The 129,502-nt window shown below is 40.8% G+C and overlaps 4 protein-coding genes across 4 annotated transcripts in view; all 4 read right to left on the bottom strand.

The window, feature by feature from the left end:
* Positions 1-8,288: 8,288 nt before the first annotated feature.
* On the bottom strand, positions 8,289-46,193 carry LOC309593801 (cytosolic phospholipase A2 epsilon-like; the record flags this gene model as incomplete). The annotated part of the gene is made up of 22 exons (XM_082318879.1): positions 8,289-8,497; positions 8,720-8,906; positions 10,092-10,258; positions 10,670-10,864; positions 11,898-12,005; positions 15,096-15,233; positions 15,769-15,883; positions 16,454-16,676; positions 17,157-17,293; positions 18,805-18,940; positions 19,606-19,643; positions 20,157-20,249; positions 20,520-20,683; positions 21,229-21,292; positions 22,037-22,079; positions 22,528-22,568; positions 23,679-23,810; positions 27,277-27,413; positions 41,961-42,033; positions 42,575-42,638; positions 44,276-44,313; positions 46,083-46,193. 22 exons carry the CDS (start codon positions 46,191-46,193, stop codon positions 8,289-8,291), a joined length of 2,613 nt encoding a protein of 870 aa, XP_082175005.1.
* Positions 46,194-51,561: 5,368 nt separating this feature from the next.
* Positions 51,562-77,685, bottom strand: LOC309593326 (cytosolic phospholipase A2 epsilon-like; the record flags this gene model as incomplete). Its single annotated transcript, XM_082317690.1, has 20 exons — positions 51,562-51,800; positions 52,713-52,896; positions 54,312-54,478; positions 54,955-55,146; positions 56,287-56,394; positions 57,110-57,247; positions 57,854-57,968; positions 59,171-59,393; positions 59,897-60,033; positions 60,515-60,671; positions 61,348-61,385; positions 62,045-62,137; positions 62,346-62,506; positions 63,879-63,942; positions 64,541-64,583; positions 65,538-65,578; positions 66,773-66,904; positions 67,240-67,376; positions 75,958-76,030; positions 77,659-77,685. 20 exons carry the CDS (start codon positions 77,683-77,685, stop codon positions 51,562-51,564), a joined length of 2,469 nt encoding a protein of 822 aa, XP_082173816.1.
* A 3,324-nt stretch (positions 77,686-81,009) lies between these two features.
* On the bottom strand, positions 81,010-114,155 carry LOC309593499 (cytosolic phospholipase A2 epsilon-like; the record flags this gene model as incomplete). The annotated part of the gene is made up of 21 exons (XM_082318168.1): positions 81,010-81,218; positions 82,091-82,277; positions 83,295-83,464; positions 83,960-84,151; positions 84,962-85,069; positions 85,349-85,486; positions 86,240-86,354; positions 87,280-87,502; positions 88,730-88,866; positions 90,819-90,954; positions 92,671-92,708; positions 93,435-93,524; positions 93,681-93,823; positions 94,871-94,934; positions 95,543-95,585; positions 102,217-102,257; positions 102,877-103,008; positions 103,712-103,848; positions 108,114-108,186; positions 113,639-113,674; positions 114,129-114,155. 21 exons carry the CDS (start codon positions 114,153-114,155, stop codon positions 81,010-81,012), a joined length of 2,439 nt encoding a protein of 812 aa, XP_082174294.1.
* Positions 114,156-121,864: 7,709 nt separating this feature from the next.
* LOC309593800 (cytosolic phospholipase A2 epsilon-like) overlaps positions 121,865-129,502 on the bottom strand; it is a gene marked incomplete at both ends in the record, with an annotated part of 22,363 nt that continues 14,725 nt past the window's right edge. The window contains 8 exons of the mRNA XM_082318878.1: positions 121,865-122,103; positions 123,258-123,438; positions 124,283-124,449; positions 124,983-125,174; positions 125,641-125,748; positions 126,245-126,382; positions 127,412-127,526; positions 128,198-128,420. Coding sequence (XP_082175004.1) covers positions 121,865-122,103; positions 123,258-123,438; positions 124,283-124,449; positions 124,983-125,174; positions 125,641-125,748; positions 126,245-126,382; positions 127,412-127,526; positions 128,198-128,420 — 1,363 coding nt within the window. The remainder of the gene's footprint in view (positions 122,104-123,257; positions 123,439-124,282; positions 124,450-124,982; positions 125,175-125,640; positions 125,749-126,244; positions 126,383-127,411; positions 127,527-128,197; positions 128,421-129,502) is intronic.

The following is a 129,502-nucleotide window of genomic DNA, read 5'->3' as shown; positions in this document are numbered from 1 at the left end:
TCAATCAAAGGGCATGAACAAAAGAGCACATGAACATCTCCAGGCATACCCAGCAGAAATTATCATCTTCAAACACAGAAAAACAAATGAATAACAAACTAGCAGCTCCAGTAACAGTACACTGTGTCATAGCATCTGCATTTCCAGCATGAAAAGTAGCTCTGCCCACACTGGAAGCACAAGAGCATTTTTGGTCTCAGTTCACAGCCTCTCTGAGCTACATCCTGGAGAACTCCTCTTGCAGCTTAATTCAGAGAACAATCATTCATCTTTTTTTTTAGCCTCACCAGAAAAAAAGACCTGCCTGACCTTGGAAGACCTGCCATGGGACACTAAAAATACCGGTATACTTGTTATTAGACCAGGCCAGTTTTCCCAAGGCTGATGAGTTCAGAGGACCATTAGCGTATATGGTGATATTCACCTAGAAACTCTTCTAAAGTTGACAAATCTTAAGAAAGTTGAGATTCCCTGTCCTCAAGGAAACCCGTGGAGAAGAACAGGCAGGTTCTGTATGCAGACTTCGATGTCTGTGGAGTTAATTCCCCATTATATGCATGCTTGGCCATCTGGAATGATCTGTATGGCCTTCAGCTCCCACCTGAGTGAGTCCACAGGGAACGCCATAAAGAAAGAAAACTCTGAGGCTCTCATTAACAACTGACCTAGTGTTACCTAATTTAAAATCTGAATGTACAAAGCTGGATAGTCCTAATTTATAGAATGAAAAGCAGAGGCTCCAAGTGGAATGATTATTTCTTTACATTTCATATTTCAGTAATTTAAGGATAGATGAAGCAAAATAACCTACCTGCTTCAAAGATCCAACTGTAGTTGCCCTGGCAGCAAACAGCACACTACTCTTGTCCTTTAGTGCTTGCTAGACCTCACACTCCCTCTAATACTTAGGTTTCTTATTCACACTACAACCCTGTTTGTAGAAGTATCAATCACTTGGGAAAGGTACCTGTATTACATCTGACTGCAGAGACAGGCTGTAGAGAAATGGAGCTCCATGACAAAGTTAACATTTTTCAACATGTTCAAATATAGCTTTGTGACTTGTTTTATCGTTGTCTTGGACTGGACCGAAACTGCTGATAGTCAGTGTCCCCCTAAATGCCTTGCAACAGTATATGCTTGCCTAGCCTTTGAACAGGCCAGGCAAAATTAGCCTGGGGTTATTCTGGCAAGCTAGAAACACAACCAGGACTGCCTGTGACTGCCTCACTGCTCTCAGACATATAGATACTTCTATACAAAAAACAGCATTGGAGAGCAGAGTCAGACAGGCATTCTGGCTCTGCTACGTCCTCTTCCTGCGGGAGCAGTGGTATCTTACACCATCACTGGTGCAGTTAGTGAAGGAAGGAGATGTGGAGCAGGAGAGGAAACTCACAGGAGGCAGGGGCACTACTGCTGTCTGTTGTCTTACCTTTGTCACAGGTAAGAAGGAATCTTCTGGAAAATTAATTTTAAAGCAAGTCTTTAACCAAAGAGTTTAAAAGTACTAGAACATATTCCTGTTAGGACATGGTGATGATACTGAGAAAAGTACAGCACTTTATATCCATTACATATATTGTATGCATCTAGCATGTAACTAGTACACAGCTCTGATTGATACAGAAAGTTATTACTTTACCAGTAGATAGACTGGCATCATTAATGACTTTTTACATCACTGCACTCACAGTTAAATGCTTGTCTATGTTTCTTTCATGTTACAGTTACTGATGCACTGGATAAAGACCAACACTTACCATACCAGTCTTAGAGCAGCCTAATTGAAGTGGAGATTTATGCTCCATTTTATGTCTCTCAGATTTTATGCATGTTGCAAATGTGCAGTCCTCAATGGTTACCTGTACAGTGAGAAAGTTTTCTGTGCCTGGAGTTGTCTCACTGTGGAATGTTTTCTGTACTTGGAGAAGCTTTCCCAGGAGTACAGTAAACTAGAAGAGCGGTTCTCAAAGTTTTCTGAATCACTGTTCACTCTACACATTTCTGCAGACTACATACAAGTTTGTCATGTCCTCATGAGCTGGAAACCAGCAGGAGGGCAGTATGACCAGTACGGTGCTTCCTCCCATGCCCCAAACCAGCTGTGGGTTACAGGCCATCAGCTCCTGTATGAGCAGCAATCATGGATCAGAGCTTGAGTGACTCGAAAGGGTATTTTTTTTTAAGGGTCTATGAAGGATTTTCTGAATACTGTTCTGTACACAGGACCAAAACATTTAATCTGTAACAAATTCTAGGATATAATATCATCTGTTAAATCTCAAGAATAAACTACATCATATGTTTACAAAGTAGATACCAAACCAAAACAACTGCAGCTCAAGGAGGAATTTGGAGCATGGTTTGCTTTCAAGACTGGTTGGAAAAATTTTGGATGCCAGCCAGAAGAGTAGCAGAAATTGCAAAATTAAAGAAATAACTGTCAATTACTCAAGATTTAAAAGTGCATATTAATATACGTAGAAACTTGCAGCCTCTTACCTGATAGTTATCAGCCTCTAAGGATGCTCCATTACCTCAGCAGGAGAAAGGAAATAGGAGGGAAGTAAACATTTCATGTATTTACAACTAATTTACAGGTTATTAGTTGAGAGAGAGAAGGGTGCAATAAGCAGCAGCTGGCAGGAAAAGTTGTACTGCTAGGGACTGAGGGACTGTCTTTTCCCAATGTTTAAGGGCAGAGAAAAGAAGAGAGAGCTGGGAGCTAGAAAGCACTCTGAGGTGAGTTGACCCTGGCTGGACTCCAGGTGCCCACCAAAGCCACTCTATCACTTCCCCTCCTCAACTGGACATAGGAGAGAAAATATAAGGGAAAGCTCATGGGTCGAGATAAGGACAGGGAGACATCATTCACCAATTACTGTCATGGGCAAAACAGACTCAACTTGGGGAAATTAGCTTAATTTATTACCAATCAAATCAGAGTAGGGTAATCCAAAATAAAACCAAATCTTAAAACACCTTCCCCCCACCCGTCCCTTCTTCTTGGGCTTAACTTTACTCCCAATTTCTCTACCTCCTCCACTGGAGTGGCACAGGGGGACAGGGAATGGGGGCTGCAATCAGTTCATCACATGTTGTCTCTGCCACTCCTTCCTCCTCACGGGAAGGACTCCTCACACTCTTCCCCAGCTCCAGTGTGGGGTCCCTCCCATGGGGGACAGTCCTCCACGAACTTCTCCAACATGGGTCATACCCATGGGCTACAGTTCTTCACAAACTGCTCCAGCGTGGGTCCCTTCCACGGGGTACAGTCCTTCAGGAACAGACTGCTCCAGTGTGGGTCCCCCGCGGGGTCACAAGTCCTGCCAGCAAACCTGCTCCAGAGTGGGCTCCTCTGTCTCCATGGGTCCACAGGTCCTGCCAGGAGCCTGCTTCAGCACGGGCTCTTCACAGGGTCACAGCCTCCTTCAGGCATCCACCTGCTGTAGTGTGGTGTCCTCCATGGGCTGCAGGTGGATATCTGCTCCACCATTAACCTCCATGAGCTGCAGGGGGACAGCGTGCCTTGCCATGGTCTTTACCACGGGCTGCAGGGGAATCTCTGCTCTGGCGCCTGGAGCACCTCCTCCCCCTCTTTCTTCACTGACCTTGGTGTCTGCAGAGTTGTTTCTCACACATATTCCCACTCCTCTCTCTGGCTGCAGTTGTGCAGTTTTCTCCCCCCCCCCCCAAACATGTTATCACAGAGGTGCTACCACAGTCGCTGATAGGCTCGGCCTTGGCCAGTGGCAGGTCTGTCTTGGAGCCGGCTGACATTGGCTTTATTGGACATAGGGGAAGCTTCTAGCAGCTTCTCACAGAAGCCACCCCTGTAGCCCCCCACTACCAAACCCTTGCCATGCAAATCCAATACACAATCATAGTATGCATATCAGGCATCTGCAAGCCCATAGCATTCAGAATCTCAGCAGTGGGATTTAATGCCATTACGTTTTCTGGATCACGGTTTTTCAGTTGTTCTTCTTTTTAATGGAACAGCCTATCAAGACTGCTTTGAAGAAACTAGAGGAGGGATATACCTTTATTTCCATTTTAAATGTTTGTCTCCACCACCTTTTTGTTCCTGATTTCCTCTTTCTTTTTTCCATTCCCTGCCATCTTCTCTTTCCCACTGACTTCTTGACTTTCCGAAATATCCGTTTCCTGCTTTGGTCCATCTCAATACCACATAACTATAATTCCCTTTTTTACTTTTATTTGGGTATTATACAAATTTTTTTTTCCTTCTCCCCTTCCTCCCTCCCTTGCTTTTCATACCATCTGTTTTCTTAATCTTTCCCCTTTGTCTCACGTCTCCGCCATACTGCAGTGGTAACTCCAGAAGCTTCAGTTCTAAATGATGGCGGTGTGGTCATATTTGGAACAAGCATGAATACTACAAGCATTAGGGCAGCTGGGATCAGGCCATGACAGCTGGGTGATACACCAAACTGCATGGAGAAAAGGGGATAAGCAATAGTGGGTTGAAGGGAGTGCAAAGGAGACCTCAGGACCCAAGGAGGAAGAAACTAGAGACATGACAAGACATCCCAGAGTTTTGATATGAAGAGCTGGCAGGGTGGGAGGAGTGCTGGGGAAGTGCTTTATGAATGCTGCAGGTGTGCTGGGCTACAGTGGGAACCTTGCAAGAGACAGACTTTCAGGAGGAGCTTAAAGGTATAAAAGTTCAGTGGCATGAAAGACACACAGCTCTCACGCATTGCTACCTGTTGACCAGCATACCATGATCAGGGCATGAGGAAACCAGCCCTGCTGGAAATGAGGCCCTGATGGCCTCCCCTGCAGCATTATCACTCTAGTAAGACAGTGGGATATTGCACATACCCAGCAGAGTTTTACATGTGAACAGGTTTTGGTACAGCGTTTCTCAGACGGAAGTCCTCCTCTACCACCCACATTCTCCTGTATCCGTTGTGGCAGACACATTTCCCGTCATTCACGTGGTGCAACCTGTAGTCTCACAAATGAATAGCTCGCTTCACTCAGACTGTTTGCAGTAATCTTTTGTTTGATCACTCTTTAGGCTACAGAACAGTGTAAAATGGTGCTGCCAACCATCCCATTAACTTCTGCTTCCTCAACGGCACTCACCCGACAGGACTGTCTGAGTACTCACATGCCTCGCAGGGGGTTCAAAAACCCCACTGCTGCTTTTCTTAGGTTCCTACAGGCTGACTCACCTCACCAAGCTGACCAGTTCTCGATGCACCTTTGTGATAATCAGAAGGGCTGGGGCAAAGGTGCAATTGCATGCTAATCCCTTCACTTACCTACAGATAATGAATAGGTAAGAAGGAAAAGCAAGATGCAGAAAAGATGCAGAACATATTCATTACAATTAAGGAGGTCACCATGTTAGTGTTTGTAGTTCCTATTACCACAGCTACCAAGAGTTCTGTCTTTTAAAACATTTAGGAAAAATTATGCTAACTCCTGTCAGTGCCAACACTGTGATACAGCGTGGGCCTGGATTTTTGCAGTGCTTCTCCCCCCCTAGTTTGTTTCCTCCCTTGAACAGATAATTCCATGAAATTACTCCTATTTCCTGTAAAAATGGACACTCCCAACCTGCAAAACCAAAAGGGCTTTTAAATGCCCACATCTGCAACTGTTACCTACATTCTTTCAATGCCTCAGCACAGCCCAGAGACTGAGCATATGCAACACACCCCATTAGCAGCTGAACCAGAACAAAAACTGCCAGAAGACAAAGCCACACAAAGCCTCCATGCTGGCCTGCAAGAACTGATGACCAGGATCTTCTGCAAGTGTTCTGTGCAACTAATTAATAAATTTAATGATAAAAAGCAAGCTGAGCCCAACAAATTAACCAACCCCCTAAGTCACAAAAAAAGCACTTCTACTAAACATGGACCAAGAGTGTTGACTAGATAGGATTCAGAACAGGCCATTGTTGAGGAGCAGTCACCTGGAGACACCTCTACAATATTTCAGAGAGGAAGAAACCAACTGCACATGGCATGATGTCCTTCCTTTCCTCAAGAACATTACCTGTGGGATTGCTACATTACTTATGAGTGAAGGCCCCCAGTGCCCCAGGAGAAGGATGGCTGGATGGAGGATTAAGCCAGACCTTTTCCAGGGTCTACAGTAACACAGGACATATAGGTATTTTCAGAGTCACAGCAAGGACCTTGCTGTGGGACTCAGGTGGCTGTGGGTGTATCTGAAAGAAGAAAGTCATGGATGTCTGAGGATCGCAAGGGGAGAATTGACAAGATCCAGTTCTTGTCCAAGAGCTTTACTCATGCTGAAAGCACCGCTAGGAGCTATCATGTGGTCCTGGCCAGACTGCCGGCAGGTGGGACGGGCTCAGCCCCTAGAGCGTACAGCAGAGCAAGGAATGCCTTAGTGGCACGCCTGGAATAAATGGGTCTTCCCACTGTTAAAAAGAAACTAACAAACAAAAAGACAGCAAGGGAAGCAAAGTGATACAGTTAAGGGCAGGGATGGGGAGAGAAAGGCAGGGTTCTTGAAACTTGGTGTCATTGACAGCCTTGGATGGCAGCTCTTGAAGATGCCCGAAACCCCAGCTGGAAGATGGTCGGGTGGGAGAAGTAGCCAATGTATGTGTCACCCCAAATGGGTTTGCCATAATGATAAACAGGGAAGGCTGAGAGAGAGTTACAGCTGGGGCAGAGGAGAGGCAATGCCAAAAGGCACTGCGTGACTCAGCAGCAGAGATCACAAAGAGGAGCCCTTGATGAGCACTGGCAAGTAAACAGCCATTGCAGCACACTGGAGATTTGAACCAGGGCTGCAAACTGGATGGAGGTGTGAGGGCCTGGAAAAGCAGCTAAGGCAAGGGCACACCATCCCTGAGGGGGCTGAGGTCATTGGAAGTCAGTGTGGGAGACTAAAGACGACAAAGGCTTAAAACCATCAAGGAACGCTTGAAGGAAGAGAGAGAGACAAATGATGATAGCAAGAGGGAAGAGAAATTTTCAGCCTTTTAGAGGTTCACATTTAATTTTGAATTAAGGATTTATTTTCTGTTTTGGCTATGACTGCATTATGCATAGCTCTGTGTGTGCCAATACATGTTACTTCAGCACAGACAAGTTACTGTGTTTCATTTAAATCTGAAGTAATTAAGGGCAGCTGATACTGACTGAAGCATTATATCTTTTTTTTAGATTAGCATCTCTGTTGTAATGAAACATGTTTACAGAATATTTGTATTATTAAAATCCTTCATAAAGCAAATAATTATTTTGGTCTTCATCTCAAAATTAAGCGGTTTCAACAAATTGCCTTGTGCTATTTATAGTAGTTGCATAGACTGTGTGTTGACTGTATACAGTCAGGGACTAAGTTATGCAATTACCCATGAACAAGCCATGGATATCAGTGGAAAGCACTTATAGCTTGCCTTCTTACCACAAAATCCGAATGTCTCTCAGTTTTTTATGTTTTTATTCTCACAGCATCCCATCCTATAATAACAAGAAATACTGTTAAACCTGTTGAAATTAATGGGATGCAGATGCTGAGCTGGATCCTCTAAATACCATGAGTGTTCAGTGAAAAGCACAACCCTGGGTTAACTACTTACACACGGACCAGAACAGCCAATCCTGACTCATAACAGGGTTTAGAACAGTCACTTCCAAAGGAGTTTCCAAACCTAAATATTGCTGGTGTAATAAAACTTGTAAATTCAGAAGTATAGAAAATTTATATTTTCCATGTGAAATATCAGATGTTCTATATCTTTTATGTTTAGTTTTGCATGTTATTTCCAACAAAATTTCTTGCTGACACTATAGGAAAATATAGTTTTCTCTTTTTCTTTGAAATGGTCCACATTTATTATGTATTTTTCTGTTGCACTAGTTTTGGTATAAATTAAATATCTGTAACTCATTTGTCTTCACTTCACATATAACTTCTACTAGTATAGTAAATTTTGAAAGAATTGGTATTGCTGTCCCACATTCATGCATTTAAATAACTCGTCAATAAGCCCCGTATTTACTAGGCTTTGATTTACTGCATATACATCTATGTATATGAAAAAGATGTTCACCACAGTGAAATCCAACATAAATAAAGCACGAGACTAATCATTACTTTGTTTGATCAGTTTATCTGGGATCACCACATGGAGGAGAGGAGCCACAGGCTGAGACAAGTCTTTGTACTTTCCCAAGTCTGTCATGTTCATTCACAAACTGGTCTTGATTCTTCTGCAGAAAAAAAATGTTATTTGGATATCTTTCTGAAACTCAGGACAGCATTTATGTTTTGTGCTGTCGTTTCTGCTCTATAGCTGAACTCAAAGCCTGAAGGATCAGATGTTTGTTGTTCTGAATGTTGTAGCTGGTCAGTTCTACCAGCTTGTCAAAATCCTCCTCTGTGTAGGTAAAGCTGTTTAAGCAGTACGGGGAAAAAACACTGGAAACGTCCACGTTGCCCTGTGCCATCTCAATGGGACTGCGCTCTACACCTGACAAAGAAAGAAAGGTCATTGATGGAGTATAGAAGTGGTCCCATGTCCCGCTTTCCAGATGGGGCACAATGTTACTCCTCACTACCCGGACACCTGCATTTCTCTCCCATGGGAGCCACAGCAGGGGAGGGAGGGAACCACGCTAGACCACGCCTCCAATCCCAACACAGCCAAAGGACGGCCAGGCAGTGGGAGGACTGTCTCTGTCCCATGGCTTACCAGGCTCTTTGTATTTTCTGAAGGTGTCATTCACCAGCGGGAAAAATACCACTGTCGGTGCCTCTGGGGTCTCTGCGTCTTTGAAGATGTAGCACTCCTTCAGATTTTTCTTTTCTTCTTCACTTAGGTGGATTTTGGGAAATGGGATTCCCTGCTTTAGGAAGTACTTGGAGGCTTCTTCCAAAGGCTGCATTCAGACAGAAAAAAAGAAAAGGTCAGAAATTCTGCCACCCCCCCAACTTTTCCTAATGCACAAAGGCCCTTCACAAAGATGAAGGAGCAGCATTTGCCATCAGTATTTCTTCTGGCCTTTGTCTCTTGTGCAAGATATTAAGTTCTAGCTAGTAACAGAACAACAGTTCAAGAACCCAGCCTCCAACTTGCACTCCTCATGGTTGTCCTGCCTGGTCCTCCTGATCTGCCTTTATCTGCAAGATAAATAAGATGTTCATGGCTGCAGATAAGGGTGGCCTAGCCGCTTAGGACACAGAAACATGCCCCTTACTGGAGAAAATCCTGAAATGAGCAGAACAGACAGGAATCAGAAATGGTATGGTTTTCAAATACAGATTCACAAAGGTACAAACATTTTGTTGACTTGGTGTAAAATATTTAAAATCTTCTGTCTTAGATGCCTCAAGATGGTTGTGAAAAGTGATGTAGGCATCTGGGAGCAAACATCATCTTGACTGAAATGTTAATTTAATCTTGTGGGTGTGTAACTCATTTTTGAAAACAGGATTTTTATTCCTGAATCTGGTGGTGCGTATGAAAATTTTAGTCTTCAAGTACTTCTGTCTTATCCATATTTAGTAACTGGAATTATGGACCAGGTTGTTAGATGGTATTTGAAACAGCAGATATGGCATCAAAGGACAATTCTTCTCCACAATTTAAAACAAAAAAACAAACAAATCCAGTTACAGTTCTAAAGACAACTGGAAAAATTACTTCTAATTCAACTGCATGTGAATATCTTTAAGATGGATATCACAAGACAAATGAAACAAGTTCATCAGTGGTGGTACTAGTTCCAGAGAAACACTCCGTATGGAGTGCAGCCTTGACTGATAGCCATATTGAGATCCCAGGAGCACACATGTCTAGGAGAGAGCATTTACCTATCAGAGGGTTGATTAAAATAAAAGATTTAGAAAACTGATACTACTTCTGTTATTAGTGGATTTGCCATGGTATACCAGGATCATGGAGAGACATAGGCATCTACTAAACGGGAGCTGTACACCAAGAATCCTTTTCTCCCACAATCAGTTTCTTCTACACAAGTTATTCTGACTCCTTAGGAGTTAAAGAGGGCTAAAAGGGCTAAAAGACAGCAGTCATTATGAAGAAAATGGAGTGGTTATCGCACCAATGTCTGTGATCCAGAAGAATAGTTTAAGTGTAGGACAACATCCACTTTCCTCTCCGGCCTCATGAGCGGTGGGTAGCTGATATCGATGTATCCTGCTGTGTCTGCCAGGCACATGAACTCTGCTGTTTCTGTCAGTTGGTTGGGGAAATTCTCTAGTACAGTATCTAAAAGGAAATATTTGTAATGATAAGTGATTCACTGATGAAGTAATATATCTGTGGTTTGCTAATAAAGGAGGAAAAAATGTCTCTTGTCTCCCCATCACTTTTGCTTTCCAAGACCCTGACACACTATGAAAGCTCAGCCTTAACACAGAAAAGACCTGTCCAAGATAAAAAGGCAGAGCTCCTTCACTTCTCGTGCTGCTCTTCTTCAGTCCCTGATGAGCAGTAGTTGCCCTTCCCTGGAACCAAGGAACTTCTTGGAGCTGATTTGACTGGATGAAATTTAACTAGTTATCTTGAAATTTTTGTTTCCAAAGTGAAGAATAAATCCTGTTCATCTGCTGCCTTCCCTTCACTGATGAAAACATCAGCCATCTAAGCAGATAAAAATTAATATTCAGGGATATTTACCTTTCCATATATAGAAGCTTTTGCTCTGAAGGTATTCATTGTGCACCTGGAATCCCTTCAGGAAGTTGTAGAACTTTGAAATCATCACCCGCTCGGACAGGACCTGCCGAATGAAGCCCATGATGCCACATTCAGGGGTGACTAAGTAAGTCTCCAACTCATGGCTCCTGCATGGTGGGGAAGACTCATCTCCTTCTGAAGGGTAGAGAAGATGAACAAGTTGTTGTTTTGATACAGTTCTTTGCAATACTTAAAATACCAAAAGGCATCTAATATCAGCTAGAGGAAAGAAGATCCTAATAAGACATGGCAACATACAATCAAATCAATGTCAACGTAGGAACAAGAAGAAAATCAATCATCTTCAGTAAAGCATATTCCATGAAAAACGAAGTGTCAACAATCTTCCTAAAGCTGGAAAAAGTGATCTAGTACTTGACAGAAGTCATAGGTGGATTCCCTGTGTGAAGGTCAGGGTAGGCTGAGAATCTGGACCAGTTTCTTTCAAAATTAGTCCAAACCAGCTTTGAAAAAAAAAATGCTGTCAGGAGACTTAGACACCCAGAAAAGAACAGAGAAAAATAGTTATGCTAAATAGCACCTCTTGAGACTGGAAAGAGGGCCAATGACTTTCTATCACAGGCATTTATTGAGCTCAGAGTTCTGCAACACTTCCATGGAGAAAGTGATGAAAAGCCCATAAACCAAACTCGCTAACCACATTTGGACACAGGAAGGACAGCCAACACCTCTAAGGAGAACACAGGTTTACAAGATCAAAGAAAAATGAAATGGAGTTCCACATAATTGATATATCCGAGTCTTCAACAACAACATACAAAAAGTACCATCTGCCAAGGCAGACAGAGAACACAGCACTGAGATGTTTGTTACAACATGTAGGTTCACTGAAAGGCCCCTGGCAAAGATGATCTGTTAAAAAGCTTCAGTAGTTTTATATTTGGTGGCAAATCATCACTTGTATAAATTCATTCCAAAGGAGACTAATGGAAATAATGTTGCTATGAATGAATTCAGAGAGGAAACCTAATTACATATCACTGGTAACATGACATGTTGGGGGAGAGGGGAAAGCAGTGCAGCATTGGCCTCAGTTTTAAGACTTAAAAAGCCTTAATAAAGATTTCACACTATATGCATCTGAATGTAACATTCATTTAAAGATTCATAAGACAACAAGTAAAGCAGAAACAGAAATGTAACCAACCAACATCAACAGTTCTGTGTTGAGTACACCTCAGTGAGCACCTTCCTGTAGGATCTGACGAATGCCAGGCATCCAAGAGGTTGTAGGAAAAGACATTGCTCCACAGGCCTGTGCAATAGTAGAGAACAGGGAAACTGCTTTGAAAATATTTTAATACAAAACATCCCTTTAAAAAAATAACCTTTCAATTTTGAAAGGGGTATCAGAAAGCCTCAAGGTTTCCAAACTCTCACCAAAGACTGTATGAAGCCCTTTTGCGGCAGCTCACATTCTGTCCTCAAAGATGAACCTAAATAGTTTTAAACATTGTGCCAGGCCTTTAGCCACTGTAATTTGTTGTCACATACAGCTATTGCTGATACACTGCAAACCAACATTTTCTGATCTATAAGAAACTGTCATCAGAGAATAAAACTACACCATTTCCCATAAAATAAGGGTTTGGTCTACAAAGTATGTCATATACAACCGTATACTCAGTTAAAGGTTTGGATGCTGATCCTGAACAGCCAATATTCAAGTGGTTAGAGCACAATTTGGGATAGTCTTCAGAGTAGTCCTCTAAAATAAGACATCTTCACTGTCTCTTGTAAGATTTCTCTTGCCACAAGTTCTTTTGAGTGAGACTCCTCTCCTTGTTATTCTCATCCCCATAGTCCTTCTTCCACTTTTGCCCTCCCACTTAAAAGAACACCTAAAAATGTCTCCCCAGTGCAGAAATCTCCAAAAGCTTCTTGGATCTTGAAAAGTATTTCTTCCTCCACAGCTCTGCTGCAGGCCCTGAGAGGAACTCTGCCAAAGAAGGCAGTGCTGAGCTTTGCCTTGAAAATCTCTACCAGTGAAAGCTTTGCAAAAGCAGTGCATCACAAAGGATGCAATAATCTGAATTGCACAATATAATAATTATGCATTCCATAAATTAGTAACAGAAATACAATTCCCTTTTAAACATGGCTTGTTTGTGAAGTGGGACAAGAAGCAAAGGGTCTTCTGCTTCATAGGAAGTCCACATAAGAATGGCACTCGCTTGAGAAACGCTAGAAATACATAATTAAGAAATCAGACAGGGGCTTTCTGGCTCTACACTTAGGTGGCAACCAGAGTTCATTTGCAGATAATTACTGGCCAGTTTCCATCAATACAACCTCATTTCCCTGCAGCTTGAGAAGCTTCTGTCCAGGCCTGCTGTGAGAAGGCAACTCCTCTCATTTCTCCGATCTTCACTTGGTGCCTTCTCACTCCATAACTCCGGCTCCCCAAGCCCCAGGATTTACGCTCTGCTCATGCATTTTAATATCTTCCAAACACTGTTGTCCCCCCAGAACTTGGTCATAATTACATAGCAATGTTTCCATAACCTCTTACACTGAATTTTCATGGTACCTATATTTGCTGAAGTAAGAACTATGAGGAGAGATGGTATCTTTTACTAGGCTGACAGAGTTGAAAATAGCAGACAAGCTTTCATGCACCCCAGCCTTTCTTCTGGAAGCCTGAGGGTCTTGTATCTCCATAAGCTCATCCAATCTTTCCAGCTCTAGGCATTGCTGTTATGAAAGGCCTTACCTCTCCCTGCAAATGGCACCTTGACTTTATCCTTAAACTATCACATTGTAACTAATAGTGCATTTTAATTGCAACCCAGGAGGGCATTACGTGTTGTATCACTAGATGGCAACACTGCTTTAACTCTCCACTCTATCCTTTCTAAAGATACACCTATGGTTCTGGGGTCACCAGCCTAATTCAGGTGCTGAGGGTGAGAACACAGAGCTCAACTCAGACTGGATGTGTTGGGTGTGCTTGCTACCTGGCCACCTCAGCTATGAACACACTGCACCACTGTCATTGCAAAACTGCAGCGGAGCTGCACATCGTTAGAAGAAGGCTCTGTAGTCTCATCCAGCTCTGTCATCTACCTCCTACATCTGGCGGTCAGCACAGAGTGCTTAGTGGAAGAACACAAGAAAATGGAAAGTATGACGGGATCTTTCTCTGGTGTACTCTCCAGCATGTCAAGGTTCTGGATTTGGTACCTCTAGTGCTGGTGGCTGAATCTGAACTACTGTGTTTCAGAGCCACCAGTGGGACTACCTTCCAGGAATTTGTCCTTCTCTTTTCAGACCTATTTATACTCTTGGATCCTGTGTTATCTTCTGAGTCTTTTCCTCTTTTTCCTCAGCCACCTCTTTTCTTAACTCATAACATCACTAAAAGTTCTAAGCATAGCCATTAAAGCTCTGAGATTTAGTGTCTGTGCAGCTAAGCACAATCTTTGGTCCTTATGCCCAGCTATTTTCTCATGATTGTACCAATATGACTCTGGACTCCTCCTGCATCATACATTGAGGTGCACAACTTGTTTGCACACCAAATAAGGAATACCACATGATGTTGCTGGTTGTATGGATTTTTCAGTTCATAAGTAAATCCTTTCTTACTGGTATCCTTGGTGTCCTGTTGTGTGTCGTGCTTATTTACATGTAACACATCTGTTGTTCAGAGTTTAAGAGCAGATGGACTCTTCTGCAGACAGCTTCACCCCAGAGAACCAGCATACAAAGGGGTCTGGTAGAAAGTTCTAGCATCACACAAAATTAAAACAAGAATTGCATAAAAACTGCAAAGCTGTCTTTCATGCATTACTGGGAGCTACCCACCTTACTGAAATAAGGATGACAAAACTCACTGATTTAATCATGCTAGCAAAATTACAAAGGATTTAGAATACTGTTAAACTTGCAAAAATATCAGTAACAGTTCAGAAAAACTACTCAAAATTGCCATATTTTATAACAAACTCAGTAACAACATTGCTCTCTGTCATAAAATCATGCCATTCATAGACAAACTTGGTTTTAAGATTCCAGTTTCAAAATACAAATGTTTTCCATGTGGAACTCTGCTGTTTGTTCAAAACAAACCTAACCTCTTTAAGCAGTCCTGAAACTTCAGGCATGAGAGTCACCATTCAAGACAAAAGCAATAGTGAATAGTGTTATTTGAAATTTCCTCTAGGTACTTTTTAGCCCATCTCCAGTGTCTAAGGAATTCAGCCAGAGGTGAGAACAACATGTTGTACACTTTGCTTCAGTCCTGCATGTTACAGGGCACTGGTTGCAATATGCAGGGTCTGTATTATATTAAAAATAAAGTACATATTTATGCAATTCAAATCTTTGCAATGGAGCACATCACCTTTCATGAAACAGATGCGGGATTCAGGGAGCTTCTTCATCAGACGGCCCATGAAGAACTTGCTGCCAAAATCCTCTGCACGAATGAAGGCACCGTATTTTAAGAATCCGACCTCATAAGGGGTGAACTCCACCCATTCTGCAGAGGCACAAAATGAACTTTTACATCTCAATCCTATCCCTACCTCCCTGCAGGAAGGGTTCTGAAATTACCAAGAAGTAGCTGCAGGACAAACCCTATCAGCAGGGTGATCACAGACTGGCCTTCTTCAGTGCAAGGAGTTATCATTCAGCTAGTTTCAGCTGCTCACTCAGTAACAGTTCCCGAATTTGTTAATTCAGAACTTTCCAACGAGCCTCTCCAGACAGGACATAAGTGAAGTTTATACCAAAGGCGTCAGCCTAAGTTACCCCACATGCGGAGCTAAGACTTTGACTTGGGAGTACCTTGTCTGTCCTTAAGCACCTCCCCCAGATTTCTCCTGTCCCATAGAAGACGGGTTCCTCCCAGAGCCTAGGCACAAAGTCTAGAAATGGAAGAGGAAGTTAAGGAGGAAAAGGAACTGGTTATGAATGCTATGGTTCAGCAGTGCAAGGGGTCGCAGGACATGCAGTAACTGATAATGCAGATCAGTTGAACTCCAAGTCCAGATAAAGCTCAGTTTTGCCATCACCTTTGAACTCTGAAAGGCTGTAGTCTTCTTTGATGTTGAGGATCATGTAGACAGGTAGGGGATTCTGACCCTGATTCAATGCCTGTCGCTCATCTGAGAGTTTGTGGTTGTTTTTCTGTGAATTGACCAGAAACAGAGAAAGATCAAAACCAAAGGACCTTCTTGGTATGGTGTATAGGCTTGCAAGATTACAGCAAAATAAATACCTGTTTCCATCTTCATTTTCTTATTCTCTCCACTCATTTTGTCTCCAGACATTTTCTTAACTAAGGAATGATCTAAACATTTACACATCCACTTAAGCTTATTTAATTACAGGTGAGTTGGAGGACACTTTGTGGTACAATGGTCTCTTGTTCTTCCCAGTAAATGCATCCACTTTATATGGATTATTTAAGTTCTCACAGGGAGGAACAGAGCAAAAGAAACCAAGAGCAGGACTCTGCTGTTAGGTGCTCAGATACCCATACTGCTAGGAGGAGACATAGGTTTTCTGCTCTACAGAATGCTCCTTGGGCTGCTAATTATGTGTTGAGAGATATGTGGGGACAAACCCGCTTTGTTAGTCAGCAGAAATCATCTGCTGGATAATGCTCGCGTGCTCTCAGGCTACCATCTGTCCCTGGACCTTCATTTTCCATACAACAGTATTCAGTAGTTGTTAGGGTAAACATAGACACGCTACCCCATCACTTAATGCTTTTTCCAGCAGAAGCCCCCAAAAATCAATGCTAGAGATCTGGTATCCCTCTTGCTTCCGCAGTTTTAGCTCCTTGTCATAGTACTTCAAGTTCTCCAGGGAAAAACAGCTTAGCTTGCACTTGGTCATATGTTTGCGGACTTCACCAATCTGCCTAGACAGATCCTTGCATGACCAGTCAGTGCTCTGATACAAATGTGACAAGGTCCTGGGGAAAAGAAAGAAAGTATGTTGTCATATGCTCAAGACACTTTCACTTTTTAGACTTGTATTTAAGGACCACATCAAATGAACTAGCTGAGATTCATTAAAAACATCTTTTGGGCTCAGTTTACTATTGAAGAGAGAAGATTTTTTAATTTAGAGGATCCCCCCAAATCCTAGTGAAACCTGAGGACTTGCAAAAAGCCCCTCTGTGCTATGTAGGTTTATGCACAAGGCTGTGATTTGCACCAGGGTCACTCACTAGGAAAGATCCTAGAGATGAAACAAAGGGTCAAGGAAAATGTTATTCCCCGTAAGCAGTGCCTAGGCCATACATTGGCTCAGGCAATGTGTTCCCAATGCAGTAATAAAAAAGCTCGAGACTGAAGTAGTACACCTTCCTTTACCAAAATGAAGAGAATAAATCTCTCACACAGCAGACTACAGAGATGACAAATTATGTCTTTGTTCAGGATCTCCTTACCATGTTGAACCAGATGACCCAGTGATGTATGAAATAGCATCTAAGAGACCCAGCTTCTGAAGACCCAACAGGTTTCCTAACAGAGATGTCAGTGCCCGGGTACCACCTCCTGTCGTCATAACTGCTACAACCGGTACCTGTTTAAATATCAACACAGCAGTGGTAAGCAACAACTTAGTCTACCAGTGCATGTGGTCAGAGCTGAGCAAATTACAGCATTTCTGTCCCACAAGAAATTCCAATATTTCCCCGTTTCCCAAAGCAGGGGAGAAAAAGATGAAAACTTGGTATTTTGCACAGAAAAATAATTAAAAAAAAAAAAAAAAAAAAAAGGTCTGGCAATTTGCTATTTTTTACTTTTTTGATCAAAATCAATCAATTTTAATTCTAAAATGTTACATGCTGGCTTACCTAAACAGCTCAAAACTTGTTGCAAGGCATTTCAATATTAAACTGCATTTTCCTTAGTGGAATATCATCTCATGAGAGTTCTATTCTGAGAAACAGCAAAGCTCATCCTCTATTGTAAGTGAAGTATAATGACTAGATTACTTTTCCTATAAAGTACCTAGAGTATATAATTGCAGTGATGAACCACAAAGCAAATTGCATGGAAATTTAAATTGTGCTACAGGAAGACAAATTCCTCCAAGAAACCCACTGAGAGGAGAGGAGGCAAATGACATTTCCCAAACACATTTCCAGGTAATTGCATCAAGGAAATACTGAACAGTGCTTCTTTGACCAGATTCAAATAATGCATTTCAGGTCAAAGCAAAGTATTCTGATTTGAGTTTACTTGACTACGAAGAAGAATTCACTTTTTGGAAAATTAGTAGTTAGAAGTACTTCCCCTAAAAAATTCTTATACTTAAGAAACTGCTTTTTTCCACTGAAACTAGTGTGCTAATGAGAAATAATATACTGATGTGATCAGTCTGTGAGCAGGGACATCATTTACAGCATCCAAAGCCATTCTGTCATATAATGTTTAATATGTCATTTGTCCAGCTGTCCTGGACAAAGGGAAAAGCACAGGTGAAGAAAAACCTCTCAAAATGAAAACTTCTTCATTTCTGAAGTGACTGATCACAGACCATGTTGCCTCCCTAAAGCACCAACCATCCCCATGCCTGCATGGACGTGAACAAATACAAACCCTAACTCAGACAGACAAGAGAAAAATGTTGAATGTCTTTGTGCTGTTACAGTGACAATACAGCTGAGATGATGAGCACCAGAGGAGAGAGTCTGTGATAAGAAACATCCTCATCACTCAGTGTTATGTATCACTTTAACTGCTAGGTTTTCCCCCTCCAAAATCTGATAATATAAAATACCTTACGGGGCCTTGGTGACTGAGTGCTCAGCTAAGAGAGTAGGACTATCCAAGTCTATAATTCACAGATGAAAAAGAAATAAGGCAGGGAAATAATGCTGATTTATGACATTCCATTACTGAGCAAACATGTAGCAAGTGGGTTTGATACTACACATGCTCTTACATTGTTTCATCTAAACATTTCTTGATGTATTCAATGCCCCATGTAAAGCATCAGGGCTGGTTAAGGAACAATATTAGAACAGCTACAAGCATAACACATTCCTGTTACACAGCACAGTCCAGTCCCTATGATGCTTCCCATACCTCATGGTCTTGTAGGTCTTGCTCTAAATGAAGTGTTTTTTTCAGAGCAGAAGCCACGAACTTCCTCCGTTTCTGTAGGAAATTTTTCTCCTCCATACACAGATCAAACTCCAAGCGAACATCTAAGTTTCTTGACCTCAAACAAAATCCAGGGTTAAATAGGATGTGCACGATCACTTACAATTAATGCCTGGATCCATGCTTACAAGTCATAAACTCTACTATTAGACTTAGAAAAGCTGCTATTGCAGCCCCACAAAAGCACATCACAGATGGTATAGACAAGGTAAAGAAAAGGCTGAGGAAATTAAAAAGTAGTAAAATTTTACAGAAAAAAAGCCCAGACGTATTGTTTATTGCTACACTGATTTCTGAGAAGAGTCTTATATAAATACTGCAATCCATATACAGATACTATAAACAGTGGAATATATAGGATTTGTTGCCTGAATACCTCTGGGTTTTAGAAATACAAATACTCTCGATTCTTTACAAGTAAGGAAAGTGAGGTATAAACACATATTTTTTCTAAACTCGTAGCTCCATGGATTTTGCAGCCAGAAAAGATTATTCTCCTCATCCAAATGGAACTCCTGCATAGCAGTGTAACAGGAAATTTCACCCAGCACAGTTAACAACATTCACCTTCTGGACATGGGTAACTAACACGGGGTGAATAGGGGTAAATATAATCACTGACTAAATACTTTCTCCCTTAGTTACAGGAAAAGATAAGAAGGCAAAAAAGCTGGGCAGCACCTTTTTTCCACAGTCACAAAACCCAAAGACAGAATTTCTTACCAGTCATTTGACTTCACATGTAAATCGATTGTTTCATCCTAGAAAAAGAACACAATATAAGCATTGGAGATGATTTTATGTCCTTTCCTTTCCTTTCAGTCAGCTTCAAAGCCCTTCAATTTTTCTAAGAGCCATGTTGGAGCCACAAAGACATAACAATCTGAAAATCCATCCAATTATTAAAACTTCTCCAAGTCCACTTTATTTTCTTCAAATTATTTTATACTGAAGATACGCCAAGCAGTTATACAGTAAAAACCAGCACCAGCCCTGCCAGTGTGGCCCGTCTTGCCTCATTGTTTACATTTGCTCTGACCTGCATTAGTCCTCCAGGTGGTCACAGAAAGCCCTCTCTCAAATGCTTGGCTGTGGTTTTTGTTTCTACTCAGTTCATATGAAAATGTACAGGTCCATAACCCTCTCTGTTAGGAATGTAAGGGCACTAGCAGTTGTATATCTAACCCCTTACTTCACACCGATCTAATTAACTCATGCCCACTGATCTTTGGTCCACAGCTTCATGTTTATTCTAAAAAATTTATATTGATCACCTTTGCTACTGCAACTTTCTCCTTGAAGGGAAGTGAATCCAGAGGAATAGTGAGGGATGCATGGCAGTCTTTTTTCTCTTCACCTGAGGTACACTGAAAAATAAATGATAATGTAGAAAAATATTTAATGTATACACCACAAAAAAGCATTGTCACCAACTTAGTTTTTCAAATGGGGTCACTGTCCAGCAGTTTCCAAGTTGGCATCTAATATTCAGGCGTCTTAGGGGGTACAGTGCTCTTCCAGAGCAGAAGATCATGAAAAATGGCTTTTAATTAAAAATATAAATTCTTTCCATTTGCCTCAGTCAAGTATGGAAAACCATGAGTTTACTGTTCTTACTCAAGCTAACGATCACATACCAAGCAGAAATGAGGCTTCTTCTCTGCTAGAGCCATGTGCAGCTCTGACAGGTTGTACTTGATGTAATGGAAGTTCAAGGGCTCTGCAAGTCGCCGGGGAGAGCCCAGTGACAGGGTCTGGCTCTCTTCGTAGGATCCCTTCATTGTAAATAAAAAGTCTTTTTCTAAAAAAAAAAAGATGAAAAGCATACAGAGAAGTTAATGATTGTGATGCCAGAAATAGAACATTAAATGGGCATTCAGAAGTTGTCATTTTAATATACAAAACATTCAACAATGCTTAAAAGCTCTCAGACTCTATTTATACAAACGGAACATTACAGGAAGAAAAAAAAAGAAAAAGAAAAAGAAAACGAAGAGTTTATAAAGCAGCAGTAGCTGTTTTAAGAACTCAGACATACAGGCAAATTGTGAAAAATGTAAATTATTGAGGCAGAAATATGTATTTACTTCTATTTTACAGCACTAATAAGATTCGTTATCACTCTAATCATTCACTCTAATTTCAAAGTTCATTTTTTATAGTTCATTAGCATAGACACTGTAATTGTTGGATCTATGATCCTGTATATACTCCTAATCATCCAGTTCCTGTGCTCTAATTGTAATAACAAAGTAGGGAAATTACCAGATAAGAAAATGACAAAAAAAGGAGAAATTTTCAGTTTACTGTAAAATAAGAATTTTTGGTTCTAGTTTAAAGTCTAACCTGAAGGTTCTTTCTTTGTCTGTCTATTGTCCACCAGGACTTCCAAGCAGGAAATTTCACGAGACTGTAGCAGGGATGAATGATGAGAGAATTAAGTATACAAAACATGCCATATCTGAGTCACTTCACTGCTACCTATCTCTGGTCACCTGGGTCCCTGGGGTCTGGAAAACTGTCCACCCTGTGTTTGTTAGGCTGATAAGAGAAAGACCTTGGCACTCTGAAGACGTGCCAGGTTTCAGCTGAAAGGAAAATGGCTGTGGTGCTGTGGTCCATCCACGGGGACTGGGCTGGGAAGGGAGGGGAAATAACAGGGAAGGGAATGGGTGGTAGACTGATGGGTCAGACAAATCACAGGGCTGTCCTCGCAGCCCTGCTTTGGTGAAGTTGGACAGCCAAGTGCTACCTCCTCTAAATAGTGAGTTAGGGGCAGTCAAGAAAGCAACTTCCATATCATGCTATGGAGGTGGGAAAAACAAGATGGCTGTGGGGAATCCCAAGAGAAGTGCCCAGAGGGAATGACACAGAGGCAGTAAGTCAAGGAAGCAGCACTTCAGGCTTTGTCAAGGGGCTTGCTATCAGCGGGTGGTGGTGGACAGGTCCCTGGGTATCCTCAATGACTGTGTTCGGTGTTTCCTAGTACATCCTCCCACAGGGAGCAGCACAACAGGATGGCTGCCAGCGTCCAACACACCATCTCCCTCCCCTTCAGCTCTGCCTGCAGTGAGGTGTTGGGGCACCTGCCAGATTCACCACTCCCATCACCTAGCGTGAAAATGAACATAGAAGAGAAATAGTTTAAAATTACCACTAGTACACCATTAGTGACGAGCTTTTCAGAAGGGACTGGACTGAAAGAGAGGAAAAAAAATGCAACCAGAACTAATATGACCTAATACATCCTTAAATGAACACCAAGGAATAACACTTTCCTTAAAGGTTGCCTTGTCCAACATGGTCTCAAATACGTCACTGACTTTTAATTTTGGGAGACATCTGAAATATGGCTTCCTTATTTTTTTTATGATAACGGTAAACAATAGTAGTTATAAGCACAGTGGCTGCAGTTCTTATTATCCTTCTCCCTCTTCCAGCAAATAATGGAATAAATTAGTAGCCAGGATGATTCTTGGTAGATGAGGAACACGGTGTTTTAGCCGATATGCAACTAACTTGATAAACACCAGCTATTTCTGTGATGCTGAGCATTTTAAACTATATTAAGTAAATGCTAGCATGCATTTGACTGCTTGCTTTTGCAAAGTACAGTTCTTCAGTCCCCATATGGGTTTTACTCACATACTCTCCGATGCAAACTCAACCTCCAACATCTCTTGTGTCTGTAAAAGATTAATTCATTATAAGCATTTGAATTCATTTTCTTTCTCTCTAGCTATGGTTGTCAATGATTATTCTGACTCCTGAAACAGCTCCTAAAACCATATTTCCCTCCTGCTCTAGGGTATGCTTAGATGAGTGAAAGCAATCGTGTTAGAGTGATTTTGGAAAGTATTCTTCCTCCTTCGTTAACCATCAGTTCTCAGGTGGACTGCACTTGTCCATTCAGTGGTGAGGCAGAGTAAAATGGTCACACAGGCAATGCCCAGTCCTAAGCATGCAATACCTGTTGGCTTAAAACTGTCTAAAGCCTTGGTTTTGTTGTGTAACATTATGAGAAGACTGATACTTTTGGACAGCAGAGGGCATTCTCAATTCTTCTGATCAAAAGGACTCCTATAACACGGACAATACATTGGCAAGGCACCAGACAAGTTAATACAGACTGCCTGCCAATATTACTGTAGAGCTAAATACCAATACATACCCTATAAGAAAAGTCAGTGAAAGAGCATATGTATAAAAGTATCTAAATCAGACATCCAGATCCCATGTTGAACTCATCATGTATGCATTCAGGCACACTGAAGTAATGAGATAGGTACAGTAATTGGCCATCATGGGTTTTAGCACCTCAGCACAGATTTTTGTTATATTCAAGTATACATAAAAGAAATACAGGGCAAGATATCAGTTTTTTAGTGAATACTCCAAAATTTGTACCAGAATATGCCCAAACTCACAAGTGCTGGTCCCAGGAAAAGAAATTCTAACAGAGAAACTTTGTGCAACAGGGATTAAGTCTTTTGTCTCCAACAAAACCTATTTGAGCAGCAGAGTCAAAAAAGAGGAAAAAAGGGAACTCTGGTGTCAGAAAAACCCTGCTAAGAGGTTTGAGGAGCTAGCAAAAAGTTCAGAATTATGTCCAAGGTAGGGAGGTAAACCTTGTCCACTTTGCTGAACAAGGTTTGTGAGGTATTTTATAGGATACATGAAGTGCAAACCAATAGGAAATAAACCCTCCCACCTACAATTGCGTTACAAGAAGCTATTTAGGAGGTAATACCAAAAATGTATTACCTTCCTGTGGCCAAGGCAGTTTTATTCCTCACCTTTGGATTTAACTGAAAAGTCAAGCGAACAGTTTCTCCAAGCTGGATTTTAGCAACATCAAAGAGGACAGTGAAGAGGAGGTCATCTTTAGTGATTGCATTTTCATCATAGACTTTCAGCTCAAGAATATTCTGTGAATAGAGGTATAGGATTAGGAACATCTCTATTTTGAGACCTTTTGGAGGCACAAGATGACGTGCTCAGCATGTTAAGGAAGACAGAGAAAGGATGGGGAGAAGTGAGAGAGCATGCACATCCTTTTTACCCACATAGAGCTGAAGAAATGTATTCTGAACCTAAAGTAGTTGGCTTTGTTGCTGATTTTCCCCTGCAGAGTAATTTAAATGACAAAGGCTAATAGAATCATTGAATATATAGCTCCCATATTGAAAAACATGTTTGACCTCTAATTTGGTTTGAGGTCACCACTTTTCCTTGAATTGTAGGAAACCATCTAGTGGTCAGGACTTTATTGCTATTGGTGAAAAAAAAATAAATCCTTGGATATAAGCAGTGACTAAAATATGTTAAGGAAGCGGCATATAACTACTACATGATTGCATAATTATATCCTGTAAAATTATTAAACAGATCACATGGAGATCATTACCATGGAATCTACAGAAACTGATGTGGTTTTGTTAAATTGGTGACAAAATGCACAGAAAGCAGCAGAACAGAGGCCTATTTCCGTTGGATTATATCCTACACCTCTCAGTCTCCTCTTCCTTCCTCCCACCGCACAAATCTCCTCTTCTGCCTTCTCTGTCACCTGCCTATTTGGATGGACAGGCCCTGCTGTGCCTGGTTGGTAGCTGCACATGGACTGGCTCAGAGGTGCCTCCCACAGTGCTGAGCAAATTAACATTAATGGCTGTTTTCTCAGTGGGGAAATAATTCAGGCTTCTCTCCATATATTCAGCAGCTCATTTTCACATAAATTACAGGGACCTCTTAGCTCAGAGATTCTTACTTATCCATCAGGTTTAACTGAAACTTGCAAAGAGGTTCGATGCTTATTAAAGACACACGGATAGGCACATGGTCTCACACAGAAACACATGCACAAAAAAGAGTGAGCATGTGAGCTTTGTTGCCTTAAAAGTTCATAATGAATCACAGGAAGGTCCATAACTAAATCTGATAAGTGATTGAATATACAAATATACTGAAAGGAAGACGATCCACAATCCAAGTATTCAATTTTGACATCCATCATTTCTGTAAGAAACCAGCAAGTGAGATACGGCAAGCTGTAGTGAACTTGAGTTTGCAGTTTGCTGTCAGAAGACAGAAAGGCTGCTGCCCTTTAAGGACATATACATAAATGCATCACGTTGTGCTTCAGACAGAAAAACAGTTCTGTTTGGGGCTGACAAGGTCAGCAGTGGGTTCCAGCCCACCACGCTTGCTAAGAGAAGCATATCGACAAGAGGCAGAGAGAAGCAGTCACAACAACTTGATTTACAGGCCAGCCGTAAATAGCCTGTAAAGGATTATGGAAGGTGATAGAGGGGATATGCTTAAAAGCAATAGTTTGCAGTTCGTAGAAGGCAGGCTTACACTGAAGAGCAGATCAGTTTTCCTAGCCATGATACTGCAACAGATTGTCCTTATTTGGCTAAAATGGCTGGCTTATTTTCTTAGTGACCAATTGATTTGAAGTCCCTCAGTTACTCCTAGCTAGCCAGGAGGGGCATGCACAGAGTGCTGGCTGGCTAAGAGAGACGACTGCCTGTACCACTGGGATGCTATGTGGGAAGCAGCTGGGGCTCTTTGGGCAGTTCACCGTTTCTATCCTCTCCTGACAGAGGATATGAGGGCAGCATCGCTGGGAGCCAGGTGCCAAGCAGAGCTAGCCCTTGGCAGAGCTGCATGTCGCCAGCTCTAGGCAGGGTGGCTCTCCTGCAGCTGGGGGAGCACTGCCCACAGCACCAACCTGGGAAGCCCTTCCTCACTGACTGTGCTTTGTCAGATGTTCATTAAAACAGATGCCTTTCAGTAAACACTCCCGTTCCTAATGGGAACCAGCCCGACATACCCAAACAAGATTTTCTCTTCCATAGAGACAGTGTATTATACGGTTTTACTGAGCTCTGTCTCCCATTATTTAGCAAGATGAATACCTCAGTGATACACAAGACAGGGGAGGAGAAAATAACCAGACCAGCAGACTCCGGCTCTGCTCAGAGAGTGAGCAGAGCAATTGCAGTGTATGCAGAGAAACCTGTGAAAGTCTTAACTTAGTCTGTTGAGCCCAGATAGCAGCAAGGCAGCAGTGACAGACACGCCTGAGTGCTTTGGTTGTCCCAGATCCCCAGGACACGTTTTGTGCAGCCCACACTGAAGCCACAGCAACCACTGCTGCTGTTGCCACACACTGAAAATTATTTGGGCTAATGCCACATGTCTTGTCTCCTGCTGTAAATGTACTGCAAAGTAAACACAAGGTCTTCCCAAATACTACTCCGTGAAGGACTAGTTCAAACAGCTTCCTGTGGCCAAGATGCTTTTTTCAGCTGTTATGTGTGGTATTGCAGTTTTGAAAGGCCTGTCAGCCACGAACCATTGCAAGGAGCAGGTATTCTGGTGCAAGAGTTGCAGATCAGTGGGTGTTTGTTTCCATGCTGCAATGTTTGTCCCTTGTCTTTTGGCTCCCTGATAAACCTGCAGGGCTCAGTGAAATTGTGTCTCACTGGTATTTTGAAAGAGGTTGGAATTTTTTTAGATCTGCAGGGAAAGCACTGGATGTAGGCCACAGATGGGCAGATGTGTTAAAGCCGAAAGCCATACCAAACAGAACCAGTACCACCTAACTCTGTGGAAGGAAGTCTGAGAACCTGTATCATGGACAACTTCTGCAGACAAAGGCAAGAGGGATTGTTCACTGGAGACCCTGCAGTGTAGCCACACTTTGAGCTATTCTGAATGCTCTTTTGGAGGAGTTTATCGATGCTCAGGAGAGCCAGGGGACTGGCCTGCTGATCTGGCACCTGGCAGAAGTGCTTTTGTCCTGCTCTGCCACAAGCACTAGGAAATGAAGGGTGCAAGTTGTAAAGCAGAGTTTGATTGCCCCAGGTGTGACATAAGCTTGGCTTACTTGGCCTATCACTGATCTTTGTGGATTTCTGGACTCTGATGTTGATGCTGTCTTTTGGAGGGAGTGGATAGGGGGACTTGCAAATCTTCTTAAGCTCTAACATTTATCATCATGGTAAAAGCCCAGCTGGTCTTCTTTTGCAAACTTTAACATGTTATTTTGTGATTTTTTTCTTTTTTATTGCAGGTTGTACCAAAGGAATAACAAAAAAGTACAGCACTCTGATACTTCCACTACTTAGCTAACACGTCTTCTATGCTGTTCAGTTTACTCTGGAATTCTCACCTTTACTCTTGAAATGCAGTGATTTAAAAAAAAAAAAAAAAAAAAAGTGAGAAGTCACAGAACATTATATGAACAGTTGTGAAATGTCTTGGTTATCTTTTATGCTACTCCACATCCCCTTACCCACATATTTATTTTTATGGTACCCTACATACCAATCACACAATGAGATCTCCACCCCAAAAGAAAAACAAATGCACTATGCATCTTACTTTTACTTGACTCTGGATCCTGAAGCAAAATGTTTCATTCCACACTGGATCTTTGCAGTTCTTGACGGTTTTGGTCCGGACAGTCTCAGGGGAAGCAGTGGGCAAGGACAGGCTTACATAGCAATCAGTTTGACTAACTGTATTTGAAAAGACATATTGTAACTAACAAATTACTGTAAATATCTTAGAGCATAGCCTTATAGCACTGTATAGACAGCAAGCTGCAAAAAGGAGATGTTGTTTCTATTACTTTTCTTACAGGTCCTTATTCGATAGCACTCACTACTATTTGTTCCCTCTTGCAGGTGGGAGCTCTGGTCATTAATGGAGATTCAAAGAAGCTACTGCAATAAAGACAACTGGTAAGAAAAAAAAATGTGCAGAGCCAGTTTTACCTAACAAAACCCATTATTGGTATGTCCCCTGTTTGCAGTCAGCAAATCGGCAGATTTCTGTAATGGAGAAGAAAAAGGTTTACATTTTAAGAGAACCTTTTTAAAGGGTAAAATACTTATTTAACTCTTTGAGCATTTAGATAAGGGGCTAACTCTGTCCTTTGCTCTTGAGAAGAGAATAGAAGGGCTAAAGAGGATCTGGGTATGAAGGATCTTCCCCCTCTGGTCTGCTGCCTCCACACAGCTGTAGCCCAGTCCATGTAATGAGCTGACTGTCTCACCCAACATGCAGTCACATCCCTTCACCATCAACAAATATGCAAAAATAATAATGCACTTTTATCTTACTAATTTAAACTCCGAGCCTTGATAGTGAAGAAACGTCTGATTTCTAAGAAAGGTGTTAATGTAACACAAGGTTGCACAGTTAACTATAAGTATGGCATTAAATCTTCATAATACATGGGGGCTACTTTGGGGTGGGCTCCCAGGAACTGCCTCCAGCTGCAAGCTGAGGCAAACAGCCTCCTGGCCAGGTGAGAACAGCTATGCCAGGCACCGTCACAGGGTGTTGATGAGTTGTCTCTCAAGGCTTGCCAGAGTTTTTGTGTGAGACAGCATTGCCTTTTCCCATGCTTACAGTCTCCCACGTCTTCTTAAAAGTTATTGTACCTTGGCGTTTTTTATCATCCTGATAGGGACCATATTTTACTCTATATCCTGCTTACCTTTGCACAATGATGTATTGAGTTTAAGACCAAAGTATGCTTTGCTTGACACTGAACAGTAACCACAAATTTAATATCAGCTAGACCTGTGTTTACAGGACTATTAGTGGTTCTGTGGTACATTCAAAGAAGTTCATAAAGAATATGAAAATTGATACAGACATTTACTTACTGCAGGACTTGCTTCAGGATTTTTGAGGTAATCCTTTGATGAGAAGAAGGCGGCACAACTTCTCATCTTTGGTATTTTATCATGAAAAATACATTTAAATGCATTTTTGTTCATTGATTCCCAATAGATTTTCTTATACACTGTTAAACACCCTGCAGAATCTGTTCTAGTTCTGTCCTGGTTGTTCCGGTTTCATCAAGACAGCAATATCTGCAGTTCATCCGGTTATGCATTAAGCAGTGTGACTGATATATATGTAATCAGTGATTCATTCTTTCCCGTACGCTCTGAGCAGAGACCTGTTTTGTTTTATGCATCTGTGCTCTTAGCGCTCTTTCACACGCATCTAGATGAATGCTGCTGAGGTGAGCTGTGCACTAAAAGCACAATGTGATAAGGCCTGTGGTATGTCTTAGTCCCCATGGAAGTTTATTCTGAAGACTCAGAGCAGTGCCAGGGAAAGCCTTGCCCACAGGTGAGATTCACAGAGCTTGAGGACATTTATCAGCAATGGTCTCCAGAGAGAAGCTTCAGGCAACCTTTTTGCTGAACTAAGGACATTGATTACTTTGTAGATAGGGACAAAGAACCCAGATGTGATTTGTTATTATGTGGGAGGACAATGTAAAGTAGAGAGGCTAGATTTAACATGGCTGTGATGATAGTCCACATTGCTGAAAAGACACATGAGAGTGTCCACATGAGACTATGGCTTCTCTCTCATGTATTCTGCTATTAAATTGGCAATCTTTTTGAATGTCTGCATGGCAAAGGTATTCATCTTTTCCTGTTTGTTCAGGACCAGTCTTGACTACCCTTTTTTAAAGAGTTCCTTTTCAGTTCAAGAATGAAAACTAGACAAAAGGGGTCTTGGGTATAAGTGCTCCTTGTGAGTCGGATACATCTATCCTTAATGCTTTCATTCATTCTTACTCACAGGAAAGTTGCTGTAGACTGCTAGATCAGTTGGGAGTCCTGGAGGACTCCAGCTGGAACATGAGCTCATTTAATTTCACTGTGAAAATAGGATTAGTTGTAGTCTTGTGATAAAAGACAGTCTGGAGGCTGTGTGTTTATCTGTGGCTTACTCTGATGTGAAAGAAACTGATGGTGATATCTTTGTAGAAAAGACTTACAAAATAGGAAGGCTTGGCTGCCAAAAGCAAAGCGCATATTAGCAACACATCCAAGTCATAGTATTTATGTCAGGATGAACGATTGCTGCAATGTAAGCTTTTAATCCAAGCTGAATGAACTCTTAACAAATAAACCAAAACAATCCAACTCTAATCTTCACCTATGCGTTATGCCCTGTAGGTCCAAAATTTAGTTCACAAAATGGTGACTGACATTTACAGACTTTGAGCTGAATTCTCAGGCACACAAAGACCCATTTACATTGTGGGGTGAACACGCTTGCTTTCAGTGAGTTGTTCCAGTATGTTATGGAATTTTTCTTACCAAATTAACTCATCAACATTGACGTCTATACCTTCATATTGTCTGCTGCAAACCATCATGTGAGGGAATGAGGTGGCTTATTGCACCCTATTTTAGTTACTTAGTTATGACAATATGCCTTACTATTTCCAAGCTGTTTCCTTAGCATAACTCTTCCATCCCCACCATAAAAAAACCAAAGAATGTCTACAGGTATCTATTCTTATTTTTGTGTAGAGAATCTACAATAAACTCCTATGGATTATCAGAGCTAGCTGCTTCCTGTAAGTGAGACTTTGGGATATTTTTAACTTCATTCATCATATTTGCAAATACTTTCTGGTTTTCAGAAGCTCCAAACCCAGCAAAAGCGGAACACCTCATGCCAGTCAGCTGACCTTGTCCTCACTATCATACTGAGCTACAGCTTTTTGGTAGCTTTCCATTCAGTACCAAATTTTACTTGAAAGAAAAGATATCTAGAAGTGTCCCTGCCACAAACTTTGTTTATTGAGTAGCAAAGTTTTGATTTCAAAACTCTGAATCTCAATCAAAAAATGCAAATTGGAATTACTGCTGCAGTGCACTGTTGGTATTGCAGCTTAGCCTCAGTTCCTGCAGAAGATTACATTTCCCATGATATATTGCACCTGCTTTTTCAGAAAAATCCCCCTGGACAAGAATGTGAGAAAAAGTACCATAACTACATGTTTTTATAAAGCATGTCAGAGGCATTTCTGAGTCAAAATAATGATGTTTAAGGCAAAAAATATATTAATTTTAGCTACACGTTAAAAACATTTTTGTTTCTATTCCCTTACTGGGTGAATAACATTCTTGGGAATATTTTCTGAAGAAAGAAAATTTGTGAGTGTTAATCTGTTGGTTCAGCTGCTTCTGGTATTGATTTTGTTCCCACTCCCATTTTCTTTGAAATCCAAGGCACTTCTGTGTACTGCTTGCAGCTTGTTTCCAAGTCTATTTCCACGGTGTTTCCCTTTGATAATGGTTTCTTCAGATGCCCAGCAGTTCTAACTGCCCACAGTGTCTGCATCAACAGTGTTGATATCTGGCCAAGAAGTAATTTTCAGCTAGTTTATCTTTAAATGTAAATGAATAACTTTCTAAAAAATATTTTCCAGTAATAGATGTGAGATTGCACCACATATGACTGCAAGAGGGTCTGAGGTGAACAAAGGAAGTCTGACCTCTTAATAATACCTCTTGGCCAAAATATGTTGCTTTTTAGTTCCTACTGGCTGACACTCTGAGAGTGGGAACAGTGAAATAGCAGCAATGCTTATGAAAAGCTGAAAAACAGGTGTACCTATGGAAACGCATGATTTCTCGTTCCACTTTACCAAAAGAGAGCATATATAAGGGTGATCTAATGACATCTGTGCCTCTGTTAGCATGTACAAATCTTCCAAGAACAGCTACACATACCCAAAGTGCCACTTAGGTAATATAATTTATCCCCTGTTGCTTCATGGAGGAGTTGGGGTGGATGGGAAAAGTTGTAGCACAGCTGTCTGTGGTCATCTCTGCATTATATTGTGTTGCTTTTTGTATTGTTTCCTTTTGATGATTATATTGGGACGGTACACAGAGGCTCTAGGTATGGATTTAGGCCTTGTTATTTGGATGCTGTATGCATTTGGAAAGGGAAGGTGACAACTTTTCCAATGAACTTACAGTCTTACTTTATACAAGTCAAAGAAGGAGGTTTGCAATTGTTTTGGAGACAGCACCCAGATATCTGGGAATTGATCTCTTGGGCTGGTGTACAGTATAAGGATGTCCTATCACTTCCTTCCCTGACAGTCAAAGCTGTCAGGGAGACTGGTTAGTTGGTTTCCATGCAATGTAATTGATGTGACATGATTATCCTGTTTATTGCCTTCCAGCATAAACATGGACGTCACATGGCAGCAACTCCATATGACACCTTGTAGGTTCATCTGGGCTGGTCCTCTTCTCCTAAAACAAGATCAAGTTTACTGTGTCTGTCACTCTTTGATATATATCTGGGTACCAGTACCCTCTGAAATGAGTTACCTAGAAAATTTATAAATCTCTCTCACTAGAACTAACTCTCTTAGAGCTGGAGCAGTTTTTATTTATTTATTTCCCTCTGACCACACAGAGCCACTGATCATTGTCCTCTTTGTATCAATAATTTGGACATTACAGAACTGACTATGACCCTGTTATTTGACAGTCTTTGTTGTTGCTGTCGTTGAATTAGCAAACTCAACTCTTTCAGCTCTTCCTCATATGCCAGGCTGTCTAAGCAATCCTCTTCAACCTGGCCATGTTTAATTTTAATAGCTGATAATAGTTAAAGCCTTTTATGGTGGAGGGAGGAATAGAGTGGAAGAGAACTGGAACATGGGAGACACTGAGCATCCACTTGTTCCTGTCCAGGGCTGGGAGTGTATGCAAAGAGATATCAGTGATAAATCTCACCACCTGCACTTAGGTTTAACATCGTGTATTTGGGATCTGGTCCAAAATTTATCTAAATCTATGTTGTATGTATAAGTTACCAGGTAAGTCCTGAAACGTTATAGTTCTGGGCCATAAATTGTTATTCTTCATGCAGTCGCCTGGCTGTAATTGCTTGTTTTCAGATTCAGATAACTTTGTCCCTATCTGCATCTATTGGCCTCAAGTTGCACCAGGGGAGGCTTAGACTGAATATTAGGAAAAATTTCTTCACCAAAAGGGTTGTCAAGCACTGGAACAGGCTGCCCAGGGAACTGGTGGAGTCCCCATCCCTGGAGGTATTTAAAAGACATGCAGATGTGGCACTTTGGGACATGGTTTAGTGGTGGACTTGGCAGTGTTAGGTTTATGGTTGGACTCGATGATCTTAAAGGTCCTCTCCAACCTAAATGATTCTATTCTATTCTGTTCTATTTGCATTCTTGCTTTGGGCTATGTTGAGACTGAGGCCTCGCTGGTTGCTGACTGTGCTGGTGTTGCATGTGGCTCATCACGTTGAGGGACTTTTTGGTTTTGGCCTTATTAAGGGTGAACAGCCTTGGTAAAGAATGGACTGACTTCTCAACTTGTCTATAGGTCTATTGTGTTCAGAGAGGGTGAAGGACTGAACAGATATCCCACCACAGCTCTATCTAGATACAAGACTATAAGTCACAAGTTTAGAGCTTCTTTGATACTCTGAATATATCGAATGCCTGTCTTCTAAATCATGATTCATAGCTAGTACATACAACAAAGAGATATCCCAGACCATAAATTAATGAATTCTCTAAAACACATGTATATCAGTAGTCCATAACTGACAGATACAGTTGCTGAAGAAACAGATATTCTCTCTCTTACCTGCTTCTCTGGCAGCATCTGAGGAAATAACTATGCAAAGTTAATATTATCTTTTTCAAATGTTAAAAAACAATGGAAGAATTGTAGAAAATATTGGGGGGGAGAGAACTAAAGAAATTATTTTATAACCACCTTTACCAATAAATTGTTATCTACAGGTATATCTACATATTCTGCATTTTAAAATTGCGGTAGTAAGTCTAAAAATATCCTAATATTACTTACAAGAATTATAGACATCTGCATTTGTGATGTTAAAGTCATTTCTTCCCTGCTGTGGACAGTAAGGGGGAAACTATCAAATGCATGCTGAAAAACTGGAAGATGTTTCATGTTCACACAGTATCAGAAGACTTGAAAGATAAATCATACAAAACTTGATTGCACAAATTGCTTTAAGCAACACCTATTCATTGCCACATGGGTTACACCACAAGTTTAAAGAAAGTGTGGAATGAGAACCAAGAGACTGCTAGAGAAAGAATGACATAATTACTGATAAGGCACTCTTCTTGTGGGTCATGTGGAAATATTAATAACAGTAGTTATTTTTTGTATAATGCTTTTAATCATGGGATGTCAAAGCAGATTATAAAAGAGGAAAGGATTGTTATCGCTCTTTTATTGATGGGGAAATGCAGATAGAGAAGCAAGATAAATTTAAATGGAAGCACTTGCCCAGAGTGACTTAGCAGCCTGGAGCAGAGCTAGGACTGGAGCTAACATGTCATGAGACCTTTTCCAGCACGTTACCCACTTGGTCACACTGCCTCTCAGCATGTATCCCACAGTACCAAACTGCCTGTTATTACACTCAAATCTGACCTGTTACTGTGATTACAAAACAAGTTCTTAGAGCTGGAGATATTAGAGACAGCTGTAGTTGCCCAGCAGACAAAGAAATGTCTGTTGTCTAAAAATAAGTGCAAACAGTGTGTAGGACTGAAGGACAGCAGATTTGCTCCAAATGGGAGGGCTGGAAAGGGTGAACAGTGTAGAGAGAGCGAGTCTCACCACTCTTCATTGTATTTTCAGGGTCTCAGTTTATCACCACAGGTTCATGAGACATCAACTCTCTTATGCACTTAGGAGCAGATGCCCAGCACTGCTCCCTGCTAGAAAAACCATCATCTTCTTAGCAGTATCAGAGAGAATCCTAACCACCAAATACTCTACATACATCAGGTTATCACACAATAAGAAAGTTAGTTGCACAAATATACAAGTAGTCAGCCTAGTTTCATAAGTGGTGAGGTGTTACACAGCTCAGCCCAAAGAAATTTGTAAGTATAGAAAGCCTATTCAGAAGTCAAAGCACATACTTCATCATCATTATCTGTTGACAACTGCTGAAGTTGCTTACATCAGTTTGAAAGAAACTGCATACTAGTCTTGTGCTATCTATGTTATTTATTAGCACAGCACTTCATGAAATGTGTCTCAGCTCTTGCAGAAACATCCATCCACCTTTGCTGGAACTTTCCAAATGCAAACTAGAAAGTCATGTCATGAGCAGAGTCTGCCACTGCCTTTTAACTCTGCAAGCCAAGTGGCAGGAGTGAAGGGTCATGAATCGCTGCATGGACCTGTGTCCTCTCAAAGCACTGTGTGGTTCTACATAGCTGCCATCATCACCTACTGATTTCAGCCTCTCTTCTCCACCCACACTTCTCCCTTATTCATTTCCATTGCCTCCACCCTTTTCAAACCTGTTTTAAAACAGGTTTTGACATTTTAAAAAATTATAAAACATTTTAAAACCTGTTTCAACCACTTGTTAACTAGAAGTCTCCTCTAAACAAGAGGATAATGAAGTCTACTAGGAACATGTAGTACCATCACAAAAGGCTTTAAAGATCATTCCTGTTCAATGAAGGACAACAGCTGCAATACCACCTGTGCTGGTATGGTATTAGAGCACGGTAGCTGCTCTCACCTTTGCCGTCGAGCCAGAGATGAGCCTAACATTTATCTAAGGTTGTTTACTCCTTTTACCAGTCCTTCAGCCAGCAAACAGTTCATCCTCCTAACGCCCCTGTGGGGCTTCTAATGCCCTTCCTGCATTCCTTGCTTTAGAGATGAGGAACTAACATATTGAGGAAACTCATCTTCTCTAAGGTTACACCAAGAGTCTGGAGGAAATCATCGGGGAACATCACACATAATACCTTTAACCACCAGAACAGCTTTCTGTTCTTGCACACAGAAGTACACAGAAGCCAGCATGGCTGCAAGAAGATGCATGTGTACCTACACACAAACCGTTGACACCTAGCAGTAGAGACGCAATTACTTCCGGAGCTGTAAGGAGGTGCCCTGACCAAGATCCCTAAACAAATAACATATTAATGAGCTCCTTGATTATAAATAGCATTGTCTTTTTTAGTGGCAGCTTATGATACTATGAAAGCAGAGCACAGGCTTTTCATCTTCACACTTCTTACCACATATACAATGCAATACAATTACATACAGTACAATATACACTACACTCTATACAGCACACTCTATCATGGCATTTCTGTCAACAATACATTAAAGACTTGGGAAAGAGAAAAACGTCAAAATAACCTCTTAGACTAGAAAACACAAAATGGGTGATCTGAGGGAAACTAGGTTTTTGCATGTCTTTAGATGCTAGCAATGAACTGAGGAAGAGTGCGAGCAGAGTTGGGTAATATGAGTGGATAAAACCAAACAGAAGATTGAATAGAAAGGAGCAGAGGTTGTTAACAACAGCAACTGTGAAGTTGATTCCTATCATATTCATTGAGATTATCCATTAATTTGTTACTCATATTATTAACTGTGGTTATGACTTTGTTGTTATAAACATCAGGACCGGGGCTCCATTTGGACAGGTACCTTAGTAGCTGTGCAATTAGCTCTTGATCTTGATCTAACCAGCTTACAATTACAGTAAGAAAAGCCCTGCTTCAGGATATGACATCACAGGGAGGAGCTTCTGGTGATTAACAATTGCTTTTATACCTGTTTGTTTCAGTTTCTTAACCAGTGAGGAAATCCTTGTTTACAGGCCTTGTTGCAACTTGGCAGATATCCACATTACTTCTCTGTCCTTGTGCAGATTCCTATTGCCAAGTGTTTGTCCTGGGCTGCTTTTAGGATTTCTCTCTGTTAATGCAAACACAGACTGTCTGAGCAGCCAGTGGCATCAGGAACTTAGAGGAGATGCCTTGCAAAGACACCAGTGCTCTTTTTCAAAAGACCATGTCCCAGTATTTCTCTCAACCATGGCAAAAGCCAGTGACCACATCCATTTTCACAGGGAAGTGCTATCACCCTAAAAGAAAAGATGCCATTACTGCTGGCCAGCCCAGGCAGCTGCCTGCTGGTACTGCCCATGCTACCTGCCTACCCTCTTTGCTGCTGCCCCCTCACATCGATGTTACAGTCAGTGAAAAAGGTAAGAAGAAGTATAAGCAGCTTGTTGCGTGCATGTCTTGAATCAGTCCTTTCTGCACACAATAGTTTCCTTTGGAGAACATGGCAATGAAAGGGAATTTGTTATTATGATGGTGTTACACAGGATTTAGGTGATATAAGGAAAAACATTAGTAATACCGCCTTCCAGCTTTTAAAATCAATGGGCAGTGTAGTATTGGGAGTTTGCTTTGAAATTACATAGCAACAAGGCCCAGATTTAACAAGAACCAGATTTGATACTATAGTTAAAGACAAGCCTAAGGTTTTATCTAATGAGAATGCTGATTGAGATTAGCTTGTCATATTAAAGGAAAAAAAAAGTAGCTGTAGGCCATTCCAGGAAAAGTTTTCTGGAGCCTTGGACTTTGCTAAATACAAAGTAGAGCAAGCCAGTATTTTCAAAGGCATTTTTTTGTCTCCTGAAGAGACTATTTCTGTGAAATACATGTACCTAGAAAATGTTACTTTGTATTTCACTTGTAGCCCATGAAACAAACAGTTTTCTCTTCCATAGGCCTCAATTTGCAGTGTAGAAGATACTTATTTTCCCTCCTGGAAGACCAGTGAACTCTGCCACCAAGAAAAGGGCCACGCTAAACCAGATTTGCCAGCTTCACGAGGCAGCCCGTGCCCTGCTGTGGCTGCTGTGGCAGCCTCTGGGAACAGCGAATGCCAGGTGTGCTCCGACAGGACCGTGCACAGCGAGGCAGGTCTGGGCAGCCATGCTGAAAACAAGATCTACTCTGCGCAATTTACACAGCGTGGGTCTAATTCTTGTTATAATCGGCACGCAGCGGGTGAAAGGCAGTGGTACTTGGCCATCAGAGCAGTGTCTTCAGGAAGAAAGTCTCCCATGGTTAATGGTGGAAATGCAGAGCCCTGCATAAAGGCGGCTTTAAGGGGATCTGTGAAGAAATGGGTGGGGGACTTGGAGATGAAAGCTACGCCCTCTTCCAGTCAACTTCGCTGGTGGACTAGCGCTTAGCAAACAAGAGTTTTGCAACAACCAATCCTTTCCCACGTGTGTGAAGCATTCTGAAAGTCATTCTCCACTATGTCAACTGACAAGGAAAGTAAGGGAAGCTCATGGGAAGTCACTGGATGGCAGAACAAATTCAGAGCCTTTCAGCAGTGGAGGCAAAAACTAATTTTTGCCATTACAAGGATGAGGCATTGAGATTGTAGGAAAGGTTTTTTGTGATGTGGAAACCAGAGGCTGGACAAAGACTGTTGCTGACGCATAGAGTTTATCTAGGTTTGAGAGGAGACGGGAGGTATCTCTGCATTCATAGAAAAACTGTATTTGGCCTGGGAAGTTACCAGCTCTGACGTGATCAAATGCTGGGAGAACACATCGTGCAGAGTGCATTATATACTTTTGCCCTACTCTTATGCTCTTCCCCAAGCACCTGTCTCTGGCCACTCTCAAACACAGGGCAGGAGAGACCTTTGGTCTGATCCAGCGCAGCCGTTCTTGTGTCCCTGTGCACTGCAATGGGGATACAGGAACGTGGAGAGCCCAGTCACCTCAGCTTGCGACTCTTGTTCCTGATGCTGCCAATGGCTCCCTGTTTTGCCTCTGCCTCAAGCCAGCCTGCTTGGATGACCAATGTTCAGACTGTGGGCAATTAAACACTTCTCTCCAAAATCTCCTCATACCATCCTGTACAGTTGCAGAGAAACAGCACCATCCAGGCAGTGAATCCAGATTTTGCAGGAATGGTGGATGCGTTTATGAAGGTTTGTGAGAGCCACAAAGCTTCTGCAGTTTTAATGCAAGAGACAGCTGCAGTCATGCAGCTGTTAATGATAAGTTTTCTGTCGTTTTTGGAATAAATACAAAGGGGTAGTTGTCTTTGTGTAAGAGCTAACCCTAACTAATGTGCAGAAAAGGCCTTCTCGTGCCAGCCTTAAAAGGGCCAGCTTTTCTCAAGTAGGCATTTCTGCTGCCCATGCAAGGCAAAGAAGAGAAAAAAGAAATATCTGTAACTATTTAATTAGCAATATAAATATGAAGATCTCCCCAAAGAATAACACCTTGAAACTGGGCTTGGTGTTTTCCTATGACACTGAGAAAGAGCATCTGGGTTCCTGTCCAGTGCAAAGTGAGCTGAAAGATATCAAAGTAAAATCCCTTAGTGGCTTCCAAGTGCCAAGCATTTTGGGTACAGCAATAAAATGCAAGCATCACTTTTGACTCAGGAGCCAGATCTCTGAGCCACAGACTTCCTGAATCACAGATCTCTTGGGAGAGTGGGGTAGGGAAAAGCATGCCTTGGTGTTTGCCCTGCCCAAAAGCATTTATTGTAGGTCAGTTCTGGGGATGTACTGTCGATCCAGATGAACATTTGGACCGGTCTGGTATCACTATTCTTATGACTTTTGATAGGGAAAATTCAGCCAAACTCAAACTTGCCCAGAAATTGCAACAGCAGTGTCTTGGGAATGGTATGTACTACTCAGATCGTAGTTGCCTGATAACCTACATAATGTAGAAGCAAAACCTTTTGATTTGTGAGGTAGCCTTGTTTGTATCAGATTTCAACACACACTAGTAGCCTAATTCTTGTTATTATGCTCACACCATGTACAAATACAATCTTTTGTCTGACACAAAGGGAAAAGGTCAGGAGATCATGATTATAGATGATTGCCACAGCTATCCTATAATAAAAACCCAAGTCCTGTATGATATGACATGTGCAAGACCTAAGGAGGAATGGATGCTACGGGTTGTGGGTAGCAGTCCCTCTGCACAAGGAGGACATTTTAGCTGCACAGTGCCGCAGCTGAAGAAGAGCAAAGCGTACTCATCTTTGACAGGCTGTCTTCCATAAACCATAGCTTGGTCTAATCAGACTCTTGACTCCAGCAAAGCACTGATGGCTCTGCAGTTTGAATTATTTCTGTGCCATTTTCCAGCTCTCTGTCCTCATCTCTGTCTCTCTTAAAAAATTTAAGTTATACATAAATAGTAGCTAAAACAAATAACTGCGAGTGGGAAGTACAACAGATTCTGCTTTTCCTAAAATATATTTTGAGCTAAATATCTTTCAATTATTTACAAATACTTGAATAAGTGCATGAATTACATGGCAAATACATTCCCACAAAGATATTTTTAAAAAATTCATTTTTGAGCAAAGACTAGTTTTAGCAAAGTAAATAGGTACAGAAATACAGATATGTAGGCCTAACTAGTTATCTTAACTTTCTTCTTAAATCATTGTTGCTACATTCAAGTGTCTCTATTCATATGCAATGAAATGCATTGAATAGGATTCCCCAATTTGCTTTCAAAGTCTCCACTTGTCTCACTGCCCATAAATGAACTTCAGCCTAAGCCACTCTGAACTTGGTATAGACTACAAAGTGAACTTTGCTGTTCATGCCGATACCTCTCTCTTCCATGGCAGAGGTTTTTAACGGGTGCCTTTGGATCTTTTCCTCTAAGGACTTTTCTCATTGTTTAGATATTAAAACCTCCCTGCACAACATTTTTGTCAAGAATGGAAGGGCCGCCAAGTAAACGTTCCTGCTACAGTCTCACACTGTTTTTCGAATTCAATTTAATGCTTTTTAACAGTCTCCTTTCTTGTGATGTGTATCACACTACCTGGCATGGATCCACTAACAAAATTAAGTGCTCTGAGACAGCATACAGGTACGGTGCAGATAAAATCTCACTGGCTCTCTGCTGTGCCACAGGTAACTTGCTCTTGATTCTCAGAGGGAAAATAAAATGCGGTGCTCTTGTTGCATGATAAAGAAAGGCAACTGGGATGCATAATGGATGAAGCTGCTTCTCTCAGACCCTGACACCTGCTTCTTTTGGCTCTTGCCAGCAAAGACCTTCGTCCACATCTGGCTTTGGAAGCAAATCTCCAGTGATATAGCTTCACACCTGCAATGAGGCAGTCAAACCTCTGCTCAAAATAAAGATACAGGATAAAGACTAATAAAAGATAAAGAGTTAAGATAAATAGCTATGGATTTCTGGAAGTGCTTTGGTCCTTAAGAATGTAAAGGCTGTCATTTCCAGTCATTATAAAATGATGAGAAAGAAATAAACACCCCTGATTTTAAGACCAAAGGCAAATTATCAGGTTATCAACTCTGTAGGTGGTTATCTTGATGCTATTGGCTGTCAGGGCAATTTAGGCGTTTCCTTGTGCTGGTATCATTTATGCCAGAAAACAGCTCAGCTGAGATTAAAAACACAGAGAAGGAGCTGACCCATCCTTTTGTTCTTCTCTGAAGAAATGCTGTTTTCAAGAAAAGGCAATATTCCTGTGCTAGGCTCAACAGTAGAAAAGCAAGAGTTGAATAGTAATCTCTATGGAGGCAAATGCTCTTGCTGACTTCACTTGGTCTTAGTAAATATGAGGTATGTATTCACTTCCTTTCCATTGTGTTCCTGTCTTGTTCTTTCTCTCTGAGGCAGGTATTTGAGTTGACCTAGCCCACTTTCTCCTACCTAAGTAACCACTGAGATTCCCTCTTTTCACTTAAACTTCCACCCATTCCACCAAGTCCCCAGAAACATTTCAATAGTACTGTTTTTTTCAAATACATTTCAGTAAACAACTGACAGAAAAAAAGTTGTTTAACAATAAGGTATATAATGCTCCTCTTTTTTTTTTTTTTTTTCATTAAGCAAATAGAAATTCAGAGGTACCTGTATGTATTTCTACTGTCTGCAAAAAAATAGACAGGTACAGAAGATGATACCAAAGCTCCCATGTTACTCCACAGGCTCTTGCAGCCACTTAACTTCAGTGCCGGCATTTTTGTCGAGAAGCAGAGATGCAGCCTGCGTTGCAGCACATCGAAAACTGCAACTGAGAATTAACAGCTGAAATTGTTCAGCAAAACTGGCTCTGAAGCTTGTTAGCAGTTAAGATACTTTACAGTATACCACAGTAGACATTTATATTTCCACTAATAGTAACATTCTGTAAACTGGAATATATTGTTCATACAAAAGTGTATTCTAAGAATAGTCTGAATTCAAATATGCATCAATATTTGAAACCACGGTTGGTTTCATGGTGACACTTCATGTACAGATACAAGTTATAGTGCTTGCTTATACTCTCTACTTTCACAACCGAACTACTGGGAACTGCAAGGAAAGACTGTGATACTCACACATATCTGCCTTTCTCAGATTTCTCATTCTCATGATTTTTACGGAGAGTGAGCTGCATGGGCATTCTTCACTCTGCAGGAAAATGACAAAGTTATTACCTGCATGAATTTTAAATTGTTTATGCTTCATAAAACATGCCCTCTCATAAGTGCGTGATGCAATTTTCAAAGCCATGCAGCAAAGTTGAAAGATGAACTACTTGCACTGCTTTGGAAATTAAAACCATGTCTACGTAGAGTTAAAAAAAAGAGGCAGAAAAAGAGGAAATACTCCTCCCTCTGTGCAGGCTATTGATGGGAGAAATAACAGCAGAGTGGATAGCACGGTAAAACGGTTTTAAATACAATTAATGCTTGCATTACATGACAGGATATTTTAATTTAAAAGAAATCTTTATCAATAATTAAGCTGGAAAAATAAGCTAGCAAAGAATGAGTCTGCATAAGAAACCCCTCCATTAAACATCTGTAGACAAAACCAAAATAAATTTTCAATTCTCTTGAACAGTTGAAATTTCACATGGAAAGCAGATAATTTTATTTAGTAAAAATTCCAACTTTCCATTTAAAATCTTTATCAGGAACTGCTCTCAGAAATGGTGGAGAGCAAATACACGAAAGGTTGTGAGGTGTTCAGCTATTGTGGTCAGGAAGAGGAGAATGAGGGGATACAAAGAACTGTTAGGAAACAGAAACAATCTGTGGTAAAACATATAATCACAATGCTGCAGATTTCAATGTCTTAGTTATGTTCAAAAGAGTCATGACCCCAGAGGAGAATGAAACTGTTTGGTGAGGCACCACCAGCACAAATGCAGCAGAATCTGCACCAAAGAAAACAACTTAGGAAGAGATGTTAACAAAACTTCCCCACCCAAACCAGATGTTGGATATTTGCAAAAAGATCATTAGCTGAAATGCCAAGCACAGAAGGAAAGACAAATAACTAGACATAACCCAAACAAATTATTTATACTTGCAGATACCTGAAACTTTAGCTATTGCTTCACTGAAGGTCATTACCTAATCCCTCTCCCACTCTCTGCTAGCAAAAAGGCTGCATTAAATCCATTAGGGGAATCATGTCACTCCTCTTCATTTTCCAGTTAGGAACTGACCCAGCTGAGAAGTTGGATGCAAACTCCCCTATCACTCTTGAATTACAATAAGCCGACCTTGGTCCGTATTTTATGTCTCACTCCAAAACAGGAGGGCATGTTTTAATGTCTTTTGTCTGGATTCAGGTTCCGGCTGAAACAATTATCCTGCCCCTTGTCACCAAGAAGCTTCTACTTTTACTCTTTCTCATGAGGTTGCTTCAGTGGTTAAGGGCAGAGGGATGAGTAGAGAGGACAGTCCCATTCCTTGCTTTGTACACGCAGTTTCCACACAAAGACCATTGCCAGACTCTGTTCATTACTCCCCTCTCCTTTCAAAAGAATGAACCTGGAGATCCTTAGTGTTTCTTTAACCAATTTTGTTAGACATACATGTCATATTTGTTAAGCCATGGGGATCCCACATTTGAAGTCTCCAAGCATCAATGCACGCTTATGCTAACACACATCCGTGTTATGGAGAGAAGCTCTATAATCTCCATTTTACAGCAGGGGAAGCAGGGCACAGAATGATTTAATAACTTGCTTGTAGTCAAAGAGCAGGTTAACTTCAGAGCTGAGGAGAGGACAGAATATGTGACTCCCTGGAGCCCAACAAGCAATTTTAGGGCTTTTCCAACCTGGTTATGTTCCACAGAAAAAGTAAATAATAAAAAAAGTAGTCTCAGAAATTATGAACAAAGGCAGATCAAGATTTTCTTGGGTGTCAGCCATGCACAAATGTCAAACTAGGACCATCTTTGTGTCCATGATTAATCACTGTTTTTAGTCAGTGACTTTCCTGTGTACACCACTACCAGGCGGCTGGTAGCATAGCTATGTGGGCACAGCATGTGACAATAGTCATAGCTGGCAGATACTGTGCTATGGAAGAGCCCAACTTACATAATGCTTGCATCAAACCACAGATTCAGCCCAAATCACAGCAAGCTCTTGTGAGGCACCTCAGACTGCTTCCCAGCCTCCACATCGATCACTCACTGCAGCTGAACTTCCCTCCAGCACCAAAAGTGCCTCCACAGGGCAGCCAATATCAGCAAAGCTATCAGTCAGCCTGACATAAATAAGTAAATACATATATGAATTTGGATTAACAGTTCCCAAGTCCTCTTCTAGGCACCAGAATCCCAGTCACAAACCCACCTCAGGTCATCTTCATCTTCTAATGGATTATGGTCTGAATTTCCTCACTCTTACCTCACGAGCACTCCAGTATGATCCCATCGTGCTCCCAGCTGCGTACAAGTCAGATGCGGATGTCACTTCAGCATTAGAGGCAACAGCTGGCAGTGACTCACGAAGTACCTCTGCAAGCTTTAAGGAGGCACCTGCTGAGGAGCAAGTGGCTTATCCATGCCCCACCTTCCTCATTGCCTGAAAGGGAAAGTATGAAGAGAGAAGGGGAGGGATATTTGATAGTTAAACACCAGAGGTGTGTGTTAGGGGAAGGCTGTACACACCAAGGTGCCAAGAGTTATTAGCTATTTAAGATAAGAGAGTGATAGCACACAGCACTTATGCATGGATACCTATGACTTGGCAGCCTAAGCAGTGCACAAATGAGAGAAGATCATAGCAACTACTTGTAGGCTGGAAGAAAACAGAGCTCTACAGCACCCCAATCAACAACCAAAAGTATCGGAATCATAGGTTCATAGAACTATAGAATTGTTTAGGTTGGAAAAGATCTTTAAGATCATGAAGTCCAACTGTTAACCTAGCACTGCCAAGTCCACCACTAAACCATGTCCCTAAGCCCCGCATCTACACATCTTTTAAATACCTCCAGGGATGGAGACTCCACCACTTCCCTGGGCAGCCTGTTCCAATGCCTGACTACCCTTTCAGTGAAGAAATTTTTCCTAATATCCAACCTAAACCTCCCCTGGCGCAGCTTGAGGCCGTTTCCTCTTGTCCTATCGCTTGTTACTAGGGAGAAGAGACCGACCCCCACCTCGCTACAGCCTCCTTTCAGGTAGCTGTAGAGAGCAATAACGTCTCCCCTCAGCCTTCTTTTCTCCGGGCTTAACAACCCCAGTTCCCTCAGCCACTCCTCATAAGACTTGTACTCTAGACCCTTCACCAGCTTCATTGGCCTTCTTTGGACACGCTCCAGCACCTCAATGCCCTTCCTGTAGTGAGGGGCCCAAAACTGAACACACTATTCGAGGTGCAGCCTCACCAGGCCCAAGTATGTGGGGACAATCACTTCCCTAGTTCTGCTGGCCACACTGTTTCTGATAAAAGCCAGGATGCTATGGGCCTTCTTGGCCACCTGGGCACACTGCTGGCTCATGTTCAGCCAGCTGCCAACCAATACCGTCAAGTCCTTTTCTGCCAGGCAGCTTTCCAGCCACTCTTCCCTAAGCCTGTAGCGTTGCATGGGGTTGTTGTGACCCAAGTGCAGGACCCAGCACTGAGCCTTGTTGAACCTCATACAGTTGGCCTCGGCCCATCAATCCAGCCTGTCCAGATCCCTCTGTAGAGCCTTCCTACCCTCAAGCAGATCTACACTCCCACCCAACTTGATGTCGTCTACAAACTTTCTGAGGGTGCACTCAATTCCCTTGTCCAGACCATTGATGAAGATATTAAACAGAGCTGGCCCCAATACTGAGCCCTGGGGAACACCACTTGTGACCGGCTGCCAACTGGATTTAACTCCATTCACCACATCTCTTTGGGCCCAGCCATCCAGCCAGTTATTTACCCAGCGAAGAGTACACCCATCCAAGCCATGAGCAGCTGGTTTCTCTAGGAGAATGCTGTGGGAAACAGTGTCAAAGGCTTTACTAAAGTTCAGGTAGACAACATCCACAGCCTTTCCCTCATCCACTAAGCGAGTCACCTTATCATAGAAGGAGATCAGGTTACTCAAGCAGGACCTGCCTTTCATAAACCCATGCTGACTGAGCCTGACCACCTGGTTATCCTGTACGTGCCGCATGATGGCACTCAGGATGATCTGCTCCATAACCTTCCCTGGCACCAAGGTCAGACTGACAGGCCCGTAGTTCCCTGGATCCTTCATCCAGACCTTCCTGTGGATGGGCATCACATTTGCTAACGTCCAGTCAATTGGGACCTCCCCAGTAAGCCAGGACTGCTGAGACATGATGGAAAGTGGCTTGGTGAACATTTCCACCAGCTCCCTCAGTACCCTCACGTGGACCCCATCCAGTCTCATAGACTTGTGCGTGTCTAAGTTGTGTAGCAGGTCGCTAACCATTTCCCCTTGGATTATGGGAGCTTCATTCTGCTCCCTGTCCCTGTCTTCCAGCTCAGGGGGCTTGGTACCCAGAGAACAACTGTTCTGACTGTTAAAGACTGAGGCAAACAAGACATTAAGTACCTCAGCCTGTTCCTTGTCCTCTGTCACTATGTTTCCCCCCGCATCCAATAAAGGATGGAGATTCTCCTTAGCTCTCCTTTTGTTGCTAATGGATTTGGAGAAACATTTTTTGTTGTCTTTTACAGCAGTAGCCAGATTAAGTTCCAGCTGGGCTTTGGCCCTTCTGATTTTCTCCCTGCATAACCTCACAACCTCCTTGTAGTCCTCCTGCCCCTTCTTCCAAAGGTCATAAACGCTCCTTTTTTGCCCAGAGTTCCAGCCTAACCTCTCTGTTCAGCCAGGCCGGTCTTCTCCCCCGCCGGCTCATCTTTTGGCACATGGGGACAGCCTGCTTCCTGCACCTTTAAGACTTCCTTCTTGAAGAATGCCCAGCCTTTCTGGACTCCTTTGTCCCTCAGGACTGCTTCCCAAGGGCCTCTGTCAACCAGGCTCCTGAACAGGCCAAAGTTTGCCCTCCGGAAGCCCAAGGTAGCAGTTCTACTGAGCCCTCTCCTTACTTCTCCAAGAATCAAAAACTCTGTCATTTCATGATTGCTATGCCCAAGACGGCCTCCAACCGTCACATCACCCACAAGTCCTTCTCTGTTCGCAAACAAGAGGTCCAGTGGGACACCTTCCCTAGTTGGCTCCCTCACCAGCTGTGCCAGGAAGTTATCTTCCACACACTCCATAAAATCATAGAATCATAGAATCGTCAATGTTGGAAAAGACCCTTGAGATCATCGAGTCCAACTGTTAACCTATCACTGCCAAGTCTATCTATACCATGTCTTCGAGCACCACATCTATCCGTTCTTTAAATACCTCCAGGGATGGAGACTCAACCACTTCCCTGGGCAGCCTATTCCAATGCTTGACCACCCTTTCAGTGAAGAAATTTTTCCTAATATCTAACCTAAACCTCCCCTGGTGCAGCTTGAGGCCGTTTCCTCTCGTCCTATCACTCGTTACTAGGGAGAAGAGACCGACCCCTACCTCACTACAACCTCCTTTCAGGTAGCTGTAGAGAGCAATAAGGTCACCCCTCAGCCTCCTCTTCTCCAGACTAAACAATCCCAGCTCCCTCAGCCGCTCCTCATAAGACATGTGCTCTAGACCCTTCACCAACTTCGTTGCCCTCCTCTGAACATGCTCCAGAAACCTCCTAGACTGTTTCCTCTCCACTGTGTTGTATTTCCAGCAGACATCTAGTAAGTTGAAGTCCCCCACAAGAACAAGGGCTAGCAATCGTGAGACTTCTCCCAGCAGCTTACAGAATACTTTGTCTGCCTCTTCATTCTGGTTGGGCAGTCTATAACAGACTCCCACCATGATATTTGCCTTGTTGGCCTTCCCCCTGATTCTTACCCATAAACACTCAACCCTACTGTTACCATCGTTAAGCTCTAGACAATCAAAATATTCCCTAACGTACAGGGCTACCCCACCGTCTCTCCTTCCTTGCCTGTCCCTTCTGAAGAGTTTATAGCCATCCGTTGCAGCACTCCAGTTGTGGACAAACTAACTTTAAAAAACCTTCTATTTAAACAAAATTTTATTTATTTTCCTCTTCTTGAAGGTAGGGGCGGTTGAGTTGCTTGCTGGTAGATGTTTCCCCACTTTCATTCATATACTTGTCAGGTGGATATACATTTTCCTGCTTTCAGAACCCTTCCACAAACACAAAACTTCTGAGTAAACCAAGACAAAAAGAACAAATTCTCCTCCAAATTAGGACATACATTGATTCATCTTAAATGCTAACATCTAGATGTTTTAAACACAATGCAGTGTCATCAAATTATGATATAAAAATGACACACAACTTTTCCATTTTCTGCAGTAACCTGTGCAGCAGCAGATATGCAGGCAAATAGCTCTCACACAGGTCCAGCTGCTAATAAGCCCAGATATCTGATACTAAATGACCACTTGAGAACTGCAGGAGGTGACACTACACACTCACAGTACCCATGACCTGTCTTCCCCTTCTACACACACATATCAGGAAAATGCACAATAGTCAGTTCTAGCCTTACAACTTCTCACTGAATGAAAATTACTTTGGTTATCAATGATTTTAGGATTAGGAATCTACCCTCGATACTCTTCTGAGTGAAAATGTGAAGAGACACAAGATAGCATTCACATTAACATTGTGTCTGGCAAAAAAAGACCCTGAATCAGACAAACAACCTTGGCTGTTTGTCCCAAAACTGAGAAAACAGGTCTGAAAGTGGCTAAACCTGGACTGTTTTGTTAGCTTCTGCAGAGGCTGAACTGATGTTTCCTGAGCAGTTCCCCTGGGAAAGTCTGACCTGGGGATGAAGGGCTATGGTAGCACCAAGGCTATGGAAGGTGATGTCTGCCCACAAGGAAAAAAAACCACCAAACTCAACAAAGCACAAGTCTAACTAAACAACACTGAGGAGTGTCTAATTGAGGTAGAGAAAGAGGTAGGTAATGGCTGGCTCTCCTGAAAACAGCTGCTAAACAACTACTTCCTAACTAACTCTAGCAAAGAAAAAGGGAGGACCGATCTCCAGGCCTCTATCACCTCGCCTGCCCAAGGGGAACGCTTACTGGAGTTTCCCCCCCAGTAAGTGCTGCAGAGCATGGTGCTGCAGGGAGCCTGTGCCAGACACTGGCTGTCAAGTGCTTCTGCTAGAACAGGACCTAGTAGTAGTCCCACCACAGGCACCTGGGACAAGACGTCTAGTGTGAATGTACAACAATGTACAGAACGTACAGAATGTACAGAATCCAGGAACCCAAAACATTGTGCCAGTGTCTGAGAAACTTCTATTTCTAGTTTGGTTCAGATGTTCTGAGATTCTAGGGTGCATCAGAAATTCTGACAAGGGACATGCAGAAGGTGGAGCAGGCTGTAGGAGGGATCCTCAGAGAACTGTTTCACTTGTCTCAAGTAATACGTGTTTTCTGACCAGTCTGAGGCTGGTAAAACCAGAAAGGAACAGGTGCTCACTATTTACTATTGAAAAGTCCACAGGCAAAGTCAAGCAGAGTATCTAACCCTGACAAAAAAAATCCCCAAAGAGGGCAAACAGCTGAAAAGTGAAACTGAACCAGAGTGCCTCAGGGAGCCCACAGACTTTGCAAAGCTGATGCAATACCAAGATCTTTGCAATAACAGGAGGACTCCGACAAACATGACCACACCATCCCTGGCAGACATTAAAGATTCATTCATGATGCCCATTTTGACAGTTTGAGTACCTTATTTTAAGCTTATCAATCAGTGGCTTCTCAGATAAAAGAGCGGACAAAATTTTAGAAGACAAGGTTGAAATTGTCTATGATGTACCTTGTTGGGAAATTTTGGAGAGAAAAGACTCTTCTATAGCTCTTGCCTACTTCTTTTAGGCCAGGCTACACAAGGAGGTGAGGGACTCCTGTGAGTCTCATCCTGGCTAGCCTTTGACAAACTCCCAGCTACCAGCATCAGCCTTTCTTTCACAATGCTTATGTGGGACTGTGACCAAAAAGACAGCAAAAACCAACTTCTTAACCAGATCCGGTTCTAGAAAAGGCTATCTGTCTTTCTCCAGTAGCTCGCCTCTGAGGAAGAATTCACACTAGAAACAAAAGCTACATGTCTCTCTCTGCTGGACCTTTCCGGGCCTTTAGTGCTTTTAAGTAGATTCCCTTCTCCTCAAAACTCCAGGGCTTTTGGTTTGGGGTTCTTTCTTAAATCCAAACAGTTAATATTTTTTCATAACATCTGAAAAACTGTCCAAAGGGGCAAAGGATTTACTTATGAAATGTCTCATTAGCTGAAGAGGAAGAAATGTAAGGTATTTATTCTGCTATATATCCACGTTCAGGTATGCAATGATGGTCGATCAACATCCATGCTTTGGTGGACAAGACTCTTGCTTCTTGGGAATGACACGATTGTTTCCTGCATTACAAACTGGTCTCCTGTCCAGCTTGAAGAGGAGTGCTGCTTTTTGTTAAGGGGTTGCTCATCATTCCTTATCAGATGAGTGCACGCATCATTTAGTGCATGCCCAGGATGGGCATTTCTTCTTCTGTTCTTTGGCAACCACACTGATGTTTGAGAGCTGTTATGCTTTTGTGCTATGTGTGTATAAATCAGCTTTTTCCCCTCAGCCACTGCACTTCAATGTACTTGTCAAACAACTAGACTGTGGCAATCATATAATCTTAATTTGTACTGGCATACCTAGCAGCTGTATTTCACATTTTATGGTTGTTTAATAACTGTAATGCAGCGAACAGAATATTGGTATCTTACTCCATTTCTCCAGTGTGATTCTCTGTGTGCACTTACCACACATCCTGCAATCCCCCTCACATGCTGTTTCAGTAATATTTCAATTCACTACATTGAATAAGCTACAGATGATGCTGAAGCAAAATTGCATTTCAGGGAGGCAACTGAAGCACACACACGTGATCAGAGACAGAACACAGTTGATTGTGAGAGGAAATGGCAATGGTCCTTCAAAACAAATTCATAAGTTTGATTCAATTTATAAGAATAGATGGCATCAAAGACCTAAAAGATCATCATCCATGCATCCGTCATCCAACACAAGTATAAAAAATTAAATAAATCCTTCATAAGATACATATATTTCATGACAGTTCATGACAAAAAAGCACCTGGGAAACAAAACTCTTAAAAGGTAGAACACCATTTAATTTAAGTTATTAAAACCAAGTAAAATGATACTGCATGGTTACCACCTTCTGTGTCTGAAGAAGGCTTTATGGATTTGCTACCAATGGTCCCAACGAAATGCCAGAATATTTTGTAGATGAAAATATACTAGCAACTAGCCACCAAGACAATAAGAGATTGCAGAGAGAGAGCTAAAACTATTTCTCTATCATCACACACAGCTTTGCCTCTTGAGCATCACTGTGAGATGGTGTTAACAACATAGACTGCTATGTCTGATATCACTCCTGATCAAAAAGCAGCTACTGCTTGGTAAACCAAACCATGTGGCTTTGAAAAAAATACTTCAAGTTTTCTTTTTTAAGAAGGCTACTTAGTTAGAAGGAGATGGCACCTGCCAAGAACAGTGAAGTAGCTATTGCATTTGATATATAATTCTGTGCTGTCATGATAAATACTTAGTAAGAGAGAGGAAAAAACTGTTCAAGCAGAGGCCTGTGCTTGTGGTACTGGCTGGCTCGGAGCTTGTTTCTTCCGTGCCACAGCCATGCGCAAGGCCTGAAGAATCATGTTTTCATTGTTCATGATGTTGTAATTAGTCAGCTTTAGGAGCTTGTTGAAATCTTCTGCTTTCAGCGAGACCTCCCTCGTTGAGTATGGAGAGCAGAAACTGGAGATATCAACCTTGCCCTGTTCCATTTCGGCAGCACTACGTGACATGCCTGTCAAGGGAAAAGAGAAGGTGTTTGTATAGTCCCAGGGAATTACAGTACTCTGATAGACTATGTCACGAATAATTTGGAGAGGTCGCAGATGTGATTGCTATGAAGACAAATGTAGTGTTATGATCTCTGAAAAATCTACTTCTGAACAAAGCCTACTGGAATTAAAAAAAAGTGTCACTAAACATCATTCCATTGCAACCAGAACCTTCTACTGGCCAGCTCATGGCACATCTTTTTATGTGGTCACATGTGCTCGTCTTACCCTGCAGGTTCTTGAGTAGAATGCATACTAATGGTAAAAGGAATAAAGAGATGTATTGGACAGGAGGAAACAGAATATTAATAGCCTTGGAAATCATCATAAAAACAAAGCCTGCATCTCAAATACTGATCCAAAAGGACACTGTGACTCTATTAGTTTATGTACTATTGCTTTTATTTTCCAGCATATACAACCAACACATTAAACAGCCCAAACAGAAAGCACAGTGGCCCTCCACAGAACCATTCTATACTGGTAATACAGGTAATTCTCCCCTAGATCTGACTAGATCATAAAAATCATAAAAATCATAAAAATCTGACTAGATCATAAAAATACATAATCTGAAAAATATGCTTTGTTCTACACCCTAAAGTGAGCTTTTGGAGATCACAAGAAGAAATTAGTTCCCATTCCTCTACTTCAGAAACATGTTTCCTCTTTCACTGAATTGCACCAAGACTCGAAATAAAATTATGCACAAGATTTCACCTGTCTTTGCAAATAGTTTGCATCATACCATTTTGAAATGTATTTGCTAGTAGAAACAAGAAGACAAAGGATTTTTGTTCTGGGATGAGCAAAAAACACCTAGGGAATAAGAAAGTTCATTGGCCAATAAAATTAACTGGGTACTGTTAACTTACCAGGTGCTACGTATCTTTGGAAGGTGTCATTCACTAGAGGAAAATAAAGCAGCAGAGGAGCTCCCGGGGTGTCTGCACCATCAAACATGTAGCACTCTTTCAGGTTCTTCTCGTCATCCTTCAGCCCGATGCTGGGAAATGGAATTCCCTGCTCTGAGAAGTATCTGCAAGCCTGCTCCAGGGGCTGGTCATGGCCCAACAGCAGCAGCATAAGAAATGGAAAAGATACCCAAGATCAGGCTGCTGCCGAAGCCCAGGAATTCACGCCAAGTTGCACAAAATAGACTGATAGCACTGGATGTCTGTCAATAATGTGAGCACCTGCAGCCCCAGGGACTGTTCTGCTGCCTGAGGAGCTATTTGAAAATAGTCTTACAGCTATTATTATTTGAAAATAGTCTTACAGCACCTAATATCAAGATGGTAAAGAGAGTTTAAATATGTACCAAGGCACATCTCTAAAATGGGAATATGATTTAGGAACAGAACAGATTAATTCAAAGAGTGTTATAAAGCATCATTAATTAAAGGAGAAATAAATCAGAAAAATTTAGATCTAAACAAAACTAAATTTGCAGCCCCAGATAGTAAGATGCACAATCAAATTATAGCAGTTTATATAGCAGTGTAACTGTACCAAGGTTATATAGCAGATTTTAGGTCTCAAAATATAGCACAAAAGTATTCATCAGAAAGCTCATATGTGATGACCAACTTTTTGTTAAATTATCTAACATTGAAGTACCACCTCAGTTTGTTTGAATTAAATATTTCTAAAAGACTTCAGATTACAAGAAAGAAATGTAGTGCAAGTCATTACAGATGCTCTTTTTCAGCTACAGTACAGAAACAATTTTTTTTTCACATGGCATCACAGTGTAAGAACAGCATTAAAGTATCTTCCACTTGAGAAAATGACAGAGCCTTAACCAGTGAACTTTGTGTCTTCTGTGGTGCCCTTCAGGGGCAGATTTACAATTACATGTATATATTCGGAAGTCTAAATCTGTCTTTTTACATGGTGAAAACCACTTTCAAAATCTATATAACCATTTTAACCAAATGAGATTTCTGCAAACATAGTAAATGTATCTGATATCTTGCTTCAAGCCCACTATATAAGGAGAAAAATTGTATTTATTAAAAGAGATAAAAATAAAGATGAAGAAATTCTTCACTTGCTAGGTTGTTCTTGGACAGTTAGAAAATCACATATTAAAATAAAAAAAAAAAATTATATGTTTAAGGAAAATGCAGATGAAATCCAGCATCTGAGTGACAGACAAAGTTTTTTCCAGCTATATTTGTGCTATAAAATCTCACATATAATTGTAATGGAAATTTCAACTCAACCACCATAACTTCACTGTGCTGCTCTGTATTTCATTGTTTTAGTCACTTAGGACTATTTCAAAAATGGTTTGAGAAAAATAGAGATATTTTCCCCTCTGGGAATTTCCGTTCTCCTTCTAAGGTTTGGAAACTCCATGTTACTAAATTTCACTAAGTTTCACATTTTACAGATGCCTGTCTGAAAGTTATGGAAAGCAAAGGAAAAGCCATTACTAAACAAACAAAGACAGTTTTGAGACTTCTCACCAAGGTCTGTGATCCACCGGTGTAATTTAAGTGTATAATAACGTCCACTTTCCTCTCTGGTCTCATAAGTGGTGGGCAGCTGGTTTCAAAGAAGAAAGCTGCATCCACCAACTCCAGGTGCTCCGAGTTGCCTCTCAGGTCATTAGGAGAGGTGTCTAGCAAAGTATCTAAAGAGAAGAAGATTCAGAGCAAACTGTAGATTAGCAAACTGCAGAAAGACATCTGTCAGGTTAGAAGGCAAAAGGAAGGCAAGCTTTCCTCCCATCCGGGATTTTCCCTTTGCTTTGGGATAGCATGCAGCAATCCTAAAACTCCTTTCAGCCTCTCCACTCAGGTTTTGTTGGTCTTTCCAAACCCATGAACGGTACCAAACCCGTGGCAGGTTTTCCGTATGTGCAGAGTCCCACCCCAGTGATTTTCATCCCAGTGAGGACTTCCAGTACCAAATGACCCAAAAATTGAACAGTTGTGTTACTGGAAGTGAAAGATTCATTCTCCCTCCTCTCCTCTCAGCAAGCACTAACAACTAACCACAAAACCCACTCAGTTCTCTTCAGGATGTACAAATGCCCCTTGTTATATCCCAGCCCCCGTGCCTGCCCCAATGACCGCTGAGGCACATAGGCAGAAGTGCTGTCCACACCTTTCCATTTTGCAAAATGCTCCTGCTGGATGTACTCGTTGTGCATCTGGAAGCCCCTCAGGAAGTTGTGGTACTTGGAGACCGCAGGGCGGTCCGTCAGGATATCCCGGAGAGCCGTGGAGAGGCCACTCGTAGGAGTGAACATACATGTAGCAAACTCATATGGCTTCTCAGGCAAGTCCGGTTGTTCCTCTAGAGATATGGCATAAATGACATGCAATTGAATTATAACCACAATTGAGAGGAGTCTGGGCACAAAGTGGAGAAAGGGTCAGCAACTCTTCTGTACCAACAGTAATCATGTGTTCACAGCTCTCAGTATTGCATTCTTTTTCCCTCTGGTCTGCAGTGAGTTCTGGTCAATCTCTTGACGAAATATAAAATTACTTTTGTTTTCTAAATTCTGCTTGGTCATGTCTGACTAAAGGAGCATTTTTCTCATAAAACAACATGATCTTGGTACACGTTAAATTCACTTTTCTAAGCAAACAAAAACAGGGAAAATAATTTTATTTATATATTTGAGGGGATTACTGCTTTTAGATTCCATGTAGGTTAAATCCAAAATACAAAGCTTATTTATAAAATGAAAAGAAAAAATTGTATGTATTCTTTTTAAATTAAATATTTTTACTTTTAAAAAACAATTTGTTCAACTTGGTTTGGGTTTGGCCAGCTGAATTCAACACAAACTTGCAAATTATTTATATAAACCCAAACATAAGGGTTGGAGTTTTTTTTCCAAAAACATAGTCTACAGAATCCTAACCCAAGTCTGTTCACTATGAAATCACTGGCTTTGCTTGAATTTTAACATGAAGATGCTCATGAGTATTTTCAAGGAATGGTCTTTCAGTACAGAGCTGCCTCTCAGCTGGTGTAATAGAGCTCCACTCCATTGCCTTCCTTCGACCTCCACTAAATCTTTCAGTTCAGTCGGATTTTGAGGGAAGGATGCGTTATGCGGGACAAACAGATGCTGGAAAAAGAAGTGCTCAAGTTTCTCTCTGGCTAACAAATAGTTGACGTGACGCTTTGACAGAAGTTCTTCTTTCCAAGTGTTTTAACACAACACTTTAGGGACCATCTTATGTATTCATCCCTATCTCCTTTCCATCAAGATCTGTCTGATAGTGTCTTTCCTTCTAGTAACAATCTCACTATTTTACTGAACAGCCAGTGCTTTGCTTATATCAAATCATTTCATTTTCCCAGTGCCTGACAACACCAGGCTGACAGAAAAACTCAAAACACGAGAAATGTGAGCATACCTACTGTATTAGAGGGACCTGGAGGAAGGAGGCCATAAGTCAAAGGGTACTTGAGATTTACCTATTTCAGTCACTTTGTCTTGGGTCCACCTGTGCCAGAAGTCCTCTGAATTGTCAGCCGCATGCCAGGCATCCAAGAGGTTTTTGGAGAAGATACTACTCCACATTCCTAGGAAGTGGGAAAGGTATAATAAGTAGTACTGAGGTAAACACAAGGAAGTTCTTTTAAAAACTGCCTTCTCTTCCTTCCACAGCTCTTCTCTAACTTTTCCACATTTCTGTCCAATTTTTGCATAAGCCCAGACACCTATTTCAGTGGTAGAGTTTAGTTAGAAGGCAAACTTATTTCAGAAGAAATTTCAAATTATTTTTCCTTCCACTGTGTTTTACCTGGAACAACTTCCCCCCCCCCCCCCCCCCGAAATTGTACATTGTCATTTTCCTATTTTCATTTCCTTTTTCCTTTGATAGGGAAATATTTTGAGCCACCTCCTTCCCTGATTCCCCTCTTTCTTGCCCTGTTTAGTTCTTCTCAACATTTCCTTCAGCTTCCACAAAGTCTCATAGATTTCCAACTTTCAAAATGTTTTGCAAGCTACGGGAAATGGTGATGCTTCAAAAGCACTCGCAAAGATATGTAACTTGTTTGTCACTTTAGTTTCATTTTGTCTTAGTCCAAATAGTAAAACCACCTCTGCTAGCTAGGCAGTTGAGTTAATCTCAGGAGACATGCTGAATTTCAGCTGGCTGAGATACTGAACCACTTCTGACACGACCCACTACCTCTGCTGCCACATGCAGAACAACAGGTTGCTGGGGACTAATTTCCAGACTCATTAGTGTTTGTATTAAATTCTTGTCACTCCCCCAGGCAGGTGAGTCACCTTGCATGAAGCAGATCCGGGACTCGGGGAGCTTCTTCATCAGGCGACCCATGAAAAACTCACTGCCAAAATCCTCAGCGCGAATGAAGGCACCATACTTCAGGAAGCCCACCTCGTACGGCGTGAACTCCACCCACTCTGCCAAAACACACACCAACAACATTAGCTCTGCTGCTAAAAACGGTCAAGTCGCCAGGCATGGAATAAACCTCTCAGGTGTTAGCCCTCATAGGTGAGCTGGCTTAGCGTGTGTGCTGAGCAAACCCTGCTGACAGCTGCCTCTGAATCAGCTATCACAATGGCAGGGCAAGGGAAAATTTAAATTCCTCTTTCTTTTTATCTAGCAAGTGGGAAGTTTTCTCATGGGAGGTGGACTAGAACACATATTGACTTCTATCGCTTTTATTGCCTTTAGCCAACCATGAAAAACATATATTAAGCAAATTTAAGGCTCCTATGAATCACTTCCTTTAAGAATTCATAGCGTTTCTGAGACATTGTCAGAGATCTATGTTGTGTTATTAGTCTGAAGTTAATGTCTGAATACGCACACTTACATGCCAGGAGATCTTACAAAATACTAAACGGTTGCTGTCTATCCTGTGGCTGCCCAGTTACTCTTTCTAACAGGAGTTCTCCTGGCTTGGAGTGAGAATTTAAAACAATTCATCATTATTTACAGTATTCCCATGGTGAATCTCCCAAGACAAAAACATAGCTCTTTTTCCAGAACTGAAACATTACCTCTAAAATCTTTGGTGGCAACTTTGTCCTTGACACTGAGGGCAAGGTAGATGGGCAGCGGGTTCTGACCCTGATTCACTGCTCGACGTTGATCAGAAAGTCTGTGGTGGCATTTCTGGATTTGGAAAAAAAAAATGGTTAACTGATAATCAGTTCCTTCAAGACATCGGCTTATAAAGTCTGAACATAGGTTATCATTTTCCTGAATTTCCTCCTAAATTTACTCGCACGTGCTTGAATAACAGAGGGCAAGAAAATTATGGGAACAGGAATAATTGTTGTTAAGATAACCAGCCATGTTCTGCATTCAGTATACAACGACAGTAATGAGTTGCTTCACATGCTATTCTAACCTTGCATTGGTAAATGTAAGTGAAAAAATAGGGCAGATCTGGGTAATTCAGCTGTTAGCACATACTTCATCTGTTAAGCATATGAGTTCTTCAAGGCAGCATGACCCTTCTAGTCAAGATTTTTTTTTAAAATCATATTGAAAGATAACATCCACAGAGGAAAAATCCCTGAGCTGTCCAATACTAACAACTTATCTTATACGTGAAATGGAGATTTTGAGTGTACTTCAGCCAAATTAAATTCTAGCAAATTTTGCTATGTAGCACTGAGGCCAGAAATACAATGTGAAATATGATATGAAATGAGAGTATTTCATTTTAGCTGTTTCACCTAGACAAAATATAAACCATGTTTACAGGATTTTAAAATAATATAGCTTTTTCTCCAGCTATCATCAGTCTGCTAGTTTACATGGAAAGTTTTGCTTGTGTCATTACAACAAAATTAGGAACATGAGGTCCTGAGGGATCATATCCAAAGTAGCTGAAAGGCACTTGCAAAATCACAGTTTCTATAGCTAAGATGTCTCAGGAGCTCTGGATCTGCATACTTTCTTATCCCTAAATCACAAAGCGCAGTAACTACATATGGGGTACATCTGCAGTACATTCAAGGTATGACTGCAGCTTCTGTAAATATTGCAGCAGGGGAGACATAAAAGCATGGGGCCATAAAAAAATACCTAAGAATCTCAAAAATGTCTTGGACAGCTACAGTGTTAATTAGCATGCTGGTTACTTTAGAGCTAGTCTGAGCATTTCTATGTTACATTCAATCATACTCTAGGCTCCAGTGTAGACATAAGCTACGTTTCCAAGTTATTAATGTATGTAAGTGGTGTTCTGCCTACGTACCAAGTACGTTGTTATTGGCCAGGTGTCTCTTCCTAGGGTCTTAATTTCTTGTAATGGTCATAAAGATCAAGTCACCAACTTTATGAGAAGAAAGATGTATAGACATTACCCCATCATTTAACATGGATTCAATCATGAGCCCCCACAGATCAATAAAAGATGTCTTATGTCCTGCTTGGGTCCTTTGGCTCAGCTCTCTGTAATAATTCCTCAGACTTCTCAAGCAAAAAGCCCCCATCTTGCACTTGGCTGCTTGCTTCCGAGCTTCGATAATTATTTCTCCAAGATCCTTACGTGACCAATCAGCATCTTCATACAGTTTTGTCATGGTCCTGTAGGCAGGAAACATAGTGGAAAGTGAAAAGAAAAGAAGAAGATGCTTTTGAAACTCAGAGGGTATACTTTGCAGAACTTTGGGCACTTACTGTTGTATCTTTAGGTTACTCTCCTCTTTGAGCTTACTTTGAGCAGAAATGCAAGCCTAAAGGCAATCAATCAAAGATCACTTGATCTGGATCAAACACAAGCAACTACACCAGCTGCCTATGCTGTTTCTGTCCAACAGTAAATAACCATAAAGGAGCATTTTGCATAGGATTAAGGATGTTTGCGCTTCCAATAAAGTCTCCTCTTTTGGTTAGAGATAAATTACTTCCGTGATACCAAATGTGTGACGCACAATAGGCCTTTTGTGGGTGACCCTGGCATTCATAGACCAAAGATGGAAGCAGTAACTCAGTAGACCCCTTTCACCCTCGCTGAGATCTAAAACCCTAGACAAAGAATGGGTTTTGCGTAACAAGATCCAAATAACAGTATCAAAACGACTCCTCACCATGTTGTGCCAGACGAGCCACTGATGTATGAAACACAATCCAGGACACGCAACTTTTGAAGACCCAGAATGCTGCCGTACATGGCAGTAAGTGCTCTTATCCCACATCCTGCTGTGGTCACAGCCACTATAGGCACCTGTTCAACACAAAAAAGGGCAGCAAGCATAGGTGGAAAAGTGGCATTAAGGCACATCATGTCAAAAGAAGACAGCCATGCAAAAGCAACATCCAGACAATGGTGAAATAAACATGTAGATTAAAGATAAAGCAACATTGCTCTATGAGTTATAAATAATACAAGTTACTGGACATCCCTGTGGGATATACTAAAAGATTTTGGCGCTTCAGGAAGGATTTAAGAAACACAGAACTCCTTGGTTTGAAGTGTCTCCACATTATTCATTTGAAAGCCAAGTGGAAACTGAGACTTTGCTCATCCAGACAGACTGTTGAGCTCTCCAACTGAGATCACCCTGGCTGCAAACCACGCCCTGGAGCAGGAGCTGCTGACAGACATTCTCGCTCCTCATCTGTATGGAGGCAAGAAATCACTCCTCATCTCCAGGCTTGAGGGAAAAGAGAGAGAAAAATTCCCCAGCAGTGCCTTTCCTGGTTACCTCATGCTCTTGCAGATCTTCCTCCAGATGAAGAACATCCTTCAGTGCAGCAGCAACCACCTTCCTCCGGTTTTGTAGGAAATCCTGTTCCTCAGTGCACAGGTCGAACCCCAGGCGGGCATCTAGGTTTCTTGGCCTGAAACACAGACCCTGAGTCCTGAGACCAGGGCACAAATATTATTGTATTATTATTCTCCATGGTCAACTCCAGCTATGCTTGTGCATGTTTACAGACCAGTTTGTGGGCAGTATAATGTAACAAATGAGAAAGAGCAACATCACAGACAGGCCTCGGCTAATTGCTATAGCTGCTAACAAGAATGCAAAAGGGAAGGCAGAGCAGATCATGATATACTGTCCTGGTATGGTAACCAGGTTCCTACAACAGACTTCTGCTTTTATTTGCTCATATAATTCATTTTTCAAGTTTCAGTAGTGTCTGCCATATGTGCCTGTAACTAGATAACCTCTGTGAACAGGCACTGCAGTTGATTAGGGAAACGGCTACCATGCCTTTATTTGTTTGTATATCACAGAAATTTTTTAATTTGTGGAGCTTCTCTCTCCATCTGTGGGCATAATAGTACACACAAATTGAGATCTACTTAGTGAGCTGCACTAACAGCTTGGAAACTTGAAGGACAGGGGACCCATGATTTAATTCTCCATCACTGAAAAAGGAGAACCTAGGAAACAAAAGCCTGCAACCCAAAGATGAACTCATCTCCGCTTACAACTGAGCCTGTGTGGACCCCTGCTGATTTCAAATGAGCTTTGCGTAGGTACAAATGTCTCCCAGTTACAGGATCAGGTCTTGCTGGAGGCTCACTTACCATTCATTTGCCTTTGTGTACAAGTCAATTGTCCTGTCCTGAAAATCACAATACAAACAGTGTAAGCATGCTCAGGTCATTAATCCTGCACCTTCCTCCCCCACTCCATCTACGGGCTGAGTTTCACTGTCTTTGCAGTCAGCAACGCAGCTGCAGAATCTGTCCAGCAATGGTCTGCGTTCTGAGAGATATAACGAGCTCCAGTACAGTCTGGGTTGAATAGAAGTGGGCCATTCACCCAAGCCAGGTGGGCTTAAGGCCCCTCAGTTTTTCATAGCTGAACACCTAGTTTAACCTTCGTTTTCTGGGAAGGTCATTGAAAGCTGAGCATCTGAACCACAGGCATACGGATGTTCTGTTTCATCTTCTGCTTCAGGCTTTCCCTTTGCAAATATAAATCTTAATTGTCTTATCCATTACTATTGGCTTGCATACTATGTGGATGAACATAATAGATATGTCCTGAGGAGATTAGTTTAAACTCAGAACAGGGTTGAACGGCATGCCTGGAACCACATGCAGAACAAATGAAAAAAAAATAAGTATTGCATAGTTGCAGAGTGACTGTAATTCACACCTTATACTGTAGCATACATCACATCTGACAGGAACCGAAGCACTGAACTGTAAGTCTCCCATCACCCACCAAACTAAATGTACATTGGGCTGGTTTTTATTAAAAAAGACTTGTTCTCACCTCTGCTATTGTTATTTTCTCTTGTATAGGAAGCGAGTTCAGAGCTAGAGTCACAGACTCATTCATATCCCTTTCATTTTGACTTGATATAGACTGGAAAAAGGGTAAAAAAATAATGACAGTTAACTATTATACAGAAAAGGGAAAACAAGAGGTAAAAGCAGTCTCCCCCCTGCCTGACTCCCATACATGCACTTATAAATTCCCTGCATACACAGACCTGCACACACACTCAGGTCTTAGAGGTCACCAAAGAAATATGCAGCAAAGAGCCAGCTATGCATTAGCAGCAGTCACATACCCTGCTGAGCCGCCTCCGCCGCGGTAGAGCCACGGTGAGCGCCGACTGATTATACTTGATGTAGTGGAACCTGGCCGGGGAGGTCGGGCAGATGCAGGAGCTCAGTGTGTGAGTCTGGGTTCCTTCGTATGACCCATCCACAGTTAATGCAAACTTTCTCTCTGAAGCAAAGGAGTTTCAAACTGAAGTTCTTCAGAAAATGTAGTTTGTTTCTTTGCGCAGTAATGTAATATATGTTTTTCTTAAGTAATAACTTCATTTTTATACCCAAATTATAGGATAAATAAATAGACTCACTTATCTGAGCCTTTGGATTTCAGCTTTAGAGCTCTTGTATGGAACATGCCATATAGTAACTGTTGCTATAGTACCACTGCCCTTCCACATATACTGTGATTAATGAGACTACTGCTCTATTCATTAGATAATGATTCACAGCTGATAACAGGTTTGGGGAAAAAAAGTGCTCTCTCCTCAAAGTTTGAAAGTTTCAAAGTACCTCAGCAATAAGACAGTATGTGGTACTAAAATATTATTCTGGTATAATAATAAGGTATTTTGAAAATTTCAGACTTTTGGGAGAAAGACTTTTTTTGGTAGCAGAGCACAGTTCTCTTTGGAACCGGCAAAATCTCAGTCCCTCTGTCATGTTTCCCTTTACTTCAACCTGTAATATTTCTTTTGAAATAATTTCTAACACAAAAATAATGTCTGTTGATTTTTGGCCTTCATGTAATAAGCCCCAGATATGTCTCTTTGAGTAATTTGAAAAATGGTCTTTATATAGAATAGTATCAACCTGGGTTCAAGGTGAAATACACTCTGTAAATCCAAACTCAAAGGTATATAGTCAGCCTTCAAAAGAATTATCCCACTCAAGCATTTTCAGTTCCATCTAGCAAACTTCTTCATTGTGACAATTGAGTTCAACTGGATCATCCATGTGCTAAAGCAGTTTGCTGGACTGGGGCCATCAGAGATGTCAGAGTGTGATGTTTTAAAAATTGCATAGGAGATACACAGGTCCGCAAGCATGGACTCAACACGGTAGCGAGGCACTGCTTAAAACGTGCAACAAATGTCTTTGGTAATATACTGTGTCTTGTGTTTCACCTAGTGGTTTTCTACTGTTACTCCTAAAAAAAATTTTAAGAAGTTAAATTGATAAAAGAGGCCCAGTCCCCATCCTGCCCGTTTTCTTTATCTCTGAATCCGGAAACAACAGGAATTTGCTTTAGTTTAAGACTCAAAAAATTTCAATTCCATGGACAAATATTTTCAAAAGTTATAAGCATCTGACAAGTTGTTATTAGAAAGGAAAGTATTTTGTGGGGACAGCAGACCACATGCTCATCACGTCACATTCTGTAATAATTTGTATTTTTTTTGACCAACTACAGCCCCCTCTAGAGGCCACTGACATCCGTGGGATTTTGTCTTGCATCTTAAATAGGGCATTCAAGCGTAAAACACTGAGTGCTTTTGCCATAAAGCGGCATCGAGATTTGCTCCATAAGTCAGTGAAAGGCTCACCTGTACTGTCCTTCCTCAGCCTCCCGCCATTCACCTGCACCTCCAAACACGAAACCTCGCGGGACTGTAAAAGACAACCGGGGAAGGAGAAAAAGGTGTTCTCTGTCAGCAGAGCTCTTCCTCAGCCAGTCCCTCGGGCACATGTGGGGTGCAGGGACTCGGGGTGTGCACCTTCACGGAGAGATGGTGCCAGCCTATAAAACCCCTACCAGGTCTAGGGAGGTAGCATTGGGTTTTGACATGGGAAATAACAGATCAGGCAGAGACGAGGAAAGAGAAGGGATCTGCTCCCTCCTCCCTGGAGAAGCAGTCCCGCAAGGGCATGGGGGAGGACCGGCTGCAGGGGAAGGGGTGCAGGGCAGGATGCTCAGCCCTGCTCTCCCCGGGCAGAAAGAAGGATGTCATCCGCCTGAGCCCAGCTCAGTTTGGGCAAAGGCCGAGCGCTGGAGACAGCTCACAGCTTTCACAGCTGCAGCCTCTACCAGCGTGAGTCACTACTGGGGACCGCCTGGGAAAGCCAATGCTGACACCAGCTTTAGCCTGCCTTTAGTCACAGCTGATGCCTTCATGCCACCATATAGAGCAATTGCCCGGTACCTTTAATACTAGCTTTGCTATAAGCATACTATATGGCAGGGAAAGAATTATGAAATAAAAATTACCACTAAAACTCCATTAGTAACAATGTTTTCAGGAGGATCCGGACTAAAAGACAAAATGGGAAACAATCAGTTCAAAACCAGCACTCTCCTTTTTCTCTTTGTTTTTTTTTTGTTTGGTTGGTTGGTTCGTTGGTTGGTTTTTTAATTCTTCACTAATAATTATTTCATTATCTTTAAAAGTCCATCTTTGGACAGGCAGCTTGGGCAAACAGCATCAGAATTCTAACTGGACATTCAATCCAATTTGCCTCTCACAGGCTTGAATCTGAACTTTAAACTATTTATGGGGATCGGCTGAACAGAGGAGCACCTCACTGTATCAGACAGGATTGTTTTCTGACACACTGAAGCAAATTTACACAGGGATGGCGTAATTACACTATTGTCCTATATTGCTCAGTTCAAACCTGGGGGATCAGAGCTGAAAAGCTGGTGAATTCATCCAGCATGCCATAACAAAAAAGGAAAAAATATTATCATTTACCTTAAAAATCAACTAGCAGCACTAGCACTGATTTACATGCCCATTCTCTCCATTAACGGTGCAGTCAGCATAGAAACACAGTAAAAATAATTTTTTTTAACCTATTCCCACAACTCAAACAAAGTATCATTTTCCCACATTCTTATGACAAAGCAGATATCTGGGACCCCACAGTAAGGAGCAAGAGGGGTTTGAAACTTAAAACTTCCTCCTGTGCAGAATGCCTCTTGCAGCCTGGTGAGCAGCAGCCATCAGGGACATCTCTGTGCTCCCATCAGCATCTGTGCTAGCTTCTCCGTGTGTCTGGATGCCCGGTGTAGATGGCATGCACATCATGCACCCCTTCTCTGTTAAATGCCCTACACAAGCATTTCCTGAACACTCAAAGTTCCCCTCTGCTTTATTCCAATGGTGACAGTGTTAGGGGGATGCAAGTGTAAACTGATATTTTGTGTCAGTAACATTTTTTCTCTGGCTTACATTTCTATTGATCATCTGTTTGACCTTACACACCTGCTCTCCATTGTGAATTCAACCTCCAGCTCCTCTTTTCCCTGTGAAAGAAAATGAAGGCAGTCACTGCACATTGATTCTCCTGTGAAGAGAGATACCCTACAGGAATCTGTGCTCTTCAGGGGACTCTATAAGCCAGTGTCCACCTTTTATTCCTGCACATGCAACAGATTTGATTTTCTTCATGTCCTCTCCGCTATACTTCTAGTGCCACGTACTTCTAGCATCGTATCCATTCTTTTAGCAGACTGCTACTTTAGACCTAGCAGGCCAAATGGAATACATACTGCAGGGGCCCTTGGTGGTTTCTCCCCCTTTTTGCAGTCATAGGTTCACCCCTCACTGTTTCACAGGCCACCTGCAATTCCCCTTTCCCTTCCTCTCCTGCAAGCTCTCAGCACTCCCCCCTGAGCCTCAGCATGAGTGAGGCTGGATTTCTCTGGTGCATCCAAATCATCCTGCCCCTCTCCCAGCCCTCACCCACAGCCTGTGCAGATGGGCCTGGTGGCACATTAATATGGTGGCACACTTGGGCATATGAAGCCCAGGGTGTTTTGGAGGGTGTACTTTGGTTTGGTGGAGTCTGTACGCGTAGACTCATTGCATGCTCAGTCTTCATCTTTGTCTTTTGTAATTCCCTTCCCCTGAGATTTCTTTCCTCCTTCGCAAGTTTTGGTGCAGCTCCCATTATCTTGTTGGCTCATACCGTGAGCACTAAGGAAAACATAGCACAGACAGCCAGCCTCTGAAACAGGTATCAAATAAAATCAGCACTCACTGAAGTATTTCTAGGCCTAAACACTGTCCTTAAAACTTCAGTATAAAGTTGTCTCAACTTTATGAAATCAAGACCTGCTGAAAAACTCACTTAGGAAAACTGAGTTTGCAGCTTATGATTGCAGACCACTACTTTTATATTAACAGAACATAATGCACAGCTCAGAACCACCAGCTCTAACTGCAAAGGGACACCCAAAACTGTTGGAGTAAGCTCTCAATATTTTGACATCAAGGACAGCAACCAGACAAGTTGGCCAACTCTGTCTGTAGAAGCAGCACACAAAATTTGCAGTAATTACAGAAGCAACATTGGATATCAACCCCTGAAACAGAGGAACATACTCAGGTGGCTAAATGGGCAGTAAGAAAGGCATGTATATGCCACACATGAGAGGAAAGATGAGATAACCACTTGACCACATCCCCTTAGCTTTGTCCTTGATTTTTATCCATACCTGTGGATTCAGCTGGAAACACAACTGAATATTTTCTCCAAGCTGGATTTTGGAGACATCAAAGAATACAGTGAGGAGATGGTCATCTTGAGTTACGTTGTCCTCATCACAAACTTTCAGCTCCAGAATGTTCTGGAATCAAAAAAAAAAAAAAAAAAAAAAGATTGTATAAGGTTTAACAAACATAAGATGCCATGGATATTTTGTTTTAGCTAAAGGAATTTGGGAAAGAAGTTGGAGAATGAAAGCAAAGACAACAGTAAAATAGAAATTTTGCAGTTGGACTCTACAGACAATTGACTATTCAGGAAGATACAGTCTTATCCAACCATTGAAAGCTAAATAACTACAGTAAGAGAGTGTGAATACTTCGTAAGGGAACTCAAAGAGACCCGCAATGTAAAAGGGCTATATGGTAGGTTTGATATCTGGTAAGAATACCTGTTGGGGATAGCTGCCATTCCTACCTTAACCTGGCTCTGAATTGTGAAGTGGAAGGTTTCATTCCACGTCGGGTTCTTGCTGTTCTGTACCGTTTTGGTGCGGAAGTGCTGCACTGAAGCCGTTGGCAGGCTTAGGCTCACGTAGCAGTCCGACTGGGTTACTGTTGAAGGCAGTGAAAGCATGAAAGCAACAGACCAATGAAACACATCTAGTACCCCATAAGGTGTTGCACTGTATGAATTTTTAAGCTCTGTACACAGGGCAATATACAGAACGCAGGCCAGGATGCTGGCTAAGATGCCATCAAGCCAGTGCTAGACAACCAGTTTGCTTTACTCTTTGTGAAAGCCTGGTGGTTTGCTCTTCTTGAGAACTACTTTTAATTGCTGGAAAACCAATAAACATTCAAAATATGCAGTTACATTGCATTTCTTTTCAAAGAGATACATAGCCAGACTATCTATATCAGACTTCAAAAGTTTTCACACTGATGAGCCATCCATACACACAGGGGCACAGACACACACGAGAGACTCGCGGGGCTGGGCACCATTCAGCTGCCTGTCAGGAACAAGGAGCAGATAACATTTACACCTGTGATGGGGGCTGCTGGACAGACAGAGCCCAGCTCATACATAGTGGGCTTCCACAGGTAGGCATGGACATGCCTTAATGGTTCTGAGATAGCTCTGGCTGTAAGTTCAGTCTTGTCTACTTTTTGGAGCATTCTTTCTTTTCTCTAACACATCTGGCTGCCAATGCAGTGGCAACAGGAGCTCATTTCACAGAAGGTTCCCATGAAGCCCCATTGCTGTCATAGAAGGCAGGTCTTCCACCAAGGTGTTTGATCTCAGTATATCTTCTTCCCTTTTGGAAAGTTAAAGAAGGGAACACACACATACACCATAAAGCCCCAAAACAGAGCTTTTCAAGCAAAAAAAAAAAAAAAAAAAAAAAAAAAAAATTCAATAAAAATAACTTATTCATCTGTGGAGAAGATTAATTGCATTTAATCCTCTGTGAAGTGGATTAAAATGAGCATATATAAGAAAAGTGTTGAAATGTTGAACAGTCTGATGGTGTAACATTTGGTTTGAGAAGCAGCTGTCCTGAGGGAGAGTTTTCACCAGTAAAGCTGTATAAAAAATATTGCTTAATGCCACTATTTTCACCTGCATCTCTGTGCCTCAGCCAGAGAGGCATAAGGGTATTTGCAACACTTCATGGGCAGGTGAAAGCTTGTCTGTGCTTCCCAGCACATAGCAAGGTGGTATTACTTCTTTGCACAAGATTGCATTGCATTGGCTTTGCCATTTCAATTAGAGGTGTGTTCAGGTCATAGAGTTCACCTATGAATTTTAATGTTTCCAGCTGTAGCAAGGGCAGCTTTAGTATTTTCATTTTCCTTTCCCAGATGAAGAGGCCAGTTGTAAAGTTTGGCTTCCCACCTGAGCTCCATCATAGGTGAGGGATGTTCAGGACCAAAACTTCAGTATGAAACAGTGGTTAGCAGCAGTCTGCAGTGCTTACATCATCCACAAGCACTTGCATTCTAAGGTCAGAATAATCTGCCTGCAAATACATTTTGTCATAGTTATTAAGAAATAAAAGGCAAACATGAATCATGAGATTAACAGTCCTGTGGACTCACACTCAAAAGTCAGGAATGATACCCTACAGAATACAATCTGTTAGTTAGGGACAACAACCCACACAAGTGCCAAAGATAGCATGGGGGAGTATTGCCCATAAATGCTGATCCCATCATTAGCATTATATTTCCTCTATTTGTAACACCACCTACTCGAGCATTCCTGCCATTGCATAGCAGACACACCTTCATCTGACTAGACTTTGTCTTTTCCCACTTAGTGGGACTTTGGGAAACAGAATAATTGACTCGGCTCTTTATCACACTCTGTGTTACTGAAGAATGAACAAAGCCAGCCTTTTTCTTTTTTTCTGACTCCCCTGTGACTTAAGTCATCTTTGCTTGAGTAACTCTGAACAAAAAAAAAGAGTGACTTTGACTGATGAAGGTAGTTGTAGTATATACAAAGGTATATAAATTCTAAAAAAAACCAAAATCAAAACACATAGAAATCACCTGAGTTTCTAACAGTCCTCATCACTCCCAAATATTTGTGTCTATACAGGAAATGTCCATATGAAAATACTTCTTGGCTCTTGGGAAGTCCAGATTGATATTAGCACAGACTGCTGTCAGCTCTTGTCCCCACTAGGAGGATGACCAGAAGGACCTGAGTCCATAAATTTTTGAGCAATCCAAAGTTTATTTCATTGGCATTTACCAAATAACAATACATGCTCTGGCTAGGTATGTTGCAAAGAACAAAGTATTACTTCGAAAGTCCACCAATTTTTTTCTTTTCTGCAAGTGATCACTGTTTGCTACTGCACTATATTGTACGCCTTTAAGAAATAACTACTTGTCAGACAGCAGAGCTATGACTTCTCATTGCAGATCCCTGACTTTCTCTAGGGGACTTCTGACACAGCCACTAAACAAGCATGCTTCCCTCTTCCCATCTGCAAAACGTGTTTGGTGATGCCTTTTGTACTTCAGAGGTGTCCTCTGAAGTCTAATGGCCTCTTGTTCATGAAGTATTTTCCAGGTGTTATAAGAGAGGCACTTGCAACATCCTTTCTTACACATCCCGGATATCTCAGGCCCATATTCTGCCCGACCAGCTCCAGGCACAAGCAGATGTGAGAACTGGAACTCCACAGCATGTCTTGTGCCCAGGCTGGTTGGTCACACTGCAATATCCCATTGCCTTGTATCAGGTGCCTCTTCACATATATGTACAAGGCTCCTATTGCCAGCCATGTACAAGCAAATCATCATTACCCTGGTATGTAAGCCTAATCACAACCTAACTGCGGCGATTACACTCACACATGGTATACACAGCAGAACTTCACAGCAGCGACCTGTTGTGTCCCTCCCCGGACCACAGCATGTGAGCAGCCATCAAATGTGCTTGGGGTGGCAGCTGTGGTATCCCTATGGGGCAATATCCTGCCAAAAGCAGGTATGGCAGCAGGTGTTTATGACAGCATGGTCTCTTCGTCCAGTTATTACACTAAGTTTCTAATTATCTTCGAGGATAGCAGCAGGACTGGATCTTAATTGTGCTTTACCATTAGAAGGCATCACAGCAACATGACCCATGCTCAGAAACACCATAGCCCCAGCACCACACTGCATCCCAGACAAGAGCAGGGCACCAGCTGTTCTGGCTCAAGCTAAAAATATCACTTGTCTCATAGACAGCTCAAATTCAAACAGGGCTAAAACAAAATATTTTAATTTTAATTCTATCTCCTTTTTTGATGCTAACAGATGCAATCTCCAGCCCGCATGTAACCTGGGCAGAAACCTGGACATCCTCCTCCTCTTGGACTGCCTTTAAGTGCTCACATTGAGGCTGTTTCTAGGGGGTAGATTTTTTCATTACTATTAGGGTATAGTTTTTCTTATTGTGCTGAAGGATCCGAACCAAGAATATAGTCTCAAACACTGTTTGCCCAATCAGAGAATCACAGAATGTCCTTAGTTGGAAGGGACCCACAAGGATCATTGAGTCCAACTCCTGTCCCTGCATAGGACAACCCCAAAATTCACACCATATGTCTGAGGGTGTTGTCCAAACGCTTCTTGAATATTGTCAGGCTTGGCGCCATGACTATCTCCCGGGGGATCCTGTTCCACTGCTCCACCACGCTCTGAATGAAGAACCTTTTCCTAATGTGCAACCTAAACCTCCCCTGGCATAGCTTCCTGCCGTTGCCTCAGGTTCTATCATTGGTCGCCAGGGAAAAGAGAATCTCAGATCTCCCAGATCATATCCTTGATCATGTCTCCCCTCACTTGGACCCATCCATGTCATGAAATATGAACTATCACCACCAGCTCAGAAAAGCATTTTTCTTCTTCCTCCCACACTGTGGAGCTGAGCAGAGATCTGGCTGAGGGTGGGTGGACAGGCAAGCATTGCTGTTTTCTGGAGTGTAGAATATTAGGTAATTTAGATCATTGGAACTTCTTATATTCTTCTTTAAACAAGAATCTGGGTTACTTCTGTGAAAGTAAGCATCTTCCTTCTCAAGGCCCTTCACAGTCAGACTACCAGAATTCATTCAGTCCTGGGAGATCAGTTCCTGTCTCCAGGGAGCATTCAATGTTAATCCCCTAATAGCTAATCTTCAATAAAAAGCTTTCACACTTTCTCCCACCCTGCCCTTCACATTAGGTGGAGCACCCTACAAGTATCCTTAAAAGAGTACCGCTAGTTTCATTTACGTCCCTCCTTAAAACATCCCTTTGCTGAGATGTTGCTATATAACCTTACTTTTTTTCCCCCTGTTTTCTCCCTTGTTGGGCTTTATCAGTCCACATCCTCTTATTTTATAATGAGATTTCAAGCAGCACCTAGAACAATAGGCTGTTGGTACGTGATTGCAACTGCTTAAACGGTGAAGTAAGTAATAAATAACAATGAAACAATAACAACAGTGCAAGAACAAAACACTAAAGGAAGTCTGCGGGTTCCTGCAATAAGTATCACATTAGACCGTAGTTCCTCAAGCAATAATATATTTCACTGGCTATATTTCTTTTCAGGGCTTCAATGGCCTTTCCATGAATTGATCTCATATATGGCAGAACTGCTACTGCAATGCTGTAAAATATGTTTTTTTAGATAAAAATGTAAAACATACTTAGTAATTTTATAAAAAATTGTAACCAAAATAATATAGGCCTTTATATAAATAAAAGTCCAAAACTTGTAAGTTTCCAAAATTAACAAGTCTAATTTAAAAAAAAAAAGTCCATAAAAGCCTCAAAAAATATCATTTTCTTACTAAGAAAATGCTGAAGAATATTTTTAACTCTACATGAGTCAAGGTCCATTTAGCCCAGGGCCCACAGGCAGTGTCTGCTGAGGGCTCTTGGATGTTTTCAGGAAGCAGGGAATGATGGCTCAAAATTGCTCAGCTCAGTGTCCCCATCCAGTTGTCTATTTATACCTTTTTGTTTAACCCTTAACACTCTGTTTTGTTTTCTTTTTCATTTGTTAATTCCACTTAATGATTTTGTTTCTCTCCAGTATCTTTTTCTTTAGCCCTTTTGTCTTTTTTTGGGAAGGATCTTTCATCTTGTTAGGGATGGACATCAGTGCCAGAGGAGAATATGCCCCACATTTAGTGGTGGGTGTCTAAGGACAGATGAGGGCAAGCATCATATAATGCTCTCTCAGCCCTCACAATTTAAGATTCAGAGTCTTCCTAAGACAACCTTCACTGGATGTCTCCAGCCTATAACTGAACTTCAAATCTCCTTTCTGTACTTTAAAAGTAGTCCAGTGGGAAGGTTCCTACAGACTCTTCCCCATATATTCAGCAACAACAAAGCATCTTACTTCTCTTCAATAAAAGTCGGAGTGAGAAACTCTTCTTCATATACCTTCACTGGATTTTTCTTCTATGAATTTGTCCAGTCTCTGCCAGGAGCCCACATAAACTTTTGGCATCCATGATGTCCTGCCATGGGGAGTTCCCAACCTAAACCACATGCTGCGAAAAGACATGTCCTTCTGTTTGTTCTGGAGCTACGGCTGTTGCCCAAAGGCTGTGAAAGGCTGAGCTTAAAATCTGAAATTCTCTGCAGAGAAAGTGCTGTTTTTAAGGGTAGGTTTGATTTGTGCACATCCAAGTATCACCCCATTAGGGAGTCAGGATGCAGATTCGACACACACCCAAATCTGGGAACTGGCAAGTGTTCACAGGTCCAGGAACATCAAGAGCCCCAATGAGCCTGATAGGGATGTGGGTGTGCTCAGTGGGAAGGGATAATGTGGAGAACACAAACAAGGCACTAAAATCACAGGTGGTATCAATGATATGAGCTATGCATCAATAAACAAGTGGAAATTAGTGTTATAATTTACACACTGATGGATCAGTGGGAAGAAGAGATAGAATAGCACAAGGGTGCATTAAAAAGATTCAGGGTTTAAAAAGCGGAATGAAACAATTTAAATTGTCTTAGATAAAAATACTCTCTTCTGCACTGAACTTCCATTAAAGGTCTTATATTATCTATTCCATGGGAGATGTTAGTGAGGTTTTGAGAGTCTATTGTTATGGATTAATTTTCCCATCTCCATTACCTGGAAAATGGACCAGATAGATAGATAGATTAGTAATGAAGTTAACCTGTGGCACCAGGTTCAGAAATCTAAACACTAGATGAGCATTAAACAAAGTGATCCAAAAACTCCACAGGAATCTAGTGCAAGAAGGGATATTGAGAGGAGAAAAATAACACAATGGAATTAACTTTGGAAACAAAAGAATGGGCACAATTGGCAAGAGATAGAAGGAGCTGATTTAAAATGTTAAAAATCTATAAGATGACTGAGAAATAGGTGACACTTGCCAACTTGTTCTATCTAGAAAAGTTTGCAGGAAAAGGAAAGTGATAAAAACAGAGTTGGGAAAAGGTAGAATGAGGGAAAAAAAAATCAGTATTAAGAAAATGGTACTGTAAAGAAGTCTACATTGCTGGTGATGGAGGTCCACATGCTTCTGGGTTTCCTAAGGCTGTGTCAAGCTAGTCTCTAGGGAATTGTAAGGATGACTGAAACAACTCGGCAATATTCCCCCAGTTGTATACACAAAGCAGCAAAATTTTGTACAAGTGGTACACTTTTTTATTTTAAGCCTCCCATTTTGCTGCTTCTCAGTGAAAGTCACAGACAGTTACCAACATGCAATTTGCATTAGCTTTTACATTGCCAGTGAGTTTAACCAGAGGTTAAATTAGTTTATTAAAACATTTGAAATGTAGGTTTATTTTATATGATAAAGATTGTGTCAGTGTCATTGAAATATGTGACTTCTACAAGTCTGGCTGCATAGAAAACTATGTGCTGAAATGGTTTAGAAGCAGATTTTTCTGATAAATGCAACTGACAAATTTTACGCTCAGCAAACTTAAATATTACTGGAATTAAGCAGCTGTCAATCAAAACAACATTCAACAATTAAGCATAAGCAAGGCAGGGCCATGACTGGTATGATTTTCTTTTCCTGCATGATGGAAGTACCCAACAAGCAAAGCATTCACCTTTTGCAAGTACTGGTTTTGTTTTGTTTGTGCAATTTTTTTTCCCTCTGTATTCTGACTGATATTACCATTTTAAACAGATGATAGCTTGGCAACATTGGTGCTGAAAGTCTGTTGTTCTGTTTTGCAGGCAACATCCTGTATATGCTTCACAGTGTAAGGCAGAACAGCCTCAGCCTGGAAAGCCCATGCTGTGGCTTTACTGCTGCTCCAGGCCCTGTGCTGCGCTCCAAAAGCACTGCTGTCATTCAAACTGCTCCTTTAAGCAGCTTTACAGGCTGGTGGGATGTGTCTTGGACTGGGAAGCAGAAATGCCTGAGCATTTCAGTACCTATCCCTTGCCCTAGAAACTTTCTACTATTGGGAAGGACGTCATCAAAATATAGGAAACTCCCTTCAGAATAAAAATAGTTTCAAGACAAAAATAAAGAGCATTGATCTAGATGAGAAAAAGATGGATAGGAAGTTTGGTAAGCTCATTATCATGCAGGTGGTTTAATAGAACATGATTATGTGGGAAGATATCTAAGGGCTGTAGTTTTCCACACCTCTTTCTTTCAGTTCAGAGTGCAGGTTTGTACCTCCAAATAGGTTTTAGCTGTAGCAAGGGATTTCTCTCCAGCCTATAACTGAGCTTCAAATCTCCTTTCTGTATTTTAGAAGTAGTCCAGTGGGAAGGTTCCTACAGACTCTTCCCCATATATTCAGCAACAACAAAGCATCTTACTTCTCTTCAATAAAAGTCGGAGTGAGAAACTCTTCTTCATATACCTTTGGTCTCTAGAGAAGCTATAGCAGAACTCAAAGCAAACAACTTTGGAAAGGCCCAAACAAGTGTTTTGTCTTGTATCATTTTAACTAAACAAATGTAGCTTGGTCTGGTTCCTATAGAAACTTTCTGGATTCAGACCTTCTTATTTGTATAAATGAATAAATGCGAGACAATCAGCCACCTCCTCAGATTGGAGGTGGTTGTCATTCATACCTTTTTTCCTAGTGCTTTGCAGTTCAGATATTTATGGAGCATTAATAAACTTTTACGTAAATATCGTTCCTGGGGATTTTGTAAAAATAATTTAGAAAAAACTAACAGTGTGAGCCCTCAACTAAGTTTTGAAACATGGCTGTTCCTATGGTTGAATCAAATATGACAGTCCATGAGAGATGTCAAGTATGCAGTCCTGAGCTCACATAAAATATTCTGTGATAGTCCCACGGATGCACAGGGTGGACATTACTATAAGAAGGAACCATAGAAAGAAGGGCCCCATTTAAACTGCTTATTGCAGCCTTCCCTGTGAATAAAAAAACCTTTCTTTGCAGATTCAGATGTGAAACATTTTATGCATTCTGTGCAAACATCTTCTGAACTACAACTGATGGCTAGACTTCAGCATTACACTGGCAAAGATATAAGAATAAATAATATCTTCTAACTATGCTACCTCATCTTCAGCATACCACAGTCACACATCTTTTCTCTCTCTCCTTTTGTAAATACTCTGTAGTGTTTGTGACACTTGGTTATATTCCGAGTAGTTTTACAGTTATGTGGATTCTCCAGGGCTATAGCAAAGATACTCACACAAGTCTGATTTCCTGGCATTTTTCATCCGTATGATTTTTACGGTGAGCAAGTTGCATGGAGAGGGTTCTGTCTGTTGAACAGCATACAAAATGCGTGGGATGAGTATGCAGAGAGAAAGAACAGAAGCACAGTCAGAGATAGCATTGAATTAAGTTTTTCAATTCCAACCATCCAAAACATTTCTGAACTGAGGTTCTTCCTTGTGCATTGTCTTCTCCTGCTTCCCAGAAAGTTTGCAGCCAGGTGTGGCCAGAGACCCAAAATGTACACTCAATCATAGACCAAAACTCTGATGTCCTCCATTTTCCATTCTGAGGAAACATGTGGTAACCCTCAACTTGAGGTGTCTGACTCTTACAACCCAGTCACAGAGAAATGTATGATAGCGAGCCTTGCTGTGTTATTAATACAGCTGACACATCTTGGTCTGCGCAAATTCAAACGATGTCACATATATCCACTATATTTCACAACAAACAGCAGACAATCTAGCAGGGCAGGAATTAGTAACAATATCATTGTGTTACGATGCTGCTCGTCAGCTTGTTTATAGCCATATAACTCCATTGTTATGTTTGACGTAGAGCAGTACTGGCTCTCAGACAATGAGGACCTGAAAAGTGTCTTCCAGAGACCTATTCCAAACTTCTCAGAAGGGGGGAATGAAAGCAACAACGCTGTAATTATTTCTCTCTGAATAATTCAGCTCATCCAATCTTCCTTTAAGCAAAGTCACAGGAAAGTACCAATAGAAATCTTAGGAAACCACCTGAATCTAAGTGGTTATCAAAAGACATTTAACAAACCTGCCAGGAAACTGGTTTGATTTTGTCATCCTCTCTCATCCTAAGCAAGGATCAGACAAACATGGTACTTAATGAAAAGTATGGGGGCTGAAGGTGAGGTACTTCATTCCCTAGATAATTTTCTTTTTTAAAGGGATGAAAGGAGGAAGAACTGAACTGAGGTTCAGTTTTTTTGTCATTTACTGCTCTAAATGACAAAAAAAAAAACCCACCACACAAAAAACAACCAAAAAAACTCTCAAAAAACCTGAAAATCACAAACAAACAAACAAAAAAACCCAACAGCCAAGAGGAGCAAAAAAGAAAGAGCAAAACTATGTAGTGATGCAACAAACACATGCAAGAGACAGTTCCTGCACACTACCTACAGAGCAGGGAATATCACTGCAACAAATACATAGACCAATATATAACAATGTGTCACCATTCATTCCCTTATGCGCAAAAACTCCCACAATTTTTAAGAGAGCTATATTTAACACCTCACATAATATTAGCTTCCTCGTTTTCCCCATGCACTCATTGACATTAGTGATACCTCCTTATTTTTCCTCAGTGGGTTGTTTTGCCTAGCCCAATTGGATGGAAGCGAAGCAAAGTACAACAGCAATATACAAAAAGATCTCTTTTTTTTTTTTTTTTTTTAATTGAAGATTTTCAAAATAATTACATTACTGCAGCATTAAAGTCCTTGCATTCCGGAAGGCCAAAACACAAAGCAGGCACAAAACCCAGGCAGAAGCCTCGCTTTGCTCTCATCCTTGGTGCTGAAGAAGAAATCCCAGAGCTGAAGATACGGGAGGTGGAACACCACCTCCCACAGCAGGTCCCCTCTGCTGCCACAGGGCTGCCTGCACAGCTCATCACAGAGCCTCTTCTTTCCTTTTCTTACCTGGCTCTTACTGTAGAACAGCCCCATCGTGGTCTTTTCTGCGTCCGAGCCAGGTGCGAAACGTGACAGCGGATGGGTACAGAGGAGTCTCGGCCAGGCAGCTTCTCGTGCTTTAAGCTGCCGGGAGCAGGCAGGCAGGTGTGTTAGTGCCTGACTCAGTGCCGCCTCACCCCATCACCACCACTTGAGCAATCCCCAACTCCTCCTCCTCACTGCCCTGGAGGTGAGCATGTGCTGCACACCCGTGCCAAGGAGCAGACACCCAGGCATTGGCAGCACAGAACAGTGGTCTTTGCAGCTGTACTTAGAGGGACATAGGGACCCAAAAAGGATCATCCCTTCACAGTTATAGGCACTGAGCAAATGTTTTATACTTTTAAGCATGCCCATCCATTCTTGAGGATGCCACAGTGCTTTTGCACACTGGAGGGCTGTCAGACTGCAGCCCCTTGTGTGGAGGTGACTGGCACCAGCCAGGATCCATTTGGCTGCCCAGGAGTGGGCAACAAGGACTTCTTTGGCCAAGGACATCCAAACAAACCATTGCGCATAGAAAAAAAAACTTTTTGTAGCTTTTTATTTCCTATAGGGAGAAGGTGGGTCTTTGCTTAAAGACACATTGGCAAGAACTTTTTATCCCCATCTCACCTTCCATTTTGCTCAACTCAGGCAGTAAGCTGTCTTTCAGTCAAGCAGTTATTGCAGGACAATTACTGCATGAAACAATTCCCCAATCACCTGTTGAAACTGTAAGAGAGTTTCCCCTGTAAAGGCAAAGCTCACTGACTTTTTCAAAAAATTTTTTTTTTGCTTCGTGCATCTGAATTAAGGTGCTTAAGTGAATAATCTCAAAAAGGATATATTTGGGAGGGTGAAATTAAGGTTGAAATTAATGTTAATTATTCTTTATGTCCTCACCTATTCTTTATGTCCTCACATTTATAAGGCTTCATTGTGCAGGGCACTGCTAGCATCATGTGAGGTGGTCCTGGTCTCAATGAGGGAGTACACAAAGTGAGTACACAAGAGGTAATAAAATGGAAGATTTTTTTAAAAAACATCATCCTTGATATTATGAAATCTAACAGAAAAGTAAAACTCAAAATAATCTCATTTCACTTCGCAATGAGTCGAGAACTGATTGATAAAGATAATTGCACAGACATGATATAATTTGAATTTCATAAAATATCTGGCACTTTAACTTACGAACTAGATGCAACAAATGTCATCCAGACATTAAACAGATTAAGGATGGATAACAAATAGATCACAAAAAGCTGTAGTCAAAGGAAGGTACTCTCAGAGTGAAATATTCCTAAAGAGATTGCAAACAGCTCAGTTTTAAGCCTACTGCATATTTTTACCAATGATCTGGAAATTTAAAAAAAAAAAAAAAATCACTATTGGCATCCTGTTTCAAACAGAGGATATTGAAATCGTGGGGAAGCTGAACGAAAGAGCCACAGAGTGATCTGGGAGTAGGAGGAACTCCCTTGGAGAGGGAAAAGCAGGTTTCACATCAACCAGCAGGACACAACGCAGAGATACCCTGATACTGACTTGGGATGCAGCAAAGCTATGTCAGTACAGTAATTAGTCATGGTTAGAAGATGGGCTAATTAGCCCTGATGAAAAGCAGGGTTAATCAGGCTCAGGCTGTGTCATGCACCTATCTGGCTTTTTTCCATCCTGTTGTTGAGTGAGTTTCCCCTGTAAAACAGACTGAAACAGCTTCCATACTGCTCTGTTTCATTTCCAGCAAAAAGGTCTAGAAACCACGGGAGTAAACGCAAAGGTATCTCCAGAAAAGACCCAGAGGGATCCCATGAGCTGATATTCTGCTGTTCCAGAGCTGAACCACAATGACAGCTGCCTCACACTTGGAGGGCTAATAATCTAGATGTAAACATGCAATACTACCTGGAAACGTGGTTATACTGTGCCCTTTCAAGTGTTTCAGGTGCATGAACACAATGAATAGGCTCATAGGTGAAAAATATGGCCCCCTCCACCTCTTCCACTGCCCGAATTGCTCTAAGATGCACGACCAGCTGTTTTTTCCATAGGAGAGAAATCTTTTTCTCCCATCCATTTCCTAGAACTTTGTTCCATACAAACAAATTTGTCACTTCTGTGCATAATCAAGACTCTGATCTCAACACCAATTCTTTTCTGGTGATTCAGTCTGAAATTCATTGCAACAGTGGGAGCCTTTTATTATCAAAAGGAAGATAATCCCAAGCATCACCTGAGCTGCTGGGACCAGCCTCTTCATGTATCACAGCTCCACAGTGCAGGGCTGTTATTGGGAAAGACTGAGCTTGTGATCTGCCTGTTGCAGAGCTGCAAGAAGAGAGGAGTCTTTGGCAGATACATTCTCCCAGAAGACCTCTAGGATTTTTTGATGAGGAGAAACCACTGTCTCAGGACAATGCCTGCAAAAGGCCATTTGCAGGAAAGCGTTGAACAGTTGCAAAATATATGTCTGTAAAGGATCTCAAAAGGCCCTCTTGCATTGCCCTATTCTATGCAAACAGCTAGCAGCCACCTCCCATCTTATGAAACACTGGGAGAAACTACAAGGCTGTCTTTCAGGAATAGTCAAGGCAAGTGAAGAAGAGTGAGACAGGACAGTGAGCAGCAACTCCAAGAGAAAATGAAAGGAAAGCTGGGCAACATGACTACTACTGAGGCTGAATATAGATGATTCTGTGAACAGCAGCTCAGACCACCTGAAACAAAGATGACCTAATTCAGGGGTATTTTTTATTGATGGTTAAAACTGTATGGATTTTTCCAACACTGATAGCAACTTAAGAAACTTATTTTCAAAGATCAGTGAAGAAAGCCAGTTAAATAAAAACCTCATAGTGGATCAAATCAAACCAGAGCTGACAACCTTCAATAGTTAAGATAAACAAGACCAACAAAATGGATTAACTATTCATCAGACGAATTCCAGTTTAAGGGACTGCTGTTCTGCCAGACAGAAAAAAAACATATAAATACTGTTTTGATTCACATTTTAATGTGCTACATATTTCATTATTATCTTACACAACATTGCATTAATCTATATGGAATATACGTATCAACTGGTAAAGTAACAAGGTAACAAAACTAAACAAATCTGCTGTTTTGAAGTGTGTTTTGAATTAAACCACTGGTAAATTCCAATCTGTTCCTTTGAACAACTGCGTAAATAGGATGAATTGGAGTCCAGCACGTCCTCAGGATGATGCGATTTCTACTGCAAGTATCACTGGCAAGCATCAAACATCTTGATCTCACCAGATAATAGACAACCCAAGAAACAGTATGTGGAAGGTTGAAGCTAGTGGGTGGTGGCTAATAATTCCGCTGCTTCCTCCGTGCTACTGCCAAGCGCAAGGCCCGAATAATCAACTTCTCGTTATTCAGGATATTGTAATCAGTCAGTTTCACCAGTTTGTCAAAATTCTCTTCACTGAAACACACCTCCCTTGTTGTAAATGGGGAGAGGATGCTGGAGACATCAACTTTGCCTTCAGCCATCTCTTCAGGACTCCTTTCCACACCTGAGGGACAAACCACAGGAGATGCACCAATAAGGTTTTATTGCAGTATGTGGTTCATATCAGCCATTTAAGTAATTATAGGTAGAAAAGGGAGATTTGGAGGGAAAGATGTGATTTGCCAGAGGGACATAAAAGTAGTCTGGTAGCACCGCATTCTTCATCCTCTGGATCAAGCCTCTGTCCCAAAATTATGTAAACCCAAACAGCTGGGAATGAGAACAACATTGATTATCAGCAGCAGTGCTTGTAGAACACTCCTTGGACAATATAAAGTCTTTGTTACCCAAACTAGAAAAGTGCGAGCAAAAGGAAAACAAGATACTTGTACTGGATGAAATAACAACCCTCTCACTGAAAGTTCGGGAGAAATGATGGCATTCAGACAGAGGACATAGTTTATATTGAAAACGAAGATCTCTGTCCACTCAGTCCTCAATCTGGGAGATTACTTTTAAATATGTGAACAAACCCGAGATGAATGGGCTACCACCAAAACCTCCAGAGGGCTTTGCCTCCATCTTTGTTTGCAAGCAGCGGTGCAAAACAAGTCCATGTCTGTAGAGCAAAACGGCTTGTGTTGAGGACATACCACCCATGCTGTATGTGTTTTGGGAGTTTTACCTTCATACTATCTCTAGTAAGTCCTGTGGAGTAAATGCCTATTTTCATCTCAAATGTATTAGGAAAGCTTCTGGAGTTCTCACACTTCAGATGTACTGACACAGACCAGTTTTTTTGTCTGTGACAAGACTGATAATGCCGGCATTGGAAAGAAGGTCAGAGATGATAGTGAGAGGCTAGATATGAAATGGAGAGGACACACTAGGCAAGTGATTTTCTATTAAAATTGCTAGCCACAGATGATGACTCACCAGGAGCTTTATATTTCTTGAAGGTGTCATTTACTAGGGGAAAAAAAAGCACTGTTGGAGCTTGTGGACTGTCAGCATCTTCAAACACATAGCATTCCTTCAAGTTTTCCCTGTCTTCCTCACTTATCTCAATTTTGGGAAATGGAATTCCTTGCCCCGAGAAGTACTTCGCAATCTGATCTAGAGGCTGGATGAATGAATAAAATAAATAAAATTAATACAAAAAATCAAAACTCAGAAAAGATCCAGAGACACGAATTTTTTAAACTCCAGCAGCTAACATGAATATTCTAAGGCTTGAGTCTTCCTCTGGGAAGATGTTAAGTTTCAGACAGAAACAGCCATAACCACACCAGACATTGCAGCTTATCTTATTTTCTGTATTGCTTTAGGAAAAACAAGAAAACAGTCACTTTCTTTGAGCTTGCAAATGGAGCGAAAAGCCACAGGACTGATTTCATAATTCCAATGAAACAGGTTCAGAAGGGGAAGGCAAGGAAAGTGCAAGAATGGAGAAGGAACACATCAGTCCAAATTATTCTGCATCATTGTCTTGGCTTCTTCATTATTTACCACTTTTCCAATCTTTCTGTCCTCTGGACAGTTTGTGATTGTTTGATAACGACTCCCTATTAACAAATACATTTATCAACATACCTTATGACATCATAAAAAAAACCATTTAACAGCTATATTTACTATAAGCCTATGTTTATTTTTATATTATTCTCATTATATATGCAACACTAATTATATTATTTTTCATTATTAATCAAATCCAGCATCAGCCAGTACATTTCCCTAAAACTGATATGAGATAAACAGGCTCAGAGACACATAGGTTTTCCAATTTAATCTGTTAAAATATTGTCAGGACTTTCCACTGCCTCTGTAATTTGCTCAGTTCAAGGATAACCAAAATCAGTATCAGAGCTCCAGAATGCTCCTCAGTCAGCTCTTCAAAAACTCTTGGATCCACTTCACTGAAGACCTTGATGATTTTAAGATGCCTATATCCATCACTGTCTTCTAATATCCTTCTTAGTTACTGAGAAATAAATCACCTAATAATCTAAATAATAAATCAGATAATAATAATCTAATTCCCATTCCAGTACTGGAAAGTTAGTTGGTTTAACTGATGAGTGCTAGAGACCAAAAGACCATGAAGAAAACAGATCTCAGATACCATGGCTTTTCTTACCAGTGTCTGAGACCCTCCACTGTAATTTAAATGCAGGATGACATCCACCTCCCTCTTCGATCTCAAAAGTGGTGGGTAGCTGGTATTGATGAAAAAACCAGTATCAACCAGGGAGAGCTCATCATCTGCTGTTTCCATCAGTTTATTTGGGAAGGAGTCTATCACTGTGTCTGAAATACAAACATTTGTCATTACAACAAATAAAAAACAAGATTGACTGCTCCTCTGCAGAGAGTTAAAGAGGGAAGAATGGGGAATTTTGCCCCCCATTTTCCCTGCCTTCCTTTGACTCACTAGCAGCACTGATTTACAGGAGTAAGTGACACCCTACAGCTTTTTCCTTCCTTCCTTCCTGGACACCTCAAGCAGCTTTGGCCCTAAAGGGGAGATCCCTCCTCCCTCCTCAAGCTGAGCTCCCCTTGTCCACTGGAACACAATCCCCAGACAACCAAATTCAATTTCACTCTCCAACCCCGCCCCCCCACACACACACACAAAAAATGAAATGCTATTCAAATCTGGCTTCCATGTCCTCCATTTGTGGAAGGGAGAAGTAGAATTTCAGAAGTCAGCCTTGTCTCTTCCTCCTCATTGGAAATCCTAAATGAATTCCCAAACCTAAACCTCCTCAAAATGTTACTGAAAAACATGCTGTGTTACTGTGCCTTTCCAGGTAGAAAATCCTTCACTCTCCAGGTACTTGCTATGCATCTGGAAGCCTCTGATAAAATTGGGATACTGTGCAATGGTTGGGCGTCCTGTTAAAACATCTCGCAGAGCAGAGGAGAGGGCGCTTGAGGGAGTGAATAGACATGTGTCTACCTCATAGGGATTCATGGACAGAAAGGGTTCTTCCTCTGCAAGAAGGAAAGAAGAAGTTCTGAGTTTTGGACAGTTTTCTGAAATGATCACTGTTTTAAAAAATGAAGTAATAAACACAGTTGTCACCATCCCCCACCCCAAAGGTATATCGAACATAGTTATAAGCCTTTAAGGTCTATGCTACTGAATAAAACTCAGCATTAGACAGTGAATTAAATGACAGCTACCTGCAGGTAGTAAGCACCACCTCCCACTCCAGGCTTCCTCGAATGATGCCCACCTCTATTGCAGCATGTGGTGCGGGGAGAGCCAAGTCCCAAAACATAGAGGAACACAGCATTGGCCTTTGAACAGGACACCTTCAGAAAGCATGTGAATATCACCCAGCTACAAACATTAGCTAACTTAGGAGGCCAGTCACTCCAGGCTCCCTGTGCAATTAACAGCAAGAGTGAGCTTTCTCCATGGGCAGTTTAGTGGTGAAAACAGCCCTCTGCAAGAGGTGTTTTCTCTACTGACAGTATTAGTAGCCAAGGAGGACCATATCCTAACTTAACAATCTTAAGATGTGTTCTTAATACAACATTCTTTGTACATGTCTGCTGGAGACTGTTTTTGTGTCTGTATGACCTTTAGAAAAAGGCACATCTTTGCCAAAGCTTTGCCAAAGAAGAACAGTTTAGTTCTTCTGAATCAGGCAGAAAAAATTCTTAGCTGACACCTCTGCTTTGCTTTCCTCATGTCTCTCTCCCTGTCTTCAACAGCATCTCTTTAGGCATTAGACCTCTGCAGAGAATATAACCAATATATACTGGTGGTAAAATAAAACCACAAAAACATCTCACCAATATCTTTTACTCTGTCTCTGGTCCATCTACACCAGAAGTCCTCTGAATCAGTAGCCAAATTCCAGACATACATCACATCTATGGAAAATATACTACTCCACATGCCTGTAATGTGAAAGAGAGAATGGAAATTGATTGATGGAGTAGTCATGGAAGAATTTTAATTGATACATACCTTCAGTCCTTCCCCTTGGATACTTCCTTTCTGTCTGGATGGATAACTTTGTGGGCATACTTCCTAAGTATGTCCTTGCTAATGCAAACTCACACCTGCTCAGCCTGTTTGCTGGTGTCTTCCCAGGGCTGTCCGCCACAGACGACCATGTGCTCACTTGTGCTAGCTGTCTCTCGAGTAGGCTACCTTTCCCTCTAGGCAATAGTCACCTTGCATGTAGCAGATCCGAGTCTCTGAGAGCCTCTTCACCAGCCTTCCCATAAAGAATTCACTTCCAAAATGTTCTGCACGAATGGATGCTCCGTATTTCAGGAGACCGACTTCATAAGGAGTGAACTCCAGCCACTCTATGGCGAGAGCAGCCAGATCATGAAAAGGCAATAATGTGTTAACTGTTGCTAAACAGAAGAGTACTAGAAAGCAGGAACAAATCATGAGAAAGACACTGGCTGGTTCATAATATACTGTTCACCAGCTATAGCAGTACTATTGCCCTGAAAGAATATACATCTTTTGACACAGCAATCTCCAGCAGAAGAGCCCTGGTCTGAATGAAAGCATAAGCATTCTGTACAGATAATCTTACCCAAAAGCATGAATTACTCAGTTATAACTTGTTCTTTTAAGGGCACCAGTGACAGAGAGCTTAGTATTCACCTGGTGTCATGTACAGAGCTGCTCATATTAAACAAACACTATGAAAATTAATACTAGAGAAAATAGTGATTTTGCTGCCACTGGACCCAAAAATTCAAAGTTTTCCCTTTAATTGTTCAAAATGAGACCACGTGGAACCATCATAAGAATAATTTCGTTACAAGTTTTTTTGTGACCAGGATAAATTGTGAGTTTGGCATCTTCTGTGGTACAAATATATTTTTGCTTCTGGCAACATAGAGAACCCAAATTCTAAAGACTAAAAATGTTTGGTTATTTTTTATTTTTAAGTGTTAGTCACTATTATGTGAAAATTTTAAAAGTTTGTTTTGCTATTAGAATGAAAGGATTGTTGTATTATTAAAGCTGATTACATGCATTTAGTCTTAGCTCAGACTACTTAAATTATAAAGTTGTTAAGAAATCTGGATCATAGCCATTACCTCTGAATGCCTGAGCACTATAGCTGGACTTGAGGTTGATGGCCACATAAATGGGCAGTGGGTTCTGACCATTATCCACGGCCTGCCGTTGGTCCGAGAGTCTATGTTCATCTTTCTGGTTTTGATTTAAAAAGGTTAATGGAATGAAGTGAAAAACAACTTGCACTTGAAATAATATAGCGTGAATTACAAGCTTTATCCAGTTTCTCCTTCCCATTCTCAGCTCACTGGATTGTACAGAAATATCTGTCATGGGATATTCCAAACTCGGCAAGTATCCCATAAGCAGCAGCTACACCCTATATGGGTTCTCGGATTTTGAGATATGCAGAGAAGTTGACTGTAGATTCAGCAAGGAAAAAAAAAAAAACATTCCCAGGAAGAAATATGTGGCTAAGTGAAAGGTAAGGTACTTTCCTTGGCTGGATCTCAAGGAACAGAGTTTATTGTATTTTAATGTATTTTGCAAGTATATTCATATGCAAGAATATATTCTATTGCACATGACAATTTAAAACTTCCTTGTATAAACATAAACCAGAAGGAAACGACTTGTTATACTATTTTTGAAGTACCAAAATTTCTATCACACTTTCTTAAAACTTGATAACATATTTACAGAATGGTCTTTCCTGCTATTTGAATCATCTCCATATGCAGTCTATAACTAAGTCACTTTATAAATGCGTATATTCATTTATGCTAGTGAAGTAAATGATTTCAAATTTTTAAGTGCCTCTTCTAGCCAGAATATTTCATGCCCAAAGTGATTAGTTTACATTTCAAAATAATTTTTTCTCAGGATCTATCTTTCTTTAAGAAGAACACCTTTGACTGCAATTCCATGGCTCCTTCAGTTCAAGATCAACCTCACTTTAAAGCAAGAGTACTGTTTTAATAATGGATCTGAATACACAGAATTTAATCAACCACTAAACTAATTATTTGCATTAGTAGTACTGATTTGCATCCCAGGATTTATTTTCTTCTCCTTTATAGCTATAGAAGTTCATCAGATTTCTGGAAAAAAGGAGTAATACCTTATCATGTAGCATGGATTCAATGACAAGCCCCCAAAGATCTATGAAAGAAGTGTTATGTCCTTCTTTAGTCCTCTCCATCAGATCATTATAATAGTACTTAAGACAATCCAAAGAAAAACAGTGGATCTTGCATTTGGTTACTTGCTTGCGAGCTTCCTTGATTGCGTCCTCCAGATATTTTTGTGACCAATTAGCATCTTCATATAAGTTTGCCATTGTCCTGAAGAAACATTAGAAGAAAATAATGAAAGAGAACTAATGCTGTGGTTTGGCTTCAGAGAACTTTTGTGCAACCTGTTTGCCTGTTTCTCAATTCATATGGGGTTCACAACTGAAAATTAAACACACCTGAAATACTCTCATTTCAAGAGCAAACAAAACCTCCAAGCTTTCCTGGTTTTGATGATAAAAGTTTGTGTGAGCTCAAAAATGATTTGAGAAATTCAAGAGAGAAAAAGAATCTGCCCAAGGCTATTAAACACAAAGACTCCACAAGTCCTCAGAAAATTTCTCAGAAGGTGGGAAGTATTCTAAGGAGCAGCCGCTACTAGTTTGCCCTAGTCTCATATTTGTTGCCAGTATCTGCTACTGACTCCTACCAGCAAGAGAATCGGGCAGTTCTTGGGTCTTGGGTATGTCCTAGTATGACCATTCTTACTTGTCTCCTTGAAATCATAACACAGACAGGTACACACAGACCTCCACATCCATACAGAGAACTTAAAAGAATTTTGGCAAATACTTAGGGAAACCTGCCATTAAGGTTTGGACTTATATAAAGGACTGACACACAATTCAGTGCAAAAAAAACTATCTCCACTTCCAAACAGGTGTAGAGGAGTAGAGCTACCTGGAACCCACATGATTAAATACTTAAGTTATTTTAAATATGACATCATCTGCTGTATGCCCACTGGGAGAATAGAGCACTTTATAATGAGCAACCATAGCTGCAACCTCTCCAAGGTCAGTAACTTGGAGTCATTTGTTAGACTGTCTGCAATGGTGTTAACTCCACTAGCCCCAAATACACCTTTTACCAGAGGGAGATGCACTCTAAATCCAAAATGGAAGTGAGAATAATCAGCAAATGGCAGGCATAAATCCTTCTTCCCATCTTTCTTCAATTTCCAGTCTAAAGACAAATTCGTTGCATTCAGTCTAAGGTATAATTGATAAAATATGAAAAGGTAATAGAGCATTTACATGAAAATATCAGGCATAGACTGTGTCAGTGTGGTGACAAAAGTAGCTGATGAACATGGTAATTGATCTCTTATTCAGCAGGTTTTGTTTCTTTGCTCTACATGGACACAGAGGAGGTTGTGGGGAAAATGGAAATGCTTTTGATTTACTAAGTGCCATATAAGCTGATGGTGCTGTACAAATAGTCAACAGTATTAAACAAAGACAGCGCAAACATAAACCTTGCTTGGGTCATTCTCACCATGTGGTACCCGATAAACCACCGATGTAGGAAATGCAGTCTAACAGATTGAGTTTCTGGAGACCCAGCAGGCTGCCATACATGGCTGTCAGCGATCTTGTCCCTCCCCCAGTTGTTGTGATGGCCACCACCGGCACCTGCTCAACACAGAAAGGCAGAAGGAGTGAAAGACATGCATGTATTAGAGACAAGCCATCCTTCTTACTGCAGAAATCAGATAACAGGTTACAGGCATTGATACAAGCAGTGAAGTTACTTCATGCAAAAACGTTGTGATTGTTGCAAAAGGCTTCTGTTGCCACCACCTGACTGATGGGAGAGAGAAGGTTTTTATCTTACCCACTCAGATCGGGTGGGTGAGAGGCTGTTTACTTAATATATAATTGGAAATCAACCTCATCACCCTGGAATTCTTCTCAAAGTGTATTATTAGAAGCCATCATAGAAAATACAGGATTTACCATGCCGGAGCAGATTAAGGATCCGTGATTCTGCCTCTAACAATGACCAGTGTCTCGGAAGAACGCACAGCACCCTGTAATCAGCCAGACCACACAATAGCCGAAGACTTCCTGGCCTCAGGCCACTAATTACTTTATGTCCTGAAGCACAATCATCGATAGGGCTTCCCCCCTCCAAGGTCCAAGTGTAACTGAAGAGACAGACTATTCTTCTCTTAATCTTTTCCTGATGAAGTACACCATTTACTTCCCTTAGTATCTTGTGTTGCGTGGATGCCTACATGCCCTATGGAAAATGTCTATTTATACCTTTTAAGTATTAGCTTCTCATTTCATCAAGTGATCTGCTGTTCTAAAGTCAATGAATAGAGCTTGAAGAAAATATTTCTCCCCTCCTATGAAATTCAAAAAAAAAAAAAAAAAAAAAAAAACCAAACCAAACCAAAATAGATGTTCTTCCTACCCTAAACTCAATATGAAAATTAAAACTAGGAAATTTTATAAAATAATAATGAGGAAAAATATGATCATCTCAACTAAAATTAGAATAATTTCAAAAAGTTATATTTTAGTTTTTACATTTTCTAACCTTTCATTATGAATTAAAATTTCAATAGCAATTTTTATTTCTATTCAAATGTAAGTCATTTAAGGTAGAGGGGATTATTTTCCACAATTTTGAAGTTAAATACATAAATAGGAGATCCAGAGTAATTAGACCTTTTCAAAAAACATCTTTGGTCTTACCACCTCAACCACTTTTCTATGTGTCAGGAAACTCTTAGACAGCTATGTAAAAATGTTCTTTCCATCTTTCTTGAAAACCTTATTTCCTATATTATTCTCTGCTCTGAAATACAAAATATGATTTTTTAAAAATCTGTACCTTATCCACAGCATTATTTCTTTAACTGTCAGCTAAAGAGGATTCTTGCTGTTGGTATGTTTGTAGTTTTCTGATTTTCAATAACCCAACTAGGCACAAGCAATTACAAAACTTATGGCTGAATTATGGAGGCAGGAGCAGGGGCTACAGTGATAAAGCTACACTTCTAATCAGCCATTTCATCTATTTCATCTATATAACTCAACGATGCTGTAAGATTCCTCTTCCTTTCCAGCTTGACAGTTTTATTCTAGTAGTCAGTTTTCCCAACAATACACCTTTTCTGCTGCAGAAACCACCCAAAGTACTTTTATACAGATGTCTGTGTGAAAATTTTTGCTTCCTCCCCTCAGAATCCTTTACAAATGCCATGACCACCATCTTGCTTCTGTTATTGAGCTAAGGCACACTATTTCCCAGGCAGCATCTCCCAGCTCTTCCATGTCTGCCCACTATAAATTTTCCTCCTGAGACCCATGAGCAATATCAAGAATAAACAGGAATAGGTTGAATTGAAGAGCTGTTGAGAAGTTTTGGGGGCTGTAAAAGCATTGTCCTGCCTTCCTCACTCTGCTGCATGAACCAGCTACTGCTTCTCTTGCTCATCTCTTGCCCTTGCTGGCCAGGCCTGCCCCAGAACAGCAGGATTCATTAAGCTGGTTTTTTTTGTTTGTGGTTTCAATTTGTGAGCCAGGCCCCGATCACTGGAGAGGAGCCACTACCAGGGATTGTATTGGCTTGCCTCATGCTCTTTCAGATCCTCCTCCAAATGAAGAATCTTTTTCAGAGCAGCAGCAACATATTTCTTCCTTTTCCGCATGAAGTCCTGCTCCTCTGTGCACAGGCTAAACCCCAAGCGCACATCCAGGTCTCCTGAGCTGGAATAGACAATGGGACAAATCAATGCACATGTCATTTATACCTGACTTCAAGACTTGTAGGGCAGGTAGTCAGTAAACTCCACAAATCATCTGTAAAACAAGCTATTTCCAAGTCTGCTTATTGATCAAGGAACAGAAGAAAAAGGAGAATTTCTGTTGCCAGCAAGAGTAGTAGTGAGGGTGAAGAGGAGTTTGCAAGGTGCTTTAGACTTCTTGTGAACACGGGCACAAAGACAAGACACACAAGTCAGGGAAAGATCACCAAAAGGGGTGATTTCAGGGATAATTTTTTCTGTATCCATTCCTTTTTGTTACTGTGACATCCTGGAAAACTCAAGTGATGTCGCCATCACCTGTTCTTGGGTTTTGACAGCTCACTAGCAGTATTTAAAGTGAAGGTCCTAATGAGCTGTGTGATGGAACTTGAACTGCAAAACAAGTCCTGCAGCATCACCCCCTGCTCAGCCTCTGTCCCATGAAATCCAGCCCTTCACCTGTGCGCTGAACAGATTTCTAGATAAGCATTTGCAAGGTTCATCCTGCAAATATATAAGAATATCCATCATTTTTTCCACGTGGGCAGCCACACTGAATTTTCTCCCTTGAGAAATGTGAAGCACAAGCCAAAAATTTGTAGAAAAAAAGGTACAAAACCAAACAAATGGCAAGTAATGTTTTGTGCCTTCAACAACACAAATGTACTTGTTACCAAGAAGAGCACTCAATATTGACCAAATCTTCTGGGTCACATCACCCCCTGGTGACTGCAAACTCTATCCTGAACATTACTTTCACCAATATTTCACAAACATGAATGTCTCAAGGGTTAATGTTAGTAACCTCTGTTCTCCAGCAAATTTGGTATATCACAATTTAATTTTGAAAACAGAATAAGGTCAACTGATTGAACTTATAAAAGCAAACAACTTTTTTAGTGGTAGATTAAAATTTCTCTTGCTCACTTGCTCTCTCTATAAATCTGTATCTGAAAGATTTACATTTCAATATATTTTGTTATGGGCTGAGACTGAGCAGGGAGCTCTTCTTCCTATGCTCTGGATTTCATCTACATAAACTGCTCCTGTGGTCTGAAAAATGCACCTTGCTTCCCTTCTGCGTATCACCCAATAGTAAGGATGCTGTGAACCATATGAGGTTTTCAGCTGTACCATAAAACCTCATTGTCTTCAATTTTACCTAGCACTGGTGCAATTCTGTCCCCATGAGTGGGCCGGCAGAGGTGCAGCTGATCAGGTCTCAGCTCTCATTCTGCTCAGTGAAGCAGGAGAAAGAGCAGAAGCCAGGCTGACCTGTTTGGGGGGGTTTGGGTTTTTTGGGGGGTGGGGGGTGGTGGTTTGTGTGACTTCGTAAAGTTAAAGAGGAATGGAGTTTCTTTCAGTCATTATGCAGATTTGACTATTGGCAGAAATTAGCAGTAAAATTAATGTGAGCAGTGCAGTTTTACTCATGTCTAAGAACAGTAGTCATAAAATAAGTTAATTTACTCTGAAGAAACCTACCAAGGCTCATAAACTCATATTAATCTGCATGATCCTGTAGCTGCAGCAGACTTGCACTTACCTCAGGCACCATGTGAGTACAGGACAAGGCACTCACGCGGCATGTGTTGATCTCTCCATCTAGCATAGAAAAAACCCTAGATAACTAGTTTACAGTAATCCTGGATGACAGGATAAAAAGAGGCTATCTTACCATTTTCTTGCTGTCAAGCACAAGTGAAAGGAATGATCCTAGAAATCCAGAAAATAAAGCTAGTTACCACCAAATTTTAAAACATTTCTTTCTTTCAAGCTCAGGCAAGGCTCATTCAGTAAAAGAGGAGGTTCTCAAATAATAATTCATATGGCTAAGGATATTATTTTGGTACAATGAACCAAAGTCTAACTCCCTGCTCTGGAATAAAATTCTCTCTTATCTAATAAGCCTGTCGGTTCGGGGCAGTTAGTGTGCCACGAGCTTGCACGTTACACCACACCAGCTCACAGTGTGCACACTTAGAAGATGCAACAAGAAAGAGACAAGTTACTTTATTTCAAAAAAAAGAAAAAAAAATTACATACAAAAGCACTCTCAATATCAATATTTAGACAAGTTAAGATCTGAATTAAGCTCGTGTTCTGGATTCTTTTTTTTTTTTTTAATTACTAGCCATTCTGGAATTACCCCAATACCCAAAAAGAAATTTTGGAATGCATGTGCGTATGAAGGTCATTTTTGTTTCTTGAAACCACTTAATTCTAATTTTGGGATGCAGGTTTGCAATGATTTTCATATTATTATAATTATTAACACCTGCTTCCCTAAAAGTGAATATGACAGTCTTAATCTTTTACATTTTCAATAAATAGCTGTATAATTTTACACCGTGATTTTGTTTACTTGGTAACTTCATTTGTAGGAGGACAATATTAAGCACATTTTGAAAATATTCACTTCAAAAGGTTCAAAGCACTCACCTCTTCTACTATTATTTCCTTCTGCAAAGGGAGTGAATTAAGAGGGAAAGAAAGGACCCCGGATTTCTCTGTTTCATTTTTATCTGCCATCTGAAACAATGTAAAAAGTGGCAGGGATGCACACATGAAAAGTTTATCATCTCTAGAACTTCTGCTACTAAGACGGCTGGTTCAGTTCACTGATTACATTAATTTCTTCATCTAATTTCATTGAGGTTAATGATAACATACAGAAAGGGAACGTACCTCTTCTGGTAATATGATATCCAGTCTTGTCTGGTCATTTATGACGCAGTGAAATACGATGATCCTAAGGCTAGGGTCAGAATCCAGTGAAATCTTTTGGCTTCCTTCATGAGATCCTTTCACTGTAAATGTAAGCTCCTGGTCTAAACATAGAGGCAGGGAACAAAGAGAATTTTAACTATTCCAAGCAAACACACATAACTAATAAATAAAATCCGCTTCTACTCTGCACACTTTTTGTCTGATTTTCCTTACACCATGATGATTAAATAGACTTTGGGTGGCCGAAACAGATTCAAAACTGATATAAAACATCCTGGCAGATCTGTATAAATCATTAATATATAGAAATCACATATTTTTAAAATATCGGAGCATGGTATTTGGTATGTGTTTTCCATGAATAAATAAAACCAAGATTTAGATTTAAAGGAGTATCAGTTTAAAGGGATTTTTGGATTATTCACATTGAATAAGAGAGTCATTTATTTTATGTCAAGTCTGTTCTGGTTCATCGTGCACATTTTCTTGTATGTTGTGTCTGCTACAATACTCAGATGATTCAAACCCTAAAAATCAAGCAGACTAATTGACATGTGCCCTCATGTCACCAAAACTGAAACAACCTGCCAACTCAAAGGCTGTGTTCCTTGTATGGAAAAGCCTTTATGTTTACAGAGAGATCGTATGCTGTTCTCTTGCAAGATCAGGGTCAAGAGGCATATAATTTTTGGTCACTAACCTTTCCTGCCCCAAAAAAATCTCTTTCAGAACCCTGAATGTGCAGGAACTTTGTACATACTCAAACCCAAATTAACATACAGAATAGGATTTCTACATATTAATTGAATGATAAGATAATTTTAAAAGAAGATCCAACTTAGTTAAAAATTTTCATTTTGAACAAGCAATAAACAAAGAGAACTAATATGATTTTTTTTTTCCAAGTTTTTAACTCTAGTATTTATGCCTCTATTTTTGCATCAATTTAAGATTTGCCTTGGAACTAAATACTTGACTAGCTTGAATTTTGACAGATACAATCTTTCTGCAAGGTGGGGCGTGGCGAAACTAAGTATTATGTGACACAGCTAGAGTAACATGCACAACAGATTATTAATTTTTCAACATCTGTTGTAACAACTGAATCACAACACAGAAACAATAGGTTAATGAAGCAATAACCTCACTTGTGGATTGCTGCTTCAGCTTCCCTGTATCCACTCTAACCTCCAAACGGGAAACCTCACGTGCCTGTAGCGAGAGAGGATAAATGACGATTGAGAGAAGTGTAAATGTCATTGCGAGTGATTCATACTGTTCTCAACCAATCCCTCTAGTTGATCAATGAGCAACACAATTATTATCTATTACTGTGTCTTCAGATAACATGAGGGCAACAGTGACGTGGTATTTTTTCTAAGTTTGAAAGTAAAGAGGAACAGCTCATGAGCTGCTTGAACTTGGAGAGACAGTTAAGTAAAGAAGATAAGACCTATTCAAAATAATAGGTGTATTGAGATATGGGACTCTTCTTATAAGCATTTTATCACTTTCTTCATTAACCCCTGATAGTTCTGGGTGTAATGTGGGAGTAATGGGTAGAAAATTCAAGTTCACACAAGAATATAGGTGGCACACGCATGCTGACAGCAGCCTCACAGCATGCCTTTGCAGAAGGTGACACTGTACTGGAGTGATGGGAAAACAGTGATCCTCAGTGCCAACAGATCCTTTTTCTCAGTAGGACAGTGTGGCTGATTGATAGTACTGGCTTTGGGACACAACTCAAAGTTTCCAGAGTTAAAAATATGAACACTTGTTATGCAGGCACAGGAAAGATTGTAAGAAGTATACATTACCACTAGTACTCCATTAGTAATAATGCCATCAGGATAGTCCAGACTGAAAAATAAAATGGAAAATATAATGTCATGCGTTGGACAACTCAGATACATATTTAAGTCTATGAGTTAACATAATTACTCATTTTCCCCCCACCAACTTTGACGTTTCTGACTTTAACATTCTCACTCAAAAATACTTTAAAGCTTTTATCAAGCATAGTTCTAGATGATGAGCTGAGTTGCAAGTTTTTCCATCCACCCTTGGTAGAATATGAAGCTGGGCTTTTACTCCTGTGGTTTTTCATGCTTGCTTTAGAAAACCATGTAATGAATTCTGATACGTGACATACTGAGTTTGAGGAGAGCTGGAGGCTGTTACATCCATCTTGATTGTTTTGATCATTACACAGTTTGACCCAAGGTTTTGTACTTGAAAAACTAATACATTTGTCTAGATTTCCACAATTTTCAAAAAATTACCATAACGGCAGAAGAAATTGTACTGACCTCTATAAAGTGATTTGCAAAATGCACATGAGATTTTAATATATCACTATATGGGTAGATATGTTTCCACATATCCATCTAGGGGCAGAAGGGGGTTCATATACTGCAGACTGTAATTTTTATATTCTTAAATATTTTTCCCTCAGAAAAATCAGGCAATGTTTCATTAACAATATCTTATAATTTACCATTTTATTAAATTGCAGATGTAAATTCATACAGTATCTCAATAACCCAGATTAGTCCAAAGGGAATGAATGCATACATAAAATTATAAGGATTGAGCACTAACACCTCAACCTACTGCAGAAAGTATGATCTGTTTATTCAGACTTTACAAGCTATGGATTATATATTCTGTAGTCTCACATAATTATATAGTTGAGAGAAAGATATTTCATCTCACTTGAAACCAGGCAATACACTTCTTTTAAAATCAGATGAATGACATTGTTATTATCCATTTTAAGAGAAGGTTTATCACAAGTATTAAATTTCAGTATAAACACATATGAAAATAGCTTTATAAAATTTTCCATGACAAAGAATTCTCCCAAAATTTCAAAGCTCATAAGCAGTTTAAAGTTTCATTTCCAAATCAATATTTTCCTTTAAGAGAAGAATACAAATAGGCTAAATACAGTGCAGAACACTCAGGAAAAACTTTACAATAAAAAAAAAAAGAAACAAAACCAAAACAAAGCAAAAAACCCAAACCACCACCACCACCGCCACCAAAAACCCCACAAAACACACCAGTTATACACTGGAAAAAAGAGTTTTACTTAAGAATTTTGTAAGAAAGATCCCTTTTTGAAAGTGTATTTTAAAAGAGTTTAAAGAACATTGGTCAAGAATGGGCAAAAAAATACTCACTGTTTCTTCTTGCATGCAGGGAAATGGGTTTAAATACCACGCTCAAATTTTGTTTCAGACAAACTTTTGCACTTAATTACTATTTTGTAGTCAAATAGTTGTAACATTACATGACATGGTGTCACTATCCTCAAATACTTCATTAAAAAAATTAAGGAACACAGAGAAACAGCATGGTGGGTATTAAAAGGTCTCAGTCTGCATAGCCTGGTGAAATGAAGGTGGAAAGACAGGAAAAGATGTCTCTTCATGGAGGTAAATATCCAGTAGAGTGTAGTATTATTTGAGGTATTGGTACCAGCAAAGTATAAAGTTAGGCTGATAGTATGATAGTCAGGAGGTCCAAGGCATGACCTTCAAATAGGGTGGAAGAACCTGCACTGTTGGACACAATGGCTTGGAAGGCTCCTGGAAGAACCAGGACAACACAGGCATTAAGCACCAAGAGCTGAGATGTCCCTCTTGAGGTGTCACCTCTGCAGTCACTGCTGTAAGGAAGCCCAGCTGCTGTCACTTGTTGGTTACTCTCCACACTGCACTTAGAACTTTTATATCCCGAATTTCAAGGATTCTGCTGGTCACAGCAGAAGATAGATGTTTTAAATTTTATTTTTTTTTTTTAACCTGGTGATCCATACACTTGTTTTAAGAGCAGCAAAGGCACACACCTTTCTCTGAAGCTTTGTAGATCAGCTGTGGCTAGAAACACAGCTGAGCTGGGTGCAGAAGAGCTCTTATTATTCAGGTTGGCAGGGACCATTGAATATTTTGCCACAATTTTGGAGCACTGAATAATGTCCACTTCTCAGGACTAGCTGGTAATTTCCCTAACGACCAACCTGCTATTAGACAGCCCTTGTTACATGTACTAACACTCCTGTCTTCTCCTCCATCACAGTTTGTGATTTGTGGCCTTTTTTAATGCAGACCTCAATTTTACTGTGAGAATTGGGAGCATATTATGGCCTGTGGCAGAGAAAGCCAGGAACAGAGACCCTGGGCATCCTTCTCCACTAAATGACTATTGAAGGGTTGCCTAAGACTGCAGTGGACTCTGAGCCCGGGGATCACTTTCCAGCACCTGGTACACATCAATGCTGCCTTGTCCTTTTTTAGATTATGCCTGACTTATGATGAAACAGGCAGTATTGTATGCGAAGTTACAGTCACACAGATTCTCATATTCCAGTTTGCATTTAGAGTAGAATACTGTGCTCCATTTCACCAGAGAATCTGGATTTTTTGATACTTATGTACCAAATTTTAATTCTTTCATGTCAGATCCAGCTTCCACTTCTTTTAGTAGCTTCCACATAGTGTGGGCTACTTTTCTGAGCTTTCTGACGACCCAAGAGAAGCATGGGGGATGGTACTATTTCAATAAAGAAAACTGTATTCATATCAAAGATTCTTTGGTTGTCATCTTTCTCAGCTTAAAACTTTTGCCTTCAGTGCTCCTTGAAGCCTTGTGACTTCCTGCCACGAACACAAATACTAACAGTACATTTGGCCCCCAATGGATGGAGGCTCAGCCTGCTCTGAGAGTTTCCTCAGCAGTGCCCAAACCAAATGGCTAGCACGATCTGCTGGTCCCCCCACACGTGGGGGAAATTTCTCAAAGTAACACAGCAGAACTACAGAAAGAAAAAAAGATTTTTATTTTCTAAAAATCATGCTTTTGCCATATTTCAATAATTAATGTTTAACTTTTATACAACTTTTTGTACACCTATTTACATTTATTTGTGTTAAGTGGGCTTTGCTTTAAACATTGTCTTTCACATTTGAAAAAAAAGAAAGGGGGGGAGCTGAGATGAAAGGTTGTGTAAGAGTGGTCCTTCATTCTTCTAGGAGTTGTTTGAGATGCACCTCCTGAACTTGGGACATCTGAAAGATAGAAAGAGGCCAAAAAGAAGATCAGCAGATCCAGCAAATACCCTGGGGCCCTCAGACCTCTCCTTGGAAACGCAAAGTACCTTTTAGTTCATCAGAAGTCTCTTTGTGGCCCCTCAATATCAGGTGTGGGCTTCAGTAGAAGTCGGAGGGGAGGGGGATGTTGAGCGAGCGAAGCCACCTAGTCCAGCGGGACCCTGTCCCTGTGGCAACTCGTAGAGGCTCATGCTGATGCTGGACCCTACCATTGGAAATACAAGGGAGAAAGCCCATATTAACGTTGATAATCACCAGAAAATAACACAAAAAGCACTAAAGTATGCAAATCAGCAACCTGTGTACAACGACCTTACCTTTTCTGTCACTGCTGCTCGAGGGCAGCAGCTCTCACGCCAGCTGGGCTCGTGTTATGGGCCCATAAAACATTGGGCGGGCATTTGCAATCCCTTGGCTTGGTTGCTGGTGAAAAGGCACTTGGAGGAAGGAGTATGCCTTCCTCTCTGTGTCGTTAGGATCAAATGTTTGGCTCTCAGTGCCTGCCACAGGTAGTGGCAGCAGAGAGGTGAGCATTTGCAGGTACTGCAGGAGTGGTATAAGAGTGAGGCAAAACTAGAGAGGGTATTCGTCTTGCAGTTGTGGTACCAAAATGAAGGTTTTCTTCCATTTTAAATAAAAGATAACGGGAATGAATGCGGGAACCAATTTCATAAAGCCCACCAGTGTATCGTGAGGGAATTTTTACAGTGTTCTCTCTTTGGTAAAAGTAACGCAAACAATTTTTGCAGTGATGTCAATAGGCAAACGAAAATAGGAGTGACAAAGCCACTATCGTAGATGCAACCCAGGAAACTTTCTTGGCCTGGAGTTACACTTCATGTGAGATATTATTCATCTGAAACGCTGGAAAGAAAGCACAGTCTAATATAGTAAATCTTGCAGATGGTAAAGTCTGGAATGAAGATAGGGAAGGAATGAAAAACTACTTCAGGTAAATGGTGTCAGATAAAATGTGCTGGTGGGAATCATTATCAATTTCAGAGATAAACTGCCATATTTACCCCAAAAAAGTATGTTCTCATAGTTCCCATCACAATACCAGATTTGCAGAAACTGTCCCACATGATTAGCTGTACTTCTTGTTAACACTATGGTTGGCTCTCCTTCTCTGAAAATTATCTCTAATCTCTGTCAGCACTTCTCCCATCCAGCAATGCCAAAAACCCTTCCCAAAACCTGCTGAACTTGTTCAACACAGGAGAGGTTGGTTTGGTCCATAGCTTTCCAGTGACCCATATCTCAGCTGCTTCCACTCAGTCTTTCAGACCTTTTCAGGGCTCTTTTGTTTATCACAGGTAATGCGATCCATTGTCTCCAATTTTAGTGCACAAACCCTTTCATTAATTACTCCTGATATCACACTTTTCTACGTTGAAGGGAAAAAAACCCTCTCAATATCCTACCAAGATCACAATATTTAATCAATTCAGATGTGCTTACACATTTATTCCAAGCTCGACTGATGGGCAGAACAGTATTGACTGCCACACATATGCAAGAAATGCAAACGAGGGATAGTAGGGGAAATGTTTATCCGCCTTCCGACAAGAAGTCCATTTTCCCAGAGAAGTGTATTCCCTTTTCTCAGGCCTTCTGGGACCTCACAGAAGTCAGACCCCTGCGACTGACTTATGATGCAGCAATTTCTTACTTTTACGTGTGGCATTCTTTGGGCATTCTTCTATTACATTACTGAATGAAAAAAGTGGATCAGATGTGTTCTTGGTGTAGCAACTGAGCCATGACTGATTCCTTTTAAAAACCTCTTCCTTGGCACTGCCCGGGTTCCTTTTTATTTGTACAGTCCCAACCATCTCTTTCCAACCCGTAGAATTCCTACTCAGACGGCACCTGCAGAAATTGCTACATTTTTTACTTTATCTATTGAACATGTCTCCAGGAAAAGGCAACTGGCTGCAAGATCCAAGAGAAGAGTTTGACACAGAGCCAGTGTGCACGTGCTTCGAGACAAATTCCAGCCTCCATCCCCATACACAAACCCACTCATGCACAACATCCAAGCCAGACAACCTGCCTGGATCTCCCTCATCAAAAGACAGGATTATCTAGAGTATGATTCTACGTACCAACTCCACAAGTCACCCTCTAACTTGCAGAGGAAGGAAGACTGTAGACAGGTCATTTGGGACGTCTACTGGAGCTCCCTTCCCCGTTGTTATTACTGATTTCATGACACTCCTAAGTTGTGATAGGCACCATTTGTCTTGTTGTTGCTGGGCCTTCTGCCAGTTTTGGTGCACAGTAAACAACAATCCACCGTGATGAGTTTCCATGAGTTGTAATAGGAGATTTTAGGACTGCTTTCTCTCTGATGGTTTTTTTGCTTGTGAACACTGAGAGATCTTTCCTTCTCCATTCATGACACTGAGCTACTGCCCTTTCTCCAGCAAGTCCCAATTTCCCCTTCTGTCAGGAATAAACATGTTATTCAAACTCTCCACCAACATACTATCCTGCTAGGCCTTTTGAAGTGCCCCAAATGCCTTGAGAAGGTCCCAGCAGTACCATCCCTTCTCTAAGGTTGTTTTAACAACACTTTCAGTCCAATGACATCGATCAAATTGGTAACAGAAATCCCTTTGAGTAACTTCCTCAGAGTCATAAAGCATATTATGGAGACAGACTACAATACCTGTGATCCTGCATCATACTCCCTCTCCAGTTAGAGCGACATGCTCCCAGATTTCACCACAGCATGAATTACCTGAAGCAAACACATCCCCTAAACAGTCAAACTCCACCAACAGCTTCCAAGCCTACCAAATGAAGCTAGTGCTGCTCCTCCAGTTTTCCTGGTTCCTCAGTCCACAGCCTCCCACAGCGATCTTTGCTCCTTTCTTTATGCAAAATATTTAGTTTCTCTCCCTGGTGGAACTGATACTCAAGTCTACCACAGCTCCCCATGTGTTGCCAGATGAGATAAACAGATCAACTTACAGGAGAGCATTTTATAATGCTGTGGATTTAAAAAAACAGATTCCCCAAGAAAGGGCAACATAAGACATTTAGGCTTGGCATTCCTTCTTCTAAGGGTCAAAACTTCCTCAATGTTGTAGTTGTCCTCATAGTTCCTGGCGTATTGATCCAACAACAAAGAGAACAGGAGGAAGTTGGTGCCCAGGAAGTAGCAGTCAAACAGAGTGAAAATGACATTTTCAGATATTTAAAATCTAAAAATACATATTCTGAAATTCCAATTTACTAGACTTGAATGAAAATATCTAGATATTGCTTTCAGAGACTGGTTTAAGAAGCACTGTCACATATGAACCAGCTTTCCAGACTATTTTTATACTGAATACAACAATTTATATAGAATTTAGGACTCTACTCACGTGTTCTGCAATGTGAACTCCACCTCCAGCTCCTCACGTGTCTGAAGAGAGAGGAAAAAGAAAGGTATGCTACTTATTTTTCTTCACAGTTTTCATCATACCAGTTACATATAATTTGTAAAATATACATTTAGAAGAGCACTTAAGAAAATTCCTAGAACATAAGAATAATTTGCAAAAAAACCCCATGGTGCCAGCTGAAGATATTGAATTTTGAGATACTGAAAAAGCAGTTGCTAAAACTAGTTTTTTGAAATGTACATGCCATATAAGCATGGAGATGTAGGAACTGCTGTTCTGCTAAAACAGCCATTTTTCAGATTTTAATTCCCAACACAAAAAGAATCATCTGCTTTAATATTATTACAGTTCAAAGTGGCTGAAAATTCAGAACTCATACCAAGAATTAACATGCCAGAAATATTCAGAATTAAGGCACTGGCTAATTAGGTCTACCTGGTTCCATCCTAGATTTTTAGCACAGAGATTTGTTCTTAACAAAAACTAGCATGGAGCACTCATATAGGGATTTTAAGTCTTTCTTATAATAGCAGCAAAATACAGTTTAAGTAGATTTGTCCTATAATGAAACACTGCAAAAGAATATGTTTAGATGGAAGGAAAGAATTTGCTTTTGTTCTTAATAATTCCATTACTCACCTGTGGATTCAGCTGAAACTTCACTCGAACAGTACGTCCTACAGTGAGTTTATCTATGTCAAAGAGAACTGTACAGAGTTCGTCATCCCTGGTGACCGTGTCTTCATCACAGACCTTTAGCTCCAGCACATTCTGCAAAAAGAGGTTAAGAATATCCTGGATTATTTCTATATGTAAGAGCTCCATAAGGCAGGAAAATCTCAAGATTAGGTTTTCCTCCCTCCAGTTTTAGGGGAAGAAGGAAAAAGGAGAATGAGAAACAGAAAAGGGAAAGAGATTTGGGAGTAGTAGACTTCACATTACTGATAACTGTACATATACAAAGAAGCAGGCTCATCTGTCTGGGGAAATGAAACAAGACAGGCAGGTCATGCAGAACATATTCATGAATTTGTGATAAATAACTGTATTAAGTGTTTCTACATTTATTTTATGGCATTTGGCTCTAAATGTATAAAACAGGCACAGGTACATAAAGAATGTTTAAAGGATTTCCTTTCCACCCTACCTAGAACTAACTGATCTTACTGTTATTTCTACGTGATCTTTATCTTGGGGTTCACTTATGTATGTCAAAATCAGGAATAGGATAGTAAGGCCATATTCTGCAGGGTATTTAATTGCTTCTCACTGCGTCAGTATAGTAGACGTTTAAGTAACAAATAGCTGGAACATAACAATACCAAGGAGGATGTAAGCAATAGTTTTTTCTGAGGAGTCTTTAACACCTCCACTGTTTGGAAACTAGCTATATAGTTATTGGTTTATTGCAGTTTTGCATAATCTACTGACTATCTGCAGACAGTGAATGGTGAAAAACATTTATTTTCACTACCTTGACTCGGCGGTCAATCTTATAGCAGAAAGCTTCATTCCAGACGGGGTTTTTGCTGTTCCTGATGGTTCTGGTCCGAACCTTCTCAGTTGAGGCAGTAGGCAGCCACAGTGTCACGTAACAATCTGAAAGGGTGACTGTGTAACGAGAAGATGAGCAGAGTGATAACTTATCCAGAGAAAGAATTACTGCACTGTGCACTTTTAACCCTAATAAGACAAAGATAACACGGAGGAGTAAATAATACAATGAAGCACCCACGGGAAAACAGAAACATCCTCACACATTTGCCATGCTCATTCCCAATATAAAGTTTTATTTGAAATAGCACTGTACTCCACATGCAGTACAAGTACACCTATGCATGCTGCATTTAGCTTTATATTCATGACTATCCAAATCACTGGGGCAGGGTAATGTTGCCAAAACACGAGAATATCTACCAGTATATGCCCTCTGCCACGTGCACTCACATCAGCTCTAGGATGGCTCCTCTGTCGCTCAGGCAACACACCTCACAACCTTCAATCTGGGCTGCAGAAATACTTGTTTTCTAGCATTTCATCCCCAGATTTGGTACCTTAGCTAGTTGAAAGCCTTTATCAAAGTGCTGGCTTAAATGAAGAACGGCAGATTTTTTTTTGCCAAAAAGTAAAGTGTTCCCCCTTCAAAGCTGAAAGTTTGATTTCCTTATCACAAATCAGAATGTGCCAATTTCGTGTTCATTCATATATTTGATCAAATTTTTAGAAGTTCTGCCTTTCTCGGCAAGGCTTTTGGAAAACAAAACCAGTCTCAACACCAGGGTTAAGTTACAATTCATCCTACTCCTTCCTACCACTCTATCTGCAAATTAGAAAAATCTTGCCGTCACTCAAGTCTGGGGAAGGAAGCCATAAGTGCCACCAAAGACATCAGCTCCTTCCATATTCCGACCTCTCATGTTTGGAGGGAGAACCGTCAGGAAGTGAGACTTGCAGAAGCTTGACACAGGCACCAATGGCCTTTCTCTCATACCTATAATGCAATGCATACCCTCCCTATTTCACAGTAGCAATGCTCAACCAGTCATCTGGTTCTTACAGCAATCTTGTGAGTCAGAAGAGGTCAAATAATTCAACCCATAGTCAATCCCTGCATCATGCTCAAAACCTTTAACAGTGTTATTACACCATATTAAGTACAATTTTCTTCATGTATTTCCTCTTTATCTTTCAGTAACAACTACAGGTTTAGATTTTTCTACCAACTGACTGTATTTCTCCCAAGTTGTGCTTTTATCATGTAGTTAACCATGCTATCCCTGTCAGCAAAACCTTGATAATGACTGTGGGAAGGAAAGTGTTTCCAGAAAGTTCCCTTAGCCAAACCTGATCAGAAGAGCATGACCAGTCAGACATTAGGCAGAGGCACAAGTGTAGGCAGATGAAAATGTAAATGGTTAATGGTGATTAATGCTAGAGCTTCCATTTTCAAAGAGCCTGAGACACACTGATTAATTACTTCACAGTGGCAATGTAAGGATTAAACAAAAAAGCACATTGAGAAAACTTGAATGACTTGCCCAAGATCCCATAATGCAGTGTCAGAGTCCAAAACACAGTCTAGCTTTCCAGGCCTATACCCAAATCTATTAAAATTATCTTGCTCTGGAACAACAGCAGGGAGAAAGACTTTTAAAACATATTTATTTTCCACTGGTAAATAGGAATGTGAGAATCAAAGACCAAGAAGAAAGATTCACTTCAATAAATTAAGCACAAACACTTCAGTAATAGGAAAATAGAAAAAATACCATTGAAATGGGAAACACCAAGGTTTAACCAGAAAAACAGGAAAGCTAAAGTGGTGGGAATAAATGCTAACTCAGAATTATAACAAGAATCATACTGTTACCATTACAAACAGGTAGAAAAAGAATACTTTCCCATAGCTGAAAATACCAAGGTTTCGAAGAAAACTGAAATGTTTGGATTCTCAAATGCCTTTTTAATGCCTCAGAAAAGGTAAAGCCTGCCTGACATATCCTTCCCATTACAGACAAAAAATGGATTTTTTTTTCCACAATAATCTGAGTTTCCTCAGCAAACAAATTTTCTGCTGAGAAAATACTCTTGATGAAAAGTTTTCAAATCTCTCTGCCAGAGACACTTTAAACAAAGCCTTGGGAAGCCCAAGTTCTGAATTCAGGGCATCTCAAGGGGTTAATGATATTCATCTGTTCTTGAGACCAGAACACAAAGAAGTAAGGCAATATGATGTGGCAGACTTGCCAACAGGCTTCATGAAGAAAGACTGTACGATTCACTGTGGTAAGGAGCAACTGTGAGCAATTTGTTCCTGAGAAGGACAGGCACAATGAATTGAAGCACAAGGAGGCAACCTGCTGCAGTACACAAATGCAGGTGGCATTGTGCATGCAGGTTTGCAGATGCAATTGCAGTAACTGCCTGGTCAGATCACATATTTAGTTGATGCAAATCACCACTTAGTCATTTGAAGATCTGAGTTTTGTTAAATAAAAAGTCAGCGCATACAACTATAAGCCCACAAAGTGTGTGGTTCTGCACATTAAAATAGGTCTTCAGTCTCTAAGAAACCCAGAACTTTACATCTTATTGGGTGCTCTCACTTTGTCTAACGAACCAAATTCATTTTTCAAAATAACACAGTAAATATCACAAAGTAGTTTGACCATCTCTCATTTCTAGAGTAAAAAATGTTAAAACATAAACAGTAAACAAAGCATTCAGTAAATCATAGCAGATTTTTTAAAGCTGAAAAATAAAAGGAAAAAGATCAATAAGCACAGTAGTATTACATTGCAGAAGATGCAGGAGTAACCCACAATACCACAAGTGAGTGCAGCAGAGATTTGTTCCCTGATAGTAACCATTCATTCAAAAATACTGTTGTTAAGCACAACATCCACGTGTTCCAACCACATTCTTCCTGCCAGAAACCAGCAAATCCAACAGATAAGAAGATAGAGTTTTCCCTCTACTCTTGACCCATTATATTAGTTGAAATCTCAAAATATATAGCAGATTAACTAAAATTACAGCTGGTTTCCTTAGAAACTATGATGTGCTGCATGAAATTCTGAGTGTGCCAAAAGAAATTCAATTTTGAGCAATGTTCAGCAAGATTTTGGTGAACACATTGTGGACTTTTCCTCTTTGTTTTACATCTTTCTAATTTATTCTCGTGATCTTTCAATTTGAATTTTCTTATTCTCTTTGTCTTTATTTTGCCTTTTTTTTTTTCATGCCTTTCCAACTTCTTTACACAAACATTTCACCATTCAAATTTCCCCATAAAGTGACTCAGTGGCATAACTGCATTTTGAAAGGCACCCAGTGCACCCAAGAAAGTGGGCTACTGAGGACCCACATCTGTGGAACAGAAGCTGTGAAGAAGCTCCTCAATGAATTGGAAACTTTAAAATTCAAAATTAAGCCAGTCCCTCCCCTGGCTGAGTCGGTGTCACATCTGGACAGTGAACAAACTGTTCTTTCCATCTATTGCAAGTCTCATTCTTCCACTGAGGATTTTCATTTTATATTTGCTGCCACACTGGTTCAACAAGCTGATGCCCACTCGTCTGCAGAGGCAGAGAAGGTGAATCATTACAAGGCTTCCACAGTTGGATATCACTAGACTCTGTAGACTTCCCTACTGCAGAAACTTCTTTTATCTCGGTCTCTTCTCACTATTAACTCTTGTTCTGTGATCTGGCTCGCTATGACATTTTTCTCTTGTAGTCTCTATCCTAGATACCCTTTTCTCACTTCCCCTCACTATCCCTCGCTTAAACTCCTTTAAAACTCTCACAGCAGTGCTCTGTTTAATTTTTTCTGACTTTTAAATTGCTCCATTCTCTAGGTTAAATAAATTCCCAGACACACTGGATTTTATCATCTGTTCTTGCGTATTTATAAATTCTGCAGAAGTAATAGAATGGTTTTGCTTGTACTTCTGTTATTTTCGTAGGCTTTCCTACTACTGATGATTTTAGATTTGCATCACCAGTCCTCTCCTTTCTTTTGTCCAGAAATTCTGTAGGGAATACTCGGGTTTCTTACTCAAAAGTACAAGAATTTTCATCATTTAAAGAGCAGCCCTCTGATCAGCAGCTAAGTCTAACATCAAAAAGGTAGGAAATACGTCTCATACAGTGAGGTACGAAAGCAAGAGATCAAATGCATCACCTTGCTTGAGTTAGCCTCTTTACGCTTAACAACAGAAAGCAATGCTTCAGTATCACAATAAAAATAATTCTTGCAAACTTGCAGCAACATATCTTTTTCTTCCTACACAATTTAAGAACAATAACATTGACCAAATATTTTCTTTACTTTAAGGAATTATAAGAAACATCCACAACTGTAGAAGTACTCACGCAAGTCTGCCTTCCGGACATTCCTCACTCGTAGTATTTTTACAGTGAGCAAGTTGAAAGGAGATACTGGTCTCTGCACGACAATTCAAAAAAAGAAAAAAGATGACACTGAGATTAATATTATAGTCTATAGTCACAGACTACTGTAACCCTAAAGTTCTAAGGATGTAGATAAAACAAGGTTTTTAAGGTTGAGCCAATATCATTTATCAAACCAACTGGAGCACTTGGAAAAAACTGTACAAATTTTTGGCACAGAACCCTTTTCAGGTCTGAAATAGAAGCAGCAGATTTCAAAACCACATATGAGTTGAGAATAGGTGCTGAGAGTTTGATCTGATAAAGATCCCTTCTTTCTAACACCGCTCCATTATTATCACGATAAACACCCTTAGAGCACATGCATGAGTGTTCTCACCTCTTACACACCGCTACCTGCAACAGAACAGACTCTCTCTGGGAGACCAAACACTGTCACTGTAGCCATGCAAGTAGAGCTAAGTGACCACCATGCACCAGCAAAAGCTCCTGCACCAGCACAAGCTCCCACGCACAGCCTAAAAGGCCAGAAATGCAGCTAACAGCGACGAGATACAACTCATGAGGACTCTCATCCATCTCTGATCTTCAGCCCTGATCCCCAGCAGAAAGCTACAAAACTCTTTCCAGAGATGATCTTGGGAATTAACTCACAACTCCACTAGACATCAGACACCTTGGGCTCAGAGATATTAATTCTATAATACCTCATAACTTCCATGGCTCATACTAATATGTCTTCATATTCCTCAGGCTATAAATTAACTCTTTCCCTGTTTTACCTTGGAGATAACTACTTAATATCTTTCCTCTCCCACACTAACATCTCCTCTGTTTTATAGGTGCCATCTTTCTTTTTAAAACCAATGTATGTACAGATATCATTTCTCTCAACATTTGTTTAAAATTGATATTTAGTTTTGAGTCTACTCATTCTGTTTTAGAACAGAAACCGGTGTTTTGTGCCCAAAAACTTGTCTAATCTTTCTGTCTATACCATTTTGTAAGAACAGATATTAACTCTACCCATAAACCCTCTCACTCCTGCATTCATAGACGTACTATACCCTAGTAAAGCTAATACAGTGTCCTAACACAAACACATAGGTTTTATTACTTTGCATCTGAAGTGCCTGTAATAATCATAAGCAGCAAAAGTAAAAACGATGTACTGATGTTAACCAATAAAATGTACCTTGCTACTATTTTCTTCGTACATGCTATACATTTTGCCCAATGATTTGTCTTTCCAGCTGTAGCACAAGGCTTATCCTGAAGTGTTTCACAATGCTTTGACAAAGTGTTAAGCAACTGGGACCATGACATGACATTGGACACTAACACAATGTAATGAAGCAGGTCCTTGTCCTCACCAACAAAAACCTCAGCACCTCTGCAGAGGTGCAGCAGAGATGAATAACAGCCTCCAAGAAACAGCCTGGGTAATCCCTGGCATATCTTCTTGCACTTCCCTTTGGGTCAGCAAGGGGCCCGAAGATGCAGAGTTGAAGGTCAGCGAGACAGCAGCAGGAGGGTCGGAGGAGTCACTAATATGGGCACATTTGTTCTACATTATCTTAACCTGTCCAGAATCTAGCACAGGGCACAGTTTTATGGTGCACAGTTTGCAAACACTTGAATTGTCAGCTGTGGGACATTTCAGCTCTCTCAAACAGTACATCACACTTCTACCTGCTTCGGTATCCCAAACATGGCCACAAAGGAGAACTTGGACAGACACACCTTGAAAGAAAAAAACTAGTTCGTTGGGGGGAAAAAAAAAAGATTATAGTTTCCAATCAAAAGCAACCAAAAGACGTCATGTCCAGACTATATAGTTGAACTGCCAGAACTGCTTTTCTATATGCAGAAAGAGAACTGGGTAAAACACAGAACCATTCCTAGGCACAGGGATCAACAGCCAAGGCTTGTCTATCCTTGTCAAATCTACTGACATGTTTGCTACATTTATGCTTGGTCCCTGCTTTCCCACCCGATAAATCCTACATGCTTTCGTCCTCAGCAGTGCTATTTCAGCAGAAGAGGTGGAGCATATCTTTAACCAGGAAGGATGCGGCTTGCATTCCTTGAATACAGAAGAATGGACTTGAGCAGGAGTTCCCCAACCCAGGGAAGTGCTATAACCACTAGGCTGGACACCATTTTGAAGGAATAACCTTTGCTCAGTTCTTTGAAAACAAGCATCTAGACCTCTACTTTGTGCATCTCAAGCGGACAGTGGTATCTCTCTGCAGCCCGAAGTGGCACACAAAGATAGGATCTAAGAAGGGTGTTTCTGTGCTCAGCTGTCCCTGTTAGCTGGATGTACCTATTTGTGCAGTTCCCTGCTCAGCTGTTACAATTCCCATTCTGGTGCATCTAACTCTCCAAACACATTGAATCAATCCTCAGTGCTCTGAGGATCCTCTGGGTTGTAGAGTCCGTTCCCATACTAGTGACTTGGAAGTCAGACCTTATAACTCGTAACTTTTAGGTGCCCGAATGCTTTGTCAAGTTAAGCTGTCAGCGACTTACTCAAAAGTCACACAGAAAAACTACTGAGAGGCATATTTTAAACTGGATAATCTGCTAGTAATAGGCAATGACTTCCACATCTTTCCCTTTAATGTTATGATGACCATATCGCAAGGCTGGGTAAGTTCTGAGGTCAGAAGCCTCCAAGGTCAGCTATTACGCACACTTCAACTTTCAGCTTCTGTATTTATTTCGTCTGAGACATGATTGTTGCCTCATAAACCGGAAACACAAGCCAGGCATTTTAATAATCACTGTTGAAACTACTTAAACATATGAGATTGCAAATGCAGGACTTGGTCACACTATCCTACGTCAGATAAAAGTTCAATTAAATCCTGCGGCACACTTGTGCAATCCTTACATATCTAGTCCCAGGGAAGTCAATGGGAGTGTTCACGTACAATGGGAGTGCTCATCCATATGAATAAGAGTTAGGTAACTGGGCTCTAAAACTGCTCTGTTTCAGTAAAATTCCAAGCTTAAACTTTACAAAAGTCTTTTATAGAATTTTTTTTCTTGAGGCGTGAAACACACATAACATTCTCAAGTTACATCAAGAGAAAAGGCAATTATCAAAGTAAAACAATGTGTCAGATCTATTTGGAACAGAGCACTCTTCCCTTAGCTTTCTCTTCAAAAAGGAATAGAAATCTCACCACTAGTTTAAAAACTATGAAGACCAACAAAGAAAACACTCAGCCCTGTCAGAAAGAGTGGCAGGACTTTAAAACGCAGATCATTGCCTTGCTTCTGACCTGGGTCAGGTATGTGGCATCTTTTAACTTCAAAGAGTTTTGGAGCCTCAAGGGCAGGCAGGGTTTCATAATGTTACGATGTCTACCACCTCAGGCAAGGTCAAATGCATAAGAAACACTTTTCCTTGTACTACGTGTTTTGTATTTATTTCATCCATTTTAACATATCCCATAGCAGGGTCTTATTAAGTCAGTAGAAGTCATTGGGGTTGTTCCAGAATAAAAACAAATGGAGCAGCAGTGACTCAAGGCCTGTTTCTTTCCAAGAGCTATGTAAAACTTGTGTGGCTTCAGACTGCCATTTTCCTGTGATTTTTCTTCTCTTCCTGTTTGCAGCTCCATAGCTGGACTTGCATGTTAGAATAAATCCAAATCTTAGAAGAGAAACCAAGTCAAGCATTTCTACGGTTCAACATGGCTTTTTCTCAAGACCACGCTAGCCTATATTATTTTAATATGATACAATAATTTTAGTAATCTAAAAAGTATTACTTTTTTGCTTGTCAACCTAAGGGCATTACCCACATTTTCTCACCCAATATTTTACATATTCCCTTTAATTTAAATGGCCACTCAAGTTGCAACCACACACATCCCATGGGTTACCCTGAAACTGACTCTGATAATGAAAGCTGGTTTGCTTAACTGAGCCACTGACTAACAAAAAACAACTCAGATATACTATGCTTATATATTTATCATCATAAATACCAACTTTCATGGAAGAAAAAAAAAAAAAAGCTCAGATCCTTCCTGATTTTTGCCTCTGTGAGCCACGAAGAGTCAGGGCAGGAAAAGAAGGGGCTCTGGGTCCTACTCTAAATTGTATGTATGTACTGTATTCAGGTCAGTTCTGCCACCCTAAATATCCTAAAGACAAGAGGCACAATCTAAAGCCACTGAACTGTACAAGTCTCACACCTAGAGACCTAATAACAACATAAAAAGCACTAAGGATAAAAAAGCCAGCTTGATCCTCTAAACACAGGCTAAGTTTACAGGACTAAAAATAACAATTTTTTTGATCCTAGCATACTTTAGGGCTGCGAGACTAGACACAGAGGCCTAAACATCATTTTAAATGCTACTTGTTGAAGAAACTCTGCAAAGTTTTTGCTTTACCACAGCATTTCATTTTGAACAGAGAAGGCAAGTGGCTCTCGGGCGCTATCAGGCATCAGATACTATCAATAACATCAAACCTTCATGGGGCAGACCAAATTTACCACCATTTGGGAGAATCTCTTTATCACTGCAATCCCCCACATGGAACCAAAGCCCAAATCAAACTAGGCTGGGAAACCCCCACGTCACTGACACAGGGGCAAGAGCCCATCTTTCCAACTACAGATCCCCAGAGAGCTGCAACTGATATTGGCAGCCCCAAACCCATTGCAAGCGTCTGAAGAGCGCCCCATCCTGTTGCCACTGCTGCTGTTCCCATTCGCTGGTTCATAGCAGCTTATCTGATATATTTTCCTTTATGCTAATACCTGTTAACATCAACATCTGTTAATTACCCAGGGAGTTTTCATTTGCCTGTGCAAAGAATTCATCCTCAGCTCAGCTTTTACAAAACATGTTTTCGCTCTTTTTTCACGTTCAAAGAAGTTTGGGCACTGTTCCACTCGTACGAGGCTGATGAGATTGGGCTTGTCAGGAGGCTGAACACAACACATTTATTCCACAGTTTTATCTGTTCTGACGCTGTTTTTAAACACCGGGTTACACAGAGAATTGCAAGCTCTACGACGGGTCATTACAGTGCAAAGAAAGACTACAAGGACTACTAGACCACTAAGAACAACTGAAAGACTCATTTAAACAGAGCCTTCTTATGAAGGAATAATGTATAAGACAAGTGGGTGTTTCATCCAAAGAAATCAAAACACAAAAAAAGAGAGGAATTAAAAAATTAACATAGGTGAAGTGCAAACCGGCCCAGATACAGCACAACACCTACTCACGGCATCATAAGCATTAGACACCAACAGAAGCCAGACTATTCAGAGTTTACTGAAAGCCAAGGCAATATTTCATCTACAGAGTTGAAGTCGCAGCTCAGCTTTTAAGTGTTCAGTAAACATTGCAGTACAGTTTTCCCCCAAGCCATTGAATTCCTAACATTTTTTCTGGTGATCTACATTCAGCACTGGACAGCATTTAATGAAGGGCCAGCTAATTACTACCTACCGTTCTCACCGCTGGTGCTGAGGTGCCCGTAAAAGTCTAGGAAAAACAACACAAGGCAAAGTTAAGAAAACTAAGCTACATGTTAAATTCTTATTTTAGGCTGACATTTAAAAACATCTCACATTCAAAGCCATACTTAGAGCTATGCTCATTAATGACACTCATTAGGTGCTTTACTGACCACCAGACACATCACAACTCTGTGCCAGCCTCTTATTTCCTTGACATGAAGCTTTTTTTTTAAGGAAGCACAATAAGTAATGTTGTTAGCCCTAGAACATAGCTTGAAAACACAGACATGCCACAAGGTTCTGTAAAAGGCTAGACTAGGAAAACCATCCTTGCAACCACGAGATCTGAGGAACAGCAAACTCACTTTCCATGGATTGCCCATACCTCTCAAACAGCTTGTTCTCCTCTGTGATTAACTTAACTGAAATATTAGACAATTTTACCTACTTCATGCTTGCTATCGGCTTCTTTTGCTTACCTCATTTGAACTTAAATTTGATCCCATTGCAGTCCCAGTTGCATATAAGTCCAATGTTAAAAGATACCAAGTCGTGCAGCTGGCAGGAACTCCTCATGCAGATTAGGGGCGGAGGAATAGGGATTTTATGACAAGGCTCTCCCGCCCCACCCCTTTATTATTTCTAGTCATTAGGCAGTCCCCTCCCTGCTTCCTGCAGCCTATTAGAGCACCTCAATTGAGTCAGCAGAACAAAGAGAAATTCCTTTTCTGCCTACTGTGATGTTTGGGGGGGACACTGAAGCCCCTTTCTGCCCCGTGATTGCTTTCTTGAAAATACTACTGCTAATAAAAAGTTTTGCATTTATGCAACAACTCTAACCCCCAAGCAAAGTGCTTGTGACTAATTAAATCACAGCTCTCGGAGTATCTCTACACTGCCACCACCATACTGCAGGGTATTGGAGAGAGATCTCGACAGCTTCTTTCCAAACCATGAACCTGCAGCAGTCTTCCCATAGCAGCATGCAGTTCAGCAAGGTAAGCAACCCCATTGCAGTGCCACAACTAAGTGACTGCAGGACCCATGCTCCTCTGAAGCTACTCTAGGCATCTCTGTGCTACACTCAGTGACCTTGCCACATGCTCAGTATTCTTTGCCTGGGTATTTAGCGTATATCTAGAAAAAAGTGAATTTATGTCCAAAAATCTTGTAGTTTGATTTGAAATGCAACGAGAGGGAAGGGAGGAGCTATAAGCAGTAGGTGAAACTTGGGGGTGGAAGGGTGAGGCAGGAGAGAGGGTTGTGCTCTCCTGCGTGGGCCCAGGGAGCGCAGCAGCTCATCCATCCTCAGAGCTTACTTCAAAGGCATCTTGTGTCTGCTCGCTCTCACAGCGGGCCCAGCAGACACCCTGCGGGAAACATTGGGGCACAAAATGCTCCCTGGTTCCTCTTCACTCTGGTGTGCAGTGACTCATTGCCTATAAAAGCAGTGTATTATAGTAGCCCTAAATTAGTATATATGTGCAGGCTGGTAGATTTTGGGGCGTGCAAGACCAGACTCCGGCTCTGCCACACTCTTTCGGGCCTCTCTGCTTGATGACAGGAGGCAGCTAGTACTCACTCTTGCATCACGAGATCCAAATGATTATTTTTAAATCAATCTCATTCATATTGATGAATAATTCACTTCATGCAGGTAAAAAAAGTAACCTTGCAAACTGCAGTGAGTGCCACCTAAATGCCCTCCCTGTGCCATGGAGACCAGTATCAAAGCAATTCTGCGCAGAGGAAGAGAGGTGTTGACCAAGGAACATCACTGGAGTAAAATCCTCTTTTTACACACAAGTCACTTCCTTCTATGTTGATGTCTGTGTGATGCACATGTGATGACTGTTCAGAAGGTCTTATCCAAAATGTGCAGTGGTACTATCTGGTGGTTTCCATCTAAAGCATTTAATAGCCTGCTGCTCGCTCCATAGTCACACTTTGTACCGCCTTCTCAATAGATATGGAATCAAAGGAAAATGGCTCATAAATATGAACCTGCAGCATCTGAAATGCTCCTTGAAAGAATGAGCAAAAGATATTTTCAATGGACATGAGAATCTCTACCCCAAAGACAAAATATCTCCCTTCACTTCTGTCTTTATTACTTTATATCTGTGTTAAATACTTATGAATGAATTTAGGTGGAGCAGTCACAGCTGAGAATCACTTACTTGCACTCTCACAAAACTAGTCTTTCCAGCTTTTGAAAGAAGAATGTTTCCCTGGAAAAATTCCAGTATTAAAATTAAAACTGGGAATCTGTTTACATTAAAAATGTCTTTAAAACATCCTCTATCAAAGGAAAGAGAGTAGATTATCCAGCTCAACTTCCCCGAGTTGTCCCAGCAGATATATACACCTATATATATTTATACCATCCCAGCTGTTTCACAGCCAATACAAGACTCCCTGACATTACATTCTCTTACCCACGTCGCTTTTAAGATACATAAATGAGATACCACTTCACAATTCAGAACATTACTCCAGAGTCAGTGCATCTTGCCTGCTGAATGGTTTCCTGATGTTCAGATGTTTTCCGTTTCTCAAAATAACGTCATCGTTGCCATACCCAAAACATGTTCCTAAATAATTCTTCTCCTGCTCATGACCACCACCAGGTTTTGTACCTGACATTATCTTCCCTTAACCACTGCTTGTCCAAGCCACTCAAGAAGGCTTTGGAATATAGCATCTTTAAAAGCTTTGTGCAAGTCAAGAATTACCATCTCAACAGTTTTTTATTCATGCAGTAAGTTCATATTAGAACTAAGCGCTGAATGCTCGTAACACCCATAACAGTAAGTCCTTGTTATCACTGAGAAAATTTTAACTGTTGATGGCTTACTCACTGGTGTCTATAAGGACAACACAATCGCTTCAAAATAAATAATGATTTTGTAGTTTGTCCCACTGGCATTTTAGAGGTAGAAATGTGTCCCTAGGATTATGATTTCAAAAAGATTACTACTTCAAAGGTTAAGTATCATGTTGGGGTTTTTCCATTTTTCCTTAGTTCTTCCACAATTCAAGGAGAATTTCAAAGACAACCATCAAGCATGCAGTAAGCAAATTCATGAGTGAAGCTACCCAAAGTCTAAAGAGCCATATATTGGCTCTTTTTAGCAATCAGATTTCCAGAGTAAATAATTTAAAACCCATAGTGATTTTCATATACATACTACTTACACTCTTACTTTGCTTTTTAAAGACTAGAGAGACTGCGCTACTGATGAGGGAACACAGAGCAGTCTCTGTGGTATTGCTCTGAGCAATAGCAATGAAAGTAAAATGGAAGACAGAATTTTCCTTTGCTCTCCATCTACTTTGTAGTGTGCATTTACATGCGCATGATTTTGTATGTGTCTTAATTAAGGCAAAGTGGAGCAAATAGAAATATCTTGCTGATCTGAGGCAGTCAAAATTCATCTAAACGACCCTGCTGCAAGCACCAGTTTCCCCAATATGATATTGAGATAATTGTGTATCTAAGTGCAACAGGTTGCAGGTAGCAATAACAGCTGCATCCAATATCCCACAATATACCACTGTCACCTTCTGACAATGCAGTACTACAGAAATGTATGACTAATGGGGGATTTCATATTATTGCAAGAGAAAAGTATCCTTGTACCACCTTTGGGATGACAATGGGAGCTGGTCATCATTTAAACACCTTGAACGTAACAAGAAGGGTAAACATCCAAAAACATGCTAGAGGTGTTACAAAATGATAGCCAGATGTCACATTAGAAAAGAATTAACAAATAAAGCAAATTAACAAATAAACAAATATAGTGTCGGATATATAGTTGAAGATTTTCCCTGACTCTAGCCTTTCAGTTTGTTTTCCTTTTTCTTTTCTTTTTTCCTTTAAAAACAATTCTGTAAGGTACAAAACCTACACAGATCTCATCCTGCCGATCAAACAAGAGATCAAGCAGTCCAAGTCAAATTCCAGTTATACAATGGACGTAAACTCAATAATCTCTGCACACAAGAAGATTTACCATGGATGAAAAGTGTCACTTCCTACCCGATCGTATCAGATTTCAGTCTCTGAAAAATTCAGCTTTGGCTAGATACTTTTTGGCCTGCCACTAATTTAAAGCAACTGTCTGGCATTAAAAAAAAAAAAAAAAAAATATATCTAACTTTCACATTAATATGTTGGAATTTTATTTCCATATTTATACGTACAATATCTTCATTATACCTGTCTTTCAATACTCTCCAATATCCTTGAAGTTTTGTATCATATAAGGTCAAAAAAAAAAATCACATAAGATGCAAAAAAGGAGAAAGCATTCTTGGAGAAGGTGACAGGGGGCACGGGTTACAGAAAAATGTCTGAAAAATTTTGTATCATCCATTTGTAAGCAGGAGAGACCTTCAATCTTAGTCTGAATTTAAATTCCTGAGAATGAAAGATGCAAAATCAGTCACTGCATAGAGAGATCATGCTAGCTGATCAGGGCGGGAGGGATTATATTTTTACTTAAGGCACTATTTTGATTATGACATATATGAAGGAGGACTTCTGTCTTCAGAAGAATATTGGGAAACTTGATTAAAACGATTCCACATGCCTTTGATATGTTTTGGAGAGATAAAATCTCGCTCCTCCTACTCACCCACCTGAAAAAATTGGGCAGTTTTACCATCCAAAAATCATCAGTAAAGCATTGGCCCAGCTGCTCCCAATATACGCAATCCTGCCTTCAGTATTGTTGCAACAGAATTTCAGATCCAATCCTTATCTCAAAAAGCAGTAGCTCACAACCCTTATCTCTGCCTCTCCCTGTGCTCTGTAGATCTGAGCATCCAGCAGCATCTCTCTTCACCTTTGCAGGAACAGTCTGAGGTCTCCTGAGCTTTCCGGTTCATTCAACACTTCAGACACTGTTGAAGCAGCTTTTTCTCTTTGCTAACCCCATCAGACTGCAGGCGTGAGGAATACCAGCATGAGCCTGTGTCAGCTAATTAGCCAGTAATTCTTTTGGCATAAATGTGGCAAGACACATAGCCCAGGACCTTTATAGGGAAATCTAGAGCCAATTTGAGCCTGAACCAATTCTCAGAATATCAGGACGTCACCTCATGTCACCAGCTAATTAAGGGGGTAACTTCATCTACAGTCAGCCTGAGAGATGCCTGAGTCCTAACAGAGACTATAAAGATTCACAGCTAATTGCTTACAGGATTGTGCCATTATATTTAGCACAGCTTGTGTGACAGGTCACAAACGTGTGTTTTCAGAAAAAGAAGTTGTTGTTGTCCTACCTGGATCTTAAATAGAACAATTATGCCAATGCTGAATCACTTTGAAAAATCCAGCTGATATGTCACTGAGCCTCAGCTCCTGCCCTAAAAAACAGTACTAGTATTACTGAACATCTCTCCTTTGTTATTTTTGATTAATAGCTGGCAAGCCACTCAAACAAACATCTCCTCCCCTGTCCTTTTACACTGCCTTTCACCATCACATCACAGGCAGGATTCTGAGGTATTACTGCAATGAGAACAACATGAACAGGTTTTAATAGGACAGAAAAAGAAGCCTCTCCTTCCCCAGACAAGAAACCAAATGAGTCCATTGTAGTGAAAACTCACAAGCCACCAAGATAAGACCACCAAGCTTGGAGAGCCCAGGAAAAATATTAGCCTCATGCAGTGTTAGATCCTTGGAGCCAGGTCTCAAAGCGAACACTTTCCTTCAAGTCAAAATATCAAGCTGCTAAGCTAGACAATTTGGGCAGCCTAAGATTTTTTAGTGGGTTGCTCAACAGGCCCAGATTTCTTAAAATGGACTCTCTTTCCTCAGCTCATTCTAAGCCATCCTAATTTTCTGGATCTGCTGCCAAAAACACACATCATCACCACACCTTGGGTGAGTAAAGCTGAAGGCCCTGTGCCAAGTGTTGCAACCACCAAAAACCAATTGGTGGAACACACCAGGCACAAACTGCACTGCCTCTGTTACATCTTCCTGGAGCTGTAAAAATGAATCTTGAAAATCTTTAAAATATTTAAAAGATACTTTGCAAAAAAATTTAATCAAATTTTTAAAACCCCATTTCATTATTGTTTAAACATAAACTTATGAACATAACTGAGCTGTCAGAGTGACATCTTCCTTTTCCTATTTGCTCACAGAAAACTATTGCCATCTTACTGGTGAGATATAACATCAAATTATCATAACCAAGGGCAAGAAAAGAACATGAAAAACTGTCTTTCTCGTTAAGAGGGTAGAGTTCAAAAAGAAAGATTTATCAGTAACTGAGAAAAAGAAAACGGTTGTTGGACTTGACCACCTTAGATCTGTGAAAAGGAGATGCAAAGGTTACTGCCAACCTCTTATGAAGGGAGACTTCATTGGTTTGATTGATATTGCAGCAAAGCTTGACAGGAGTTACCTGCTAGCATTATCTCCTGTTAATTGAACTGATCCACAGAAAAAGGACTGTCTTATAGGTAACAAAGCATGATGTTATCTCCTGCTTCATAAACAGAGATCTGTAAGACTGGATGACAGAGTCCATTACCTTCTGACCATGGCACATGAGAGGGAGACAAAAGATGCCACACTCCCAGGGTAATGCAGGAATACTGCTGGCATACAGATGGATGCCCTTTTTTTTTTTATACTCTCACCAGTGTAATGAGACAACTGCAAAGGGGAACAGAAAAGACCGATGAAAATATAGACTCATATACAGTGCTAGCCAAGTGCTGCACTCTGTGTTACTGAATAAATACCTTGGTGTTTGCAAATACCAGCATTTGGAATTTTAAACATTTCATTATCACCCCAGTCATCTGCACTCTTAAAAGCAGAGTTTCCTTCCAATTTTCATCTTCCACTGTTGAAGTGGCAGCTTTTCTCTCATCCTTCCTCAAAGGTCATTAGCAAAGCTCATGGATATCTTTGTTTCTTCAATATTTGATTTCTCGGTATCAGAAAAAAGCAGCATTTTTTCCCAGATCAACTCACTAGCCGAGCTGAGTCCGTAGAACTTAATTAAAAAAAAAAAAACATACTCCAATGATTGCATCTATAAGACTCTTATTTTTAATAAGATTATGCATAGGTACTTAGTATGTGAATGGTAGCTATTACACTGTACGTGTATCGATATATAAAAGAGAAAATAAGATCTAAGAATGACCAGTTAAGTATATTTTCTTAAACAAGCATTTATCTAAAATGAATATGAAAAGCTCATGAACACTCCCCTGTCTGTGTTGTGGATGGCAGTGGGAATAAAGCTGTAGCAGCAGCTACACACTGACCATCATAACGTTGCAGAAGTCAACAGAGTTGGTATTACAAATTTTGTTGCCATCACGAACATCTGTAAGCTCACAGCAGATTAATGAATGAAGACATCGTTATGGCCAAAGGCTAGGCTGTTAAAACTGTTTTTCCAAACCCACTAAGTGTAGGATTTGAAACTTTAACTGCTATCCTCTATTTCAAAATCTACTTGGTAGGCAATAGTTCAGAGAGAAGTTCAGCAAAAATGGATGCAGTCAGGTGATTTTTATCAGACAGTTGGCAGAAAAAAAAAAATCACACTTATGTGTTGATCACTCTGGGGTAGTCCATCAAAAAATGCAGAGTCAGTGCAATGACAGCCAAGCAGGTAAATTCACTGAAGGTTAGACTTCTGCCTAACAGATAGACACTGAGAAAATAGAAGACATCTCGTGCAGTTCCATTCTTCAATTATCAGCCTTCCTTTTCCTGGTGCAAACATTTTTGGTATCTGGTTTACTCCTTACTGTCACAAGGAGACATCTGTGAACAAGGTAAAGCTTTGCTTGATCTTTGCTTTGGTCTCTGGTTCAAAGACCACATACCACCAAGATTTGCATCCAAGTCTGGCACAGACTTTTGTGAGGTTGAAATCTCATTCTTATATCGTTATATATCCAAATAGGACCCTATAGCTCTACAACTGCCTTTTCATTCCCTAAAACAGTGAAGAGAATTTTTAAAAGTAATCATGATTTGCTAATGACTTTAATGCTAGAACCAGCATTAGTCCTCACACACAGTACTGAATAAAACACACAATTTTCTTTTTTTAACAAGATAACATGGATGCTCATTCTGTATGGTTCATGTCCCTGAATATTTCTTAGTCTATTACCAAAACATCTGTATATCTCCTTCTGATAAGATTCATCAAAATATACTTTAAGAGTGTTTAGACAACCGAGGGGATGAACAGTTTTTAAATTGCTTCTTTCGTTCCACTGCAGATCGCAAAGCCTGAAGAATTAAATCTTTATTATTCAGGATGTTGTAGCTGCACAGGTTCAGCAACTTGTTGAAATTCTCTTCAGTATACGTAAGCAGACCAGTGCCATAGGGAGCAATAGAGTTGGACACATCTACTCTTCCCTGCTCCATTTCTGTGGGACTGCGCTCCACATCTGAAGTAAGAACATAACAAAGTTCAACACAGCAATGTTACTGAGGTGGAAGACTCCTACTAGGCAATGCAAAATACACAGTAACAGCCAGAAGAAACTGAATTCTCTCAGGAAAATGGTTCAAGATTTAATTACTGTATAGACACTACATCTGCTGCACTAATAAAATCCACTCCTTCGCTGCTTGACTGCCATCACAGCTGATCCAGAACTGACTGGCAGAACAACTTTTCCATGCAAAATGCTTTCCTCTCTAAATTAAAGTTTTCCATCAGAATATTTCACTTTTGCAGATTTGGAATTTTGTATTTTTAACCTTTCCATTGGTTCTGAGATGAGAGCTCCTTATCTACCAACTGGTAGAAGATGACACCAGGAAGCTCCTGGTTTGGGAATTTCCCCTCTCAGGTGGCTGAGATTTTAAGCACATGCAGCAGGACAAATAAGATGATGAACTACATGAGGTCTTTTCCAATAAGCTGCTACATGGATTTTTGGTCAGTTTTTGAGTGAAGTTTCCTGAATCACACTAAATTAGCAACAAGAAAATTGGAGCTGATGCATGCAAAAGTATTTGTAAACTGAAACTGAATTTTCCAAGTAGTTTTTCTGGTGAAACAAACAAATCATTATTTATTCTGTTGCTGAACTAAAGAAAATAATCCAGCAACTTTTCAAAAATGACAGATATCAAAGCAGCTTGTTACGCTAGCAAATCCTTCACTTCATTATGTGTTTTCAGCACTTTCTATTCTCAATTTTTTTCATGTAAACAAAGTAATGAGAGGATTCTAGCTTTGTTAACAAAGTAAATGTAGTATCTCATTACAAGACAGTTAAGTGACAGTGTTAGCTACCAGTGGATATTACTTAGTAGCTGCCTCCTGTATTTTATTATCAAAGGAACGCAAATTGTCCCAGATACCAGATAAGGGGGTTTGCCTCAAGCTACAGCTATTCATGCTTTTAATTTTGAAACTCTTCAGTTCAATCCCTGATTAGTTGGCCAACACTATATACATCACAACAGGACTGGGAATATGATAACTTAGCCAACTGAGAAGCTTGCCAGTCTCTTGTTTTAGAAGAGGAACAAATTCAATGGATAAACTGGATATGGCAACCTCAAAAAATGACTAATGCTGTTAACTTACTTGGTGCCTTGTATTTTTGGAAGGTATCACACACCAGTGGGAAATAGGCCAAGATTGGTGCCTCTAAGCTATCCTCAAACACATAGCACTCCTTCAGGTGTTCCCGGTCTTCCTGGCTCAGCTCCGTGCTGGGGAATGGGATCCCATGCTCCAAACAGTACTCTGAGAATAGGTCCAGCGGCTGGTTCAACAAAGAGGAGAGTTGCAACACAAAGAGAGTTTGAAATAAGGCTACCAAGCCCCATAACCGATACTTTGCTGCCCTAGGCAGTCTGTGGTTGATTTATATGTTTACAAATAAGGCTAACTATGCACTGGAACAAGCATACCCTCTTGATTTTAATATATCCCAGGTAATAGAAATTTGGTTGATTTGCTAACATTGTACATTTTTAAAGCAAGCTTACTGTTTTCTGAAATTTATATGAAATTCAGATCATTTTTGTGATTTAGTGGGCACAGTAGAGGATTTGGATCAGGAAATTTTGATTACACGTGGTATCTCAGATCACAGGTTCTTGAGTGTTTGCATTCAGTGCATCTAACAATCAATGTCTTCATGACCTCCTACAAATAAATTACATTAATTTCAAACATATACGCCCCTCAACGTTTCTTCAAACACAGCAAAACAAAAACCTGACTGAAACTTATGCAAATAACAAGAGTCAAACATAAAAGAAAAACTCCAAATTTTCATTCAAAAAGAGCAAAATTATGTATTAACTAGTTACATTGTAAAAGTTATTTAACTAACTATTGAGGAACTTGGTACCACAATGACAAATCTGCACAGATACACAGAACAGGTAATCTTCTATGTGTCTGTGTCCGTGTGTGTGTCCCAGACAGCTACTGAAAATAGCCCTGATAAAGACAGTGACATTATGGTCACAGTGTTGAATACTATCACTGATATGATCATTTAACTTAATAACAACCAGACCATTTTCTGAAAGAGAGAGAAATGTGGAATTCAGCTGCTGGAGTCATACAGATAAAGAATCACTACTTCAAAACATCACCAGAGTCTGTGATCCTCCGCTGTAATTTAAATGCAAAATTACATCCACTTCCCTCTCCGGCCTCAGAATGGGTGGGCAGCTGGTGTTGATGAAGAAAGCTGTGTCTACCAGCTTGAGACAGTCACCCATTTCATTTAACTGGTTGGGAGAAGAATCCAGCACTGTGTCTGAAAGTCAAAAACTTTTATTATCAATTAATTAGTGCAGGAGCAAGTCCATTCTTTTTCCAAATCAGCATAACAAGGAAAGAAAGAACAGCCCACACTTGTATTAGTCTTTGACACAAAGCCCACAGTTAAATACTTGTGTTCGACACAATTTTAGCATCTATAGCTCAACTCTGAGATCAGTAAGAGGGAGCAGTTCTGAGACTCAGCTTCATCCAAAGTGTTTTATTAGGCTGCTTTTTCAACTAGTGTAAATTTGTGGCTAATATCTTCAGTGGAAGCTGTAAGTCATTCTTTTGCGGCTTTTCCTCGGAAGGACAGAATTCAAACAAGCCTGCTGTGGCTCCTCCAAGACAGAAAGACGACCAGCAGTAAATCATCTGGGGCTCGGCAAAACCAATTCCACAGACATATTAATTAAATAATATTCATCAAAATTTGCCTTTATGCCAAAACTTATCAAATATTTGTCCTCAGCAAGTATCAGCGCTCAAATCACCTTCAAAGATTTATCTAAAACAATTTACTATTACCTTTCCACATGCAAAAGCTCTCATTCTCTAAATACTTGTTATGTAGCTGCAAGCCCTTGAGGAAATTGTGGTAAGTTGAAACCACTGGCCGTCCAGTCATCATTTCTCGAAGGGTATTGGAAAGGCAACCTTTGGGAATGGATAAGGAAGTTGTCTGTTCATGAGGCTTCTTGGGCAGAGCAGGGCGTTCCTCTGTAGGCAGAATGAGAAGAGGTTATATGTCTGCATTTGTTTAGAGTGTTTCTCTCATACAAATAACAACAAAGAAAGAGGGGCTGGGCAGCCAAACCACCACAGCCCCATCTGTGATGGAGTGCACACACCAACATGCAGACTGTTCTGGGCAGAGGTGGGTTTCAGTGTCACAGCATCACTTTGTTGTTCCCCGTCTGGCCTCTCCCTCCCCAAAGACTCATGGTAACCCTCTCGTGACTAACAAAACTCCCCAGGGATGTTGCACAGTGAACAGCGCAATGTTTTTTCCTGTTTTCCAGCACAACTGTTTCTCTCCTGTTTTTCCTTTATTCCCAAAGGCTTGGTGTCCCCTAACTCAGAAACAGGACACAAAACCAAACTCGTCACCATATGTCAGGTTTCACATTTCAGAGAGGTGTAAAGATAACACAGACGCAAGTGAAAAGTAATCCAAATAACTAACCAATGTCATGCTCAGTTCCTCGGGTCCATCTGTGCCAGAAGTCCTCTGAATGACCCGAGAGGTAGACAGCATCCATGAAATTCTGGGAGAATATATTACTCCATGTGCCTTGAAAGTTTAAAAAAAAGAAGCCATACTTAATACTACTTTGAATTTTTAGAGCACAGCTATGGCAACCTACTTGGATTCAGTCACTGTGGTTGTTTAAATTAGCACTGTTTTAGCTATGAAATATTATTAAATTTAGTATGAATATCAAATGCCATGTCATTACACATAATGTCTGGCTTATGACTAGGCCATTTTAGAAACTTGGCTGTTATAAAAGTCAGACTGTGATTTTAAATACTTCAAAAGATCAGTTCTAATGTGTGTGTTCTGTTTTGGTCTAACATAAGAAGTTCAGCAAATTAATTGCATTTGTCTCAAGAATTTGCTTCCTCTTTTGTCACTTTTGGCTGGTTTATTTGAGATTTAAATTGCATCAGATACATTATCTGGTGTACCTGCACTGCTACTTGCAGAGCAGTAGTTATTAGATGACAACTCTATGTAGCCAACTATGCGGTTATAAAGGTGATGTTTTTCTGAGATAGTAAATCACCTTCCAAGAAGCAGATGCGGGACTCTGGGATCTTCTTCATCAGGTGACCCATGAAGAACTCACTACCAAAATCCTCTGAATGAACAAAGGCCCCGTATTTCAGGAAACCCACCTCGTAAGGTGTGAACTCCACCCACTCTGCAAATCAGGCATCAAGAACAACTTAGTCCGGCCACCTTAACACATGTAAAAATAACAGCTTAGAGAATCAAAAGGTGGAAGAACAAGACCCATAGCTTCAACATGTTGGTGACAGACAGTTCAAACCACCATGTTTTGAAACAAGCAGGCACCTTTCAGTGTGTTGCGTGTTAGATTGGTGAATGCAAAAGCTGAATTCACCTCCTCCACTAACACTGAAAATCCATTCAGCTTGGGGTTCAGGTCCATTTCTGTACTAGGAAGCAAAAATTGGGGCTGAAAGTCCACTGATTGCTAAGGCCCTGCGCAAGATGTGGCGTGTTTAGTTCTTCTGAGTCAGCAGTGATACCAGCTGCTGCTCATTCTTAAACTCTGATAATCACTGCCTTGTGAAGCTAAAAAAAACTCTGACCAAAACCCACCCAAACCTTGGCTGAACACACTGGGACTGCAGATTGTGCCTAGCAGCAGATGATCGGGTTCAGTTGCAGGACCTCCTGCTTCGTTTGGGCCAGAAAACGCCATGGAAATAGTTAGTGATCAGCATCACTGATCAGGGCATAGAGCATTGCCCCTCCTCAGATCCCTCTCTGGCTGCTGGGAGCCGCCTCCCACTCTCACCCCCTTCTCCACATCTTCCCTTCTCCTCCATTCCTTGCCTTCCTCTCCCAACTCTTCACAGCTCTCTTGGACTACTGCTGCTTGGGCAGGAACACCAGCGGCTGAAAGAAGCTGTGAGAAGTATGTGGGGACCAGAGAGAGAAAGAGCAGCAGTGGTGGCTCTCAAGGCTGCCAGCAAAAGGCATATTTGCCCCTCACAGGGCAGTGTCTTTGCACAGGTATCTCCCTACCATAGTATTAGGATGCATGTTTTTCATCCAAGTCAGAACCCAGATGTGAATACAGGGGAAAAAGAAATTATTTAAAAGATTTATTAACTTGGACTTACAGTAAAAGCTTTTGGCATTCACCCAGCATTAAAAAGAAACTCCTTAGATTTATAGAAGTGTGTATAATAATCATTACCTTTAAAATCCAGAGTGCTAAAGTCATCCTTGACATTGAGGGACAGGTATATGGGCAGTGGATTCTGTCCCTGATTTATTGCCAATTGCTGATCAGAGAGTTTGTGAGTACTTTCCTGTTTATAAAGAACAGAAGTCATTGTAAAAGATGAACATTATGCATGGACTTAATATGGTATCTAAGCATGGACTATCAATGAAACGTCTCCTAAACCTCAGCAGATTTTGTTCTGTGTACTTCAGTTTTTTGACCACACAAATGTGTTCATGTGTTATCTGCCATCAACCTTCGCCAAAGCATTATCACTGATGCTTCCAGGAATTTTGGAATGGGGCATAGAGCTAAAATGTGAGCAACTTGTCTATGCAGTCACTAGGATATGACTTGCTTTAAGGAAAGATAAAGATATTTAGCTACCTTGGAGGTACTGCAGATAAAAGTCAACCAGGGCCCATTTCATTCAATACAGCTTTGTTTGCTGGTATGGCTATATATTGCTATGCCTGACCTTAGCTCTGTCAGAGCCACCTCTCCTCTGTATATTACTAGAATGCTCATTTGATCTGAAAGTAAAGATGGAAAATCAGTTTCATTAACACCTTGAATTTTTACGTGCTCAGACATTTCCCCTAGATGCTTACACTTTAGGTTTACTGTGTTATTTTTCTTCTAAAAAGCCAAAGAAAGACCCCTCAGAAGTTTTGAGAGCCTTTCCTATAACTGAATCCAGAACTTCAGACATGAAAAGTTAGAAATCCTCTGGAATAAGGGATGGATCTATAATACCTGATGATGTAGCATACAATCAATGAAGAGTCCCCATAAGTCGGTAAAGGACAGCTTGTGCCCCTCTTGCTTTCTTTTACAAAGCTCTTTTTCATAGTATTTCATATGATCCAATGAGAAACAGTGCAGCTTGCTTGTGATCACATGTTTCCTGATATCACCAATGGGCCCTCTGAGATCCTTCTGTGACCAATTTTCATCTTCATATAACTTTGCCATGGTCCTGGTAAAAAGAAACACAATGTGGTTCATCACCAGATACATGACAATTCATGGGCTTATACCGCACATAAGAGTTTTGTTTCAGGATACATGAGACACTCACCCTCCAACTTTTACCTTGGAAGAGCTGTTCAAAGCCCAGGCAGAATTTAGACTATACAACGATATTTTTGCTGCAGGTATACATTCAAAATCATCCTAGCTTGTGTCTTCTCAGAATCAAGAGAGTAATAAAGCAACAACCATAACTTAACTTTTACTCCCAAGCTTTTATGAGAATTACCCTTTGATTGTCCAGGTTCAAGCCACAGCTTCTGCCTGAGGCCAGTTCCCTCAGCTGGTTCAGGCACTGTGTGAAACGTTAAGCAGGAGTTCAGCAGGAAACATTGGCCTGGACAAGTGCAAGAGCTCCCCTCCTTAGGCATGCAGCAGGTGGGTCACCTCAGACTCTTGGCACGGACAGGGCCAGTCTGCTTGAGATTTCAGTTCCCAGAGCTCAGGCAGATTCTAGTCATTCCTTCTCATCCCCACCCCACTTGTTCTAGTTCTGTCTCATGTATCTTTTTAGAGCAGCCCTCCAGACGCAAAACATTTTAAAGCCCTAGACTAGCCCTGCTAGTCATGCAAGGCAGTCAACATTGAGTGCATGACAGTCCATGTTTCTCAGGGTTTTTCTTTTAAATTCTCCTTTTCAGAGCCCTGTAAGAGTTGAGCCAGACAAATATTACAGGAGGATTTCTGAAGTGTTACATGCAACTAGATGACCCAAGAGATACACAAAGGAAGGGAAAACAATATTTCCCTACTTTCATTTCCCCATTGCTCTCAAGCATGCTTGGGGATTGGGTCTGTGTCCTTTCAGAGATTCAAGTCCCTAGGACTCCAGCTGCATTGCTTCGCTTGCACATCTGCAGCATCGTCTCTGACTCATGATTAACATCTGATTTGTCTGCACTGGCAATCAAAAGGTTTACTTCTCCCCCAGAAAGCAATCGCCATTTCTTACATTCCCAAGAAAATGCCAGCTTTTCGGCCTACCAAGCCCTATTCAGTCCCTTGCTGATAGCCATAAATAACCACTTT

This window comes from Platalea leucorodia, assembly GCF_965183815.1.
Source record: "Platalea leucorodia genome assembly, chromosome: 7".
Taxonomy (NCBI): domain Eukaryota; kingdom Metazoa; phylum Chordata; class Aves; order Pelecaniformes; family Threskiornithidae; genus Platalea; species Platalea leucorodia.
Note: the sequence above shows the minus strand (reverse complement) of the source record. Positions and strands in the feature narration are given on the sequence as shown.